At 49.8% G+C, this 135848-nt stretch overlaps 1 protein-coding gene across 3 annotated transcripts; it reads left to right on the plus strand.

Annotated features, from left to right (window-relative positions):
* The first annotated feature begins 617 nt into the window (after positions 1-617).
* GNAO1 (G protein subunit alpha o1) lies at positions 618-117505 on the plus strand. 3 transcript variants are annotated; one of them, XM_048958557.1, is made up of 8 exons: positions 618-996; positions 1072-1114; positions 43662-43803; positions 78960-79120; positions 100754-100882; positions 101324-101453; positions 106731-106884; positions 116523-117505. In XM_048958557.1, exons 1-8 carry the CDS (start codon positions 879-881, stop codon positions 116708-116710), a joined length of 1065 nt encoding a protein of 354 aa, XP_048814514.1. In that variant the 5' UTR covers positions 618-878; the 3' UTR covers positions 116711-117505. The 3 variants fall into 3 exon arrangements, with proteins under 3 accessions (XP_048814514.1, XP_048814512.1, XP_048814513.1); XM_048958555.1 differs by lacking the exon at positions 106731-106884 and adding an exon at positions 114597-114750; XM_048958556.1 differs by lacking the exon at positions 116523-117505 and adding an exon at positions 109742-114590.
* The last annotated feature ends 18343 nt before the right edge of the window (positions 117506-135848 follow it).

Raw genomic sequence — 135848 nt, forward strand, 5'->3', positions numbered from 1 at the left:
CCCTGTCGCCGTTACCTGGGAGCAGAGGCTGACATCCCCTCCCACAGCCTCCTGTCAGGGCTGCAGAGCTCTGCCCTGAGCTCCTCTTCTCCACGCTGACCCACCCCATTCACTCCCACAGCGCTGTGCTCAGACCCCTCACAGCTCCGCTCCCTTCCCTGGACACACTCCATGTGTTTCTCGCACTGATGGACCCAGAGCTCAGCACAGCACAGAGGCGTGCCCCCAGCAGCGCCCTACAGCGGGCCGAGCCGCTCCCGCTCCCGCCGGCTGCGGTGCCGCTGACACAAGCCGGGATGCCGGCGGTGCCGCCGCCGAGGGATCCCGTCACGCCGGAGAGCGGCGGTGCCGCGCCGTGCGGCGCCGAGGCGGGGCGGTGGGAGCATGCGCGGGGCGCGCGCGTCACGGCAGCGGGCGAGGCCGGCGGAGCGCGGATCGCGGCTCCCTTCCCCGGCACAGCCACCGCCGCCGCCGCCGCGCCTCCAGCCGAGCGCCCGCCGCAGCCCCACGCCCGCTAAGCGCGCAGCCCGGAGCGGCGCGGACCCACCCCCGCCTCCGGCCTTCCTCCTCCCCCTGCCGCTCCTCCTCCTCCTCCTCCTTCTGCTCCGCCCCGCCCCGCCCGCGGCCGCCCGCGCTGCCCGCAGCCCGTGGATGCGCTGAGCGCTCGGGCACGGAGCCGCCGGCCCCGCCGCTGCGGAGCCCGCAGGCCTTTGTTAATCCCCGCGGCTCTCGGCGTTGCGCTGCCTCCTGCTCCCTGCGCCCGGGCGGCGGCGGCGGCGGCGGCGGGGGCTGCGCTTTTTTTTTTTTTTTTTTTTTATCCCCTCCCTTTTTTTTTTTTTTTTTTTCCTTTTTGAAATTAAATTAAATCCCTTTTCGCCATGGGATGTACCCTGAGCGCCGAGGAGCGGGCCGCCCTGGAGCGCAGCAAGGCCATCGAGAAGAACCTGAAGGAGGACGGCATCAGCGCGGCCAAAGACGTGAAGCTGCTCCTGCTCGGTGAGCCCCGCTCCGCTCCGCGCCCCGCTCCGCTCCGCGCCCCGCGCTCACCGCTTCTCTCTCTCTGTCCCGCAGGGGCCGGCGAGTCGGGGAAGAGCACCATCGTGAAGCAGATGAAGTGAGTGCCGCGGGGCGGCGCGGAGGGCCGCGGGCGCCATGTTGTACCCGAGGGCAGCGCCGGGCGGGAGGCGGCGGCCGCTGCTGTTCGGGGCCCCGTGGTGCTGAACGCCGGGCTGAGGGCGGCGGGGGGGCGGCCGCGGCTGGGACCGGCGCTCGGGAGGAGGAGGAGGGGGGGAAAAAAGCACGAAATCCCCCCGTAATGCGGATTTAAAGAGAGGAACGCTGCCGCCCAAAGCCCCTTTTACCCGAGATTTGAGCCTTTTAATTAATGAGAGGCGAACTTGGCTGCCGGTCGCCAATTACATTGAAAACGGGTTATTAAAAAGGGAAAAGAAAAACACGCGACCCGACGCGCTGAAAAAATCAGCCCTGTTCTCACGCAGCATCTCCCTGACAGATGTGCCAGGCCCCAGTGGGAATGGGCCGGTATGGTTGCCCCACACCGTACCCCCGGCACACGGTGATCTGAGCACGTGGCCAGGCAGTGCTTCCAAGGGGAGAACTAGCGGGGCTGAAGGAGAGCTTAATGAGGGGTTGGAGAGCCTGCAGAGGTTTGGGAGAGCCAACAGAGATGTGGGAGAGCCTGTAGAGATGTGGAAGAGCCAACAGAGGTGTGGGAGGGCCTTTAGAGACCTGGGAGAGCATGCAGAGATGTGGGAGAGTCAATGGTGGTGTGGGAGAGACAACAGAAATATGGAAGAGCCACTGGCGATGTGGGAGAACCTATAGAGATGTAGGAGAGCATGTAGAGGTGTGGGAGAGCGTACAGAGGTGTGGGAGAGCCAACGGAGGTGTGGGGAGCTAAATGTGGGCATGGGGATCCAACAGAGGCATTGGGATCCAACAGAGGTGTGGGAGAGCCAGCAGAGGCACACAGAGCTAATGGAGGCGCGGGGAAGCCAGTGAAGGTGCAGGGAACCAACGGTGGTGTGGAGGTGCAGAACTACTCCATTCCCTTTTCTTCCTATTAATTAAAGTCCATCCAGCCCCAGCCTCCCACTGGAATGAGCAGGCGCCATAGCTGTGCATTGGGCTGGGTGTCACGGTGCTAGAGGCACGGAGAGGTTCTTGTTTCCCGATAGCGGAGGAGCCGGTGGCTGGGAGGAGCCCTCGGGCCGCGGGGTGCGGGCGGTGCAGGCGGTGCGGGCGGTGCGGGCGGTGTGCCCGCTGCCATCCGCAGTCCCTCCGCGTTGTCCCGCGGGCGCGGCGCGGTGCGGCTTTCAGGCGGTTCGCGTGGTGGACAGCGCCCAGCGGGGACTCGAACCGCCGCTGGCGCTGCGCTCGGCTCCTCCCTCGGCGCTCGGCTGCCTTCGGAGAGCGCTCGGAGGCGGTCGGGGGGGAGCCGAACAGGCTCGGAAACAGCCGAAGGGGCTCGGGCTCCGCTAGCCAACCCGCGGGCGTGGGCTCGCCGCGGGCCCGCAGCCCGGCTCGGTGCCGTGAGCGTACGGGGATAGCCGGTCCTGCGGGGGTTTCCAGAGGACCGAACCACCGTCCCCGCCCAAGGCAACGCTCTTCCCACAGAGCTGCAGGGCTGTGGCAGCGAGCAGCCTCGCCCTCAGCGCCGTTCCATCTGCCTCTCCCACTGCTATCGGTGTGCAAAGGCATCGAGCCCCCCGTGAAAGGGCATTTGGGGCCGGCTTCGGGGATTTGAGGCTGGATTTGGGGCTAGGAGGACGGGTTTGGTTTGTATGTGAAAGGTGGATCTTGAGAGGAGCTACTGCAGATGAACAGCAATAAATTATTTAATCTCTAGGAATCGCTTCTGCGGAAGCGTGCTGGAATGGCGGGCGACGGTTTAGTGGAAAGAGAGGCTGTGGCTGCCACAGTAACAGCGGCAGCTGTTGAGAAGGGGCAGCTGTGGCCTTACACAACCGTGCACGGGGCTCCCGTGCTGCAGGGAGCAGAGTTCTTGCTGTTTAAACCAAACCGGTTCCAGATCACAGCCGGCTCGCTAGGCTACGTTAGTAGAGTGAGGGCTGAGAAATAGCCTGTTGTGCATCTGTCCTTTCAAGGAAGCTGCCCCAGCGTGATGCACGGCAGCTTGCAGCCCTGTGCCTGAAGATGCAGAGCTGGCTGCCGCGGTGGCAGCTCTGGGCGTGCAGCGGGGCCGCGTGAGGCTGGGCTGGGTGGGGACGCGGCGTTGCTGGGAGCAGCCGGAGGGAGCCGGCGCTGCAGGGCGCCACGGGGAAACGAACGCTTCTGAAAATTAATTTAAATATAATGCAGGCATTAGCATTTCACCTGGTCAAGCTCCATTACGCGGGCTTGCTGAGAACCTAATGAATTCTTAATAAAGATTAAATTGCGCGTTCATTAGATTTTGATGAAAGAGACCGCTGTTTTATTTTTTTAATGCTGTGTTATTGGTGCGCCTCTAGATAATAAATCTCAGCCCCGTGAATGGCTACGGCAGTTTCACACTCAGCTGTCGCCTCGTGAAGGAGCACAGGAATGTGCAGGCAGATGAGAAAATGCTAAGACAAAGGAACGGAGAGCAGGCGTTGCTCAGAGAGCTGACGAGAGGTTACGTGCTGCCCGGTTAGTCCTTGAGGTAGTGGGTAGTGGGGAAGAACTAGCAGGTAGAACGGCAGCGCTTGGTGAGCTTAGCGAGGACGGGGCTTGGGGCTGATCAGTGCTTGGAAGCACCTTTTGGCAGGTGGCGGGGAGTGAAGAAAGGAGGTGCAGGTGGGCGCAGCCAGGTAGGGCTGCAGACCAGCCTGCATTGGCAGTGACAACATGGGCACTGTGGCGCTTCCCTCAGCACAGGGTGATGGCTCCCACAGCCCCTGTGCCTTGGCTGTGCTCATCCTGGCTGGTGGCGTCTGCTTGGGATTCTTTCGCATCCTCGTCCATGTGTCAAAAGCAAGAGGAGGGCTGTGTGTCTTGGGGAGCACCCTGAGAGGTGCACGTGTGCCACGCAAGCCAGTGTGCTCAGAATCAGACAGTGACCAGGCTGTTTTCTGCACCTTGAAAAATAGCTTTTACCAGGCAAATCTGGAGCTCCTTTGAAAACGCCAGTCAGAGGGTGAGGGTGATTCAAGAGAAATTTGTCTCTCCCCCCACCTGGTCTCTGCGAGCTCACTTTGATGTAGGACTGCAATGAATGTCAACATTTTTTAAGATCTTATATCTTGAAGTAAACATTGAGGGCAGGCAGAATTTGATTTCCTTTTCTGGATTATCTGGATGGTAGCTTTGAGGAAAGACTTGTTATTGGTGTGTGGGACTTTGTAGGGAATTACAACTCTGGTGAATGTGCTTGTTCATCAAGCAGCCCCAGCCTAGGACAACACCAATATCTCAGCCTGTTACTATTCAGCAGAATAGTCAGATGCATGCAGTGTTCCAGTGGTGAGCAAGGAGGAACTATTCCCTGAACACTGGGGAATTCAGCATTTAAATGTTAATGCACAGCGCCTGAATTAGCTGGCATGGCTTCAGAACCAAGGTCCGGCCACTTACTCAGCAGCTGCCTTTCTGGATGGTGAGCCATTCCTTCTTCCCAAACAAGAGGTTAGTGATGGCTGCAGCATTCAGGAGGACACAGGGCTTCACCTGCCTACAGCAAAAATCATGGGTTTTTGGGACATATGTATTTTTTTGGCTCTTGCTTCCAGCCCCCTATATCCTCCCAGACAGTCTCATCTCATTTCCTCAGCAGTGCTGGCAGTGCCCCACTGATGGGCATCTTTGCAGTTCCATCTCTTTTTACATTTAAGTTGCACCAAAGATGGGAGTGTGTAATAAAGGGAAAAATCAGGCGAGAGTACAACATTTCTCTTGATGTACCATCTTCTTCCCAACAGCCATCAGTCCCAATAGCCTGCTGATATATTGTTTTGACCTTTATCAAAGAGCCCCTCGAAACAGCTCCAGGCTCTACATGCTCTCCATGTAACTGAATTACTGATAATCTAATGAACTTCTTCCGAGTGAGAAACAGTCCCCACCCACTGGTTTACAGCCCGTCTCAGCAATTTGATGGTAAATGCCATCAAAACCCAGCGATGTGTTGTGAACACCCACTCGGGGCCTTGCTCTTTGCTGTGTGTCTGCGGCTCAGCCCTCAGCAATTTTGTGCTTTCAGCCCCTTCCCAGATGCTTTTTTGCATCCCTGGGTGCTGTGGGTGCCGCTTCCCATGCCCTGCAATGGCACAGCACCCTCTGAACTAAATAAGGGCTGGGGCAGAGGAAAGTGAGGCTATCTGTTTTGGCTTGTAGTTGCAAAAGATGAATTGTATTTTCGGCACTTTTTTCCCTTCCCTTTGGATTATGGTGCTTATAAAAGAAAACGCTAGCAATCATAGTTCATCTCCTTGTACTTCTTGTTATTAGGCTGAGAAATTTTAGAGAAAAGCAGTAACTATATTAGCAGGCAAGACAGAATACATTTTAGGTTTGGGTTTTTTCTTTTTCCTTGACAGTTCTTAATTTGTTTCTTGTATAAGAAACTCATAACAGTAAAAATATCTTTCAGTGACAACAGTGAACTGCATAGCTTCTCCTCTTTCAACCTACTTTCAAAACCTGAAAAGAAATTTGCCTGTCATATTCTGACATGACACATCTAGTCCTGTTGGAAATGTTTTAGCAAGCTAACGAGATGAAAGCAGTTCTTTTAATGAACTCTGAAGAAAGAGACAAATCTGCACAAATGTAACTGGGGATGTCTTCTTTTATGTTTGGCTTGGCTAACCCAGAAGTTGTAAGAAACGTTAGGTTGTGTCGTGACAATTGGAAAATGGTGGTGGTTCTTCTCAGCCTGTTCTCTTCCATCTGTCTGGCATCATAGAGTCATAGAACCATAGAATGGCCTGGGTTGAAAAGGACCACAGTGATCATCTGGTTTCAACCCCCTGCTCTGTGCAGGGTCACCAACCAGCAGCCCAGGCTGCCCAGAGCCACATCCAGCCTGGCCTCGAATGCCTGTAGGGATGGGGCATCCACAGCCTCCTTGGGTCACATCTAACATGGGTTCTCTAGTGTGATTTCCTGGGGAACATCACCAAAATGGGGGAGGAGAGGAGCGGAAAAGAAAAAAATTAATGAAGGTAGAGGTGCTTTGTTGGCTATTCTACTTGACTTGGTCAAGAGAAAGGGGAAAATGAAGAAAAGATTCACGCTGGTCAAGGCAGCAAGAGCAGGTTGTGGTCAGTTGGAGAGTAAGAGCCAGGCGGTGAATAAATTCCTATGGAATCATCAGGAGTTGCCCATGCAAGAGCTATTTTTCTTCAGTCCTGTTGCAGAATCACATCCTACCCCTGTGAGTGTTAAGCTCCCCCAGTTTTGCCTGGGTTTGTAAGACAAAAAGTCCTCACTGACTGCTGAAGCTGGTGGATCTGCCACCCGAAAGCCTGGTGCAGGAGCAGGGATCGGAGGATTGGAGGTTTGCTGTACAGCCTAAAATTGCTTCTGTGAGACCTGGACTCACATAGTGACTGAGTGAATTCTGTTCCGGGGATTCTTTGCATTTGTCTTTGCTCTGGTTTTGAAACTTCCAGCTCTTCTGGCTTCAGAGACAAGTTAAAAAAAATAATTGTCCTTAGTTTAGCCTATGGATTCCAGGTTGGGAGTACAGTAAAAAACAGTCCGAAAGAAGACAAGGAAACAAAAAACATCTCAGCTGCTGAGTTGTTTTTGCAGCCTCATTCCTTTTCCTTTTAATTTTTTTTTTTTTTATTTCATATTATTATTATTATTGTTATGCATTAGCAAGACTAAAACCAGTGATCTCAGTTAGTTTAAGTCAGCTTGAATGGCCTTGCCCCTGAATTCTCTCTTTGACCTCAGTAGGCTTTGGACCACATTCTTCCTAAACCGATGTCTGTCCAATGTACAACTGTCAGGAGATCTGTTGAATTTCAAGTGTTTGCATGGCATTTGGTGGGATTGTAGACATGGCTTCATCTGCAGAAATAAAAACTGGGAACAAAAAGGTCTGGAAATTACATTTTAAAAAATATTGGCACCTTAAAACCTGCGGTCATTTTTCTCAGCCGATAAATTGTTTGGTTTCATCTGTGGTGAGAAGTACAAATGATATTTTGCCATGGTTTTCCTAATGCTAAAGAAACGTTCTACCACATACATAAAAATCACCGTCAGCTGTTAATTGAATCAGTCTCGTTTTATTTTCGAGGCCATTCATGCAAATGACAGACGCAGGGAGGCCGGAGGATTATAGTCTGATTATGGGATGCTGTTAGCACTCTGCCTAAAATCAGAAAATGCAAAAGGCTGAAAAATGCTTCTGGATAACACAAAGCAAAGAGGGAGAAAAAGCCCTTTAATCCAAAACTCAGTCGTTTTCTGTTCATAGTGATGATGTTATAAAACTTTTGATGGGGACATTTCTTAGCTTACCAACAGAAATGCTTATCTCCTGCAGCTTTCAAGTTAATTGAGAAAGAACTGAGGAGCGCAGGGAATTGTGTAGTAAGCTGACATCCCATCTGTTTGCAGATTGCTAATCAATAGCAGTTTTGACATTGAAAGAGAAGAGCTGTAAGTGCTTTGTTTTTCTTTATTCCCGGGCATGTCCTGCTCTGCTTGGTCACCAAAAATTGCATCAGTGCATCACAGAATCATTAAGGTTGGAAAAAGACCTCTAAGATCATCTAGTCCACCTACCACCCATATCGCCCACTGCACGTCCTTCAGTGCCACATCCACCCTTTTCTTGAACGCCTCCAGGGATGCTGCCTCACCACCTGCCTGGACAGCTGTGCCAGTGGCCTGCTGTTCCTTCTGAGGAGAGATTCTTCCCACCCAACCTAAGAGAGCAGAGCTTTCATCGACATTAATAAGCTTAAAGATCCGAAGAAAAGCAGGTAGAGAAAGAAAAAAACACGGTAACAGAAGGTCCTGCCCAAACCTAGGAATTTCGGTGGCTCTCCAAAGCCTCCTTTGGTGCAGAAATCCGTTTTGGTGGTCGTTGCAGGAGCTGCTTTTGGAAAAGGTTTGGGCGGCAGCCATCCCACAACTGCCTGGTGTACACTTGGAGGATTTCTGCACTACCTGTGAATTGTTACTGAAAGAGAATGGGGGGTATTATGGAAAATATCACTGCAATGATAAAAACGTGCCGAGTTTGGTGATTTGTCCTCTCCATGCAAGAGGTGACTGGAGGTAGGAGCTCCGCTTTTGCAGCTCATGTCTGCAGCACACAGGAAGGGCTGCATGCACAAAATGGCTGTTGGGTGTGATGATCCAGATGGCAAATAAGAGGTTTTGCTGCTGGACTCCTGTTGTGGGCGAGAGCATAGAATCGTAGGATTGCTTAGGTTGGAGGGGACTCAAAGATCGTCCCTTTCCAACCCCCTGCTGTGGGCTGGTGACCAGCCATTGGATCAGGCTGGATCAGGACACAGGAGATGCGTTGTTGCCCACTGTGCAGGGGCTCCTTTCCAATGTCAGGTGAGAGGTCCTGTCTCATTGCTGACAAATTCCAAAATAGCAGCCGGAGCTCATGCACCACCAAAGGCACTGCAGAGCCTTCATCCTCACCCTCTGTCAGCACATCTCTGGGATGGAAGGAAATCACTGTGATGAACATATGCCTCGCATCGTCATTGTCACCCATCACCCTTGGTAATTAATTGCTTACCCAAATTGGACAAACTTTTCCACGTGAATGAGGAGATATTTACGTAATAAAGCAGAAAGCTCCTAGTGGCATGATTTGTTTTCCTCAATTTAGCTGTAGGATACATTTTTATTTTTCTGATTTCCAGCTCAACAAAATCTCCAAGTGCTGTATCCCCTTCTTGCCTTCAAGGTGGGTCCTGCCTCAGCTTACATGGGAAACCCAGCTACTTTGTGCATGTCTGAGGGGTTCAAACAGAGCAGTGGGTGTTTGGGATATTAGGAACAATTTATTCTCCCCAAGAGCAGTGATGCAGTGGCACAGCTGCCCTGGGAAGTGGGGAGTCACCGTCCCTGGAGGTGTCCCAGAGCCATGGGGATGTGGCACTGAGGGATGTGGGCAGTGGGCACGGTGGGGGTGGGCTGGGTTGGACTTGGGGATGTGAGAGCTCTTCTTCAACACTGGTGGTTCTGTGATTCTACAAAGTGCAAGCCTGAGAGTCAGCAATGCCTTCTGGTGGCATTGGCATCATGTTGGCAAGGAGGCAGGGACCCCCAGGGCTGCAGCACACGTGTGCTTGGCAGGAGTTCTCTGTGTCTGTGGGGCCTCGTCTTGCTGTGATGGGAGTGGGGCAGGAGGGGTTAAAGCTGGTGCTGATGCCAGGGGATCAGGAGGGAAGAAATACAGGGAGTGAGGCCATACATGGGAAAGAATTAGTGGTAATTTTCATGCAGTTCAGTAAATAATTCAGAATCTAAAGTTAACTTATCTACTTTCTTGTTTATCTGCGTTTTCTGTTTTCAGATCGTTTCAAGAAATGTTTGTTTCTCAATCATTCTTGCGTAAACAACAAATTGTAATGTCTTTTCTACATGACAGGGCATGAAAATTGATTATTACACTGGTACTTTTAGTTCTGATTGGAGAGATCAGATTGTTCTGTTTTTTCCCATCTGTGGTCAAACCCGCAGATATTCAGGATCAGCTTTACATTCAGTTTCTGTAAGTGCTCCTGCGTAAGGCTTTGAAATGGGTTTTTGGAGTTGAAATGTAAAATATAGGAAACCTTATGGACTGCCCATAACAGCGATACCAACCCAGGCAACCCAGCATGCTGAAATTCCCAACAATATAAATGCGCTGAAGCCACTGCTCACTGCTGCTGGCAGCGGGGCCACAGGACTTGCAGTGCTGCCAAGTGATTGCTGCTGCTAATCTGGAAATAGTTAGATGTAGCTCATGTTTCATTCACGCTCAGGTCCCAAACCTCAGGACAATTGAGTTTTCCCATAGTGTGTGCATCAACATCAATGGGCGGGAGCAGATCTGGGTTATTGCTTGCAGACAGATGTGTGTGCACCCAGGTTGGTTGAAGACAAAGCTCAGGCTTATCTCTGCTGGGCTGACCAGTTTTAGTGCCCTCCTGTGTATGAGATCTCTGTCCGCATCTTCATTCCTACACCTCTTGGAAAACACAGGGCAAGAAGAAACGACTCCTTTTGTTACGGCCTTTTTCATGCATCTTTTGTTTCCATTTTGACTCAAGTTCTCTCGGGTACCAGCTTTCAAATTTATTTCTGTTGCAGTTGTTTGCAGTGTTATTCGTATCAAGAGAAGTCATACTGTCTGGTTTTAGGAGGTTCTCATAACTCAGCAGGACTTGTGCCTGGGCAGCCTGTTCAAGCTGAGGCAATAGCTCTGCTCTGGGCAGCGACCTTTTGCCTAAGTTTAACAAGAAAACCCCCATTAATCTCTTATTCAAGATTCCCAACTTCTGCTTAACTAAAGGACTGTGTCTGTTTGGAAACCAGCTGAGGCTCAGTCATAAGCAGTGCTACCACAGATTGTCTTGAGGATACACATCGGGATAGGCTCAGCTGGGTGGGAGGAATTGGTTGCTAGTTTCAATTTGCACCGCATCAGCTTGTTTTCTTGCTCCTAGTTGATGCTTTCTTGGATTCTGAAACCCCAAGCAGGGGTTTGATTAACATCTCTTTTTGCTAGTGACATAGGTTTAAGTCATTTCTGCCTGTCCCTGCTTGTTCTGAACCCAGGGGCCATTTCTGTGGTACCGTGGTGCAGCAAATCAAGCTCCTGCACGGTGTGGGTTAACACAGCATTAACCCAGGAGGCGGCAGCAGGGCTTGTCCATCACGAGCTCCCAGTAAGGCACAGCACGCTGCACACTGAGCTGTGAGATCACACTGGAAGATTCAGTCACCCTTGGCTGCTTCTCTGCGTGGGGCTTAATTTTTTGAAGGTAAATCAGTCACTTTCAAAGACTTTGAGAAGTCATTTCGAGAAGTCCTTCTTTATTCTTAACCATTCAAATGACATTTTTTTTTTTTTTTTTTTTTTCCAAACCAGCCCTATGTTCTCCTGTTAGTTCCTGTAAACACAATGCAAATCTTCCACTGGCTCAAAATTTCTGTGGGTTTTTTAAACAAACTTCCTGTGACCCTCTGTGCAGCAAAAAGCAAAGTGCTTTTGCAGTCTGTCGCTGTGTCAGCTCGGTTGGACCACATCTTATGCTTGTGGAGGTCAAATCCATTTTATCTGGTTATGCTTTTTCAATCACATTTACATTTTTAATGCAGTGCTCAGGTTTGCTTCACACTAGAATGAACTCTGTGGTTTCATAACAAGCCTTAGCTGTCCTGGGCTTTGGAGACTTCTCTCTTTTATTTCCCCTCAGCCTTAGACAGAGTCTTTGTAATTTATAAGGTAAGTTTCCTCCACTGGATAGCCAGAATGCTGCGGAATCCTGTTATGCAAGTGGCCAGTAATATTTTCAAGTTTCGTTTTACCTGGAGCAGATTTTAAAGCCTCCTGGTGCTTTGCAGGGACTCACCAGCTTGCAGCTTCAGCAAGATGCCTTTTGTGCTCTCCCCCTAAATAAACCAGGCTGGAAAGTCCTTTTTGTGAAAGGTCTTTGTCACGTTTGTAGCATCACAAGAGCTTCAGAAGGAGTCTGCCACGTGGCTGCAAGGTCAGCTTTCAGTGTAAGTCCTGCATTTTCTCTTTTCCTTAGAAGAGGCTTTCACACACTCCTCTTTTTCCCAAGAAGATGCTGAGTGCTAAGTAATTTAACAAATAGCAAAACCCACACCAGACAGTTTGGTGTCTTCTGAAGCCCCAGCCGCCTTTGAGTGTGAATGAGCCACCTCTTCACTGCCTTTTACCCCAGTGACCTCCAGGCTCCAGCTAAATTCTTTCACTCTTTCCCTGGGAAAATAGAAAGTTTGTTGACCTGTACCATCACTTGTAACTGAGCAGGAGAGAAGTGACCAGCTGGCACTGCCAGTGGCAGCAAGAATGTAGTGCCGACAGCAGAAAGCATAGCAGAGGCAAAAAGAGGCAGAGCCTGAAAGCAGGAGTCAAGTGAGGAATCACGACCAAGCTCAGGCTCTGGATAACAAAATGAGGTTGTTTCCTAAGCAGTCAACCAGAAGAGTGACAGCATCTTGGTACAGCAGTGCACAGACTGGACACCGATACCTCCGTGTGAACCTTGCTCAGAGCAAGTGCCAAGAATAAGTGGATCAGAGCTGTCAGAGCTGGTAAGAAGGGCAGAGGGTGGCAGGAGAAATGATGACCCCCCATTCACGGTGTTAAGTGTGCCTGGTAGGATTTGATAGAATGAGAATGCCAACAAGATAGATCCTAGAAAGCCCCCTTTTCATGGGAAGTCTTGGAATCTAATTTCCTAAATGAAAGGATACCAAACTCTGCAAGCTAAAAGACAGAATGTTCCCGTATGTCTTTCCTTTCCTAAAGTGCATCCTTCCATAAGCAGCACAAAAGCGCAAAGTAAAGGGATAGGAGCTGCCTCAATTCAGATTCAGTTACAAGCAAGCCTCCTCTAACCTCTGATTTATTGTCTCCTAGAAGATCTCCTACATATAAATTGTAGAGGTCTGAATTGCAGTGAAGAGGCCCTGGGCCATTTGCACAAAGCTGATGCAGTAAATACCCAACAGCAGAGTATAGAAAAATGAATGCGAATGAACACAGAAACAAAATCAGATCTTACATCTGGTAGCAAAATCACGGTTAATTTTTAGTAGCTGACATGCTGTACTCTTTCACTTAGTCGCAAAACACACCCTTGATGTCAGGTTATGTCAGATTGACAGAGCATCACTGTCAAAGAGAGCGTCAAACTTTCAGAAGTGGATCGAGTGCCGTGTAGAGGAGCAAGGAAGGTGAATATTCAAATGAGAATGTTTGTTTCTCCTGAATGCTTTTTGGATAAAGAGCCAGGTCCAAGAAACGATTGATGGAAGCTGACCTTGATGTGGACAAAATGGTCAACAGCTTCAGAATAATGAATTACAAGCAGAAATTGTGCAGTCAGTGATGGAGTAGATCAACAAAAGGTCATTTTGTCCAGCTCTGTCCTAATGCAGGACTCTTCTTGCTCACGTATTTCTCAGTGCTTCACGTGATGTACTTGTAAATAGACCAGACACCATGATTTCCACACTGTTACATCTGTCTCAACTGCAGCGTTTAGCATAGAATAGATTTCATATTGAATATCCTTATCTTGAATTTTTACTCTGAAATTTCCTTTTGCTTCTTATAATCATTTCCCAGCACAGAAGAGTTTGTAACAACATCAGCTGCTGGAGCAGGAATACAAACTGGCGAATCTCGGAGCTGATCTGTATCTTTTCAAGCTTTTTTGACCAAAGTTTGGAACAGGAGTTAGTGGTGCTTTCCTTTTCCCATCCTGAAGATTTCCACTGAAAAAGAGGCTGTCCTCAACCAGAAGCATTGCGGTGGTGGAAAATGAGTCATAAGTACACATCATGTGATGTTTTCCCATGCAACAGAAATCCCAGCAGAGGCCTGCCTTCCAACCTGAGCCCCGTAGAAGCTGTGTGAGTCCATAGTACAAAAATTAACTTCACCCCAGAGCTACTTCTTCCAGCTGAGCATCTCTGAGAATGGGCAAGCACCAGCAGAAGGAGGAAGGCTGTCTTCGTACCTGGCTCCAAGTGATTATTTTTAAACAGCACTTGTACCATTCATGCTATTTCAGAGCTCTGGCTGGCCAGGCTGGCTCAGCAAAAAAGGCTGCAAAGCCCCATGCAGCTCTGTGTCCTCTACTGACAACTGTGTAGCTCTGTGATCCCCTGAATCTTGCTGCAGGTTTCAGAGAGAGCAGTGCAGTTGTTCTGAAAAGCAGGCTTCAAGCTTCACAGAACAAGCAGTGGTGTTATTTGGCCTCTTGGTGGTTTTCTAAAAGTAGAAGATGCCCAAGAACTCTCAGTATCTGCAGCTGGTGCTTGCCAGAAACGCTTGCTTGATCTTTATGGATGAGTGGAGAGCAGGGGAGAGGAGGGGGAAGGCCTCAGAGGGGAAACAGCTGAGGAGATACAAATGAAAATTCAATTAAACAGAAGACATGCAAGATTCAAAGCAGCACTGACGCTCTGCTCAGGGCTGCTGATGAGCCTTGATTTCAACACGAAATGTAACAAATGAAGAAGGCATCAGCGAAGAAAATAAATGACCACCCTGGAAGGAGCTAAATTACATGACCAGGAAGATAAAAGCATTCAAATAAGACACTTCTTTTTATGATATGCCTGGGGCTTGTAAGAAATGCAACCAGAATGTTAGATCTTGTGTTTGTAACCGTTCCAAAACTTGTCTGGTGTGAGAGAATTTCTTTCCTAAAGGTCTGAGTTTGCCAACTGGAAGACTTGAAATGGATGATTAATATGATCCCCTACTGCTTTCCACCCTGCGTAGCCATCAAAATGATGTTCAGTGGGTATACTAAAATCAGAATGGTGGCATTTTGCACTTGTTTTACCTTCTGCCTTCTGTAACACTAGTGTGGGTTGTAGAAAATGGTCCATCTTGGTTGTTCTGGCTGCTGCTGCTTTCGTGTTTTGTGGGAGAGGTGAGCAAATGCTGGGTATCGCTGGGGAAGCTGCGGTCGCTCAGAAGTTGAGTGGTTTTCTCTGTTAAGATAAGCTGTTATTCCTCTAGAAAATGGTTGTCATCAGTTTATTGCAGCTTTATTTTGCTCTTTGCCAGCTGTGAGAGGAGCTTGTTCAGCACAGCTGGTCATTCCAATAGCTTGATTTGTCCTGTAAGTATTTTGCTTCTTTTGGGATGTCACTACAATCACCTTGAAAAGCCTGTTAATAGTAATTGAAAGCAATTTCAAGCTTGCATGGAGCATCGGGGATTGAGTTGCGTTTTATTTCTGTAAAACAGAAATCAAAGTGAGCTCCTACAGATGCTAGGAAGCTAAACAACAACTAGGGTTACCGTGCTTTGGGAAACTTGTGGTGGTAGAGGAAACTCCAAGTGTGTCTTGACCCAAAGCCCCTTAAGATGATATGGATCTTCCCAGTGACTTCAGTGACCTTTGTGATCAGGTTCTGAATGCAAAGTACAACCAGCAGTGGCAGAAAGAGATTAGGCACTGAGTACTCAAGGACTTTGCATTTCCAGGGGGGTACCTGAGTCACCAGCCCGTGTGTGGGGGATGGGGTTGAACCTTCTGCAGAAAGCGGTGGGGAACTGAAGTGACGGGTGCTGCTGGGTTGGACCATCCAGTGCTGAGACTCAGTGATCTTTGAGACCGTTTGCAAATGGAAGCCAGTTTTCTTGGAAGGGAGAAGCTCTCTGATGCCATTTATTCAGTTCCTAGTTGTTAGTTATTTTAGCTGATACCATCTATATGCTAAGTCAGTCACGATGAATGGCATTTAAAGCATCCCGACCTAAGTCATTACATTATCACATTCGGGCCAGGCTTTAAGTAAAAGAGATTTGGCTTGTTCTTTTACTTGGCCTTTTCCCAAATGTTCTGCCATTATAATGGAGGATTATCTGCGCTGGAGGTTTTCTTCATTTCCATTAGCAGACAAAATCTCCCTCGGCACAGGGCAGCCCTGCGATGCAGGAGGAGCTTGTCCATGTGCTCGCTTTGTCATCTGGCAGAGCAGAGCCTGACACCCCCTGACACTGCAGGGCTGCCCAGGGGCTGCTGCCGTCTCAGTGTGTGGAACATTGTTTTCTGAAAGGGAGGAGAATCGGCCCTTTATTGACCAGGAGTCACTGGGCAGCGTGGTCACTGAGCTGGTGCTTGTTGATAGAGCTGGCTTTTCATTGAGGGCCTTTGTGGGCTTATCTGTTCCTTCGGTCTGCGTCTTTTGGAGGGGCTGAGGTGGGGCCCTATCCTTCCCAACCCCTCTGCCTTTTCTGGCAGAAGCACAGGGATGGAAACAGAGGGGCTCTTCATTTTCAGGCCTAGGGATCTCCGTGAGACCCCCTCACTGGGATGTATCGCATACTACTAGAGACGTACTCTTAGTTCGTGGGTCTTCTGCAGTTGGTTTGCAGACCACAAGCAGTCCCTGCTGCTCTGGTGGGCAGTGCAGCCTGGTTGTGGGGTTGCATTGCCCTGCACAAACAGGGCTGCTGTTTGAGATCACAGCTTGGTGATCTCTTCCCCAGCTCATCTTGCTGTGAGGCTCCATGCAGTGCCAAGATCAGCTCTCAGGACCAAGCGTGCTTTGCAGGCCACATTTCAGAGTGAGGTTTAATGTGCACTGTTTATGTCTGAGACTAAATTCAGGTTGCTGTCTTCTTTGTGTGGGTGCTCAGAGGGCCAGGTGGTTCAGGTCTTTGGGTGCTCCCAGTTCCTCAGCTAAGGAGTTCTGTAAATACATTTTTTGCATAAAAGGGAGAAGACTTAGACATGCAAATTGCTTTCACTTATCTTACTTATCCCAGAAAAATGTCAGCAGAAAAGCAGAAGAGGCAGAGTATTATGTCACATGGCCACAAGGAATGGTAGTAAAATGCTGGTTGCTGGCTAGGATGAAGTGTGACTTCAGACCCCAGATGAGAGTACATGATCTGTAGATTTGTGTCAAGATAACTGATTTTAGGAGGGAGTTTTTCACTTAGGAGGAAGTTTTTCACCCAGAGGGTGGTGAGGCACTGGAACAGGTTGCCCAAGGAGGCTGTGGATGCCCCATCCCTGCAGGCATTCAAGGCCAGGCTGGATGTGGCTCTGGGCAGCCTGGGCTGCTGGTTGGCAACCTGCACACAGCAGGGGGTTGGAACTGGATGAGCACTGTGCTCCTTTTCAACCCAGGCCATTCCATGATTCTGTGATTCTTTGATTCGATGCATGAAGTCCCTAGGAGCCTATTAGATAAATAAGCCATTCTACAGATGCCTAAACCAATTTCATTTGGCATTAAACTTTCTCTCTCCAGTTGGTTTCTTCAATTTTTTAAGCTAATCTGTCTGGAGGTACTGCACAACATCACAGGATCATTAAGACTGGAAAAGACCACTAAGATCATCTTGTCTACCCATCAGCCCATCAGCCCATCATGCCACAGGGAGACAGAGCTCTTATCACAGCTGGGGAAGGCTAACAAGCCATTTTTCGTGTCTGCTTAGAAAAAATGAAAGCATCTGGGCTGGTGCATGCATGGAGGAGCAGGAGAGAAATCCTGTCTCAAGGCAGCAGTGTGATGGTGCATGGTGGTTCCTGCAGGGTCTGCAATGATGGAGCTGTGCTGCACAGAGCTGCTCCAGCTGCAGCAAAGCCAGGCTGGGCACCTCATCAGGTTCTTTAGGTATCAAGGAAGATTTGACCTGAAGATGCCATTGGATTACTTGCTGGCTTGCTCTGATCAAATTTGCTTTGATGCCATAAGAGTGAATGTGATGCATATGAAACTCGGGGCCGTGAGCCAGTGTAAAGGGATAAGGTAATGAACTTTGGTGGAGCCTTTTACTATCTCTGTATTAGAGCAGTTATTGGAAGGCACTAATCCCTCTCTGCTGATTATTGACTTTTAAATGAATCCTCATACACCCTCCAACAGCAGAACTTGTGGGTTTTCAAGGCTCAGTAGAACCAAGACTTTGCCATTTATTTCACTGTTACTATTATTTTTGTATTTCAAAGCAGAGTTTTCTACTACGAGTTCCCCACTGTTTGATCACAAAAGCGAGCCAAGGAAATTGTTATTTTTCATTCTGAGCCTTTTGTGCTTTTTATTTTTGTAATCCACGTGAGACGACTTTGCTGGTCATTAGCCGACTTGGGGAAGCGAGCTTTCTTTGTTGGGCGATAGCAGGGAAACATCAAATGTCTGGTTCCATGGGAGCAACTTGCTCTTGAAATAAAGCAAGCGTTGATAAGTTGCAACCCTTAGCTATGTTTGTCCTAGTAAATAAACATCACCAGGATGCGAGCACAAACACACGTTGTTTTGCCCCGTTTAGCTATTCTGAGATTGTGTCAGGCCGACAAAATTTCCTCTGCATTGCATCTCCTCATTCTATCACTTGCTTGTGTTGCAGATGATGTGTGTTTCCGCACACCTAGCCAGGGGTGGATGTTGCAGCCATTGATCAGCGTGGCAAATAGCCCTGGAAAAGCATCCCATTACAACAAAGAGATGTGTGCTTTTGATGGGTTTCTATCAGCGAACAATTTGCCTCTGTGGTGCCTTGGAAGGGGAAATTTGCTTAGAGGTGGCTGTGGTTTGCCAGCACAGGGCACGCAGGGCACATCGCACCCTCAGCACCAGCACTGCGTCCAGCTTAGGGACGGCCATTGATATGTGCTGGCATGAGCAGGCCAGAAGAAAGACCCCAAAGATCTGTTTTTGAGAGGAAGATTCGGTTTTCCAAGATATCCATAAAAAAACCTCATTAACCATTTAGCAATGGGCTGCTTAGCTCAAAAGGCAAATTCCCCAGTTGAGCCTCACAAAATCAGGCCTGTGCTTTCTCCCTCACAGACAACAGGAGCCAAAATAAAACAAACCAGAAGCAGGAGACCCAGCCGAAAAGGATGGGGACATTTGTTCCACTTGGAGCAGGGGCACACCGCTAATTTGGGCAACGTGGCAAGATCAGATGGTAGCATTAGATTATGGAAGTTCGTGGTGATGGAGGGAGGCTGTCCTCCACAGAGAACTGTCCTGTGGAAATTAGGAAGGGAGCAGGACAGCTCTATTACTGTGATTAACTCGGGGTTTTGCTGGAACACACACAAGCTGTAAGTCAATCAAGATCCTACTGTGCCAGGAGCTGTACGTCCAGCACGGGAAGGCGGTCCGCGCTGCACAGAAGCGTGTGTTCTGGCTGATGCTCCCATCTCTTTCCAAACTGCCAGATTAACAAAATCATGCCTTCAGCAGCAGAAACAGTGAGTTCCAGCTACAGGTACTTTGCTTCACGGATCAACTCTGGTGTAGCTCCTCTGGCATGTGGGAAGACGGCAAGGATCATAGAATCATAGAATCATGGAATCGTTTGACATGGAAGGGACCTTTAAAGGTCATCTAGTCCAACTCGCCTGCAGTCAACAGGGGCAGATAAAAAGGTCTCCCTTCTCCCCTCCCTTATGGTTCCATGACAGCTGCAGGAGTGCAGTGCCTTCAAGGCTTCAATTGTCCAAGAAACTGAAATATTTCTGAAGGAGGGCGGGCAGCATTGCGCTTATTGTCTGGGCTTATTGATCAGGTTCAATAGCTAGATTAACACTGAGGAGCAGACACTTGTAACTGCCATCTGTAGCAGATGTAGATGTAGAGCTGGAGAGGTTAGAACACGAGCTGCAGACCCAGCTTTTGGTGCTCCCCCCTCCATTGTCACTGAAAAACAGCAACAAAGAGATCAGATCCCTGATGCACACACCTTCTGGCAGAGATCAGCTCAGTACAGCATCTTACTAGAGCTCCAGCATATAATTCTCCAATTTAGGCCAAATTCAGAAGTGACTCTGAAGATGGTTAAGATGCATATCAGAAGGAAATTGGTCAGAAAATGGATGTCGGTGGGCGTGAATAACACGGCACAGCATAACATGCAACACTTCTGTGCTCAGTGGGAGAGTGAAATTGGTTTAAGTGAGAAAAACTCACACGGATTTGGGGTGGGGGCGGATGCAGAAGCACAACTCTGAAAATGGCCTCTTTCTCAGAGGAAAAGGGAAAACCAGGAGGAGAGGTTCCTGGGAACACAGCCCTGGTTGTGAGATGTGCCCCGGGGCTGTCGCAGACCCATGAGTAGTCCAGGCTGGATGGGATCCTGAGCAGCCCAACCTGATGGGTGGCAACCTGCCCAGGGCAGGGAATTAGATGATGGTCTTTGAGGTCCCTTCCAGCCCAATTCTGTGAGTCCATGGTTTCATGAGCTCATGATTCCTTCTGCTCGTTCTCCTCAAACCCCCATCACACTGCTGTGTGCCCTGGGATTAGTTTGGAGCTCCTCTTGTTACACCCAACAGCAGCGCTGACCCTCAGCCCCTAGCCCGCCCTGTGGCCACGCTGCAGTTTCCTGACAGAGGAAACTGTGTGTAATGCCTTGTGGTAAGGAAACACAACTGCTGTAGTAACAAAAGAACGTGGAGCTTAGCTTTTGCGTGGATGTCTTATTAGGTCAGAGTCAGCTGAGACACACTTTGATTTGTATTCCTGGTGGCTGGGCACAGGCGCTAATTGGCCCAAGAAGCAAGGGATCTTTGTTGCTTTTGTAGTTTAATGAGGAAAAATATTGTGTAATGTGATGATTATTTTCTAATAAAAAAAACCACAGAGAAACAGAGTGTGAACGAAAACCTGTGATTGAATAAAGACTGGATTTTTAATTAATATTTCCTTCTGTTACTCACTTGCTCTGGTCTCTAGCTAATTATTAACCCTAAATATGACCCTAATGTTATATAAATATTGTTTAACTTAATGTTCATAGAATTGTTTTAGTTGGAAGAGACCCTTGCAGGCCAACCTGCAGTGAACAGGGACACCTCCATCTCCTTCAGATGCTCTATGTCCATAAGCTCCATTTTGTTTATAACTGCCTTTATGTTTCCCTTAATATGCTGAGCTTTTTGCCCTAGCTTTATTTTTACTGACATTTATGGTCATGTTTAACCAACATGAAAGACTAAACTGAGAGATTCATATTTGCAGGATTGGGGACTTTTATGCATACTTCCACTGCATACCGCTGTGGAGCTGTGGTTGGCTTGAGAACCCCTTAGCTGATTAGTGCTGGATGTTAAGTAACAAAAAAAACCCAAACCCTAGTCTCTCTTTGAGGCATAATCTAAGCATATATTATTTGAAATGAAGAAGAAGCAGTGTTGCTGATCTTTAAAACAGACATGAGGTGTTAGACATTCCAGATTGACAGCCAAAATTTAGTTAGTGAATGTAACTGGACCTTTAGTGTGGTAAATAGTCGTGTATATTAATCAGTTTGAGCCTGGATTATTTAAAAAAATAAGTAGTGATAGGATTCTGTGGGTCTACTCTCCTGATTTTGGTACCTGCTGTGCTCAGAAGGCACTGCAGGGTGCCTGCTCTTCTTGCAGGGCTCTCCTTGTCTCCTGGGCTTGCCTTAAAGCCTCTGCTGTCACAGGACTTTGTGAATTCCAGGGCTTGGGGGAAAAAAAATCTCATCCTCTGTAGCAGCACAGAAGTTGAAGGTAGATCCATAAACCATAAAAATCCAAACATAATTTGAAAGAAGCATGTGTTCATTATACTTTTAAAAAAGAGACTAAAAATGCAGTTCTTATATGCTTCAAGGCAGCAATTTCATACCTGTCAGACTCTTGAACACATGAAAATCCTCAACACATCTAATCGGCAGTATTCTTCTTTTTCCCATCTTTTATACATCGCCGTTGATCGCGCTGCATGGTCGTTATGTGCCTTATCCCTCCCTGGAAGCCTTTGCCCTGAACTGGCACAGATCCTGGGGAAAAGGGCTCTGCTCGGTAATCCTGCTCAAGGCCCTTTGCTGTGTTGATTTGCAGGTTGCAAAATTTTAAGTTTTGGCCGTAAAATCAGCAGACCAGAGCTGCATCCCCCCACTGGAACAGAGCCATTGCATAAGCACGCACCAGTTGTGGACAGGCATCTTTTGAGGTTGCTCTTTCAGAGGATGATTTCTGCCCTGTAGCCTTTAAATGGCTAAAAAGGGAGTAGTGCCTGCCAAAAAAATTGATTTAAGAAATGGGGTGGGGTGGGGAAGGAGAAGAAGCACCATCCCCTTTGCTGGCATTTTGTATGGAGCTGCCTTCGAAGAGACAAAGGCGGGGACGGGGATGTTGCACTCGCAGAGTGGGCAGTCTGACGCCCCGCGTTCTTAGCAACAACATGGTATTTACCCTATAACATGGCAGAAGTGTTAATTATCCAGATCCAGTAATAGAAATAGCTATTTACTGAGGCTTGCTGCTTTCCCCAAAGAACAGGGGCTGGATTCCCAGTGGAACCATTCATCGGCGGTTGGACAATGAGGCTCTGCTGTGGGGCTTTCAGAGCAGCAACAAAGATTTCTTCAGCTCTGTGCCACCGGAGCTGACTCCCGCTATGGTACAGATTTGACAAAGGGAAAAGGAAACAGAGTCAATTGCTAACACACATTTCTCTTTCTGTAGCATATTTCTTCCTCTGTACTTCTCACAGCACTACAAAAGAGGCAAGTGGCGTTGCCTGCATTTAACAGAGGGGGAAGCTGAGGTGTGGGAAGGGAAAGCGATGTGTGCAGACTTTGATGGCTGCTGACAGCCAGAACAAGGAACAGGAGCGCTGCCCAAGACATAATTCCTTGGAAAACTCATGCATTCTCCTGGCCATAGAGAGAGCCAGTGAGAGTATATTTCCATACATTTGAATTGCGGGTTATAGCAGAGGGGGAAATACAGAGGGTCATGCAGAATTGTACGCCCCTATTTTTATACCCTCTCAGCCTCTACTTTCTTCCTCCTCTGCTATATCGGGCACTTTGGGGATAGGCTGCACACATGCTAATACAGTGTACTTTGGGCTTCATGCATATTCATGCAAACCAGGCTGCAGTTTCACTTCACGTAGGCTTTTCTCCGAGCAATTTTTGCTGTTGTTGTTGTTGTGAAACATTTTAATTAATCAGACATTTTAATTATCTGTAACCCTGCTGAAAACGCCAGCACAACGGCACAGATAGAGGAGACAGTTGCTCAGGTCAGAGCGGCTCACTACGAGAGCAAGCAGTGTGGCTGCAGGCATGGGGAAAATACGGAGTTCTGAGTGGCATCTTGGTGTTGTGAGGAAGGATAGTGGCCTTTTTAGGCTAAATGTTAGGAAGAAAATGTACTCAGAGGGCCGTGAGCCCCTGGCACAGCTGCCCATAGGAGATGTGGGTGCCCCATCCCTGGAGGTGCTCAGGGCCAGGCTGGATGGGGCCCTGGGCAGCCTGAGCTCTGAGCTGATGGAGGCACCCAGCCTACAGCAGGGGGCTGGAACTGGGTGGCTGTAAGGTCCCTTCCAACCCAACTGTTCTGTGATTGAGTGATTTATCAGGTCAGGAAGCCTACTTTGAGGCACAGGTGGTGACACTGGGTTGGCATGCTGTTAACTGGGAAGCTGTGTCATAGAAGTATTAAAATTATCTTTCCTAACTCTTCCTGCCTCAAACAATCCGCTTTACCAAATGACTTTAAATGCTCTGTGTTTTTATGAAGCTGATCCTCAGGTCATTTCCAGATTGATTTCACTTGCAGTCAATGAACGAGCAGGGCTGGCTGTTCGCCTTTGGCTGGGCCACTTGGTGGGGACACGTTGTGCATTGCAGCAGGTGATGGCTCAGACCCCTCTCTTCTCAGCATGTCTAGAAATGAACAGCCTGCTTCTCATCTGACCACAGTGCACAGGAGGCTGGTGCTCCTCTGGCTGGGAAGTGATGGAGGTTCACCTGTGTGGTGGCAGAGGGCCAGGGGCAGCTCTCAGCACACAAAACGAACGTTGTGAGTCTGAAATTCCTTTTCTGCTCTTCAGAAGGTTTATATGCTTCGGTGCATAGGATGGACAACTGCAGCACAATGTGAATAATAGATTCTGGGAATCGGTGAAAACCATTTATTTAAACATCCAAATATCTGGAGTCTTGTTGTTGGTATATTTCCCCATGCTCCCTGCAGTGAAAGGTTTTGGGAAGGTTTGCGCCTTGCAGATCTGCTGTCTTGTGGCTGGTGTGAGCTGAAGGTCCACGAATGGAGCAAATGGGATTTCAGCCCAAGGAGTTTGCAGTTGTACCCCTTCTCTTTCTGGAGAGACCACTTGGATGGGTTTGATGAGCTGGATTGACTATTCATCATAAAGACTCCTTTTGACAAAGCCATGAGAGCTTTCAGAGCCTTTCCTCACAAAACAACTTAACTCCCCTCTTTTCTTCCAAGAACTAATGCAGAGAGCAGAGTTGGGGGTTCTACTTGCACCACCCCCCGCTGCCTTTTGGCGTTTCCGTGTCCCGCAGATTATCTGTGCAGGGAAGGTCTCTGTGTGTGCTTGGGCTGAGCTCTGGATGCTGGCTGCCTTCTCCAGGCTGTGCAATGTGGATTTTGAGGCTTAGTAGGCAGCAGGTGTGAGATTTCAGCCCAGGGGACCGGTGGGAGGAGAGGAGCAGTTCTGTCTGAGGGCTCACTCTGCAATGACTGCTGCTTCCCTCTGTGCTCTGTGCTGGCTCCTGGGGGCACAGCGCACCGAGGCAGCTGAATCAGGGAGTTCTCAGGTCAGCTTCAATGGGAACAGAACCATTTCCATGCACTGAGACTTTCTTCTTGCTCCTATCAGTGTAAATGCATGGAGCACCACCAAGCTCAGCAGTGTTTCTTTGGAGGGTGAAGCCAGCGTAGCCACACGCTGCAGCCTGGAGCTAGAGGTTTATGCAGTTTGATGAGCTCCTTGCAAGGATCTCTGTAAGTGACTCAGCCCTCAATCTGTTTAGACCAACTTCATGGACTGGAGTAGAAATTTATCCTGCGTAACTCTTCATCCCCCAGGTTATGCCTGGAAAGCAACGCTGTCTGTGCACGGTTTATTGTCACAAGTGATACTTTAACAGCAAAACCTCCTCAACACCGCTCAGTTAAGCATTTCATCACTGAAGGCAAGGCTGCTCTCTGCAGGGTTTTCCTGCATGGCCGTGTTAGTGCCCTGCTGTTGCAGATCACGTTTTCCACAAGGCACCCTTAACCGAGCTGCTCCCCAGCACAGGACAGGACAGGAGCTCTTCAACAGCAAAATGCTTTGCGTGGTTAGGGAGCACCAGGGTGAAATGTAGAGAGTGCCTGGAAGAAGAGTTGAGCATTAGAAGCTTAGTCCTAAAGAGCTGAGGGAGGGGACGGGAGGCAAGATGCTCTTGTACAGAATCTGTTACAGGCTGCAGAGAAGGGAGACAGAAAGCAGTTTGGAATGGTGCAACCCGCAGAGGTTCTGTGCTGGCATGGGGAGATAGGGAGGATAAGCAGGAAATGCATTTCCCTATGGCCACAACTGGGGGTGCAGGCTGGGTTCAAGAGACTGCAGGGGCTGCTGCTGGAGGAGTGCACCCAGCCCTGTGTTCCTTAGGCACAGAGCCCTTTTTTCTAAAGCTCTGCATGCAGAGTCACTTCAAGGACAGTTTCCCTCTTTCCCCAGCTCACATCACTGTGGGCCTTTGCATTTGAGGTGTGACAAATATGAGCTGGTCCCTGGAAGCCCCAAGTCACAGACGTGATGGTGGTAACTGCCTCCCAGGCATCCAGGCAGCCCTGTGCTGGCTGTGACACTGAGCGGTGACAGCTGCTGTCCTGCACATCCATGCTGCTCACACTCTGCTCCTGCACTGAATGGGAAAGCGGATCTTTGTCTTTTCCTACGCTGAGTTCTCTTTCTCTTTTTCCATACGATCTCCACTCATCGTCTCCACTTAGATCATTTTCTCAGCCTGTTTTCTGTAAACAGCTGTTTTTTTTTTTCCTATTCTAGGCTATTTTGTTCATCTAAAACCTATCTTCCGTTGTTCCAGGCACTTGGGATATTTAGTATTTTTTCTCATTAGCAGCCTTTTTCCCTGCTCTCCCCCTCCCTGTCTCCCTTAGCTCAGGTTCTGCCCCCATTTGCAGCCCTTGTAGCTCCTCGTCCTCCTGCAGCCTGCCTTCACCCTGCCTGCCTTCCAAAAGTCGACAAGAGTGTTTTGGTTGATGACTGACTGACAGACAAACACCAGTCTCAAATGCCCTGAACACCATGTTACTAATAGCTTTATTCTTGTCCGCACTGTGAGCAAAATATCCCTTGAAAGGGATAGGCCATATTTTTAGCCAACCTTAAACTCAGCTTCTAAAAAAGTGTTGTGCTCATCTGTCTCGTTCCCTGGATTCACTTTCCCAAAACAGCTTTTTAGGGGAGTGCTTTTAACTTTGAACTGGTAGGAATGCACAGTAACAGTCCTGGATGTGAGTTTCCTTCCGACACCTGGCAGTGCTGCATGGGGTGGCAGAAGGGGCTCACCTGCAGCTTTGCAACATGTCTGTTCCCATGACTTGCACCAAAGGAACCAATTGAGGTGAAATTTGGACCCAACCTAAAATAATGACTTGGTGCAAAGCGCCGGGATTTCATTGGCAGTCACAGGCAGCACCAACCTCCTGTCTTGATTATTTCGATATATCTTGAAGGAGATAAAATTTAGAACAGCTTAGGGAAGATAAATAAGGATGTTTCAGCTCCATGGTCGGGTGTGCATGACCTTGCCTTCCTCCTCTCCTATTGGTCTTACGACAAGCCAGATTAAGGGGTGATCTCTTCCAAACAGTCTTCAGTTTGTTAAGCTTGTAAAGAACAGCAAGGGAGGAAACCACTGCAGGATGGATAAAGCTTAGAAACCTGGGCTGGGTTTTCCCTCTGATGTGCCTGCGAGGAACACATGGCTGTTAATGGGGCCAATTCAGTGCACAGTGCTCCTCTCCCGCTTCTCTCTGCAGTCTCTCTGCCAGTCCAGCCACTCTCATCCATCCCCTGCCACCCACCAAGGCCACCGCAGCCCCCAGACCCAGCCTGGGCTCCTGGGCACCCTGTGCTACCTGCCTGGGGGCAGCCAGGCTCCAGACAAGCCGATGGCATTTCACTCTGCCTTCTTACAGCACTTGGTGTCAACGCATCCTCTGCCTGAGCAGCGCAGGATGGCAGGCAGTGTGTTCAGCATGGGGCTGCGCTCGCTGCTCTTTAAGGCTGGAAAGAAGCCAGCATCATCAAGGGTGAGGGGCTGATGCGCTGCTGGCTTGGTTGGGATTTTTTTTGCGGGCTTCCTCACTGGCAGCACAAACTAAAAAGACTTTTGCAGTGGCAGCATTAGAGGCTGCTGCGTTTGAAGTGCTCTCATTCATTTGTAAGGGATGAGTTGTTTATGGCAAGGCAGCGCTGAAGCAATTATTACCATGCAAATGGAGATGTACACCTTGTCTTTTATTGATTACTGCTGAAGCTCAGCACAGAGGGAAAACAGCACAGCCATTAGCTTAGAAAACAAAGGCATTACAGAAGTGAACGTTGCTGTACCTTAGCTTAGTAATGAGGGATGCCATCAACAATTTGCAAGTAAAATTACGAACAACGCCATGTAAGACTCAGCACAGTGAGCATGCGGTGGGATCTCAACACCCCACGTTCTTTTCAGTGGTTTTCAGTCTGAGATGTTTTCTCTGGTCATGGCCCCTGTGCTAAAAATACTGGGGAGGAGCCGCAGGGGCTGAGAAATACAGCATCCAAAGAGCTCTACTGAGATAGCCAAGAAAAAAGCAATGAGGTAAAGTTCAAAAACAAATATAAAGGTGCTGCATCTGAGGAGGAAAAGTTGGATTGTCCCAGAGCTGCAATTGTCCCATGTGGGCGTTAGCATGTTAAGCCTGGTTGTTATTTAGGCAGATACACTCCGTACCACCAGGTATCCTGCAGAAACAGATGCAGCACTTTGGAGCCCTGAATCCTGACCTGAATGAACATAGCAAAGTTCTTCGCGCTCAGGGCGGTGAGGCACAGGCTGCACACAGAGCTGGTGCTGCCCCATCCCTGCAGACAGCCAAGGTCAGGGAACGGGGCTGTGAGCGCTGATGGAGCTGTGGATGTCCCTGCTCAGTGCAGGGCTGGGAACAGACGGCTTTTAGGGTCCCCTCCAACCCAAACCATTCTGTGAAATGTAGGCCACAGGAGCTGTAGCATCACCTCACTGTGAAATACCTTTCATTCACTGTTTTGCACATGTGAAACAGAGCAGACATCCTTCCCACATACAATCTGCTTTGGGGCACTCATCCATTGTGGAGAGGGTGGCAAACTGCATCTATTGGTTGCACAAACTGCTGGGGTAGGGTTTCGTCTCCAAACCGAGGCATCTTTTCTGCTACAGCAGCTTTTTTCTGTTCCTTTGGCAGTTCCAGCTGGGTATGAAAAATCCAGACACCCAGCTGCAGACTTTAAGACATTGTTTTAGGACAAGACCTGTCATGAGGAATGAGGCATTTGATGGCAACTCGCTTGTGCCGTGGCTGTCACATGTGCACAGGAGAGGCTATGTTTGCCTTTGTGCACGCTGTCCTTTCTGTATCTGGAAACAGCAAGAGCCAGTGCAGTGCTTTCCTTTGGCCATGCAGCACTCAGTGCACCAATAATAGCACAGACACACACGCAGAGTTTAGAGGACAGGACTGCATTCTTCACAAGGGACGAGGGCCCAGTACACCGGGGCTGTAATAAACAGAAGAGTGATGGTTCTCAGCAACGCCATACAGCGTTCAGTTCACTTGTGGTTTAAGTTCTGGCATTTTCCTGCCTCACAGGACACCTATCACTAAGTGTTTGCAGCACTTGTGGGAGGACAGGACACATTGCCCAGGCCAATTAAAAGAAAGCAAGCTAGGAGCATGGTTGGGCTAATGTCTGTGCTAACACATGACTGACATCCATGCTGCGTGCCAAATTCTCTGCTCAAGGGCTGTCAGCTTTAGCAAACGCACAGAGCCAGCCGAGACTTTTGCAGGTGAGTTAGCACGAGTCCTCTGAAACCACACAGTGGAAGTTCACCCAACTGGAGAACTTTGCCACGGTGTTTCTTCAGTGGATTTTCACTCACTGCAGTTCTTTCTTCCATTTTTCTTTCTTCTCTGACCACTCTCTGGTTTCCATCCCCATTTATATTCATTCCATGTCTGTTCTCTCCCCCTGTTGTTTTTCCCAAGTGTTTTCTAAGCCCGCTGCAAATCCAACAGCACTCAAGTTCTCATTGAACTCCTGAACCCACCCTGTTCGAGTGGGTGCTAAATCAGGCAGGACAAGCCAAGGCAACTCTAATGCAGATGACAGCAATTGCGCTTCTGGAAAATAATGGACAGGCATTCTGCATGTAGACAATGCTGCTGGAAGGGAGGGAGAAAGCTCCCACTCTGCGACCGGCCCGCGGAGCACCAGTGTTCAAGTAGGACATTTTAATAACATCCTTCATGGACGAATGTTTTGCTTGGAACCCTTATTTCCTCCCTCCACTCAGACAATTGTCAGCGGAGGGACTCGCAGGGAACAGAATGGAATTAAATCTATTTAGAAAATTAGAACATTCTGCGTTTCTTTCTTTCTGCGCTGGATTCATTACTGGCGGGGCTATAATCTGTGTGCTTTTTTGCCTGAAGCACACTCCCACTCTCACCTCTTAACAGCAGTGCTGCCATTCGCACAGATAAACAGGGCCTCCCTGTATGGGCCGTAGCTCCCAGCCGAAGGCAGGCTGGGGGCAGGGGAAACAAACACACGCATCCCAGGGCCTAAGGCAGCTCGTGGGGTGCTCAGGCACTGGGTGCAGCGTGGGCACCACGATGTAAGGAGGGCTTGAAGCTGTTAGAGAGCATCCAAAGAAGGGCTGTGAGGTGGGGAAGGCTCTGGAGGGCAGAGTCATGGAATACCCCAACAGGATCATGGAGTACCCCAATAGGATCTTGATACCCCAATAGGATCATAGAATACCCCCGACTCTGATTATTATATGATTCTGCAATGTAATTTGTGTAGTCACAGAATCATCACAGAATCCTAGAATAGCCTGGGTTGCAAAGGAGCACAGTGCTCAGCCAGTTCCAACCCCCTGCTATGTGCAGGTCACCAACCAGCAGCCCAGGCTGCCCAGAGCCACATCCAGCCTGGCCTTGAATGCCTGTAGGGATGGGGCATCCACAGCCTCCTTGGGCAACCTGTTCCAGTGCCTCACCACCCTCTGGAGGAAAAACTTCCTCCTAATATCCAACCTAAACCTCCCCTGTCTCACTTTAAAACCATTCCCCCTTGCCCTATCACTAATCCTGAGGTAATCCCAGAATTTCACTTATTTATGTTCTAGTTACCAGGCTGTGCCACCATTGCTCCTTCTGGACCCACACTGGTTCGTTCCCTTCAAACATTTAGGCTTGTTTTGGCTCAGACACATTTGCTTTCTATGCCCTGTGATGTTTACCTCAGCAGGTTTGCAGGGGCTCATGAAGCAGTGAATTCCTGTATGAACAAGATGGAAGGATTCAGACTGCCCAAGACAGCAGGCAAAAGGAACAGGCTAGTAAGGTATAACAAGGAATAAGCCATGAAGACACTGATGTTCACACTGCAAGAGTAAGATAGTGAGCAAAATAGTAAAAGGGGCAATTGAAAGAAAAATTAGCCAGAAATACATATATATATATATATATATGTCATATGAAACTGTGGGTGAGAGTACAGGAGGGATCTAGGTTGCACGATTGGGCTTTGAACAAAAAGAGGGGAAATGTAGGTTAGAGATTAGGAAGAAATTCTTTGCTGGGAGAGCAGTAAGGCCCTGGCACTGCTGCCCAGAGAAGTTCTGGGTGCCCCATCCCTGGAGGTGCCCAGGACCAGCCTGGATGGGATCCTCATCCCTGATCTGGTGGTTGGCAACCAGCCCATGGCAGGGGTTGGAACTGGATGGTCTTGAAAGTCCCTTCCAGCCTGAGCACTTCTGTCATTCTACGAAGTGATGTTTCTGTGGCGGAAGGCTCTCTGAGATGGGCTGAGCAGGCAGCTCAGGAGCCCTGCCTGGATGCACTGGAGTGATAAATCTTTCCATCCCAACTCTTCTAACAACTGTTTCTGTTTACTTCTCCCACTCAGTTCTTGCATGCTTCTGCTTCTGCAGCCGGGACCAAAGCTTTCAGTGATAATAGGCTCACTATTGCTTTGAATTCAGAGGTCTTTTATCAGCGCACTGTTCCTGTAATTTACTGGGGTTTAGAGTGGTAATGAGGATTTGGGTATGTAAAGAAACCCTAAAGTACACATGGAAATCAACATGAGGGAGTGCAACTCTGAGCCTTGGGCATTAGTGACTGTGAATGGGTGAGCCAGTGCTTAGCACAGGAAATCAAAACAGGGGAGACAAAAGCTGCACGTAATCTTCCTGGACTGGCAAATGGTATTTATCTTATTTGTTTGGATGACTGGAGATCACAGAGCTTTTTGTTGCTCTGCATCTGTGCTGCAGCGGATCCTCAGCTGTGCACTGCGTGCTGAGGAAGCGGTCCTCACCTGGCTGCTGTGGGACGGGCAGCAGCATGGGAAGTCGAGGAATTATGGCTGAAGCCCATTGCTCCATCACAGAAACTACAGAATGAAACGTCTCCTTACCGCCTGGCTGTGTTAAAAGAACCGCGCATAAAAGCCGAGGGAGGCGGGAGGAGTTCTTTTAGATTTATGTTCTTTTTGGGTAAAAAATGCAAAGTGCTTCCTTGCCAGGGATAGTTCCTAGCAACTAACATCAGCTGCGGTCACGAAGAGCCCTACCAGTGAATATGTGCCTGCTTAGTGTACACAGTAGCATAACTGCACGATTGAGTAGCAGTGTGTTGATTTGCTCCCCGGTTTCATAGCGGTGCAAATTGGTCAGAGCATTTTTGGCGCTCACGTCTATAATTTCAGAAGCCTCATTTTACAGAGGGAAAAAAAAAAAAAAAGCATCGGGCCTATTATTTCTGCTGACAATGCTGGTACTAAAAATAACGGCTTGAATGTCGTTAAGGAAGCTGTGTTTGAGTTTGTCGATAGATAAATTTTGACTGGACAGCAGGAAATATTTCATGATGAATTATGTTACCCTGGGTTAGTGCTCCTGGAGGTGAAAGCCTCACAGCCTGGGAGCTTTGGAGCAAAGGACTTGAGAATAGAGAGAACAATCTTGCACGATGCCCTGATATTGTGAGTGCTTTGGGAGCCCTGAGAGGTGTCTCTGAAGGACAGCCCCAGGAATCTCACTGCCATCAGCCGAATAAAGCCATCACCACCTCCAGGTCTGGAGCTGGGCTGCTCCGTGGTGGCATCACACAAGCTGCCCACAAGCAGCGCTGCTGGCTGCCCTGCAGCTGTGGGGGGCACATGGGATGGCACCTCCGCACTGAGATCCCACAGGACTCTGGCTGAGGGTGTGGGGCTGAGACCCCCATGGTTCACATCTCACACCTTCAAGAACTCCCTCAGGCTGAGGTCTGGTCCCGTGAGATGTCTCTGGAGTGGTTTCAGCACGTGTCACCTTGCCTTAGTCCCCAGGAGGCCAGGCCAGCAGGCAATGAGAGCAGCTGCACCTGAGCCACACCTGGTCCTTGCAGAACATCTCACTTCATCCATCTCCTTCCCATTCCCTTCTCCTTTCTCAGTGTCTTGGTTAGGCGTTAACTGGAAACAGAGCCTTGGGGTACAGGTAATTTCCAGCCCTCCAACTCGTTCTTAGAGCAGAGGGGGCTGTGGCAGCTCCAGGTTCCAGCTGGGATTCAGCCCTCCTGGCCCTGCCTGCATCCTGCGAGGGCGGCTGGGCAGCATTTTAGTCTGAGTTATTCCATTTAACTTTATCGATTGATTGGCTAATGAGCCACTTGTTTGCCTTAGGTTACTCAGCACTACTGCCTCTGCTTATAGATCAGGTCTTTTTTATCACACATTTCCCCGTATCCCGTAAGTTATAAATCTATTATACAGATATTAGCAATTTACAGTCATCACTGTTCAGAGAGGAGACACCGACGGTGCTATTAAATGCTGAATCAGAGCTGCTTTATCGAAGCTTTCAAAGTCTAGATAATCTTTACATTTGTTTTCTTTCCTCCCCTGCCATTCCCCAGGCAGTCACCTCTCCAGACCCCTCGGCCACACAGCCTCCAGGCTGCACCCATTCCTGGAGGAACAGCTGAGGGATGGAGCAGAACCTTTGGGATGCAGGCAGACGTAGCTCAATCACAGCTCATGTTGAGCCACGAGCCGAAAAGAAGCTGTAATTGTGCTTCCCTGATTGATGGCAGTGCAGTGGGGGCTCTGCAGCACGCCTGGGCACAAGGCAGTGAGCGGGGGCCTCTTTGCTCTCCCTGCAGACTCGCTTCCCCAGGCGGGACGGGCAGTGAATGAAGGGCTCATCCCCATCCAAATCCAATGACTCATCACAGGCACTGTGGCCAGTCCCTCGCGCTGGCTGCCAACCAAGGAGATGGGGAAGGTTTGCGCTGCTTGAAACCTCAAATGCTTGGAGGGCTCCAAGCTTTCCTAGATGCTTTCTGGAAAAATAAAAGCTTACCCCATCGAAAAGTTGCATCATCCAGATGCCAGCAGAGCACCAACTATGTGGGTGGGAAGAGAGAGTCAGAGCAGCGTAAGCTAATTAAACACCAGCCTCTGTGAATCCAATCAAAGCTCTCCAGAAGGCAGGAATATTTTACACCAGAAATGTGCTTAAACTCTGACTATCAGATGTGGAGTGAATTTATTACAAGGCAGATCTACCAGATCTAGCTGAATGCTTTATAATGTGGTTCAGACAATCGCTTTGAATCGTGATGCATCTTGTTCTCAGCTACTCTCAGGGAAGACTTAGAGGCATTTATAAACGAGTTCAATACGGAATTTCTCAATTGAAGATAAGAACATGGTAGATGACAAGGACTGATGAAAGTAGTAGGAAGAACATGCTCATTTTTGTGATGTTTGTCACTGTGGTCACCTCCCAACAAAATGGGAAAACACATTTACATATCAATTTAAATGCAGAGCTGCCCTATGCTATAGCTGTGTCCATCTAGAGAGCTGGAGGCGGCTTGCTGAACCACAGCCGGAATGGACACCTGGTGACAGCTGCCTGTGCTGTGGTGTTTGCTGCTTCTGCCTGGCTCTGGCAGCCACCAAGCAGTGAAAGAGGCTGGAGGAAGAGGTGCCAAGCGGGCTCTCTGATGGCTGTCTGGAGGGGCTCGCTTCCCAGCAGTCCTGGGGTTATTTCTTGGTAGTGCAGAGCTCCTGGGACCGCCATTAACAGAGCACCAGGCTGGCAGGGAGAGCTTAAGTGCCCTGATGCTTAAGCTCTGCATCAGGCTTTCAGAGGCAGCAATGTCTGGCCCTAGGGTACCCCAGACACTCAGTTACTGATCTCTCTCCTTCACTGGCAGGAGCTGCCCTGTCATGAGCCAGCATGGAGCTTGAGGAACACATGGTCAGGAGACAGGTCAGGGGAGCTGCCCTGCTGCATGCTGGTAACCAGTCCTTGGTCACCTGGAGTGCTGAGAGCCCAGCGCTGGGTTCCAGGATGTGCCATGAGGCACCAAGGATGCCCAAGGTCTTCCAATGCTTTTCCAAACCATAGCTCATTGAAATAGCCTCAAAGCGCTGGGGAAACACTGGGAAAAATTGCTCCTCTTGCTTTTCAGGGCAGGGCGGCTGGGAGACATGCAGCAGAGGCAGAGCCTTCCGTTGCCTGGGACAAGTCTCTCTCTGTGTGCTTGTCCAGATCTTGCCACCTCTGGTGTTTCCTAAGCATTAGCTGCATGTGAGAAGTCCTAAAAGGTTATCATTATTTACCTGAATGCTTGTGACAGGTGTCAGGGAGAAGTTGTGCATTTGTCTTCCCTTTGGATAACCTGTTCTCTGAGTACAAGCATAGAAAGTTATAATTTCAATACATCCAAATGCGTGTAATTAATCACAAGTGCAACATACCTCCTTCCTGCTGTGAAACCTCATTAGCAGTGTGGGTGGAATCCTAAAGTGCCGTATGTGCCTAATTCAGCTCAAAGCCTTCAGCTGGGGCAGTCTCAGCACACAGGGTGGCTGTGAGCAGTGTGGTGCAGGGGCTCAGAGCAGGGGCGTGAGGCTGACTGGGACCCTCTGTGTCTGCTGCTCCATCCGAGCTGTGCTTCAGATGTAAGCAGAGATTTCCAAGAAGCTCCACTAAGTACAGGCAGCAGAAGCTGTGCACCCTCATTGCAAGAACGACCACAATTACGCAGATGAGATGCGGCTTTGTGCTGCCTGCAGCAGCAGCGGCGACAGAGGCCAAATCGCTGTTTCTTGCCCAGGACTTTTGTCACTTCTAGAGCACAGCTCTCCATTCTCGTTGCAACATTTTCCAGTAGGATCCATTACAGCGTTCAGGGACTTTTTGCCATCAATCAGCTGCTCTCCCTCAGACTGCGATGTGTGAGGTGCAGTGCTTGTGTGCATCCTCAAATGGAAAAGCAGCGCGGTGCAGAGCCAGGAACGGCACGGCTGGAAGATCTCTGAGCTGAGACTAATGAGGGGTAAGGGCAGCCTGGCAGCACGCTGGGGGGCAGGCATTTGGAGATGGAGCCCCTGGGCAGTATTCAGCGAGGATGAACAGGGGGTAAGGCACAGCAGAATCACTTTTATCAGTATCAATTCCTTCTCTGCTCAGAGTTAAAACACCAGAAGCAGTGCATCTGCTAGCAGAGCTGATCAAACCCATCAGCTATTGCTTCAAAAAAAGACGGTTGCTGCAAGATTTGATATCCCAAAAAGGCAAAGCTGCTTTAAAGCATATTTTTATGTTAGCTTAGTGTTTTCGTGGCAGCACATGACTCCTGCTGAGTGCCTGAGCAGCTACTACACACACTGGATACTCAGCTCTGCAGAGCTCAGCCCTGCACACGGAGGCTTGGAATCCCAAGGGATTTTGGGGGGCTTTGGAAAGCTGTGTGTGCTGCGTGAGGGAACTTTGTGCATCCCACCAAAGCTTTATTTTTGCTGTGGGATTTGGTGGCGTCACTTAATTGAGGCTGAAATACATAAGCAGATAAAGAGGCAGAGGACATCCCCTGTTTCCTCTATTGTCCACAGAATGTTTGGTTATGGAACCCAAAATCTGAGGTTTTGAGAGGCAAAGTCACCTTCCAGCTATCAAAACACTTCAGGTGAGGCAGATGAGAAAGCAGAAATATTATGTAGGTTTGGGCAGTAAAACTGACATTGAACCCATTTGCCTCGTTTTTCAGGCTCTGATGATAGTTAATGACAGCTTACAGAAGTTGTAAGTGATCTAAAAAAGCCATAAAAAGCTGCTTTGTGTCCTTGCTCAGGGGATGAATTTAACAAAACCATTACGGGGCTTTAAAACAGTGTTTTGACTTTCTAGAACCAGCTGTGGGATGATCCAGCTGCGGTCGGAGCCCTCTTGCATCTAAGAGAACATTTAAGAGGATTAATCCCAATAATTTTAATTCAACAAAATGACCTTATGTAACATTACTGAGGAATTAATGAGAATTCTCGCATGTGGGTCATCACCAGCCCAGTGGATTTTTTTCCTGGAGGATCTCATTGCTCCCAGGCAGCGCGGACCAAGTAGACTGACAGCACAGGCCATTACATGGGATCAGAAAGCGAGGCACTCGGAGCTGGGACCCCTTTTCTTCTGCTGCATTATTATTTGGGAACGCACAGAGGAGAGGAGCGCAGCTGTCAGCCTCCTCTGGTGCTATTTGAAACCCCTTTGCCCCGAGGCTTTTTGCACAGAAAAATGCAATCTCATCTAATGCAGGCGCTGCTGCAGGAGTAGGTGCCGTCCAGCTGCCTCTCCTTAATCGAAAGAAATCCTGGTCTGATGGTTTTTGACTGAGTTTCTTCGCTGTTCTCACTGAGCGGAGCGGGATGCGTATTAAAGCTAATTAGGTGCACGTAGGGTAGTCAGTATTTGATCTTAATATTAAAGGCCCCAGGAGAGGGCAGGTTATCAAAGTTACACAATTCCAAATTGCAGTAGAAGCAAGCTGTGTCAGTGCCCTGGTGTTACATAAAGCCCCAGCCTGCCCCGCTCTGGTGCTGTGAGTGATGGGGTGGCTGGGGGCAGCCAGCCTGCAGCCCTCCTTGCTGCTTCTCCTTCCTCTTTGGGCAAAGTTCAGGTTTATTTTGTTTTATTGCTTTTGGGAGCATAAGGCAACTGATTTCAGGCAGAAAGGAGGATCTTGTGTTTGTTCTGTATTAGCAAGCATGATGGACTTATTCTCTGGGTGTGCTCTAGGGCCTTTATGTCCTTCTTGCAGTGAGGGGCCCAGCGCCGAGCACAGCACTTAAGGGAGTTAGGCATAGCGTGGGGTATACTTGTTCTCCAGGGAATGCCACCGTGGGCTTATTTTTCTGACTGTGTTTTGTTAGGTGAGAATGCTCCTACCTGGTGCCAGCTGCTCTGCTCTGTCTTCTGCTGAAATAGCTGCAGTGGCGTCTTTCATTTATCAACAGCCGTTCATTACTTTCAGGATGTATTGGTGTCTTTACACTCTTGAACTTATTCTATATGCTCACACTGGAAAGCAGAGTACAGGAAATAGAAGTACAACAAATCTCGCAGGTCAAGCAAGGGAAGGGGTGTTGGGACATCCCAAAGCACAGTGCAAGGAACAGCTCACCCCAATAGACACAGGGCAGGGAACTGAGAACGCAGCCCAGGAAATCATCTTTTGTCTCAACAGCATGCAGCTCAAGTTTGCATCACCCCTTGAGTCTGCCCAGAGCCAAAATGAAGCATTAAGAAAAGAATAACAGTAAAACTAAGAGCTGATTCAGACAAGCCACAGGACTGTAGGGACACAGCACGACGTTGGCAGTTTTCTTTGGTGTGTATCTTTCTGGTTCTTATCTGATTTAAAAAGGAAATGAAGAGTGTTCTGTATATGCTTTATACACACATTGGGTACAGAGGTTTGGGGCAGATGCCATATCAGGTCCCTGCATGCCCAGAACACAGTTGTTAGCTCGTGTCTGTTCACCATAGGCAGAGCTACAACAGGAGCGACGTTCATTCTGAGCAGCCATGTGGGAGTTCCAAGTAACGTCACTTGTGGCTTTTTGGCCAGCAGCAGAGGTACGGAAGCACATGCCTGACCTTAATCAGACCTTGTGAAGGCATCAGTTCCTTACATGCATCCTTATCAGACACATATTTTGCCTTAGGAGAGCAAGAAGGCTTCTGTCCTGGTTCATGCAATTTTCGCAGTTCTTCTGAACAGGGATAAGCAAAACGTATCCAGGGCTGCAGTCTGGCAGCACGTCTCAGTCTCCTGATGGATTTGCTTATTTTTTAACATGAACCAGCTGGTTAGTTGCAATAACATCTTTGCATGCAAGAAATACCTCAGTGATAAGTATTTAGTTTTGCGTGACCATAAGGTATTTCCTCCAGAAAGGAGATCATCCCCAGCTGGGATTTTATCAGAGCTCCATCCATGTTTCTTGGATGGGCATTAAGAATCCAGGTTGAAAAAGTTAAGCTTTCTCAAATGAGCACTGCTTGGCCCCAGGGTGGCCCCGACGAAGGAGTTTGTTTTACTTTTCAAAAGCAGGCATGGAGGCAAACAGGCATCTTGACCTCCATCTCAGAGCTCTTGCAGGATTGGGACGCACAGGGTGTCATTCCACTGCTGGGGTGGAAGAGGTGTGTTGTGAGAGATCTGTACCCTGCCATGGGTGTCTGCGCTGTGCTGCTGCAGCCTTTCACACACAAGGTCACGGGCATCTGCATTCATTTAGTTTAACATAATCCAGGAGTTTTTAATCGCATTTCAGGCTATTAAATGAGTGAGAACAAAATCACTGGAATTTAGCTTCATAACTCTCCTGTAAACAAACTTTTTTAACCTCATGTTAAGATAAAAATCAATTTAAGAAATAGCTGATTATGTCCAGCAGAAAAATTTCCATCAGAATTTGATCAACCCTTTCCCTTCCCTGTATATTAAAGTAAGATGTTTCCATTCTTATTTTTCCCCATTTGCAAACAAGGCTTGCAGTTTGCTTCTTTTTTCCTTTCGTTCAACCTCTGCCCACCCTCACCAGAACCTGATATGAAACACAAAGGCAGGGCGCTGCCAGCTGAAGCCCTGCAGCCTCCTTACAGCTACCTGCAGCCTTGCAGGTGAAGCTCATTGCCGTCCGAAAGCTGTGCAGTGACCTTTAACTGCCTTAATTTGTTCAGATGAAGATGAAGAGCAAGAACTGAATTGCTAGGAACTGGACCGTTCATTTGCAAGGTGTTTGCTCACCGTAGACTTCTACTGTAATAATCTCCTGGCGATTTCTTGCCCAGTTTTATTCAAGTAAATCACTGTCATTTTAGGGATGTGCCCTGATATGGGGAAACTTCATTCAGCTGGGAACATCCTGCTGATGGAAAGTAAATCGTCATAGGCAGAACAGAAACAGTATGGGATTTATTTTCTCTGCTAGGTCACTGGAAGGCTCCACGTATGTCTTTTGCAGTGATGCAGGCAGTTTGAAGCCACACAAGCAGGAAGTCAGCAGGAAGCATTTCAGCAGTTTTTGCTTGAGGTTTTGGAGCAGTTACAAAGTCCAGGAGATGCGGCAGGGCTGTGACAGCAGGAACAGCCTGCACACAAACCAGCTTTCAGGAGCTCCATGCTCCATACCTGGTACATATCCACTTCTCCTTGAGAGCCCTTGGAGGACAGGTACTGTGAGACGGGAAAAAGGTGTAGATGTGGTGTCTGTCTTCCTTAAATATAGAGGAAGAAAAGAGGAGTAAAAGAGGTTAAAGTTTGGTCAACTTCTAGAAGCTTCCAAGGGAATCGAACTGCAATCAGTTTGTAAGCACCTAGGAAATAAAAGGGCAGATGATTGACATCCTGCATGGATTATTCAAAAATGAGGCACATTAAACTGATCTCATTTCCTATTTTGGTAGGGAGTGGGACAGGAATAGTTCATAGAATCATGGAATTATAGAACATAGAATGAAAAGGGTTGCAAAGGAGCACAGTGCTCAGCCAGCTCCAACCCCCTGCTGTGTGCAGGTCACCAACCAGCAGCCCAGGCTGCCCAGAGCCACATCCAGCCTGGCCTTGAATGCCTGCAGGGATGGGGCATCCACAGCCTCCTTGGGCAACCTGTGCCAGTGCCTCACCACCCTCTGGGGGAAAAACTTCCTACTAACATCCAACCTAAACCTCCCCTGTCTCACTTTAAAACCCTTCTCCCTCACCCTGTCACTACCCACCCTCACACACAGCCGTTCCCCCTCCTGTTTATAGGCTCCCTTCAAGGATTGGAAGGCCACAATGAGGTCTCCCTGCAGCCTTGTCTTCTTAAAGCCAAGCAAGCCCAGTTCCCTCAGCCTTTCTTCGTAGGAAAGGTGCTCCAGATGGACAAATATTCCCCCAGGACTGACCTGGGTGAACTGAATTCTGGCTTGGATCATTCCTCAGCTCGAGATGCAGCTCTGCTGTGCTGGAGGGACTGTGTGCTCCATCCAGAGCTGTCCTTTCCCAGCTGCTGGGTTGCCACATGTCAGCAGAGACATGCAGCAAAGTGATCTAGGGCTTTGCTTCTTTAATACGTCCATTTTTTGGTGAGAGGCTGAAGGCGCGTGAGTGCTTTGTTGAATGGAAGCCAAGGCGATTCTCTATGCAAGATGCAACCCCTGTTTCCAAGTATTTCATTTATTTTGCAATTAAGCAATAATCACTGAGGCACTAGGCGCTTCTTCAGGATTAATGACTTGCCGTGGGGTGGCAGAAGATCTGCTCTGCAGTGGAGCCCATCTCCCCAGCAAATACCTGTCTGTTAATGGCATCCTAAAATGAGTATGACAATATAATGTGCAAACATATGGACTTTATGTCAGTGGCTGATGGATAGGAAGTAGGCATTGATAGGTACATTAGACAGGTTGATTCAGTTGTCTCGCACCATTCCGTTCAGCGCATGCTGTTTCATTAATCACTTGGTGAATGAAATGGCTTTTTAATTGCTTAGAATCGCTTTCAAAAATTACATCATTGTCTCCCCCCCACAGCAACCCCCGGGATCCTCTTAAATCCTTTTCCTTCCTCTGCCCTGGGAAGAACAGGCTCTCATGTGGCAGAAAGGAGCCTCCCTACAGCAGCTTCCTTTGTATTTCAGACACAGAAAAATATACTAGCCATTTAGAAAACAGAGAATTCACATTTTTAGCACTGAAAATCCTCAGTTCCTGCTAATTTGCAAGTTGCTTAAGGACTGGCCCACCCTGCCTGAACCTTTAACAACTTGACAGTCATAATGCCCTGCTCTTTTCTGTTAGTTCCTTTGCATTTTTAGTAGTCACAGTATCCAGAACCCATTGTTGCTTGCATGCTGAAGCACACAAGCTGGATTCATAGAATTATAGAATCATAGAACCATAAAATGGCCTGGGTTGAAAAGGACCACAATGATAATCTGATCCCAACCCCCTGCTGTGTGCAGGTCACCAACCAGCAGCCCAGGCTGCCCAGAGCCACATCCAGCCTGGCCTCGAATGCCTGCAGAGATGGGGCATCCACAGCCTCCTTGGGCAGCCTGTTCCAGTGTGGATTAAGCCTCTCCCTAACAGTGTACCTCCCCAGGGTGGTCCCATAGGCAGTAAGGCACAGTTCTGCAGAAAGGTAAATCCCAAGCAGTTGAGCGGCAGCGAGAACGTTCCCACAGAACCATTGGAAAAGCCTCCAGAGGAGCCCAGCGATCGACTCACCGAGGCAAGCAAGAAGAAAAACATTTGCTAAGAGCATATAGGACAATAAACCAGTTCACAGTGTCCTAGTAGTCTTTGGAACAGCACTAGTCAGTGGGGATTCGCTCGCTCCAATCTTAGGTAATGTGCTCACTGCATGATTGATTAATCCGTAGGTACTTCCTACGGCAGAACTTCAATACTGGCATCAGCTGTGCTGCTTTTAGTCGTCGTGGCTGCCTTCCCAGAGAAATTTCACAGAGGAACAATCGAGTTTTTTTCCTCCGTGTTCTTTTATGCCCCGTTTCAAAGCAATGCTTTTATGCCCGCGCTTTGAACGCGTTGCCCCGTCAGCAGGATGTTCACTGAGGGATACCAGAGCCGCTCTGCACCGCTTGGTTCTGCCTCCTGAGAGCAGGGAGCCCTGTGATGTGGCAGGGAATTGGGAAACATGGAGCACTTAGAAACACAGGGTGTTTAGATGTGGAAGCGTTGGGCAGCAACTTCACGGCACGAGGCCTTCTCTGAGTTGCCCAGAGCCAACATTCCGCCCTCCGTACCCCAGAATCCCACCCCAAAACTGCCAAACACAAGGAGTGAATTATCTCTGGTGGTGCTTTTTCTGAATACCCACAGGGTCCCTCCTATGCAGAGCTCACAGAGGAGCAGGGGCTCTACTAAACTCCGTTGGGGCTGGTGCAGACCCTGTGCTTTGTGCCAGTCATAACTCTTCAGGCTTGACTGCAACTTTTGGCAAAGCAGACATTCCCAGAAGCTATTAGAGAGCGTCCAAGGAGGGCTGTGAGATGGGGAAAGGTCTGGAGAGCATGGAGAGCGAGGAGCACCAAGGGCCCTCAGTCTGTTAGGCTCACTGCCATGGTGGGAAAGCAGGGGGTTGGTCACTGGTGTTAGAAAGCCTTTCGGTGAGGTTCACATCATGGCAAGTAGCTGTCGTTGTGCTTGTATCAGCCTTGTTCTTCATGTAGTCATCTGTTAATAACACGAGGCTGGCATCCAGCTCTGCTCTTCATGCCATCCCAGCACTGTATCTATTGCACTCTTGCATATGATCCTTGCTTGCTCTTCTTCTCCCTGGGGGAGATGCCAGCTCTGGTCGGTTTGTGTATGTGATCTAGAAAAAAAAAGAAAGAAGAGTCGCATTATAGACAGGATGCTGGGTTCTATTAGTGAACGTATCCGTTACTGAAGGACTGTACGTTGTCCAGTGAGATCTGCAGATGAGAAAGGAAGAACTTCATTTTGGCTAAGCAGATCATCCTCTCTGCTAATATCTAAGAGACAGGATCATAACTTATGTCTTCACTGGGAAGAATTGCTGTCAAGCACAATTAGCTCTGTGAACTCGAGCCATTCTCTGGGCACGCCCTGGCTTAGTCCTTGAGTTTTAGAGATGAGGCACCAGTCTTCCACTCTGCCCATGGCAATGTCATGCTACAAAACACAGGGATGTGTTTCCTGTGTCCAGCAGGCCAGCTGTGTGTCTACAGATAGGACCCAGCCTATAATGGCACACGTCTCATAATCTCATTTCCTATTCATGCTTGCCTGAACCCAGGCAGCTGCTTAGCGCATTTTGCACAGGGGAAGTGATTCTGGCAGCAGGTCCAGCCAGGTTGCAAGGACTCAGCCCATCAGCTGGTTCTGACAGCACTGACAGACTGACGGAGCATCCAACGCGCGGAGCTGCAGGACGTGGGCTTCACTCCTGCAGTGGTTCCTGAGGGATATATAACGTGCCTCCAGGCTGCAGAGCTCCCAGCACTGCCTGGGAAGGCATGAAGGCCTGGGAAGATGTCAGGTGCTACATTTATCCATGGCTGTGGCATGGATAGATGCACAGAGGGGGATTTTGACCCACTCCTTTTGGAAGGCACCCAGGAGTTGCTATGAAAAGGACTAGACAAAAAATAGTTTTCTATCTTTTTTTTTTTTTTTTTTTCTCAGTAGTTAAGACCTGATCTGTTGGTCGTTGTAAGCAGGGAATATACTTCCATAGGCTTTGTCAGAAAAGATAAGGTAGGACCCGGAAGCCTCCATGTGCAAGCAGGAGGTGAGGTACAGCACTCACGGTACTGCTGGGTGCAGGGACAGCCTGCACCAGCCCTACATGAGACCTTGACAGAGAGCAGAAGGGATGTTAATTGCAGGCACTGGGCTCAGATGCATTAGTGGTAAGCAGCCAGAAGAGTTTGAAAAGAAATGATGACTAAATTAAGTGAATCAAGCTGCCAGATGTGCTCTTCAGACGAGCGCAGTTCTGTTTTCAGTGTCTCCCCCACTGAATGACATTCTCAATAGGTTTTTGTCCTCTCTACTTTCTCTTCAGGATCATCCATGAGGATGGCTTCTCTGGAGAAGACGTGAAGCAGTACAAGCCAGTGGTCTACAGCAACACTATACAGTCTCTGGCAGCTATTGTACGTGCCATGGATACCTTGGGCATTGAATACGGTGACAAGGAACGAAGGGTGAGTTAAAATCTCCACTTCTTGGTACAAAGAGCTGAGAACTGGGACACTCCTCAGCACAAACAAAACATGTCTGCACAATCTGAATGTCTTCGGGGGGAAAAGAAGTGAGGGGAAATGTTTACATTATTGTTACATGCCCCTTGCATGGAGGTTTTTAAGAAATAGGTGCATAGGTGCAATTACACGTGTCGTAACAGCTAAGGTAGGAAGTGTCACAACAAGCTGGCACCGGCCAGGCCACGTGAAAAATAATTCTGTTCATCTAAGGACAGTGAAGTGAGAGGTACTGATAGATCTGAGGAAAGAGAGAGAAGATGTGTCCTGTCTGCTGTCTGTGCACGGGTGCGTGTGGGAATGTCTCAGGGAGAAGTCCTGCTGCTCTTCAAATCCCTTCCACCAGCTGCTAATATAGGAAGGCTTTTAGAATGAACTGCACTTAGCAGGGACTTGACTGACTTTTACTCACATCTCTGCCATTCAAGCGTGCCCAAACAGCAATCTTGCATGCAAACAGGACGATCTGTTACTTCACTGAGGCTTTTACAGGCAGGATCTTAGGTAGCAGTGTTCATATAAGTCCATCAGAATAACAGTTTGATGTCTGGCAGCCTTGTGAGGCCACGCACCTAAGCAAGCCAGACCTTTCCCCGTTGCTCCTCTGTTTTAACTAGCTCCCTATTTTTAAACAGTCTCCTTTACCAGCTGCCTGTGCTATCCTTTGCCTTTCCTTCCTGCATTTCTAGATCAAAGCAAACTCACAAGGCACTAGAGAAGTCTAGATCAGTCTTTTTGCAGAAAGCAACGCTACTTGCTTTCACTGGAAATGTAACCATTTCAGTTTCAAGACCTGTTAAGGGCAAAGTCCTGTATGCCACTGAGTTTATCGTGGCTATTTTTAGGAAGCTATCAAATGACAGATGTATTACATACCTCAAACTCCTTATCTAAGAGTTGATAATAAAAGCATTTGCTGGAAGGGATGCCAAAATCCTGCTGTGGTGCTGCTGTATAAAGAGGTGCCTTATGTCTCCCAGTCGCAAAGGGGTGTTTTGATTTCTTTGCACTGAGGGATCTTTCCCACAGGAACCCTAAATCCTGGAGGCTCCTTCATCCCAAATGCAGCAATGATACAATAATGGAGTTCTTGTGCGCTTGCCGAGAACTAATGCTGACGGCTTTCAAACTGACTACATTAATCTGTTGATTACTCAGTGACTCAGCTCTCAGCAAGGCAACGTATCTTGCCTCAGTAAAAACCTATGTCCAGGAAAACAGAAACAAATCATTCCCCATGTCTGATAAACAGTCTGTGGCAGACAGCTTTAAATTGTAAATTCTCTATTCCCTGTTTAATGCCTGAAATCCTAATTCTAGAGGGGGTGAATTCAGCACTGCTCGAGTGCCAGGCTTGCAAAACAGGGGGCATAGATGGGGAGAGCTGTTATCAGAATGCCAGAATGAGGGGAAGGGCACTGGGCTGCATGGAATGTCACGTCCATTCATGTTCCTATGGAAAAGATTTGCAGTATCTTCTCCTTTTGTAGACATAATACAAAGGAGAGCAGAGAAGCCAAGCCTGCCTGCCATGGTCTTCCACTTGCTCCTTTCTTTTAGTCAACCTCCATAGAAAGTTGCTGGTATTAGCAGCAAATACTATTTATTTTAATCTCATGGCTTCTGCTACCCCACTTTTGTTATTAATACACAGCTGCTGTAGAGGCCATTAAACAGGCGATTTGTTGAGCATTATGCTGCACAGTTCATCCCTTTTCAAGCAAAGCTTTTCTATTTTAAAAGTCATTCCGCAGCCAAGGGTTTCCGATGCAAATCTTTTTGTGAGGGATTTTCCCTACTCATCACTTAAGCCTCCAGGAAAAGAGACCTGGCCAAGGGGAGCAGGGGCTGGAGCTGCTCCCAGGTGACTCGGAGCAAGGCAGCAGAGGACATGGGGCCGGGGACTGTCTGGCTCCTACAAAGCCCCTCAGACTTCAGGGGAGATGCATCTCCCCCTTATTCCCTCACAGTGTTACCCAGACCATGCTCAGATCCAGGTGAAAAACAGCCTCACTCTCCCCTCTGTAATAGATGTGAATTGGATGTTCTGTGCTTTTGCTATTGAGGAAAAGTGACCAAGCCCTCTCTTACACATCTCCTTGTTCTGCTGCCCTTAATTATCCCTCTGGTATTTAGTCTAGAGGGAGTGCAAGGCTGGGGGAAAATCTGGGCTAAACCTCCTTGCTTCAGTCAGCCACACAGTGACCAAAATAGGAAGCAGGAGCTGAAAAGACAAAACTAACCACAAAAAAGTCTCGCTGACCCACTCTGCTGATAAGGGCCTGCCTGCAGGTTGGGTACAGAGCTGTGCAGGATCTCACTGTTAGGCTGGTCCTTGCTCGCAAGAAGATGTTCTCTTTCAGGTGACTTTTGAGGCTCCCCTCCTCTTCCCTCCCTCACCAGAAGGACTGAGGATGCTGCGCAGCCGCTGCTGCCTCCCCATAGGAATGAAGCAGTGTGTGGGAGAGACCCTCTCTCATAAGACCTGCTCCTCTTTCAGCCTTTCTCTCCTTGTCAGATGCAAAGACCAGCCGGTCTCTCCCATTAAGAGCAGAGCCAGCTTTCTTGCCCCTCCCTGAGGCGCACTGCGGTTACCATCATTCACATTTTTGGGCAGAGAAGACGCACAAAGGCAGGACATTTCTCAAGAGGTGGGAAAAGCCAAGCAAAAAGGAAATCCCGTGCTATTTCCACAGCCTGCCCTGTTGCCGGGGAGATGTTGGCTTGCTCAGAAAGGCGTGCTGTTGCCTGGAGTGGCCCATGTGCTGCTGGAAAGTAAGGGTGGGGGGAAAGAGAGGGCACGGAGAACTCAGGGAGCCTCACACGAGTTCTGCTGGAGGCTCTGTTTCCTGAAAGCTGCCTCTTCCGTGTCCCATGAACATATTTTCCTCCTTTGTCATCTTGCAGTCCCTCTAGTCCCTGAAAGCACAAGATCTTGCCTTGGTCAGTGATCCCAGTAAAATAACAGCAGAGAAAGACGATCTTTGCACAGCAAGAGCAATGGCCCCAGAAGCAGGGGCTGTTTTCCCATAGTCATACTACTAATATAGGTAGCATTTAGACCGGAGACAAAATAACCTTCTATCAAGGCTATCATGGGTTGCTCCTGCAGACAGAATTTGGCTTGGAAGAGCCTTCCATTTAAAAAAGGCTATAGAGCTGGAGCTGCTAAGCCTTCATGCAGAGTTTACTCAGAATAAGTTTGTAGGTCTGTACTCCTTTCCAACCTGGGTAATTACAGCAGAAAACTGGCAATTCGTTTAAGGTTAAAATGTGATCTGGGAGCTGGCACCGCCTGCATTTTGACTATTTATAGGGCAGCAGTAGTAGCTGTAACTGATAGTCAGGATCCCGGTCTGCTACGGACATGTAATGGTGCTGGAAAGCAGGAGGAGGTCCTGGGTTTGTGAAGGAGGGGGCTGATGCCCACTCAGTAGAAAGAGAAGAGATGGGGACTCAGATAGAAACAGCCTAGAAAGTGGAACAACAGTGCAGTGAGTGACTGATTGCACCAAATCCTCCATCCCCAGAGGTGGATCCAACCTGCCTTTCTTCCAGCAGAACCCTATCAAGCACCATGTGAGCTCTAAGATCCAGAGCTTCCTTCCCCCTTTACTTCCCCAGGGTGGCCTAGCGAATGCGTTTTTGGTTGAAATTCCTGTATAAAAGCCCTTTTGCAATAGAGCTGAAAGGAGGCAGGGGAGGGTGGGTGCTGAGCTGGGGCCGTGCCACCTTGCCAAGCACTCTATGCTGATGTTTCACACGCTGGTTCTGCTTTGGGATGAGAGCTGTTGTGTTGGCATTGCACTGTGTTCACCCTCACTCAGAAGTGAGCATTGAGCTGCTTTTTGGAGTCTCTGTGGAGCTGTGGGCTGGTGGTAGTGAGCGGCAGCAGCAGGGGGTGAAGGATGGTCAGCCCCTCTGCCAAGCACTGAGCACTCAGAAAGCAGAGCCTAAATAACACATTTCTTGAGGAAAAAAAAGAAGTATTTGGATACCCTTCAGCACCCAAAGTGAGCCAGATGAGGAGGGCTGGTGCAATCACACCTCAAAATGCCATTCGCATCTGCCTTGTTGGTGAATGCTTGGCACCAGTCAGGCACAGAACATTGCTGACACTTCTCCCAGTTCTGAGATCAGCCTTACAGCCCACACAATGACACCAGTGACCAGAGTAGATGCCATTAATTAACATCAGTCTTTTTTAATTTTAATTTTCTTTTGAAGAAAAAGAGGGTAAGTAATGTCTCAAGGTAATGATGATAGGAAGACCACAGTCATTTAGCCCCAGCATCAAGATTTATATTGAATCTAATCACATCTTTCACCACCTAGGGAGGGTTTTTAAGAGGACGGTGCCTGAGTCATCCCAGAGAGACACAGGGAAATACTGGAGGGACAAAGCAGTGGGCACAGATGTCAGGAAAAGGATCTCTGATCAGATCAGGTTCAGATATAGAATGCTGTTCCACTCCTGTCTGTGCATTCAGGGGCTGGGGGACCTCTCCTGCAGGGCCATCCAGCCCCAGAGGAGTTAAAATGTGGGCAGTGAAAATAGTGAGGGAAAAGTGGGGAGTGAAAATAGGAAATACCCAAATAGGTTTGTAAGTTATGGGTATTGCCACCAGGATACACTCAGATACTCTGGGCTCCTTGTTTGATGTTCGTCTGGTGGCCAGCACTATCTTCAGGTGCTCACTCGTCTTCAGAGCTGGTTTTTTTTTTTTTTTGGTCTTTCTGCTTTCAGTTGCTATTTTAGGCTTGGTTTCAGGGTGACAAAGAACACCAGCCATCCAATGGATATGGTAGAACAAGAGGTAATGGCCTCAAGTTGCACCAGGGGAGATTCAGGTGGGATATTAGGAAATATTTCTTCTCCAGATGAGTGAGGCAGTGGCACAGCTGCCCAGGGAGGTGGGGGATTCACCATCCCTGGAGGTGTTCAAGAGCTGTGGAGAAGTGGCACTGAGGGATGTGGTGGGGTGGGTTGGGATTGGGTTAGGTGATCGTAGAGGCATTTTCCAGCCTTAACAATTCTGTGTTTCTATCATCCCCACATCTCCAGCGCTGTGCAACATCCTTACCCACTGTGAAAATGTAGAACCTGTGCTGCAGGGAGGTTTGTCTGTCCTGTTCCTGGCTTGCAGGCTCTTTCTTTTCACCAAGAGGTCTCTGCATTTGATTCTGCTTTTTGGATGATGCAGGGAGTATTTTTAGTTTGAAAAGGAGGAAAAAAAAAGCAACACGCCACCTCTTCCTTTGGAAGGAGGGCTGCTGTTGTGCAATTTGTTGTTCAAACGCAGCTGCAGCTAGTGCTGCCAATGGGACTGTGACAGGGAAGCACGAGGGTGCGAGAGGCCATGGGCTGTGACACCAGTGCTGCGTTAATGACAGCGCGGTGCTGCTTCTGTGCCACATGGTGCTGCTGGAAGGCGACTTCTGCGAGACCTCCTGCAGAGGCCCTGGTGGGACAGCACAAAACTGATCATTGAGAGAGCTCTGTCACAGGAGCACAGCAGGAGCAGAGCTCCAGGGGGTGAGCATGGCCCCGCTGCCTGCCCAGGGGCTCCATGGGCTGAGGTTAAACACACAGTGCAGCAGAAGCTCTGAAGATGCTTGCTTGTTCCCAGCTCTGCAGCTGGCAAGGCACTGAACTGCTCCCAGAAAGTCCCCCCTCCCAACCTTTGGGCTGAATTCAGCTGCATGTGGTGCGGGTGCCCTGCGCAGGTACGTCTGCAAGTCATTTCTCCCAGCAGGGCTGCAGATAGCGACAAACGACTCAGCACATTTCCAATATATGTCAGTTATTATGTGGATTTATTTCCATCTCTTTGGGGAAGCATTGGAAAGCGCTGCTGAGTCACACTGCTTACTCACCGCTTTTAGAGTACCATTTGAAATATTTGTTTTCCGAATGCCTTCCATGATGTTCCTATTATTTGAATGTCTCCAGATGTAAAACGAAAACATTTATACAGGGCATCCCTGGCCTTTAACAGATCTCTGGTGTGTAACTAGGGGAAAAGCATCAAACAAATGTCTTGGGAAAGGATCGCTCCTTTGGCTCTGCCATTGGGTGTTTACTCAGCATTGCAGCAAGGGACAGTGTGGGTTCTGCTCTGGAGCAGCCTGCGGCTTCCCAGCAGCACAGGGTTGGGAGGAAGGGAGAGAGGAGAGCCTGCAGCAGGACTGGGGCAGCACTGGTGCCTCCTGCGGTCCTCCTGGGCACCATGCCCATCTGTCCCCTTCTGAGCTCCTGCTGAGCTCCCAGAGTCACAATATGAGCCTGAGGAGTTAATGACCTGCACACGGGTTGTGTTGGGCTGTTAATCAGTGTTGTGTGCATGGGAAACAGCTGAGGACTCCCTGCCCCTTTGTGCCACGGTCCCCATCCCACCCCAGCCCCACCACCAGGGGTGATGCTGGCACTATGTCCAGGGAAGATCATGCCTGCCAGCTTTGGCAGGTTTCCTCCTTCCTGCTGCACTGGACATTCCTCATGGTGGTAGGAATCTCTGTTCCATAGAACCATCGAATCATAAAGGTTGGAAAAGAACTCTAAGGCCCCCAAATCTGACCCCAGCCCACCCCCTCCATGCCCACTGACTGCATCCATCAGTGCCACATCCCCACAGTCCTGGAACACCCCTAGGGATGGGGACTCCCCCACCTCCCTGGTCAGCTGTGCCACTGCCTCACTGCTCTTTTGGAGAAGAATTTTTCCCGTTATCCAACCTGAGCCTCCCCTGGTGCAACTTGACCATTACCTCTCACCCTGTCTCTGTTACCTGCGGGCTGAGGCTGACCCTCATCTCTCTACAACTTCCCTTCTGGGAGCTGTAGAGAGTGGAAAGGTCTCCTCTGAACCTTCTTTCCTCCATCCCTGTTGGGTTAGGCTGCCCCAGCACAGCCCAGCCTTGTGGTCATCCAAGCCTCACAGCCAGAGACAGCAATGGGAAGCAGGGAGCATCTTCTGAGTCCAGGAGAATGCTCCACTTGCCAGTTTTATTGAGTTTTTATTTGAAGTAATGAGAGCTTTTAGAGCCGGTAGACAATATTCCAGGCACCAATGGAACATACTTCTTAGCAGGAAAAGATCCCTGTAGTCCAGCAAGTTTGATATCATCCTGTGAAGTTATGAATTGTTCTCTTCCAAGAGAGAACCAGGTTTCATCTCCATTCCTCCCTTCTTCCTTTCATCACATCTGTGTACTTTTTTTCTCTTAGGCAGCGCAGGTTTTGGCAACGCAACCTGCCTGGAGGCGCAGCCTGACATTTCTGTGGATGCCAGAAACAGGGGAATTTTAGGCTAGGTTTTCCTCTCTGAATTTCAGTTTCAGTAATCACTATTCATACAGCAAATTCTCCATTGGCACTGCTGGATTAACATGTTCTGTGCTCTGGTCTCATCTTCAGCATATAGTTGAATAGCAGCTACAGTGTTCCTTTTCTGGTGGCTGCTGCCCTTGCTTGAATCCCTTAGATTTTAGAGATGACCCCCCCAGGACACACAGGTTTATCAGCAAGTCCCAGCTCTGCATCACTGCCTTCTTGGTTTTTTTGGGTGGCTTCCTTGCTGGCTCCTACCAGTGAGCACCTTTAACAGTGAACTGCCAGTCTGCTGCTCAAGGGTGCTGCAGTGACACAACTGCAGGCTGCTTCATTCCATGTGCTCCAGAGGCAGAAGCTGTACGCAGACTCAAAAGACCACATTCACCATGACAATGGGTCGCAAGCCAAGTGCAGGCTGGTCTTGTGATGAGTGAATGGGCAGAAATCCTCATTTCCTCTGCTGCCACTCTGAGAACAAAACCTTGGGGAAGGATGCAGGATGGCGAAGGCTGCAGGATGGCTCATGGCAGCATGCTGGGTTCTTCAAAGCTCTGTGGCTCAGTTCTTTGGGTCACTGTGGGCCAAGAGAGGAGGATCTTGTATTCCTTGCTGGCTATCGAGGCAGAAAGCGTGCTCACATGACACCCCCAGCCTGCAGCCCTGAGCTGTGCTGCTCACAGCCTGTCTCACAGCCCGAGCACTTCAGCATTCAGGCCAAAAGCTGAGATGGGCTCTGGGCCACGAGGTTTCAGAAACCAAGAGGAGCCAGGCCCAGACTACACCTCCGCTTGTTTTGCAGCTGTGGGCTGCTGAAGGCACAGGCATTTTGCCACACTGAGTCACCCCTCCCTTGGACAGACCCCTTTTCCTCGCTCCCCTCTTCTCATCAGCAGAGCTGTATGGTGCATTGGCCCTGGTACATGAGCACCCTGGCCAGCAGCAGTCCATGCAGGCACAGCTCCCTGCTCAAGGTGCTCAGCTGCAGTGCCCCAAGTTCTGGGCAGATGAGCCCCCGGCCCTGGGGCCATGCTGCTGTCAGCACGCATTGCAGCTGCCTTTATCCCAGCCCGTCCAAGGGCACAAAGGTCTGAAGCGGTGGACAGGCTGTGGCACCATGCCCCTTTTCTCCTTCGCCATCAACTTTGTATTGGACAAGCAGGCAGCAAATAAACAGGGCTGGTGGGGAGGGGCAGCCTGTCACTGTGCACAGTCATTGCCTTGAAATCCTCCAAGATACCCTCAGGGATTTGTTCCAGCACCAGTGAGCCTTCAGTGACCCTTAAGGAAGAGAAGTGAGCCCAGGGCGGAGCTCAGCTCAGAGTGCTTGCTTTGCTTAAATTCCAGCTGTAGGCAGATGTGCTCCCCAACAGCCCTTGCAAATCCACTGTACAACCAGGCACACCGCCATCAGCCCCTTTTCTGTAAGAAACTGTGGTGTGTCTGGGGTTGGGAAGTGAGCCCACAGCCCTGCTGTGGATATGTCTCAGCAGAGCTGGGTTTGAACCAGGAAAAAAAGGGACAGCAACTTTTGGCCGAATGCTAAATGAAATATCAAGTAATAGCATGATAAAAGTAGCATCTCCGCAACTGCAAAAGGTTGTTCTAAAGGTTAGGTCTGCCTGTACCCTTCTAGCTCTGGGAATAGCTGTTGCTTTCATCTGCAAGTTCATAGGCTGAAATAAACAGGGCTAAAGCTGTCCGGCCCAAAAGGGACTTACTGCTGATGGTGGCTTGTGTCCAGGAGCAGGCTCTGCCTCCACGGATGGCTCACAGGGACATCCTCGCCACTGAGCTGCAGTGCTGCTGCACAGAGCCCATAGGGGCAGCACACCTGAGCTCACCACCCATTCCCAGCGCTTCCTCTGAAACACGAGCAGAAGTCGAAGTTCCTCATTCGGCATGTGCTGCTCAAGGGCGTTTACCTGCAGAAATGCTTCCTTTCCCTGCCCTAAAGCGAGCTGCCAGGAAGGAAACCCCAACAACTCCGCTTGCCTCACACCTGGTGAATACAGAAGGCACGGACAGACAGATGGACAGAAGGGGCAGATGGACCCTGAATTTCTGTTGATCTATCTCTTTTGCATCATTGAATTTCAAGAGGAATCCTTCCGTTCGTCTATCCAGCTGTCCTATTTATAACCAAAAGAAGTGTATAATTCACAGTGCTTTCTAATTAGATGGTGTAACTACAGTCCTATTTCTCTCCACTCTAATTTGCTCCATTGGAGGATCTTAACGTTTTGCATTACCTCTATCACGCAGGGAGAGCTCTTTGAGGGTTTGAAGCCAGCAATTACGTGCAGCTTTCACTTGTCCTTGAAGCTGATGTAGTTTCATGTGGAAGCATCCCAACATGGCATTTGGAAACCTAGCATTAAAAGACACCATCAGAGCTCTGTCCAAAGCCAAGGGTCACTTAGCCCAAAGCGTGGCAACTTGGAACGTGATTGCCAGGCTAGGAGGGGCTTTGCAATCCCGGTCACTTCAGGCCTATCCAAAAAGCCTGAATTTTCAAGAGCCCATATTTGGTAGATCTCCACAGCAATCTGCATCCAAGTTTGTGGCTGACATTCAGCTCTCTAAAAATGGAAATAGGTCATCACCACTTGAAATTGGAGAGTTCTTTGTAGAGGGAATGATCCTGGGAGCAAATGCCCACCAGGTGAGCAGAGGCAGGACTGAGCATCACCCAGTGCATGTATGTGCAATGTCAGAGGAGGTGTGGGCTGACGCAGCTGTGTTGCAATGGAGTTTGTGCGTACAGCTGCTCACCTTGTTTGTGCAGCTCACATATGTCCAGTTTGACTCATTAAAAGCCTAATACATGCAAACACTACCAAGTTGCTAAAATGCCCCGGCAAAATTAGCTGTAGAAAGTTTCGTCATGTTTTAAGCCTGGCGCTGTTAGGTGTTTTGAACACTGTTTATTAAAAACAAAACTGCATTTCCTTGGCATTTGTCTAGGGAAAGACAACGCAGTGGGACTGCAGAGCCCCCTGGTTCTTGCAGGGAGCTGCTCCCAGCCCGCTGTCTGGATTCAGAGGTTCAACGTGGGTGAAAAAGGCTTTGGGGCAGTGCTGTGTGCCCACCTTGCATGCTGCCCGCTCGCACGTCCCATGCTGGCTGGAGGCAGCCCCAAGGCTTGTTTTACTGCTTTACAACAGAGCAAATAGAGCAACGTTTCATAACATCCTAATGAGGAACACTGAAGAATGCCCAGGAGACATAGACAATATCAGTGTTCCTTGGCACAGAGGGAAAATCAAAGGCGTTTGTTTGTTATCTGAAATGCCGATCTCTGCTCCTTTCGGAGGTGGGCAGGCATTTTTATGGTGCGTGTTCCTGGAAATGCTCAGATGTCACTGGTGGTGCCATCCAAGAACACTGTTTATTTTCAGATACAACTATAAAAACGGAGCAAGGAAATACTCAGAGCTATAATGGATTATTAAGTTCTAAGTGGTACTTTGCACTCTGAATGGCCCCAGAGGCCTATAGACCCATTCTCCTTTCTGCTGAATGGGAAGCGTACCTTTGGCTTGAGAAAGCCCAGAGATAGAGGAATCTTTGCCCGCTGGATTGCAAATCACCTGGGCTGGTGTTTAGTGATGCTTTTTCAGAATGTCACAGCTAAAATACCAGCAGATGAAATAGCTCCCTGCCTCTCATCCCCCACACCCGAAGCCCAAACTGTTTTGACCAGGTCAGGTGTGTTCATTGTCCTCTCTCTGGTTAAAAATCTGTCATTTGCCAGGACTGCAATCATCCATCCATCCGGACTGTGTCATCCTTCTAGCTGGTAAAAACCAACGCTGTTCTGTTGTTTGTGAGGACACACAGATCCACAAGATCAGCTCGTGCTCACGATTTCAGAATGCTTCTGTAAGGGATTGGAAGAAAAATGAAAAAAGGAAAAGAGTGGTTAAAAAAAGCAATTCAGACATTAACAGTGTCATGGCAACAGCAAATTAGTGCCTCAAAAGCAGAGCTCAGATCACTAAAGGTTTTGGGAGTCACTGCACCGCAGGACTGAATGAAATATTCAGCACATAAAAGAAGTCCCCAAATGTTTCTTTATTTGTGATAAGGACGCCAAGCAAACAGCTATTTGCATTCATTTTTGCCTAACCACATTGTTGTTTTTTTTCCTCTGCAATACTTGTCAGGTGAACGTGGCTCCGTTGTGATTCTTGGAGAACTTTGACATTTGCAAGCGTAATCATAAGCATCAGTTTTAGCTCATGGGGGAAGCAACCACTGTAGCAAAAAAATGAGAGGAAAAATAAGTGTGGTGTGAAAGGGTACCACGAGAGGTTCTGTGCGCTCAGAAAGGTGACCTAACGTGAGCTGACAGCCTGTGCCATAACCACACAGAGGGGGACGGTCTCTCACCTAACGGCGTGCGTGTGCATAAGCAGGCAGCGAATTTCATTTGCTTGCCTTTCCCCAACCCACCCTATAGTTCTCTTCCAGGTTTCTCAGCCTTTTCCTTCACAATGAAGTCAGCCATGTCACGCTGCCCAGCATTCAGTGGCCATTCCCATCCACCATAATCTTTGCTTGTCTAGTGTTTGCTTCAAGTTTCATTCTAGTGCTTAATCTCTTGATTATATTAGGTATCCATGGCTGATACCTGTAATACCCTATGGGATGGGTTTGGCAGAAAGAGCTGCATTGCAAAAAACGTCCTCTAGTTTTAATTTGGTTTTGTGCCAAGCTGGCAGGGAGAAAAAAGCTCCAGCAGAATATGGAGAAGATTCAAAAGTGAGACCGTGCTCAGCTGTGGTTTGCTGTGTTCTTGGATACATCCCTCTGTCTTTTGTCCTCCATGGATCTTAATGTTTTCCCTTCCATTTTTGCCTCAGCTATCTAATAGCTTAGGAACTATTAGAAGCATTAGACGTGGAGGTTGGTTGTGAGGTCGGTATTAGATGTGGAGATGTGGCAGGGGCTTGGAGCTTGATGATCCCTGAGGTCTCTTCCAAGCCAAGACATTCTATGATTCTGTGATTCCCAGATTGTGATTTGAAGAACAAAACCACGGGGTTTTCTATCTGTGGGAGTGGTCAACATGGAGCACTCCACACTTGTGGTCCACAGGGTCACTGCTATCATTTTCATGCTCATCTGCCTGACGTTGGATGCTGAAGTCTCTGAGCATCCGGACAAAGAACTGGCAGGTCCAGCTCTCAGCATCAGGTCCTCCGAAGAATTTGCAACATTTGCACATTTCATTGCTAAAGCATAGAATCATAGAATGGCCTGGGCTGAAAAGGAGCTCAAAGACCATCTAGTTTCAAGTCCCCTGCTACGAGCAGGGTGGGTTTCTCCCCCCGTAAAGATGCTGCGTGTGTTTTAGTCAAGACTCTACTTCTGCGTGCTCCTCTTCCAAGTCATTCCTCACGATGTTGGATTCTTCTGTTTCTGAAGCTGGTCTCAACGTGGAATTTTATATAGTGCTTACACACACCGAATTGCAGAGTTCAGGTTAGCTTGGGGCTATGAACTTTCCCGGTGTTGAAAATAAGTCCCACCTTCCAGTGGCTCAGTCCCAAGCCTTCAAGCCTCCCCTTGCTGAAAGACAGGCTTTAGAGGGATAGCAGCATATCATAACTATCTCAACAATCTTTTGTAGTTCAGCAAATCCTGATATGGGGACTTCAAAACCACCACATGCAGCCTGGCCTTGAATGCCTGCAGGGATGGGGCATCCACAGCCTCCTTGCACAACCTGTTCCAGTGCCTCACCACCCTCTGGGTGAAAAACTTCCTCCTCATATCCAACCTAAACCTCCCCTGTCTCAGTTTAAAACCATTCCCCTTGTCCTATCACTGTCCACCCTCACACACAGCCGTTCCCCCTCCTGTTTATAGGCTCCCTTCAAGCACTGGAAGGCCACCATGAGGTCTCCCCGCAGCCTTCTCTTCTCCAAGCCAAACAAGCCCAGTTCCCTCAACCTTTCCTCTCAGCAGAGCTGCTCCAGCCCTCTGCTCATCTCAGTGCCTCCTCTGGACCCGCTCCAAGCGCTCCATGTCCTTCCTGTGCTGGACACAGCGCTGCAGATGGGGCCTCATGAGAGCCGAGCAGAGGGGGAGGATCACCTCCCTCTCCTGCTGGCTGCCCTTTTCTTAATGTGGCCCAGAAGAGAGAGAAAAAAACAAACAAAAAAAAGTTAAAACACGCTGCAAAGAGAAATAAAAGGTGTTCAAAGTCAAATTTGAAGGTGTTGAATGATTGGACCAGATGATCTTTGAGGTCTTTTCCAGCCTCAGTGATTCTATGATATGAATTCCCAAAGGCCCAGCTTCCAGAATAGTTTGCCATCTTTCTCCCCTTTAAGAACCCGAACAAATAAATAAATAAATAACTACTAGGGCTTAGATTTCACACTTTCCTGGGTTTCCCTCTTCTGCCTGCCTGAGCTGATGACTGCTCTCCGTTACAGGAGCCCTTACATCAGAAGTACCTCCTACGTTGCTGCAGCTCCCAGGCAGTGGAGCCAGCAAAAGCCTTTTTTGTGAAGGTGGTACAAATTGTTTCTTTCTCAAGAAGTGTCTAAGACTTAAAATTAGTTTAGTAGTCTCAGAGCTGTCACCTTCTCCTCCTCTGCTTTGAGAAAGGGCACGAAGCGCAGCACAGCTGATGGCTGCAATGCTGGTTTTTGCTGACGCTGATGGTGTCATTTTTGGGTGGTGCTGTGTGGAGCCAGGAGTTGGACTCGTTGATCCTCATGGGTCCCTTCCAATTTGGAATATGCTATGATTCTGTGATGCTGTAGGGTGAGGCCCCAGCCCATGATTTCTGCTGGGTGCTATTCCTGTGGCCATCAACAAGTAGAAAATATTAGCAGCCACTCACATGTATAAACCATCTTCTGCTTCCCAGAAAACAAATACAGGTTTTCCCCTGAGGGGAGGTCTGTCTGCTGTTCAGTTCCCCATCACTGATGTGTGAGGGGAGCAGTTGGAGCTGGCTTTGAGGCAAGCAGGTGTTGACTGCCTCCAGGCAAACATCTGGCTGGAGGAGAGCAGTCCTCATGGAACGGGCATTTTTCCTCTCCAGATCTAAACAGATGAATATTTTGAGTATGTGTGTTGCATGCAGATAGAGTCCCAGGAGGGTTAAAAGAGAAAGATGGTATTGAAGGTAAAGAGAGAAGATTGTCCAATCCCTCCAACTTTTAGCTTGGTTGCATATCAGCAGCTCCATCTTAAAGAAAATAGCTGCTATCAGGAGCTTCAGAGCCTTGCTGCATTCTGCTCATCTGCTTGTCAGAAGCCTCATAAAGCGGAGTATGGATTTTCTAACAGAAGCCCTAACTGCAGCATTTTATCAGGGCTTGTTCTCTTGAGCACACAAACTGTGTGAGCTAACAGAGAGAGGGGTGTAACCTGAGTTCCCCCACATCTGCTCAGCTCTGCAGCATCCGGCACCCCCAGGTCCTCAGAGCAAAAGCTCCTGTGGTGCAGCAGCATCTCTAACATCAGTGCAGGAGGTGATGAGCAGATGAGCAGTGCTGGCTGTGCAATTGCTTGAAGAACTCCCTGGTAAGGCTGGGCCTGGATATTTCACAGCATCTTTCAGCAGGGATCAGCTGCAGCTGTTCTGTGAGCCCAGGGCTGCTTCCCAGCCTGTATGATGCTCACAGACCACATTCCCAAATCCCACCCTCTCTGGCTGTCTTGCTTCTGCTGCCTGGTCAGAGCTGGTACAGGAGACAGATGTCTGTTCTGCTAACCATTGGTCATCTGTTTTTCCACTGCAAAAGTGTTCTATTCCTTCTCACAAGCTGAAAGGGTGCTGGAAAGCAAGTTGGGGTTGGTGCATGTATTTTCTCTGGAACAAGAGAGGCTGTGGATGCCCCATCCCTGGAGGCCAGGCTGGATGGGCAGCCTGGTGTGGTGGTTGGCGACCCTACACATAGCAGGGGTTTGGAACTAGATGAACACTGCGGTCCTTTTCAACCCAGGCCATTCTAGGATTCTATGATTCTCAAGCAGCTTTTGCTCCTTGGGGCAGCTGTGCCCCGTGGCGATGCACACCATGGTATTCCCCAGGATTTTGCTGCCCAGTAATTTAGGAGAGGTCATCGTTATCAGGCTCTGCGGGGATGTATGAAGAAAGGCTGTCACAGCGGTGTGTTCCCCTGACATTTACTTGGTGAAGCATCAGTGCTGTGTGAGCTGCATGGGGGAAGAAGCGGCTCTGAGCACAGCTCTGTGCCTGGTGCAGCCCGGGTGCGATGTTATGCACATTGTTAGGAGCACCTCTTCCCTCCACTGATCCTCCAGCATCTCCTCCAAGCCACCCACCTGCCAACAGCTTTCACAGCCCTGTTGGAGCTTCCTCCTGGGCTGCATTTCCATCAGCATTTTTCACTCAAAGGAGCTGCTAAGCTTGCTGTGCCCCCACGGACTGCTCAGACCCACACAACCCCCCCTTTGCTCCCCACAAGCCCAGTGTCAACAGGGAGTGGGGCACCTGAGCGTTCCTAGAGCCCTCCTGACCCTGCACCTCAGCCCTTTGGGGAAACGGGGCTGCTAAACCATAGAGAGCCCTGTCCCATGTTTGAAATGCTGTAGATGGGAAAGTGTTGTGGTGAGTCCTTTTCTCTTGCTACGCAAACACATGCCGTCGAGCTAAAGCTGCCTCGTGGATCAATTAACACATAATTTCTGCTTGTCTTAGCAGAAGGAGCTATTAATAAACAGTAAGCTATGGGAAACAAGGGCATTTACGGATCTGAAGATGAACACGTATCAGTATAACTAACCTTCAACCTAATTGAGCAGTCGTGCTGAGGGCAGCACGAAGCCCAGCCATAGCAAGGGGCGCTGCAGCTGCAGGAGCTGCTTTGTGTTCTTTTGTCACTGTTCAGTGATGAACTTTCCCTCTTGTTACAGTCTGACATCAACTTGCTTTGAATGATGGGCAGGAAAGTAATGTTTTTGAAAGTTTTAATCATTAAGAAAAATCAGAGCCATTTTTTTTTCACACTCAAATGAACGAATTTAAAAGCAACTCCCCTTCCCCTGAGTGGATGGAGCTCAGCTCATGCCAGCACGTGCATTGTATCCAATTTTACTTATTTCCCTGGAAGTAATTTCCTTTCTAAAAATGCAGCTTTCTCAAAATCCACAATTTACAGAGAATTGAATCTGCTGGAATTCTTGACAGTGAAAAGCTGAGCAGAACACTTTGAGTGCCTTCATTTTTGCTGCACGGCAAGTAGCAATGCTAGCTGATGAGTGGATGTGAGAGGAGAATTAAAATGAAAGGGAGAAATTAAAGGAGAATATTTTGTCATTACCTTAATGAAAACATTTGATACCACTTAAGTGACAGAGTTTGATACTGTCTAAATGAGACGTGGAGAAAACCACCTGCCAAAATCTGTTGACACATCTGTTTTGCAAAAACTGCTGCGACTTCTGCTTGTCAAGCCATAGAGGAGGAACACAAGCATCTGGATGGACACAGGGCTGGCAAAGCTGAGTGCTGTCAATAGAAAAAAAAAAAAAAGAAAAAGAAGCCTGAATTAACATCATCTCTGCCTCTGCACCTGAATGCATGGGAGGGCTGAGCTCTCACCTCTGCAAGTGCTGGCTGCATCCTTGGAAGGGCTGGGCAGCAGCAGCAGGGTGGAAGCAGCCCCTGCCCCTTGCCTCTGCATGTGATGCAGTCTCACTGCATCTCACTCCTCTGAGAGAGGAAACAGGACCCTCTCTATCTCAATACTCTCTAGGGTTGGAGATGCTCAGCTTGGACTGGAGAGGCAAGGAAGGAAGGTAGAGAGACAAGAAACACACTTGAGAGAAAAGAGAAAAATTGAGCAAAGACCAAAACCAGGCATTTATTGTGCATGTGGAAAGGTTTGTGAGCTTAAAGTCATCTGAAGTAGAGGAGAAACTGAGTGTTGCTGCCATAACCCCAGGAGAGAGGGGCAGAGTTCTCAAAGGATGTGAACTGTGGAGAGAAACAGACGCATCACAGCTGTGAGGCCTCTGTTATATTTTTAATTAAAAGAGTGTTTTGAATTTTTCCCACTCACTGGCAGTCAGCTTCTGAGGATGACAAGATCTGGAGAAGAGCTCAGTGGGAAAACACTGAGGAATCTGTGAAATGAAGCCCTCTGTCAGAGACGTGGGACCAGCGATGCACAGTGGGACCTCAGCATGGTGGAGATGAATCTGCTGGAGCCTGAACCATCTCTGCAGCCCCAGCTCACCCCTCCTGTCCACCTGGGGGCTGGGAGATGCCCTGAGCGTGTCTTCCATCAGGGAGAAGCCCGATGTGTGTCTGCATGGGATGCAGCCTGATCTGCTGGGACCGCAGCGCCGGCGCTGGGATGTCAGTAGCTTTCCACTTCAGTTCCACGAACACAGTGTCTGCACACAACTGTCTGAGCATCTTTACTCTCTGAAGATCTCTGTGTTTTCAGCCGCTTCCTTTGACGATACAAACAATGCATTCTATTCTTAGCCCTACAGCGGTATATACTCAAATCTTTATCTAAATTCTGCAGAATTTTCCATTTCAGATGTTTGGGCGTCCAGGAGCAGACTGCTGCTCATCCCGTGCACGACATTATTCCTTTGATACACGATCTGAAAATTCAATTACCAGACCAATTACTGATTTTTCTGAAATTTACAAGGAAAACATTAAAGTTTGATTAAGTCAGAATTCCCACTGGGCTGATCAGCAATGAGACCAAAATTAAATTGGGTTTTTAAGAGCTTTACCACATTGCAACGTGTGAGAAATATCTGAATTGGAAAGCCTGTTGCCAGCAGTCAAAACTCTGCAGGCTGAGCAGTGGAAGATGTATTTTATTTCTCACAAGAGTGAGTACATGCTGCTTTGCAAAGGCCAAGAGGGGTCAAAGGTGCCTCTCTGAGAGCGGCAGCTTGCACTGGGAGCAAGCATTCACATTAATTATACATGAAGCTGAACTTAAGTGGAAACAAGACAGGACCTGACCCTTGGGTGTAAAAAGGGGCTGAGCAGCATCACAAGAGCAGAGCAGCAAGAAAAGCACTGCTTCTCTGGAGCTTGACCAAAAGCGAAGTGATGTGGCATTGCCGTTCCTCAGGAACACGAGAGCTGTGCAGGCAAAGCACCCAGTGTTTCTTGCATCAGATGTGGCCGTGTATAAAACTGCATAGGGCTGTCCTCTGTGGTCAGCACAGGATGGCTGCAGAACAGACGGCTTTTCACCACTATGCATTTCTCGAGTAGTGTTCCCCAGGAATCAGGGTTGGGAACAGTCCAGCTTAATTTCTTTACTGATCATCTGGACGAGAGGCTTGAGTGTACCATTGATAAGTTTGCAGATAAAGCCAAGCTGGGAGGAAGTGTTGTTCTGCCTGAGGGTAGGAAGGCCCTGCAGAGGGATCTGGACAGGCTGAATCTGAGGCCAAAGGGATGAAGTCCAACAAGACCAAGCGCTACACTGTGGTCACAACAACCCCGTGCATTGGTTCTGTGTCAGGGCACAGTGGAAAGCTTTGTGGAGGAAAACGATCTGGGGACGCTGACAGCAAGCTGAACACGAGCCAGCAGTGTGCCCAGTGTCCAGGAAGGCCAACAGCATCCTGGCTTGTGTCAGCAATAGTGCAGCCAACAGGAGCAGGAGGGGATTGTCCCCCTGTACTCAGCTCTGGTGAAGCTGCACCTCAGTGCTGTGCTCATCGTTGGGTCCCTCATTAAAAGAAAGACATGGAGGCAGTGAAAGAGTGGTGAAGCATTGGAATGGGCTGCCCAGGAAGGTGGAGGAGTCACTGACCCTGGAGGTGTTCAAGAGGGACGTGGTTAGAGGGCACGGTGGGGATGGGTTGGGATTGGACTTGGGGATCTTAGGGGTCTTTTCCAACCTTAATAATTTCGTGATCCACATAGATATGTACCCATATATGATATGTACCCATGTGCTTGGACCTACACAGCTTTGCTTCCCAGGCTGAGGCCCTGCTGATTTCCTCTAACCCGGATGAGGGTAGGATTGAGACTCAAATGCACCTGTCCATCATGCTGACAGTCTCAGATGCATTGCTCCAAAACTGAGACAGCAGTGTCCATTGTCAGGAGGCTCCAAAATGCAAACAAGGTTCCTGCTGAGAGGTACGTGCATCCCGTGGATTCCTTTACAGAGTGCACTGGTTCACTGCAGTGTGAATCCAGCTCATCAGGGGCAGATAAGCATCTGCCTAATTATGCCCTCTGAAAGATTGGGCTGACATCTAAAAACACAGCACTTGCGTATGCAGTGCATTTGCCTCTGCAATTTGCAGGTGTAAAAAAAGCAAATTCATTTTCACCATTTGCTTGGAGAACAGATGATTCAGTAAAGGACAGACATGCAGATATACTCAGTTGCATCATGAATTACATGACTGAAAACAGCTTAGAAACACGGAGCTCTGTGAGCTGCTGTTTTACAAGCTTAGCAAGGAGTTGAAGTTCCTGTTCAAGTCTCTTCGCACCCTGTGCCTTCTCTGAAATCCTTACAGTTCCTAGAATTACATTACTTAACATTGAGATGGGGATTCGAGTACTTTCATGTTCTGATGACACATAACTGCTCAGAGACAGCAGAGAATTTGCAAAATAGGGGTTGAAATGCTTGAATTTGCTGAGGATGTTTGCATGTGATGCTTGAGCCGCTGTCGGGGGAGCACACATCCGTCAGGAAACATGGCTCTACTCATCTGCACTGTGGCAGATGGTGTCTGGGAGCAGGAGCTCTCATTCCCCAGTTTCCTCCACCTCCACAGAGTCTCTCCATCCTCCAGTGCGACACAGAGGAGTACAGTAATGCACAGAAATGTCTCCTAACCTCCAACCCCCATCAGATCAGAATTTCCTGACGTGCTGATGCATAATGCATGAGTACTCAGCGTGCTGTGCCGCCTGGCTCGGCTTCCATTCAGGGGTTAACAAGGGAAACGAATGGGATCGTGGTGGGGCCAAGTTCTTTGCGAGGCTCTGCTCCCCTTCCAGAGCCTCTGGATTCATTTTTCTTAAATAAACACACTTCAGAAATCTTTCAGAGTGTAAATAAGTCAGGGCAGCAGCAAGAAAGCAATTGCCAGTGAATAATTTGTGGAGCTGCTTGCAGCTGCCGTGTCCTCCCGGGAGCAGACCTGCCGGCTGGCACTGCCCTGCTTGCACCTTGTTGATCTCAGTGCATCAGCTCCTTCATTTAGAGAGGTTTCCATCATCCCCGCTCATTTTTTCCTCCACCTCCTTCCACTTTCCTGAGCTGCAATAGCTGAGGCGCTGCTGCCTGTGAGTTCTTGAAGCAACAATCTTCTGAATGATTTAGCAGCACCGCTCCTTCACAAACAGATTCCTCTCGGATGAAATACATTCACATTTATGTAGGACAGAGGTTTTGGAATGCTATTAAATTTACATGGTGAGCTGGCAGAGCAGCCATCTTCATCCACTACGCAGAAAGGGAAGAACAGTCTGCACGCACAAGTGGGGAAATATTTACAGACAATCCTGGCAGTGCTCACTGCCCCGCTTGGGGGACGAGGACAGCTAACACGAAAATGGGAGAGTTTATTAAATCGTGACTCTGCCAGCGGTCGGGCAGTTTGCTGGGAGGCAGTTTGTTGGGTTTGGTTGCTCGAGGGTTTTTTGCAGCTGGTTGTTTGATAAGGCTCTGCTGTCTGAGGGGCTTTGTCAGCTTCTTGCAGAAGTAAAGAGGGAAGAAGGGGAAGAAGGAAGGCAAGACCGGATCTGGACAATGCACTGAAGTAGGGATGACACAGAATGTCCTCCTGCAGGCCATGGCAGAACAGGAGCTGCAGGAGAAGGAGACAAACTCATCTCTGGGGCTTCAGCATAGCGTTAGTTACAGATGCAGCTAGTTGGTGGCTGCTCCAGAGGGGGAAGGGAAGGGAAGGGAAGGGAAGGGAAGGGAAGGGAAGGGAAGGGAAGGGAAGGGAAGGGAAGGGAAGGGAAGGGAAGGGAAGGGAAGGGAAGGGAAGGGAAGGGAAGGGAAGGGAAGGGAAGGGAAGGGAAGGGAAGGGAAGGGAAGGGAAGGGAAGGGAAGGGAAGGGAAGGGAAGGGAAGGGAAGGGAAGGGAAGGGAAGGGAAGGGAAGGGAAGGGAAGGGAAGGGAAGGGAAGGGAAGGGAAGAGCTGTGGTGTAGAGTTAGGGAACAGGTCAGCATGGGGCGGCACGACAGCCCAGGGCCTCAGCAGTGTGGGGAGCTGGGGGTCAGAGCTGTTCTTTTGGTATGAGAGATGCAGAACCAAGCAGCTGAGTGCCCACAACCTCAGAAATGCCCACAGCGCTTCCTTGCAAGAGCAGAGAAACACTTACAGCAGAGCCCTGGCCCAAGTCCAAAGCGTGCAAATTACTTTTTTTGCCTCTTTAAATACTCTTTGCGGTGTCTGTGAGCTCTGGAAATGCCAAAAGCATTGGAGCAAGTCCAGCTGAAAGAGATAACTTGGTGCTGTTCATTTGGCAGCATGGCCTTCTCACTTCTGGCCCTGACTGTGTGATGTGGCATCCAGACTGCTCAGCCCTGCCATGCTCCAGCCATTTCAGCGATGGCTCCATGGCAAACAAGAGCCTTGCACGAAGTTATTTGGGCTACAGAGCACTGTGGAAACATGAAGATCCCTTTAATAAACTCACTGGGCTGTAGGTGGCAACTTCAGCAATTCCCAAATGACCTCAAAACATAGGGGCTGCAGAAAGGCAAATTAGTCATTTTATGCTCTAAATACTTAATGCCAGCGCTAAAAATGAAGAGGAGGAAGAATGTTCAGGACAAGCAGACTGGGATGCAGCTGAAAACAAACCTCATCCTCATAGGGTATAAATCAGTGTCAGGCAGCAGCAGAATAAATGCAGTGATGCTGCCTTATGCCAGCTGGGTGCCAGGTAGGGCAGTGCCTCCAACCCGACAGCAGTGCTATGGAATGTGACCCATACGGTATCTGAAATACTCATATGGACAACCAGCAGTGAGCCTCCCTCCTTTCTGACCAAGCAGAGTGCAAAACGGAGGCGAAATAGGCTTCACAAGTGCTGCCCAAGGGATGTGAAAGGCACAGCGTGAGGCTTTTCTATCCATTGTGGGAAATGATGGCGGGGAGGATTGCGCTGGGAAAGATAGGAAGCTGGCATCACAGAAAGGGATTTTTTAAAAGCACCGACGGATGCAGGCTGTGGTGTGGATGAGCATGCAGGGTGCCCGCTGCATGCCAGCCCAGGCAGCAGGGGGAGGATGAGCCCACACATCTCTGCAGCACAGCCCTGGTGCCTGGGTGGGAAGGGGCGAAGCTGGAGCCAGCCAGGATTGTGCCTGGTGGGCAGCAGGCTGGGGCTGGAGCCTGGCACCAAGCAAACGCCTTCCTTGTTCGATTAGTGCTTCTCCTTTGGCAGCTGAAAGGGTCTTGGCAGCGCCAGGCTTTTTGCATCTTGTTGGGCTGAATAGGAGGAGCAGGGGTTTGGCAGGGACAAAAGAACATGCCACTGCTCCATCAGAGGCCTCATTACTAAGCATCGTGGCTCACCAGAAGTGATGGGGAGCTGTGGAGATCTTTATTCTGATAGGCAAACAGCGGCTGGAAATGCATTTCCAGCTTGACCTGAAGATATCAGCTAAAAGAGAACTTGACAACTTGCATCTGTAGAGATCTGAGCATGCATTGTGCAGGGCTGAAGCCCAGCTGTGTGTGCACACAGGGAGCAAGGGAGCTCAGGCAGCCAGAGCACAGGGCGGCACGGAGAGTTGGGGATCAGGTAGGGGTCAATGTGCTCCAGGCTGTGCAACAGGTGCTCAGCACATTGTGTTAAGTCCAGGGAACAGCTGTCTTGTCACCTGTTTGAAGAAATTAAACAAGGGGAGAAATCAGCCAGCAAACACTGAGCGGGAAGCTGGTCACCTGGAGGGCTGCATTTTAGCTCTGACCACCCCTCACTCACTCAGACTTGATGGCAAACCTGTGTGTGCAAATACCACGAGAGATCCAAGCTGATCCGTTTTGAGTCCAGATCAGAATTTTTAACAAACCAGTCAAAATTCATCCTGAAAAGTCTATTTTCTCTGTTACACCCAAGCAATGGGATTTTCAGGAGCTTTCATTGTTCCCTGTTGATAGCAATCTACAGTTGAGCTCAGTGTGAATCGAGTTAGGTCAATACTGAGTGCTTTGGAAAATCCCAACCCTTGTATTAATATTATGAACTATTTTGAGAGCTGGTGCAAGTATGCAATATATGGCATTTGTCAGTGGGCTGTGAGCTTTAAGAATGATCCTGGTGTATTTGCAGGTAAAAATTAGACCTGATCTATAACAATCATTCTATACAGGAACGAAGTTCAGGCACATAGTGATGAAAGTTGAGGTGGGCCAGGCATGCTGCAGAGGAGTTCAAGGCAGAAGATTACTAAGTGTATGATACACTCAACTGGTGTTTATAAGAAGAAGGAACAGTGGGAAGGGGTAAAATTGCTGTGCTGATGTTGATGCAAATGGTGTCAACCACAGATCTGATATCAAAGATGACCACCAGGCTGTGACATCCTTAGCTCTGCGCCTCCTGAATCATAACAGGCCTCTATAGCAAGAAGCCATCGTAGCCCTGGCCGTATTATGTTGCTATTTAACACATCTTTTCTAGGCTATTTGTTGGGATGACTTCTTGATTCTCGAACATCAAGTCTTGTCCCTGCCAGTCCAGCCCCAAGAGCTCTCGTTTATTTGCCCAGGCTTGCTCTCCATGGGGGCAATTCCAGAGGAGTTCCTTAAAAACATTCCAGGGAGAGAGATTGAGAAGCAAACCTCCTCAGTCTCAAAACTTGCTCAGATAGAGCTCTGCATAGCATGTCACAATGAATAGCAGTCATCCATCCGCTCATGCTCTGCCCACAGCAGAGGGTGCAAAAAAAGTGCAAAAGGAGCATTTCCCACGTGGGGCTGAGCCTGCAGCTCTTCCTTCCCAAACCTTTGGCTCACGTGGGAGCTTTGCTCCCTCCTCCTGCTCCCTTTCCCGCAGCAGGAACCCTGGAAGCTCCTTGCCAGGTTGCACGGCTCACTCTGAGTCGCTCCCCGTGCGCTATGGGGCCTCGACGCTGCCTCCCAGGATGCAGAGGGAAAGATTTGACGGCTCAGTCCTAAGCTTTTAGGCATTGCCATGAGACTGGAGAGAAAGGAAAAGCAAGAGCAGGGCATCTGCAGGCAGACTGCTCGCGCTGGTGAGCCTCTCTTCCCAGTCTGACATAAATCCCATAAACGGTCCCGGGGGCATTTTGCTGCTGCAGCCACTTACGTAAGGGCGATGTGCACACGAAACAGCACCGCAGCAGAGCCGCAGGCATGCCGGCATCCCCTTGTGCAGGAAGGTGCTGTGGGACACCAGTGTTGTTGCTGGGCTCCCCGGGCCCGAAGCCCCCCGTGCTCTGTGCTGGCTGCTGGCTCCGAAGTCCCTGCAGAAGCTCGACCCCGTTAGGCGCAGCCTTAGCACAGCCACCGCACCACTCGGATTCGCACGGCTGTTCACACAGCTCTGGAAGCCTTAAAAAGAGGTGAAAGCAGGTTCCTCTTTGGATGGGAAGGTCCGAGGGCTGCCCTGCGGGGCGGGGGCAGGAGGCAGCGGGGACCCGGTTAACATCAATAGCCGCAAAGCCCCCGGGACCGGGCAAGCTCAGCCGCGGACAATGGATTATTTTTAACTAGCTCCAATCTTCAAGCACCGCAGCTTAAAAAAGAGGGAAAAGAAAAGAATAGCCGATTTGTGCAAGGTCCCCTGCTCCCATTAAGGCGGTGGAAGCGGTGCTATGCATTTCAATGGGGGCAGGACCGTGCTCCTGGGAGATAAATCGCACCCCGTCCCCTCGTGGCGTGATCCTTCCTGGCCCCCTTCAGCACACCCCTCTCCCCCCCTCTCTGATGCGCTCCCCAGCAGATTTTTTTTGTTGTTGTCATTGAGCTATTCATTTTCCATAGGCTGCCTTCATTCCCGTGGCCTTTTGCAGCTAGGAGACAAGATGTTGCCTTGGAAACAAAGCCCCTTCGATGCTCGGAGTCTCTGGGATTGCTCTGTCTGCTCCCGAGTGCTTCTGGTTATTTTTACGAACAGCACAAAGCTGCAGCAGGCTCGTAGCCAGCGCGCAGAGTGGCCGGGGAGGAGAAGGGAGAAGGGCAGGCGAGCGCCTCGCCGGCACCGCTCGCTCCGCTGGGTCTGTCGGTGCGGTGCAGCACGCCTGCGAGGGGAGCCGCGGCTCCAGGGAGCGCTCCTGGGGCTGGGAACGGTGGCAGAGCCAAACCCGGACTCGTAGGCAACTCTAAAGGTCTCTGCTCCGAGGTTTTCCTGCCGATTCTCCTCTGTGCCGCAGGGTGAGGGCAAAGAGACTCCCCCGTCCCTAATCCCCTTCTGGTGCTTGAAGTATTTCCACAAACATTGTGGAAAAATAGGAGTTTACTTTTGAGAAATCCGTAGGGAATCAAGCTCGCTCCTCCTATCTGCAATGGTGAGAGGGCTCCCAGCTGCTGCAGCTGCGTGCTGGCGCAGTCAGAGATGGCATGTAGCAGAGAAGGAGGAACCGCCTAACCACACGGCAGCAGGATGCTGTGAGCTGGGCACCATCAGGTCACAGCCGCTGGGGTTTAATTGTGGGGTTGAGAAGCTGCAGGTGTTACCCTTCTTGACTACTGTCACCATGTTCCTGTGCAGCTTAAGCTCTGCAAGAGCAGAAAATGCTTTAGGGATCCACCCGGTGTTCCCCACATGGATCATGGCTATGCACGAGGGAGGGCTTTTGCTGTTTCTCACCTTTCTCCATCACTGCTGAGACTCCCAGGTGCCCAGGCTGGTGGGATGCTCACGCATTTTCTTACCCCTTTTGGTAAGCAAAAAATCTGTCTCATCCGCCCAGGGTTAGAGATCTGAGGCTCCCCTTCCCATTCTCCCAGAGTTTCTTGTCAATACTGCCTGGTGTTGTACTTAGAGATGTAGGACCAATCCAGCTACAACAGGTGATGGGCCTGTTGTTTTTGACATTTTTTGATGCTATATTTCTGCCAGCAGAATAAATAATAAATAACCACAACAGCATCAAAGATCTCTTCCAGGCCCCCAGCCTATTTCTGCCTCTTCTTGTTAAGCCATTATAAAGATATTTCTCTGCTAACGTGTCATTTTACAGACTAACCTGCCATCTCATGCTGTATCTGGAGTCCCATTTATCCGCCCTCTCTGAAAATACAAGGAAGTTCTTGTCAGTAGCCTGGAGTACAGACCCCCTGCAATGGAAATGCTCACACCTGGGATCCTAGAGCTGCTCTGTTTTGCCCTCATCCTGGCAGACAAGAGAGCCAAGCCTGGCATACAGTGATATGGCAGGAACAAGCAGGACATGACCACAGATCGCCCAAGATTCTTCCAGCCTTCTCCTCCTCCTCCTCCTGTCTGTGCCCTGCCAACGAGCACTTCCACCAGGATTTCAGGCCAAAAAAAAGCAAAAAACAAAAAAAATGGAATGGTGTAGTCAAAGGCAGTGACGCACTGGGGATTGATAGGGAAAGCTGTGTAAAGCGCTGCCATTTTCCTGGGGTCCTCCTCCCAAAGTATTATTTTAAACAAATGAGGGAAGCCACGCTCGCAGCAGTGACTCAGTCCCCAAAGTGCCCTCCCTGCCATTTGTGCTGCACGCTTAGTTAATATTTAGCCCATTGCCAGGACAGCAAAGTGCCATCCTGTCCTCTTGCCCTGCGTACGTGCATCCCAACCAGAAATCCTCCTCAGACTGTTTTGCTTCTTCTGGAAGAGAAGCGCCCATCTCTCCAGCATTATTCCCACCGCTCTGTTTGCATCCGTCTCATGTCTGCATGCTCTTTGCTCTTCTCTGGAGTCTGAGGAGGAAGGGGCTGCTTTGCTGTGATTTGCTCTGTGGCCCTGCAGGCATCCAAAGATCTTCAAGCTTGAAGCAAACACCCTCGGGTGTTTGCAGCCTTGCAGGATTTCGGAAGCCATATTTGGCACAATTTCGTGGGGTACGTAGATGTCAGACGTCACAAACCTCGTTTGGCTCATGTAAAGCTCAAGTGAAATGTGGGTAACCCCTCACCTGCATTCAGCAGTGATCACCTTGTAGGGAGGAGATGAAGGAGTAACAGATTGAAAAGTGGAGAGTTGTGGCGAGAATCCAAATTAAAACTGTAAATAAGCATTGACTGCTCATAAGCAGGGTCCTGTTGTGCTTATTGCTAGAGCTGGACAGCATTATTTGATGAATGGTGAATGTCCTAAAAAAGCAGCCTCAAAGAAAACAAAAACATCTGTTAAATCTGTTTAAAACATGCAGGTAGTCATGGCCAAGGTGAAGTTCTTTGAAAATTCAGAAGATATTTCAAAAGGATTTTTTGTTCCTGAAAGGCCAGAGTGATCTGTTCTGATGAATTTGTCCATTTGGAATCAGATTTGGGTTTTGTTTGCAGATTAACATTTAAAATAATAATATGCTATGCCTTGAATAACTCAAATAAAGCAGAGTGTTTTGGTAGGGCTGAAGGAAGGTGTTTCGGCTGGGTCCCAAATTAAATTTTTGCAGATTTTTGGGTCTATGGTGGAATGCAAAGGAAAATGTTTGATCCAAGCTGATTTTTCACATCATCTCATTTTAAAGTTCTGCTGCCAAGTGGAAAATCTACTGTTATTTGGCATCGGTGATCCCTGGTCTCCCACCACCAATGCAAGAAATAATTTCAATACCCCCCCCTGTGGGCACCACACCGACCCTGGTGTGGCTGTTTCAGGACAGAACAGATGGAAATCCAGAGCCAGATAATGCAAGAGCCAGTATGGGTTACAGGGAAGAAAATAGGTAACGAAGATGCCACAGGGAGCTGAAATCTAGCAGGATTATTTTATCCTGCCCACCTTGTCCTCTTTAACACAAATCATGAGGTAAAACAGGGCTGTAAAGTGAAACAAGGCTCTTTCTGATTGGAACGCTGGTGCTTCCTTCGGGGACATAACTGCAACCCACAGACTCAGTCCTTCATCGTGTGATGCACTGGTAAATCTGCTGGATTAATTGTGGAGTGGATATTAGCACCCACCATTCAGCATCAAGCTCTGAACGTTAAACTAATTACTGGGTTCCAGCACCGTACGGCTTCCCAGCAGGGAGGCACTGCCCTGTAAATCATCATACACGAGTGGCATTCAGCCAGCGGTGTTAAAGAAATCCTGCTTGGTCTGAGAATACTCTCACTGTCAGGGCTGTTTAACCCTTCTGCTAAAAAGACAGTGCCCATTCTCTGTTTGTGGTTGGAAGGCTCTCAGGACAAAATCTTTGCACCGCCACCCTTAAGTAGGAGGGATGCTGGTGTGGAAAATCTTAAAGACATTCAAAGAGTGGAAAACATGCAGGCTAAAGCCATGGTTCATTCCTGAACCCAGCACTCCGTGGGACCCTAGTGTTCCCAGTCCCTGTCACTCCCATCCAACTCACCTTCGGCCATTCCCTTTGCAATGACTGCAGGGCGATCATTTATTTTCCAAATCGTGGGAGCCAATGCATTTCCCCACCGGCACTCCCACTGTGGGATATCAGACATTTCCCTGCCTTTTGGTGCAGAATGAGCACTCCACTGCTTCCAAGTTCTATGGCCTTTCCCCCAGCAGAGATGATTTTAAAAGAGAGGAGAAGAACGGAGCCGAAAGAGTGGCACGCTGCAAGGATTTTGTTCTTCATCCTTTCCAATCCCCTCCTCACCGCCGCACTGGAGCACTTCCCTGCAGTGCATGAAGCCATGCGACTAATGTCCCCATCTGTGGCTCTCCGTCTCTTCCTCTCCCTGGTGGGCAGTGCTCTGTGCCTGAATGTCTTGGAAGCCATTTCTGTAAGCAGAGGATAACGTTCAGGCTGGCAGGTCCCTTCCCCAGGCCTTTTGCTCTGTGTCTGTAGGTCAGAGGACCCATCAAAGATAGCATCCTGTCCCCAGAGGGGCACTGGCAGATCTCGCAGTGGCTCTCGGTTTCTCAGTGACGAAAGCCTTATCAGCTGTGTTTTGTTTGTGCCAGGATGGCATCACTTTTTCCTCACCTTTCACTGTAGCTTGTGATTCAGGACTTATTCTGAGGACTCGTACAATGGAGGCAGCCAACTGGCAGCCCAGTTCCCTCATCCAGTCCACGCAAGGCTTTAGTTTGGTCCCTGGATTGCCTGACAGTGAGCAGGTCCAAGCAAACGGTGTGGGAAAAGAGGTTTGTACCCACACAGGAGCTAGCCAGTTTTCTTGGATCAGCTGTGGAACCACATAGAGTGGCTAGGAATGAAGGCAGTACCGAAGACAGAGCAAATGTCCTGCTTCAGAGCCGCAATAAGGTCTGATATCAGACCTGCTCAGTGTCTCTCCGAACAGGAAGAAGCAAACAGAAATCACAGCAGCAAGGAGGTTTCAGGAACATGATCCTAGACTGAGCATCAGACACACAGAAGCTGTTTGGCCCAGGCAACTGGAGGTGACGATGGCACCATCTTGGCTCCAGAAGGCCACGAAACCCAGGGCTTCACTAACTGCTATGTAGACAGTGCAGCCTCAGGAGGAGAGCTCTGCACATCACCGTGGCTGTCAGGTTAGGTTTGCCGTGCAAACCAATCTGCCACGAGCCAGAAGCTCCTTGGCACCATATTGTCACCCAGCCCTTCTGTGGGCTCCAGTTCCCAAGCACAGCTGAAGATGGCTGGCGCGGCGCTGTGGCCCGCTCCAAACAGGTTTGAAGGCAGTGGATGGGCCCCAGCCGCTTTTGGAGCTCAGTGCCTTGCAGGGTTTCTCACCTTGGTGTGCCCAAGCAAGGTGCCAGGCAGAGGTGGGGTGAGACGTGAAGGTGGGTGGAAGGCAGAGGGAGAAGTGGGATGGTTGTCAGTACTGTGATGCACAGCGTATTTCCAGGGATTCAGAGGTCAGCACTGAAACAGATGTGTGAGAAGGAGAGGCTGAGTGAGGGGGAGAGCCATACGTGTGACTGTTTATTCCATGTCTGCAAAAACTTCTATGGACTTGGAGCTGGGCCCTGAATGTCTTTGGAAGAGGCGTAGTCACCAGCTCTGCTTTGTTTCCAGCATTCATTCAGGCTGTGAATGCTGTGAAAATAATTGGCTTCTGCTGTGATGCAGCCACACTTCAGCTGTGAAACACGGTCCGTGTTTTTGAGCTGCTCTCGGAGGAGGAGGGTTTTGGTTTATGAGCCACATTCTGCCCCGGAGTGACAGGACTGCTTTTCTCTCCCCCTGCAGCACTGTGCCCAAGGGGCTGGGACCCCAGGAAGGTCCCATCCAGGAGCACCCTTTGCAGTTATCAGCCTTGCTGATAACTAGCACCATGTCTCTGCTTTTTCTTGCACTACTCCCAGCAGAATGTTATTTTGCTCTTCTTCCCACACCGCACGGATTTTATGAAACATTATGAGATGCAGCTCTGAGTACAGCCAGCCACCAGAGGAAATTGCCCCCGTGGTAACCTTTGAGACAGACCGAGTGACAAATATGATTAATCAGAGTAAATAACAGCAAAGAATAATATTTACTGGGATTTGGTTTGCCAAAAGGAAAGCGCTGTGCAATGTGTCGCAGTGGGTCAGCTCTCCTGTGGGTGGAAGTCAGTGCAGCTGCATAGAGTTTAGCAGATTTGTACCACATAGCTTCGCATAGGTCTGTGCCTTTTCCCGAAAGTCTCCTCGTCCCAAAAATGATTGCTTAGTGGGAAAAAAAATCCCCTATTTAATGTACAGACAGCTTCAAAGTGTCATCGCTGAGATTTACCCTGGGATGGTCAGAGGGATGGGGCAGCAAGGCCGAAAGCAGCTCCACTGGTGGTCTGTGCAGGCACAAATCATAGCTGGTGAGGAGCAGCAAATAATTAGGACTGGTCTACGTGTGCATGATGAAAAATACTAGTTTTCCCAGACAGATATGACTGTTTGTAATGTCTGAGTGCTGCGGGGAGCCCCTCTTCCTCCCAGCAAGGTGATGAATCAGTTGGGATATGTGGTTGTTGCAAGTGAAGTCATAAGTTTGCTTGCTGAACATACCTTGTGTGCTTGGTGGTAATGGCATATGGGAGGCAAATAAATAACTGTGGTTACACCCAGGTTTGTGAGAAAGCAGCTCCTCTTCGGAGCTGAGTCCATACCATGTGTCCAGTGCAAAGATAGATGCGTAGCACAGGGTGAAAAAGTGTCACATCCACTTCTGTGTGGCTCTACTTGCCACACTGCAGGTAGACACAATGGGAAGCAATGCAGAGCTGAACAAATCCTGCTCTGGGTAATGAATAACTTGAAGACAACAGCTCGGGGTCAGGGTTTGATCTGCTAAGAGGAGCACCAGGCCTTTGGATGTAACTGTGTGATGTATTGGGAAGCACAAGGGACACGTACACTTCTACCAGACAAGAACCAGCCCAAGGGAGCTCTGCACAGAGCCAGGAATGCAGCAGCTCTGGGTGAAATCATCCCAGGCATTCCCATGGCACCCAGCTACAGAGCTGTCCCAGCCACCCAGGAAACAACTCAATGGCCGAGACCTCTTAGAGGCATGTCATCGAGAATCATTAAGGCTGCAAAAGACCACTGAGATCATTGAGTCTGCTTGGAGATTATGGCACCCTTCACAGCCTTGCCCTGACGGCATGATGGTGAATGCTACTTGCATGCTGTGTTGCTGCATTGCTCCTGCATCAGCCCTGAACCTCGGGCAGGGAAGTGCAGGGGCAGCGATGGAGGAGGAAGCACTGCACCATTTTGTGGCTCCTTCCAGCGGTCCCAGGGGCAGGCTGCTGCTTATTTTTAGCTCCTGAGGTAGCTGAAATACCACCGTGATATTCATTAGCCAAATCCCCGTCAGATGGGAGCTGCGAGGTGGGCGTGGGGGGACTCTTGGTCTGGTTTGTTGTGCTTGATTTAATTGCTCGCTTCAGTACAGACGCAGCGCGTGGCAGGAGGCGCAGTGCCTCTCACCTCAGGAAAAGGGGGAGCGCCAGGCCCGGGGGAGGCAGCGAGGGAAAAGTCAATCAGGCAGTATTTAAAAACCTACCTGCTGGGCCCAGGGGGGGCTGGAGGTTTTAATGTCATTCCCAGTGTGAGATGCAGCCTGGAGAGCGAGAAGAGAAGGGGGCATCTTCTCTACTTGGATCCTTAATTGCTCGTTAAGTAACCTAACAAATGCCTAAACCTATGGGCAGCCCATGCTCCTTGGCAGAGGGGCTTTATCCTTGGGAGAAGAGAGGGGTATTTTTAAAAACACTCATTTCTCTGCTTTTTCTGGGTGCACAAAAGTGAGAGTCGGATCATTGGCTTGGCAAAACAAAACCCAGTGCTGTATACAGTGCGGTGTATACAGTGCTAGCAGGGGCACTGTGCTTTCCATGCCCTGCACTCAGCTCTTGAACTGTAGAAAGGAGGCTTTCTGTCCCAAAATGAGACTCCTGGTGACTGCAGAGCTACTGCAGCCGTTCTCCATTTGCATCTCTCAGAACAACCCTTGCACAGCGAGCTTAGCCCCACTGCTGGCCCGCACAGACCTGGTGACCGTGGCCTCAATGCCTGTCCCTGCCAGCTCCCATTCTGTCACTGCCGTCCATCAACATCCTCTGCTCAGAGCCACTGAGTATTACGCCGCAGGGGACGGCCGCACATCCCCATAGAGCAAAAAGGGAGGCAGCCCTTTCCCAGCACACTGTGATGGCTGTGACATTCCCTCTGATCCCGGCGCAAAGCAATCCCCAGTTAAGTCCACGAAGGGCAGAAGCAGCCCAGGCCCTGCCCTTTACAGCTGGAGAGCTTCAGATCTGCTTTGCCATCTCAGACCGATGAGCCAATCTGTGACTTACACCTGTAAATCCCCCTGCTACATTCGAGGTAACACAGGAGAGAACTGCTCCCTCCCTGAGTGAAAGCAGCTTGCTGCAGCATGGTTTGGATAGCTTGTGAAGCACGCAGTCCATCTGAAGGCAGAGGGGTGCTGTGAACCAGCCTGCAGCGCTGAGCTGACCGGCCTTCATCAGGCTATGTGTTGTTCAGAACCTCTGCAAGGAGAGGAATTGCAGCTGCAGCAGGGCAGAAAAGCCCTGCTGATGGTTTATGAATATTCACTGGGCTCACGAAGCACTCCGGGGCAGAAAACAAGCTTTGAAATTAACTGAACCCTTCAAGGTTCTTTGCTTGCCTTGGCTTTGAGGTGTGAGTCACCAAGACGGCTTCTCTAAAACGAGCAGAGTCTGTATGGAGGGCTAGGAGGATTTCTGGGCAGGAAAATACTAAGTTAAGTGTTCTGTGAAAACATCTTCATGTTCATAAAGACTTCAAAGCACAGACTCCACCCCATTAAGTTTTATGGGATGATGGCACTGTACAGTACTGAGACTTCTGCAGCCTATGAGGACTTGATGTTCTGTGGACTTGAAGCTCTTCCTCTGAGTATTGAACTCTTCTGTCTGCAGTGCTAGCAGCTCGGTGCCCTGCGATTTTTGAGCAGTTTCGATGAATAGAAGCTGCAGAAGAAGAGCTTTGGCCCTGGCCATGTAGCTTGTGTCATACCCGTTGCCTTCCCCATCTGTACATCTCAGTGCTCCCAGCTGCTGGGAGAGATGCTGGTCCCTTGGGAGCCCTACAGCTGACCAGAGAGCTGGGTCAAGTGGGACACAGGGCTGGGGATGTATGGGAACAGAAATAGAGAGCTACCAATGGGACATAAGGAAAGGTAATGAGACAAGGAGGCTGTCTTCACTAGTTTGCTGTAAGCAAAGAATAAATGCTCCTCTTTGCCAATTAATTATAATGATAATAATTAGTTTTGTTTCAGGTGGCAGAAAGATGAGACTTTTCCAATTCTTTATTTTTTTCATTTAACAAAGCAATGAAAAAAAAAACTCTGCAGGTTAGCCAGCATCCCATCCCTGGGATTTTGGGAGTCGGGGGGGTGGGAGGGCTACTCACTGCAAAGCAAACCTGTGGGTCAGGAGTTGAAACGAGTGAAGCATCGGCCGCTGTGGGCTTTTACAGCAGGGCTGCACTCAGCTGCTCTGAGGCTGTCTAGACATTCCCATCCTAAATCTGAGACATCTTCCAGACCCGAGTTGTGTCAGAGCAATATCCTCCAGGAAAAGTTGCTGTTCCAGTGAATCAGATTTTTCTCACCAGAAAAGATTGCATCTGAAAGTCACCAGCTGGCCCTGCCCTCCCCACCATACTCCCGAACCACAGGAGATTCCTCTCCATGTGAGTCACAAAGCAGTGCAGACAGCCAAGGTGTTATGTGTTAGCATGAGTTAGCCCTGGAGCAGAGATGGGCACATAGGAAAGAGCAGGAATTCAGGAGAAGCAATAAGGCAGCGTCTGAAAAGAACTGCTTCTGAAGCCTTTCTGCTGTCCTGTGTGGTACAGATGGTCTCTGCTTCAGCAAGGTTACGTGCTCGGTAAAAGGGGATTCAGTACAGCATATGCATTCAGTAACAGTCTAACATATGTACTTGTATATACATGGATTTCCTTCTGTCTGCTAAATAGAAATTGGTGTTGACGTGAGGTGGGCTGTACAAGCACCTGTTCCCTTATGGAGTGAGGTTTCCTTGCTCCATCCTCCTTCTGCCCTTTCTGCAGGAGGGTGGATCCTCAGCCCCATCCCGCTGTGTGCAGCCTCCTGCTGCTGAATGCTGGACAAACTCTTTCTGAAATGGCTGGCTCCTGATCCTGCCTCCAGCATCTGTGTGACCGCTTGTTACTCTCCTTTGCAGGCCGATGCCAAGATGGTCTGCGATGTTGTAAGTCGGATGGAGGACACAGAGCCCTTCTCTCCAGAGCTGCTGTCAGCTATGATGAGACTCTGGGCAGACTCTGGGATCCAGGAATGCTTCAACCGGTCCCGGGAATATCAACTCAATGACTCGGCCCAATAGTGAGTATCCCTTTTGATGGCCTGCAGTGTAACGAAGCTGCATTTGTTGAAGTTTTAACCAAAGTAGCCCCAAAGCGTCAGTTTCCTTACAGCAGTAGATCTGATTGTGGCTACGCTTACAAACTAACTAGAATGCATGCTGTATCATGGACTGCTGCAAGGTAAAAAGGATCAAGCAGGATGGTCATATTCCCCTCTGGCCATTCTGGAGTCCAGGACCCTAAGGCCAGGTTTCCAAACTGCTTTCAAGCTGTTCAAGGTAGGTTCCTGCAAACCAATTCATTGATTTCAGCCAACGCACAGAGGTGGCTGATGGTTTCTTCCTGTCTGGTAGATAACAGAAGAGTGCAGACACCTGCTTTGTATGGCATTACAACTCTTGGTTTTGCCTTTCTGATAATCATGCACTGTACTGATAGGCAGCTGGATTACAACCAAGGACAGGGAAATTATCTGCATTTATGGTAGCGTTGCATTGTTCTCACAATACAGTCAATGGCATCCGTACCATTAGGGACCACATCCAGATCTTTTTTTCATGGTGATTCAGTCTATGGCTTTGGTTCATCCCATTGCAAAAACAGGACATTTACCCATAAACTGCTGCTCTGGCTCTGAGGAAACATTGAGCGTTTCCCCAGTTTCATTTTGGGCCCATTTCTAATGATGATTCCTCCAATCTGTTCGTCCCTACCTAGGCAAGGAGGATAAAACATTTCGTGCCACAATTTCAATCACAGCTGTTGCAGCCAGGCAAAATGTCCCCCTGGCCCTGTGCCGCATCTTATACAATAGTCACTAAAATATGGTGTAGCATAGGGAACAAGCAAGCAGGGTAATTCTTTTCACTGTTCTACCCTGGGAGTCTATTTTGATAGTCAGAGAAAGAGAGGCTCCCCAGTGGTGAAAGGGGACTGCTGTGTCCATGCTTTTGGCTTCATGGTATCCCATGCCATCAGGTCCACCAGCTGACTCATGCCCTTTGGGACTGCCTGCCTGTTTGCATTGCCTGGCACCTCTGCTTAGAGTGCCATCAAAACACAGACCCAAACACGGGGGTAGCTGATGGCTGTGCTCTGTGCGGTGGCACTGACCAACAGCAGCCTGCTCCATCTCCTCCCCTCCCAGCTGGCAGGGCAATTTGGGAACACAGAATTACTTTGCTGTTGCGGCGCTGCAGCAGAGCATGAGCGATGACACATCTCTTGGCATTGACCAAAAAGCAAACGGGAACTCTGCAGATGTGTGATTGGTGTCACAGCATCCTACCCAACAATTTCACACCGCAAACAACCACATCTAAGTGATGATTCCAAAATATGCTGACTTTTAATCACTGCTAGGAGGACATCCATGTATAATCAATATTCCTTTGCCTGTAACAGCAAGATCTGCCTTTTCTTGCCACTTTTTTTTTCCCCACAAAACAAGCGTGTGATGGCAAAAACGCATCATTAGAGATATAAATTATATAAAATGCCAGTCCTAATTGCGTTACAACCTTGTGGAAAATTCTTCAATTGTTTTAGAGCCAATTACCTTGAGGAAAGTATTTTGATTCTCCTTCCATGCAATATAGCAGTTGAAAACAATCAGCTTCGCCCTCCCAGTGTGACCAGATGCTGGGTAATTCATCAGCGGGAGCTCTGAAATCACAAACGGTTTCCAGACATGAACTCAAGAGGCTCAGTGCTGTGGCATTCACTGTGATGGCTACACGCATTTGCAGCCCAACAAAATTGTTTCTGGCGTTGTTAACAAAGTCTCCTGTGCTGCGCTGAAACTCTCAAGCTGGTCAGCACAAAAAGAGAAGTGATGGTAGAAGAAAGAATGGAAGGAGAGGAGAAGTTAAAGCCTGTTGGCTTTTGCATTGCTCCTTTTACAATCACTGGAATCACCCAGACTGGAAGAGGCCTTCAGGTCACAAAGTGACCTGAACAAAGTGACATGGACATGACCTGCTGCGTTCCGTCATTAAACTGTGTCTCCTACCTGGCAAAACACTGCCTGCATCTTTTGATGGGGTTAAATGGTGGATTTGTCTGTCCCTGGGTGAGCATACAGACACACACACCCAGGGAGCTGGTGCTGGGGTGCTTTACTGCTCACCTGCTTGCCTTGAAGATGCACCCAACAAGAAAGACGTCTTCTGCATAAAGCATGGAGAAAAAATAACTTAGGGCGCATTTTCCACCTCCCAGAATTGGGGACCCTCAAAAAATCACCCTTCAAAGCTGTGACAGTGACACAAATCATCGGGAAGAAGAGGATACAGGCCTTTCCCTCAGGGAAAGCTCCCTTTCCCTAGCCATGGTTGCACACGCAGCCGGAGGAGGGCTGTGCCTCCTCTGCTGCCCTGGGCTGTGCCTTTTCTTGTGGCAGGACTCTCGTTTCTGCGCTAGGGCAGCTGGTGAAGCTGACGATAACAAAGTCCTTTGCACGCCCAGATCCGGAGCCCCTGGTGTTTCCGTCATCAGGAGCAGAGATGCTGTCACAGGACTGGGACTCCAGCGCATCCCGCCATAGCTCTGGGCCCTGGTGCATCGCACCAGATGGTGATGCAAGTGAGAGCTCAGTTGGCACTTATTCACGCCCAGTGGACACCCAGTGAAAAGAGGCATATTTTTCATTTAATCTTTCGGTGCTCCGAGGTTGTTTTCTTCTGCATGAGCGAAAAATTTGAGACAGTTTTCTATTTTTTTCTCTCTCCTGGGAAAGGACTTGTCTTTATTGACACTGATATTGGCTTTAACGCACTCGTAACTACAAAATGGGTTTTCATTAGGGTTAAGAAAAACAAATTCTGGACAAAAGCTGAATCTGAAATTCTCAGAGGTGAAAAACAGAGATGATGATAGCAAGTTGGGCTGCCTGCATACGGGCATCTGCCTTATTTTGCGTTTCTCTTGGTGCCAAGCATAGGAGCTGATGCTCGCTGGCAGGAGGGAAGATCACTACTGGGATCACAAAGCTCAAGGCACTTGGAGACCTGCAGGGCAGCACAGGTGGGACTGTCAGGGCAGCTGGGGCAGCGCCCTTCATCCCCACCGTGTCACATGCATCCCGAATTCACCAAAATCTGTGCCGAATCCCCTCTCTGCTCCCCAGGAACCACTGCCTGGGCTTCTCCACATCACTAAATGCAAGGTCAGCCATCAGCATCTGCTTTATTTAATGGATAAAGGCATCGTGGCTGTCCCCTGTGCCCTGCAGATTCCAACAAGGCGGAGCTGCCAGACCAAAGCAGCCCTGTGCTGTCACTAGGGCTCACTCCTGGCCACTGCCCTGCTTGTCCTGAGCTGCACTCCCAGTGCTTTACCTTGATTTTTGAAATGGGAACTAAGGCCTTCTACTGCGTGCTCTGGGAGAGCAAACCTCAGGCTAATCAACAGCCTGTGAGAGCTAGCAGCAGGGCTCTTATTAGTCTATCATTAATTTGTCTGAAAATAGATTTAATATTTCTTATTAGCCTAAACATGAACTCAGTAATAGCTCCCTGTCAAAGATGAGCAGGAGCATGTTGTTACCTGCTCTGCCTAACAGTCTGGACGTTACTGCAAAGCTTTGTTTCTTTTAGGCTCTAAATTCAGCCTCTTTTTAGCAGGGTTTTTGTATCTACTGCAAAGGAAAAATGGAAAATAGCACTCTTGCAGAGAAAAAATGTGACAGAGGAAGAGGGGAAATTCTGCAAGGATCCTCATGTGTCTTGTGCAGCACTAAGTAAAACAACAAGGACAGCAAGAGAGGGAAAGAGAGTAAGAGGTAGCCATGGGTTTCATCATTGGTCATTACTGCATTTTTTCATCATTCCCTCAGGCAAATTTATGGGTGGGTTGAGTTCCACATTCCTAATCTCCTGATTATGTTTTCATTCCTACTTCGTCTACTCTTCCTTTCTTGTCCGCGTGCCTAGGAGCTAAATCTACCTCTGATCATCAAAAAGCCTGGGCACTGCTGATGCCTTTTCTTGTCCAGCCAATTTCTGTCTGTGGAAGCACATCTGTGACCCACATTTTGCTTTCAAAATCAGCAAAATAGAGGTTTCCAGCTGGTTTCCTTAATCTCCTGCTTTTGTTCAGAATTAAAAACTGTCTTGTTTCCTGTCCTCAAGCTCCTAGTTAGCCTGGTCAGGGGATGCAGTGCGGAGGGCAGGTCTGATGGTGAGCACCCAGGTTTGGGGACCTGCTTTGAGCAGCCTCAGATGTGAGGAGCAGAATGGAGCAGACGGAGCATCCACACGAGCACCACTCCTCCATGCACATATCCATACAGGCAAGATGTGTAGGCAGAGGCAGTTTGCAAGTACACATATACACGAAGAAAAAAGAATCCATCTCAAGTTATTCTCTGGCTTCCAACTACACTGAAAGATCACTTGATAATGCCAGGGCTGTGAAACTACCGTGAAACTGCAAAGTATTTTAGGCCTATGTTCAACCCATCCATCTTCACACATCTGAGGTGTCAGGGCTTAGGAAATTCGCTGCCTTTGGCTCTCTGTAGGGAGTGAAGGGAGGGAGAGCTGCTTCCAAAGGGGAGCACAGACCTCAGTGCAGCGTAAAGAAGTGCAGAAGTTGCAGTTGTGTCTGCTGCCCCAGTGTAGCTAACAACTTTGATATCTCAAGCCAACTGGACACTGCTTCAATCAGCCCATTTTCAGGAGCTCCTTGGGCAGTGCCCTAAGGAAGTGTCGTGCTGAGCACAGGTTAAAACAGTGATGCTTTCCTTCTCACACCTGCTCATGTGGGATTGCTTTCTGATCTCTTTTCCTTGCAAATAAATTGTCATTGCACGGTAGTATCATCTTCCTTGCCAGTGCTCATTGCACCCCACATGGCAACACGCATTAGTCGGAGCCAGACATTGTCATGATGTAGGGATCTGCTTCTGGAGTGAGCCCCAGCGGAGCACCGCCAGAACAGGTTGCTGTAAAATCTCCAGCCTTGGGAATACTTGCAGCTGAGCCACCTGAGTTACAAACTGAGTTTAACTTTGAAGGAGGCCCTGCCTCCCTTCCCACCTTGAGACTGAATCCTGCAGCAAATTGGGCTCCTGCAGTTCCCCTGTTCATGGACCTTCGCACGACTTTCCCAAAATCATTTCCATTCCCACTTCCCTGATGGTTGCAGTCTCCTGCTTGCAGCCAGCTCACCAGCATGGAGGTTGAGGGGGAAAGAAGTAAATCCTGCTGCAGTCAGCAATGCTGCTTTACTGGGTGCTCTGGAGAAGGCTACATGTGGCCAGGCATTACTATTTGATCCTATTTAGCCCAAAAGACGTAACTTGGTACCTGTGCAAGCGATACATCCAGGCTTCATTACATCATGCAAGTGCTCTGTGCTTCAGAACTGTGCAGCTCTGCAAAACGAATGTTGGCAGCAAGCTAAACATTCAGATCATGGCGCTTCAGGACGTGGGCTTTACGCACAACCATCAGGACACGGTCTGTTTTAATAAGCTGCCATTGTCGCTGGCTCTCTCAGGCTGAGGAAAGAGGAATTATAGGTCAAGGTTTTGCATTAATATTCTCATCAGGTGCCTGGATTTCATTTTCTTATCACAGCTTTTGCATTAGGATATGGTTTTCTGTCTGCCCTTCTTATTCATGCCTGTCACTTGAGCTCATTTGTGTTTAATTGGAGGGAGTAGCAGCGTAAATGGAACAGTCCAATTAATTGGTATGACTGTGCTGCACTGTTTATTGAACAATCCACCTTTGTGTCTTGGAGTCCAGGGAAAATACATCAGAGGCAGAGATGTAGATACATTTGTCTGAATGTATGGTTTAATTTACCCCTGTAAGTAAATATGATGACCAACTTTGAATAATTAAGTTCCCCCTGTGATAAGCAAAACAAAACAGCTCATAATGGCTAGAGCTGGTTGACTGGAATCTTCAGCACTGCTGGATCCCCACCAACGAGATGCAAATGGCTTTCTGTGGTGTCTGGTCGTGCCAGGTCTGTAGGGGGGCCTTTTCTGGGAAGTGAGGTCTCTGCTCCCCAGTTGGGTTACCCACCAATGTGGGCCCAGACGAATGGCAGCCTCCGAGAATCCAGCAAGGCGAGGTCCTCGTAGAGGTCCCAGGCTTTAATGTGCCATTGTCACAAATGAAGAAATTGCTATCGTTACATGACCACATCTAGGGCTGATTGTGAGGGAAAAATGTTATCTTTGAAATCAGCTTGATGTTTTCCAGCATCCCAACCTCAGTCTTCATTCATCTGGAGAACCAATTTCTCCCAGATTAGTTGCATTCTCTCCAGAGACTGCCGCTATTGGCCCTAAGCAGAGTACAGGCCATGTCACAGCATATCAAAGGTGGGTGCTAAGCAACGCTCCCCCCCCATCCCACCAGACTGTGCCAGGAGATCGATTGCAAGGACTGAGTTTGTTGGTGAGGTGTGGCACTGAGGGGTGAGGCATGGAGAGTGGGTTGGGGCTGGATTTAATGATTTTAGAGGACCTTTCCAACCTTACTGATTCTGCAATTACTCATCAGCAGGACTGGGCAGTTGGTGCTCTCCTTTCCAAAGGGCCGGTTAGTAGCAGAGCCTGGAAAGCAGTGAGAGAAGGGGAGCATTGCACCAGTGCCTTTATCAGAGGGGGAAATGGTTTGTTGCTAACAGAAAATGTGCTGGCATGATCTCTTTTCTCCTTTTTCTCTTCTTCCCAAATCTGGGAAAATAATATCATAAAGCTGCTTGGGGTGCCATGGCTTGGCTGACTAACATTGGTAGCCCAAGCTCATTTGTGCAGAAGTAAACCTGGAAAGCAGAAAACCTAAAAATCACATGAGGCTGAGGTGCTATCAGCCTGGACAGGCACATGGGCTGCAAGCAGTGGTTGTCCACAGTGAGAGCCTGCAGAAAACACCGAGCTGCTCTGCAGTTACTTTGTCTGAAGGAGGGGACACTGCCAGAATTTGAGAACAGTCTCTTGTCTTCTCAGGTTTTGTTTAGAGCACAGGAACTGCCAGCACCACCAATAAACACACTCCGATTTACCCCCAGAGGAAACCTGTTGAACCATAGTCCTGAACCCTGGTGGGCTGCTGCTCATGGCTGACTGGCAGATCCTCCCCTTTCAGGGGCTCTGGGTGACAGATTCTGTGCAGGGAGATAGGACTTGTTTTTTGGCTGAGTATTTGTGTATTTTTAGTCTGCAGTGTCCTTATGAAACCAGCTGGAACTGGCAGGCTGCCACCACGGCTTGGGGTGATTTTGTTGTTGTTTTATTCCGTTTGCTTTTTTGCTGGTACCCAGCCCCCGTTTCCCACTGACTCTGCCTTTTGGCATCACTCACGTGGGGCATCCTCCCTTGAGGATGCTCTCAGGGCATCCCAACCTCCGTCCTCAGGGCCGGGCTGGGATCTGGCTGCCCCCAGTCCTCAACCCTGTGCTGCATCAGTCCGGCACGCCGGATCTCTTCTTCACATCCCCAGTGTCAGGTCTGGCACCGTCCGTGGGAAGGGCCGAGCCAGGAGGCGGCCACACATGCTTTCCGATGGATGTGCTGCTTGTTTGAAATCCTTAAATGGCAAAGAATGGCAGGAACGTGGGGGTTTCTTTGCAGCCAGGCTCTGGGACGGAGCAAAAACGTCTCCCACATGGCTCAGCAGACACCGGAGGCGACAGAGTGATGGGGCGGCAGAGCAGGGCCGGGCAGATAGCTCCCTGTGCACAGGGTGGATTTATGTCCCTGTTTCCCTCCTTGCAGCTCTCTTGCACAAGTGCTGCCAGAAACCGGAGCTGGCACACACTCACACAGTGCATTGGACCAAGGGAAGGAGCACGGCATCACTGTGCTCAGGTGTCCGAGGTTATGAGTAAAATCCCAAACCAGTCATGAGCTTAGCTTAGAAAGCCCACATTTTTCAATATGTATTAAGACAATCATTGGAAAATTGCTTTTATCTGCTGTTTCCTAAGCCGGGTTTATGCTTTAAGGCCTTTTGTCTTTGAACAGAAGGGCTGGAAATTTCTTTTTTTGTTTTCTTAAGCGAATTGTCCATCCAATATGCAGCCTTGAGGGGACAGGGCTTTAGAAGAGAACAAAACGAAAGGGAAAAAAAACCGAAAACACTGCAAGACTTCCAGTGAAACCACAGGAACAGGTTGAGATGGGGATGCAGCAGCCAGGGTGGCGAGGGATGCCAGGAATAGGTGAAAGCCCCTCGGCTCTGTTCCCCACCTGCCATGAGCACCAGCACATGGCAGCAGGAAATGCTGGCTATGAGACATGGAAGCCCACGGTGCTGAGAGTGGCAAAAGCTGAATCAAAGCAAAACATGGGCAGGGATGGGGGGGAGGGAGGGGGCGTGGGGAGGTTTTGGTGCCCACCTTCACAGCAGGAGGCTCCCAGCACTTGCTCACAGCAATACTGCTGGAATGGAGATGTACCTCGCGGAGCCCCCGGGCAGTGATTGTTTCACAGACTAATTGATCTAATAGCTCTAATCAGCCCTGTAGCAAACACTGCTTTGTGTCTTGCTTACCCACCGCAAGCACCGAGCCAATATTCAACCCTCACTGATTGACTTCCAGCTGAATTTAGGTTCTGTTTTTCCAGGGTCTGCCATGCCAATGGCCGTGGCTGGGACCAGGGCTAGGTGACACATGCACTCGGTGCAAGGCAAACTGTCCGATGCAGGCTTGGCACGGAGATGCTCAACCATGGATAGGCAGAAAGGCCTCTACATTTCCCCAACCCACAAGTCAGCAGGAGCACAGTGATGGACGCTGCCTGGACACAGCCCAGACCTGTTGCCAGCTATGGACTTCCTGCCTCCTTTGTCTCTTGGAGGGGTCAAAAGGGCTTCCTAGCTTTTTTTTCCCCCAAAAGCCCAGGGATGCACACACCGATGGGACAATCTCTGACTTGGGCAAGGCAGTCAAACATGATGTTGCTGTGTTACTAGCTTGCCTGCCACACAGCCATGCACAAATCCTGCCAGGCTGGATTGGTCTATTAGTGGGCCTGGTAGGCTGCAAGCCTCAGATAATGCAGATGTGTGACCTTTTTGTGTCACCACAGACACCCAAACCCACACCTCCCATTCTCCCACATCTCTGCCCCCCATCTCCATGCAAGGCTGATCAGTTCAGTCATGACAACGTGGTTCAGTGCAGATGGAGGCTGGAGCTCGAGCAGATCAAGCACCAGTCCTTGCGCCAAAATCCCCCAGCTGCATCTTCCCCACCTCCAGCACTCTTCATGTGCTTCAATACACAGAGAAGGCACTTCTGCAGAGGTCTGTGGGGGTCTCTTCTGGGGCTGAATTCATTGGGAAAGAAGGGCGGAAGTGCTTCTGAGCCCAGATTTCAGGCAGAACCTTCTCTGTGCTGTTGGAAAGGGAGAGAAGAGATACAGGAGAAAAGAAACTAGGCACAAACCGCACTGTGGAGCCCTGCCAGGGAAGTGTCAGCTCTGATTTTGGCATGGAGTCCAAGCCTCCCTCTTGCTGCGATTTGTGATGCGCTCTGCCTTGCTGTAACCCTTTTCCTGCTGGGTTACACTGTCACCCAGGGCAGAGCAGCAGATTTGCTGGGAGCACCAGGCTTGAGAAGCAAGTCAGTGCTCCAAAATCATAAGTCCAGATCACAAAATACCCCGTGAGACATCAGTGTGGCTCTGAAAGTCTGGCAGCACTTCTAAAGGCATAAATCAGCATTTCCTGCTCCATCCCAGTATGGCTGTGGGCACCCGAGGTTTTTAAATATTTCTTAGCTATCTGTACGTCTTCATTCAGAAAACACGAGGCATTGCCCCCTACTGACCAGAGTTAAAGTCAGTTTAAACGTTTCCATTGAAGCTTGTCTTCTGTTTTACAATGCACAAGCACGAGAAACAGAGAACTGGGGGTGCACTGAGCAGTGAGTACAAATCTGAAGTGTCCAGGAACAGGAGGAAGTCTGCAGAAATGTGATACTGACACCAGCTAGCATTTCCTGAGAGCTGGGAATTGATAATGGAGTCCAGGTGAAAATCTTCACTCCAGCTAATGGAAACATCAACTTTGAGTTGAGAAATCCCCTCATCCCTCAAAGATTATCTCATTGAACAAAAAGGCATTAACGAAGAAATGACACACACATAGAAGCTACAGATAAGCTTGGGAAAAGAAAAAAAAATAAAAGATTAGCACACTTCTGTGCCCATCCTGAAGGTGATGGGGAGACTGAACACCCCAAGCATACTCTGAGCAGCCTCTCCCCACCTGGGGTTGTCTTCTGGGCAGGGCTAGATGGATTTTCCATTTGCCTGTGCTCCCCAGAGTTGGTAGAGCTGGTTGTTGCCTTTGCACAGGCAATGAAATGAGGCTTAGCTCTACTATGTTTATTCAGACATCTGTGATCACTACAGGAGGCTTAAGAGCATATGCTTAAAATAGTTGGTAGTAAACAGAAAGTGTGCTGAATGCACAGAGGTCACCCTCACGACCTGTTTATCTTACCAAGGGCTTCTCTAACTTTGGTGCCTGTTGATCTGCACACACCTGGCCGCTCTCTGCCCTCTTTCCTGACTCTCCATCCCCAAGCAAAGTAGTGGTATGAGCACCCCAGCCATGGTGCTCAGCTGGATGTGGGCTGGGAGTATCTCAGGCTGCTGCTGCTGAACTTTGGGCTGCAGGCACCACTGGAGCATCTCAGAGAACACGCAGAGCTCTGCTCCACCCACCTTGCTCCGTTCATCCTGCTCCATGTATTCCTTGCCCCTAAAACAGAGGTGTAATGGGAAGCCGTAGGTTTTGCTTTGATCCTGCTGCCTCTGCTTGGTGTTTCACCATTTTCCATCAGCTTGAGAGGAGATCTGGCTGCAGAGCGAGCACCTGTCCAAGCAAAGTGCATTGCAGTGTGGGACTGCCTGGTACACTTGGGAACAAGCACTTTTGCTCTGCAGGAGGGAGAGCTCCTTTAAGGACATGTAGCCCACGTCGAGAAGAAAAACACGAAGAAAAATTGGACAGACTCCACGATCTGCCTTTAAGCATGCTACCTCGCATCCTCTGCCTCGTGTCCCCATGACAACAGCCGCGTTACGCACCTCTGTGCTTAGGCTGCAGTCCCCCAGCTGCTCTGCTCACACCGCAGTGTGGCACGCAGGCTCACAGCACAGGCACACCAGAGACAGTCCCGGGGAGCTGTCTGTCCCCCTCCTTCCTGCACACTGCTCATCTCCCTGCTTCTGCCTTAACTCTCATCAGTGCAATCCTCAGCCCCAAGGTCATGCAGTGCGTGAAGACCCAACATGAACGATGTGTCAGGGTGCAAAAGCAAGGCTTGGCGGGAGCAGCGTCACACAGATGTGGGTAGGAGATGGCCCAGACCCATCCCGCAGCACTCCCTGTGTGGACACCAGGGGCCTCTGGTGGGCCTTCAGGAGTTATTTTTATTTTCACTTTGCAGTTGAAGCCAAAAGGCTCTTTATTTTGAGAAGCCTCAAACATTGATTGCATACAACCGATCCTGCCATCAGCTGGTGCAGTGCCACCAGATAAATAAATCTTGCATGCGTCTGTAATTACTGCTTAGCTTGTGTTTAAATGCAACATCATTGATCTGCAGAACTCATCAAAACCCACAGAGGAATGCATGAAATTATATTGATTAGAGCAGCAAAGCACATGACTGCATCCATTTTCAGCCTTCTTCATTCACCAAAAAAAAAAACAACCACCAAAAAACCACACGCATTTATGTTACCTCTTTTCAAATTCTTGATTTAACTTGAAATTTAATAGCCAATTTTAACATCAATCTGATGGTCTGCTATGATGGGGTGACAGCACTGGTGGATAAAGGGAAGGCTACTGATGTCATCTGCCTGGACTTCTGTAAGACCTTTTACATAGTTCCCTACCACATCCCTATCTCTAAATTGTGGCAAAGCAGATTTGAAGGGTGGACTATTTGATGGATAAGGAATTGGTTGGAAGGTCACATCCAGAGGGTTGTGGTCAATGGCTCTGTGTCCAGGTGGAGGCCGGTAATGAGCAGTGTCCCCCAGGAGTCTGTCTTGGGTCCTGTACTATTTAGCATCTTTATGTTAGCTTTTCAATGACATAGGTGATGGATTTGAGGGCACACTCAGCAACTTTGCTGATGACACTGAGCTGAGCAGTGTGGTTGATGTGACATAAGGAAGGGATGCCATCCAGAGGGACCTTGATCAAATCCAAAAGTGTGTGAACCTAATGAGGTTGAACAAAGCAAAGGGCAAGAGTTTACGTTTGGGTCAGGGTGATCTCAGTTATGTATACAGACTGAGAGAAGAGCTCCTCGAGAATAGCCCTGCTGAGAAGGACTTAGCAGTCCTGGTAGATTAAAAACAAAACATGAGCCAGCAGTGTGTGCTTACAGCCTGGAAGGCCAATGGTATCTCAGCTTCCATTAGAAGAGGACTGGCCAACAGGGTGAGGGAGGTAGTTGTCCCCATCTAGCTTTGTGAAGCCCCAGCTGTAGTACTACGACCAGGTCCGGGGCCCCCAACACAGGAAAAGTCTAGAGTTTTTGGATAGGGTACAGAGGAGGCCATGAAGATGATCCAAGGGCTGGGACACTTCTCCTATGAAGACAGGCTGAAGGAGCTGGGCCTGTTCAGCCTGGAAAAGAGAAGGCTGTGGGGAGACCTCATTGCAGCCTTCCAATATTTAAAGGGTGATCCATCCTTATCCATCAAATAGTCTGCCCTTCAAATCCATCTCTCTCCAGTTTAGAGATAAGGATGCAGTGGGGGACCATATCAAAGGTCTTACAGAAAAGAAGAAGGGAAATTGACTTTTTAGATGGATAGACAGTGACAGAACAAGGAGGAATGATTTTAAACTAAAGTAGGGAAGATTTAGATTAGGTGTCAAGGAGAAGTTTTTCACTGACAGGGTGGTGAGGTGCTGGAACAGCTGCCCAGAGAGGCTGTGGATGCCCCGTCCATCCCTGGAGGTGTTCAAGGCCAGGTTGGATGGGGCTCTGGGCAGCCTGGGCTGGCACTACAGCTAGCAGCTGGCAGCCCTGCCTGCTGCAGTAGGGTTGGAACCTGATGACCTGATGACCATAGAGGTCCCTTCCAGCACGAGCCATGCTACAATTCTATGATTCTATGGTTCTATGATTCTATGATTCTTTCCTATAATAGGCCAACAAATTTCTACTGGCTCTGTAGCATGTGCCCCTACATGGGCAACATCCCAGTTAAAAGCATGGAAGGTCATCACTCAGCTGTTACAAAACTCAGTGCAGTAAGGTCTTGTGATTAAAGCTTCTGTCTGTGATTTAGAAAACCCAAACCAACTTCCAGATGCTGCCACGAACTTCCTGTTGTGTCGTCAGTCAAGTCATACATCCTCTTAATACTTGTACTCCTCATAAACCAAGTGTGATGAATAATATCTCCCTGCTCGGGCGGGAAGCTGGGGATGCATCGATCATGCTTAGCAGGAATGGAGATGCAGTGAGTGTGGAATGCGGGCTGGGCTGGGGCGATGCTCGTGCTGACGGGCCATCTGCTCCCGATGCTCTCCTCCTGCTCTGCAGCCAAGAGGAAGCTCAACACCAGATTTTTATTGGCAGCGGTGTCCGCATTGTCTGGAAGGATTCCTGATGTTTTCCAGCCCTCCCGCTGCTCGGAGCTGGCTCTCTGCTCCTAGGGGAAGCAAAGCTCTCCTGGGTCAACTCACAAGTCTTGCAGCAGGCTGCACCATGCCCTCTGCCCACGTCCCTCAGTGCCACATCTCCATGATGCTGAGGCGCCTCCAGGGACGGCAACTCTCCTCCCTCCCTGGGCAGCCGTGTCAGTGCCCCACTGCTCTTCCAGAGAAAAATTTGTTACACCCAACCTGTAGCTCCCATCATTAAGGCCATTACCTCTCTTCGTTACAAGGCGTGCTGTAGGCAGGGAGCACACAGGAAGGCCTCCGCACAGCCCCCACAGCACCCCACCAGCTTGGCTGGGCTGTCCCGTATGGAGTGTCCCAGGCTGATGTTGTCACATCTACGTCCCTGGCACATCTTAATGTGAAGATGGGGTCAGCCTGCTCCTATGGAGGTCTGGGGGTGGCATGGAACGCTGGCTGGGGTCAGGGTGGCTGTGTGGTGGCAGGGGGCTGCGATGATGGGTTGAACTGAGGCTGCTTGCCACTAGGAGAGGAAAGGAAAGGTGTGCAGTCAGCAGGTGACAGCGTAGGGGGAGCCAGCAAGCTGTTGTGAGACACACAAACACAGGTTTTCTCCTCACAGCTGCGTGTCTGAACGCTGTCTACAGGATGGGAAACTCCACAGCTTTTCCTGACATGCCTCTGCTTCTAGATCCGGCCTGGAGGGAAACAAAAATGCAGCAATCCCACAAGCAGAGCTGTTCTCAGGGGAGCCGCAATCTGACATCTTGCTGAGAAGCACTAGAAGGTCCCTGTGCAAAGCAGGGGTCTCACATGCCCAGGAGAACCCCTCTGTTTGGGGTAACAGAACATCCTCAGTGCACAGCCGAGGGCAGACCCTGAGTTTTCCCTGTCCGCAGCACAGCACTGACTGATTTCGGTACCTGCAGTTCCTGGCAGGGAGGCTTCTTTGGGGCTTGAAAGGAGAAGTCCTATAGCCTGCTACAGCGTGAGGAAAAAGAGAGGTGAGAGGGTCTTCCAGCATGATTCCACTCCGTTGCCAACTCCCACCTTCCCCTGGACCACCGCGGACATTTAAAGGAGAGCCCCGACTGAAGGCAGCTTCAGACAGAGGAGCCCACCCCACTCTGCATAATTACAGTCACCGTGCTAGAGACATCCTCTGTCTGCTTGATACAGGAGCTCAGATCTCATTAACTAATGCTTCCCTTTGGGTCTGATCTAAATCCCTCACCAGGGCCACCCCCACCGCAGGCAGACACCTCGCACCGCAAGGATGCTACAGCTCTATTTTTTTCTTCCTGCTTAGAAATGAAGATGTTAATGTTGCTTTCCCTACTGCCACAGGTGTTCTTGGGCCTTCCTTCACATCGTGACGGATCTCTCTGGCCAGTGGCTGAACAAAAAGGGAATGTCTGGTTTCATCTGTGCTCACAGCTCTTTGCTTTCCAGTGTTGGAGCTTGTGAGGTTGCCAGGCGCTGGGGTAGTGAGGGCAGTGGTGAGCAAACTATTGTGGCTGTGTCCATTTTCTCATTCTAGAGATTTGGACTTGTCCACGGGGCTGCATCATATTAAGGGACTGTAAAGCAGATGCTTACATGTAGATCATACAGTTGTATTTTCGTCCTTTTCCCATCTCAGACGGAGTGTAGGAGGCCAGGAACCCTCCTCATGGTATGATGAGGTCTAGAAGAGATTCCCTGCCTCTGGACAAGGGGCCTTTCCCAGCCAAGCAGGGGTACTCAGCAGGGGATGCATCTACAGAAACAAGAGGAGAGGAGACAGACGGCAGCTGTTCCCGTACAGTCGGTGTTAAACTCTGACACAGCAATTTAATAAAGCAGAAGGAGGCAATTTTGTACATGCAGAGTAGCTGAGCTGTGAAATTCCTTGTTGCAGATGTGGCTGCTAGAAATTTATGTGGCTTTAAAAAGTGCTTAGAGAAATCTCTGGCCAGCAGGGCGAGGGAGAGGATTGTCCCTCTGTACTCTGCCCTCCTGAGGTCCCGTCTGGAGTATTCTGTCCAGGTCTGGGGCCCCAGTACAGGAAAGATTTTGAGCCATTCTCTTTAAAATTCCATTATCCATAAAGCGTTGGAAGCTATGAGGAGCCTGGATATGGCACACTTGCCCTGTCTGCATGTTCTTCTCTCTGCTTCTGCTCTTGGACACAATTTAAGCTAGGTGGAACTATGATCTGGTCTGGAACACAGATGCTTTTTTGAAAAGGCTCCAGTATGTTTAAAAATATATATATCATTATCATTTCTGCTTACATACCTTCCAATTTTTAAATGCCATGGCAGAAAGATGAGCCAACATCTGCTTTTCCAGGGCTGCTCCAAAAATATTTCCTATACAACGTTAGGTTGTTCAAGTTGGCTTTTCCTCCAAAGCCCTCCTCTCCCCAGCCAGCACTCTCCGAGCATGAACTCAAACTGTATCAGCGGCCTCCATTCCAGCAGTAACAAGACCTTGCTGTATTGCTGGCCGTCCAGCCCATGAGCAAAGCCAGCCAGCAGCTCATGACCAGAGCTGCAGCTCCCTTCATGCCTCCAAATGCCTTTATTACACTATATCTATTTAGTGGCACCTCTCATCCACAAACAAGCTAAAAATTATTCTGCGTCCAGTCATACCATGGGAAACTGCAAGTCTAGCTAGGACAACTGATCTCCACCTTTCTTTTCCTCATTCCTCCTGTCTATCATTAGATTAATATCAATTTCCCAAGCTGAGCTTAGTACAAGCTCGATACAGCTGCCTGCACGACTCCTTTCCTCTTTTTGTGGGTGCACCCCTATACCTGCAGCCAGCAAGGTCTGAACAAACACCCTATGATCCAGACAGCAGCAGCTTTCCACTTCAGTGAGAGCTAAAAAAAGGAGTTGCAGCACAGCTTCCCTCCTGTCAAGATTTGGCAACATCCTTTTAACGGGGGGGGGAACATCCTCCTCATTTCCATAGCAGAGCAGTGAGCACCTAGAGCTCATGTAGGAAAATACCCACAGTGTGGTCCTGGTGACCAGCGCTGCTGCTGCCAGCAGTGAACCCAACAGCACAGGTGAGGCCCTGGCACTGCTTCCCAGAGAGCTGTGGGTGCCCCATCCCTGGAGGTGCCCAGGGCCATTGGATGGGACTCTGGCAGCCTGAGCTTATGGGGGCAGCAAGCCTGGAACAGAAGGTTAAAACTGGGTGGGTTTTAAGGTCCTTTCCAGCCCAAACCAAATTGCTTCCCTTCTGCAGCCCCTTACCCTGCCCACCTGGCTCATCTGCCAGCACAGGCAAGCAACGTGCCTTGCCACGTGCTGTTGCTTTCCCCAAGAGGACATCATATCTGCGCACGTGTGAGTGCTGTGCTTCCTTCCCCAACGTGTTATCGATTGCTGAAGGGACACAGTACAACTGCCTGGCTACATTTCAAGCATTTCATAACTGATGGTTATTGAAGACGTATGACATCAGCCTTGTGTGTGCTGCTGGGCTCTGGTTGTGGGCTCTGGGGTTTTCTTCCCCTTGCTCCTCAGCAATACGGGCAGTAGGGCCGGGCATGCTGCCTGCAGGAGGAGCCCTGTGGTGCCTGGCCTGAGCAGCCGTGCTGCCGTATCACACTTTCTGGAAGCAGCACACACACAAGTTTCCTCTCCTGGTGGAAGATGCTGTGAGTTTACTATGCTGACACTCCCCAAGTCTGGTGCTGTTCATCTGGCCCCTTCCTCTGCAGTTACTAAATATTAAATGCTTCAATGCTAAATATACATTTTGCTACTGGTTCATCAGCACAAAAGGAAGAAGTTAGGGTACAATCTAATGCCAGAAGCAGATAACACACATTAGAAATGCTTTTTTCCATCCACGAGTGCAGCACAACCTCTTGGCTGGAACATCTTCTCAAGAGCATCCAGAGAGAGACTGCTCGTGACAGGTTTAATCATTAACCTTGATTGAAGAGCCAGTGTTTGCCAGCAGCTACCAATCCACGTGTCAGAGCTCACCCTTGAGCACTTCTGCACAAGGAGCAGAAAATAACCCGGCAGTGACTCAGCTCTCTGACACGTGGTGCCTTTCTCTCCAGTGCAACCCAAGCCAATGCTACAGTGCTTGGGTATATCCCACCCATGGCCCTTCACTCACAGTCCAGCACCTTGAAGGAAAATCTGATAAGGTACTGCCATTTACAGGCTTGCTCTTCTGCTTTTCCACCCCGGCGTTCCCACGTCCATCCTAAGGAAGCACAACTAAGTGAACACAGAGCTTTAGCTATTTTCTTGCCAGTGACCTCAACCCATGGGAATATACATCTGTGTACGCTGTGCCACCGGCATCCAGCTGGGGACCTCAGCTGCATTTCTCCATTATGGACAGCAGCCAGCAGAGCCTCTGGCACAGGCACCAACCTGGGAGGGTTCCATGGGCAGTGTGCCTGGGGAGGGTCCCTGTCCCCAGGGCAGTGTGTGTGTGCCACCACCACTGTGTTCCCAGAGGGAAAATCCTGCAGCAACCTCTTTGGCACCAGCAGCGCTGCTACGGTGTGCCATTGGAAACTTTATTTACACCCTATTTTCAAGACTACCTTGTGAGGAAAGTCATCTAGTCATCTAGTCCTTGTAGAGCCTTTTGTAGCCTCAGACTCATCCATTCCTCTCCGGCTTTGGGAAATGCTGCTTCTTGTGCATTTTGCTTTTGGCAGCGTAATGTGGTCAGGCTTCACCTCCCCAAGTCTGATAAACCAAGTGACTCAGAAACCTGCAATCTGCTTCAAAACAAAGCATTTAAGTTAAGAGATGTAAGCAGTAATGGAGCTGCTCGGCTTGGGAGCACAAGTGGATTCATGTATACAGGAACCTTCTAACCTTTCAATAGTTTTTTTTTAACCCCTGCAAGCCCTGGGCAACATGGGTGGCAAGTAGGAGCCAATGTGTCATTTCAGATACACTTACTCTCCAGTTTGCAGTACCCTCAGAGCAGACGATGCTCTGATGCCAGCACAGAGCAACAAGGATGATATAGGGTGGGGAGAGCCGAGTGCTCACTCTGCAGCCTCCTAAGTGCTCTTATTTCTGCTAGTTAAACAGATGCTGCCTTCAGAGGGGATTATGTGTCATCAAACCAGTCAGTCGCGACAACTAATTGTCTCCAGCAACAGTTTGCTCTGAGATTGGCAGCTCAAGGGGCATACGGGGGCACTGCCACCCAATGCTGGGTAGCATGGGGACCACAGGGCTGGTGCTAATGGAGCCCAGCACGGTGGTGAAGTCTAGGGTAAAAACGTTCCATAGCCTGGGATGGGAGAGATTCCTGGTGAGAGCAGTCAAAAGAGTAAATAGCTGTGGAATGCAGCTTCGAAAACAACACTGAAAATATTATATAACTTCATATAAACTGATAGCTGAGTCTCATCAAGACGACCAGGAGAGCTGCAGACCCAGGGACCTGAAATAATTTCAGGCACTGAAAAACACATAGGGAATGCTGAATAAGACTATAAATGAGGAAATAGATGGAGAGGAGTTAGTGGAAAAGGCAAGCAGTGAGTTAGGGCCTGTGGCCCAGAGCTGGGTGTGTTTCATGGCAGTGACCCCACGCTGCCAGCCCCAGCGTCCAGCTCACCCACAGCTGGGCAGGATGAGGACTGAGAGGGCTGAGTTCTCTGCCACTGCAGCACCCTTAGCATGGGCAAGCATCACCCTGCAGCCTGCACATCGTACTGCTCATTGGACAGACTCTCCCAGCCCAGTTTCCCATGGAGGTATCCCAATCTGGGATGGGATGGATCCCTCCCAACTCTCCTCCCTCTACTGCAACCTTCCTGCCCCCTCTAGAGGCTGCATCCCATCCCACCAACCCGGTTAGATCCCCAGCACACAGTGGGTGGGTGGAGGCACCTGAGGCTGTGTGGCTGCATGCACAAGGGTGCAAAGGTGGGCAAGGAAAGCCTCAGAGCTGGTTCATTCACAGCATCCCATCCAGAGCTTGGTCAGTGCTGAGGGGCAGGGCTGTCAGGTGCATGTGTGCTGCTTTCTATGGCTGCTGCTGGTGGGGGCAGTGAGAGCCACCTGCAGCCCCAGTATGTGGCCCGAGGCCTGGAGGACACGAGCAAATTGTCACATGTCATTACTGAGTGGAAAGAACCACTCAGCACTGCACTGCTGCAATGCTGAGCCCTTCGGCCAGCACCAGCTCTTCATCCACTGCACTCAGCACAAAAGGAGGGTCTGAAAGGCAGGAATAATTAATAGGAAATGCCTTAAAATGGAGTTGAATCATAGGAAACCACAGAAAATGGAGATGGAGGAAGAGATCAAGGTCTGCAGGGCACCTGCAGCAGGAAACACCATCCCCGCTCTCTTACAGCTCCACTTTCTACCCCTTAGCATTTCAGATCTTGTTCTGGAGGACAGGGGAAGCTTGAGTCTGTGAAAGCAGCGCTGCAGAGCTCCTGGGTCTGTGGGGACGCGTAAAGGAATGCAGCTGTCTCTTAAATAACAGAAGCTGACAACCAGCTGTGAGTAGATGAGTGATCATGGCCTCGGCTGTCACAGCGAAGGAGCTCGTTTCAGCGACGAGCCAATGAAGCCCCATTCATCTATCCGCAGCCCATCACAAGACTATTAAGAGAGCATCTGTCATGAAACCACAGTCTCTTTAAATGCTTGAAAAAAGGCACAGTAAAAATAACTCTCCTTATTTACTTTTCTTCGGGTGACACGATTCCTGTAAATCTTCAGCAAAAATGAGGGACAAAACCTCCACTCCCTCTAAACTTATACTTACTGGTGAAGATGATGTCTTTTCCTGACATATGCACAGCTCCTCTTACTGCTGGGTAACATGCAAGATGTCCAAAAACCAGATCCACAGGGCCATCCTGCTGCTCATGGACAGATTTGCTTTGGCATGGTCACAGTGCATCTCACAGGCATGAGATGGCAGCTCCTGGATCTGGAGGTAGGCAGCTGGGCTCTGTAATGCACACCCTCTAGGAACCATAGAACCATAGAATCATGAGGGTTGGAAAGGACCACTGAGGGCTTTTAGTCCAACCATCAGCCCGTCACCGCCATTGAGTGTCTGTGTTCAGCTCAGCAGTGGTGGGAAAGAGTTCACTGCGTGATGCAGCGAGGTGCTTGTCATTCACACTGACTTGTATTCCAAACCAAATTCCTTGTTTCCTTGTCAACTATGTTTCATTGTCTCGGGTTATTTGGAAAAATCAGCTTGTATGTGGATGAAAAAATGGACTGTGCTCATATGGGCACAGCTGTAGGGCATCATCTGCAGCATTCCACACTAAAAGGTAGGACTTAATACCCAAAGTTCCAGTATGGTGAAGCATTGCCTATGGTCATGGATTTTAAGCAGGTAAATATCCTTAAATGTATCAGAAAATGAGCCCTCCACTCCCCAGAAGACCTCGATGCAAACTTGCAAGTCATCACATCGAGGCTTGTCCCTGGCTTTTGGCCAAGCAATGTATCTCCCACAGTCACTGCTCTGGTGTTTGATTCCACACCAAAGCTACATGGGGCAGATTTGTCTCACCTAACTCAGCATGCATCCTCCAAAGGGGGCTCAGCCCAGCTGATCCTCTCTGCTACAGTCTCTTCTCTAGCAAAGCTGTTGTGCCTCAAGTAAATCCTGGGAGCAAAGTGTGCATGTGGGCAGCACCTAGCACAAGGGGCCGACCGGGACCTTCATCCCTCTGGGAATAAAACCAGCAAGTAATATTAAAACGATGTATTTTCACAGATTGCAATCAAGGCTTACAGTGCACGAACACTTAATTTCCTGCTTTCGGTCTGCTATCAGATTTTATAGTTGGGATTGTGGGTTTGGTTCATGTTTGTGGTTTTTTTTCCCAGAATGGGAGAGTTTTCTTCTTTAACTACAATACGTTCAGCCATGAAAATGAGATTGAAAATGATTAATAGGAAGCCAGAGGATTTATCTGAGATTGGCAAAGATTAATGGGAGCCTCATTCTTATCTGGTTGTTTTCTTTTCTCCCTCTCTTCCCTTTAGCTACCTAGACAGCTTAGATCGAATCGGAGCTGCAGACTACCAGCCCACGGAGCAGGACATCCTTCGAACCAGGGTCAAAACAACTGGCATCGTAGAAACCCACTTCACATTCAAAAACCTCCACTTCAGGTGAGTCTCAAATTGCACACACCAAGGAAGTCGATGACGAGACATTTCTGGGAGACATCAGTACCATAAGTTTGTGAATCTTGTCTCATAATTCCTGTTCGTATATCAAACAGCTCTTTTTAAGACTGGAGCTTGTGCTGCCTTCTTCTAACCCAACCAACACCTCTTTGCTTGGAAAGACAATAGGAGATTGGCCCCAACTCTCATAAATAGACAAATATTGGCCAAATCTTTTTTCCAAAATGAGTTGATCACACACAGTAAGCTCTGTGTATTGGTGAACATGATGACAGCCAGCAGAGAGACCGAGCCAGAGGTTATCAACCTCTTGCTCTGCGTTTGGAGCCTTCCAGGAACAATTTGGCAGGAAAGTGCCCAAACTGCTGAAGGTCCCCTCAGCCCACAGTGAGCCAGCACTGATGGCCCTGTCCTGTGCCGCAGGCTCTTCGATGTTGGAGGGCAGCGGTCGGAACGCAAGAAGTGGATCCACTGCTTTGAGGATGTCACGGCCATCATTTTCTGCGTGGCGCTGAGCGGCTACGACCAGGTGCTCCATGAAGACGAAACCACGGTGAGTGCCAAGTGGGTCCCACGGGGCCCCGTGCTTCTTCACGGGATGCCATGGAGCCGTCCCCGCTGGGAGGTGGCCGTGTGCTGGCCGTGGGACTGCAGCTACGTGCTTCTGTGCGTCGCTGCCCCTTTGACATCCCAAGGAGGCTCGTCCTCCTCCGCACTCCCCAAAAACAAGTCCTGCATCCCAGGTAATGGTTCATGTGCTGGCAAAGTCACTGTTTTACTTCTCTTTTCTGGCTGATCTCTGTGTTTTCAAAGTGTGCTAACGGGACTCTATGTCCGGAAGCAGAGAGGCAGATGGGTGGGCTTTTAAGAGAAATGGAAGGAAGAGGTCCCATAGCGGTGTAGAGGTGTGGGAGCAAGGTGCCCTCCCGAGGCAGGCTCAGGTGAGGAGCAGAACCTATTTCTTCAGGCTACAAAAATTCATTTTCACGAGTAAAAGTGGAACTGCTTGATTCCTTAGGTAATTTGCTTCAGGAGGGCTTTTGTAACTTCCCACTGTGACATTAGGCTCAAAATACCATCTGGAAATAAAGTTAGCAGGGACCTGTGCTCTCTGATATTAGAAAGAGTGCTATTAATACAAATGAGTTAAATACACAGAAAGGATGCAAGAGGACTCATTACTGTATTCTAGCCGTTCATTCAGTGCGATGGAAATGAAAGCTCTGGGGACTAACAAGTGCAGCAAGCACCCGTCTGACAAAAAGGAGCCAAAAGCCATACTTCAACCTGGATAATTATTTCATCTGTGCTCAGTCTCACACCTCCCAGCCCTGCCTGTCTGAGGGTCTTTATTCTCCTGCTTATGAGATGTCAGTCCTGCTAGTGAGAAGGAAATCGAGGAATGTATGCTTAGTTACCACTTGTTTTTTCCCAAAAGACTGGAGGAGCCAACCTTTTCCAAACTGGCTATTTGAGTGCTGGCAAACTGTTGAATGAAATTACTTGAAGTTTGTTTAGGTGGTACTGGGACCAGAATTCAGGGTGGTGTTCACGTCATGACTATGTACCTCCAGGTAGCTAAGCAGACCGATGAAGATTCCCTGTGCCTCCTTGTGACTGCTCATTTATAACCCTCAGTTTTCTCCTCCTTCTGCCCTTGTCCCTGATGAGGGATGCACAGTTCTGTAGGATTCACTGGGGAGGAACCATAATCTCCTGCCAGGATGTAAAAACCCAGGCAATAACTCAGTGCCACGCAGCCCTGCAGCTGGGTGAGGGTGGGGGGACACACTGGAGGTGGGAGCAATACGCAGGGAGAGGGCAGGCGTTCAGGGCAGGGGGCTGAGCTGTAGCCTGAGAGGAGAACAAGGTGTTCTGCCGGTTTGACTTTGGCTGTGACGCCCAAACCATGCTGCTGCTGCTGAAATCGGGATCTGCGCAGCTCCAGGTTTGCTTTTCCATCAGTAAGGGTCCAGCACAGCACCAACATTTGCTCACTGTTCCCTTTCGACAAAGCCTTCCTGGGGATGCTGAGCAACAGGAGAGCAGAGGGAGCTGCTGTTCATGTACACATTCGCTGTAAATGCGGAGAGCATTCTGCTCCTGCACGGTGGGATGCCCTGCCTAACCCAGATCAACACCGGTGTGGCCAATGCAAAGCGGCAGAACGGCAGCATGGCATCTTGCCTGCACCATGGGCAGTGGGAAGCACAGCCCTGCAGGCACCCTCTCAGCAAGGCCCCAGGCACTCACACTGCTCCCTGGTAGTGTGGTGCCTCTCCAAACAGGCGGCAGAATGCAGCACCTCTTCGGCCAGCTGATTTGCTGTGTGCCTGCATCCGTCACATCTGCTGGTTTTAATGGCGTGAATCAGCTTTTATTGCCTCTCACTTAGAAAACACGAAAAAGAGGGCAGCCAAAGGCTGGGTGTCGATCCTCCATCTTCATTTTCTGTAGAAATGTGTGCTGTGGTGCAGGCACTTCCAATTTGGTTAAGCCACTGAAAGTTTGGAGGCTGCACAGGTGTGAAGATGCCTGCAGAGTTTTCAGTGCTGGCAAGGGGAGGAAGGAGCCCTGCTGCAAGCCAGCTGCCCTAAAACAGCCTTGCAGAGCTGGTGCACAGAGGGTTCAGCTTTTTCTGATATCTCATCATCCTCTTGGCAATAAGCACACGGTTTCGTAATGGCTTGCAGTTGTTTCAAACGAGGCTGAGCAAAAAGCCTGGTGAAACGCCCACTGAGCTGCCCCATCCTAAAGCTGGTAGGGAAGGGTCCCTAAGGGCTGTCATGTTTTATGGGACACATTTTCTCCCCAGCCCCCCGCCACAAAGAGCAACCCCATGGATGTCAAGGAAGGCAAGTGCTTCTCTGCATCCAGGTCAGAAAGAAAACTTTCTGCATCTGAGACTTCTTGGCCCTTCTTCCCCTGCAGATCATGCTTTGCAAAGGAAGGTCCAGTCACTCACATTGCTCACATTGCCCCAGTCACCATTGTATGCCACTTGTCCCACAGCATCGTGTCCTGGGACTGGCTGCAGGGCCACATGCATAAGCAGTGAGGAGCAAACCCACAAGGAAATTCAGGCAGTGCTTGGTTTTGCATAACAGTGCTATTTTGTGTCACTTGTGGCTTACTGTTGTGTTGTATGAGAAGAGATTATTGGATGCAAAGCCTCAACACTGTAACTGGAAGGAGAGACGGACAGCAGTTACATCCATCAGTGAATCTGGAGGAGATGGTGAACAAAGGCAGGTTTGCATTGTTTCTCCTCATGTTTTAAGACAGGGATGGTATGGGGCCTGTCGCAGGAACCACTGGTCCTCTGCTTCTTCTGCAAAGCAGCCATCACAAGAGAGGAGGAGGATGCATATTGCTGCTTCTGGAACGACAGTATTTAGGTCATCCATAGTGAGCTAAGACATGAGAGTATTGCCTGCGTCCCCATTGCTGAACGTGTAATGGGTTGGAGGCACCGTGTTGGTGACCCTGGATGTGCATTAGTATTGGCCTGTTGGTTTGTATTTCGTTTCATGACCTGCTTAGCGTGCTCTGTGCTATCATTGGGCAGGGAAAATTGAATTGCAGCACTCAGAAATTTCCTTAGCAAGAGGCAGCAGCCTGGGTATCTTCGGAAATAAACCAGGAGGGGGATATGGGTTTCTGTGCTTAGGATAATGGCCAATATCCTTATAGTTTGCGTGCTAGTTAGCACTTAGTTGCCAAGGAAAATACAAGAGAGGCCAGATCAGGCAGCCCCATGGGGCTTCAGAATTGTCTCTGGAAGTAGAAAGGGTCACAGAATTTTGCCCTAACCGTCATCCCTCCAGGAATACCCTGATTGGTGCTGTGTGTATGTTCTGGCTGAGACTGAGTGCTATGAGTCGCCAGCTCCTTGGGCAGGCACTGTGGTGCCTAGCAGGAGGGGAGCAGGGGGGCTTCTGTGGGGGCCTGGCACAGCCGTGCTGCTGTGGGCCATGCCTGGTGTCAGCATGGCTTTGCTGGGCAGGGCAGTGAGGGTGCACGGTAAGTACGACGATGCCGTGGGACGCATTCCTGTGCTTCTCTCTGCTTTTGTTTTCAATCAGTACAGATGATAAAAATGCTTTCACAAATGTTCTGTGGGGGACCCTGCTGACTGGCAGCCGGGTGTCTTTGCTCCTCGTTCCCCTGACCACCCTCCACTCTCCCCTCTCCTCCCAGTGGGTCCTGGGTGCTGCCCACATCAAATGTCTGTGGGTTTCCACATGGGCACAATTCTGACGCCAGGCATAATGTGGCGAGCGAGCAGGAATACAGCACACAGACCTGGGACGATCCCAACGTGCAGATTGCAGCCAGCACCGCTGACTACGTGCATTTCTGCGTTTGCACATTTGCACATGGTTACAACCTCCTGCCATGCCGTGGTGGAGGAGGGGGGTCACGTCCCACCAGGCTGCGTCCGTCGGCAGCTAAAGTGCAGCAATGCAAAAGGGAGCGTTAATCAGCACCGCTCTGGGCTCAATAACATGTGTGTGGATCAGAGTGGGATGGGGCAGGCGGAGCGCCGGGCTGCGTCCTGCCCTGCAGGATTGCCAAATATTGGGGGGCTGCGCCGCTCTGCGCCAAAAACCATCGGCACTGCGACCGTGCGGCCGCGACGTCTGCGAGTCCTGCGTGTGCCTCGGCAGCCCCACGCTGCGCCATAACCGCGTCCTCAGCGCGCCCAGCGGACGCGGGCACCGACGGCCAAGCAGCACCAAGCCTCAGCACCTCCGCGACCCTGCCTAGCCAAACAAGGGCCCAAAAATGAGCATTTGAGACACCAACCAAATTCGGCAGGTATGGAGCTTCTCTTGAACCAAGAAAAAACAACATAAAAAACCATTGAGTTGGGAGTTGGAAGCAGCGGGGAAGATGGTGCTGGGGTGACTTTGCCGTGAGCTCCTCCCGCTGTGCGGTGGGCCGTGCAGCTCCCTCACCCGTCTTTTTTCACTCCTTTCCTCTCTTTCCTTTCCTGTGTGTTTTTTGCATGACTTTAACTGACACTGACTTCTTGACCTCATGGTGAGCAGCTAACATTCTTCCCCGAGGTGTGGGCTAACAGCACTGGTAGCTGCCTGACCCGTAGCTGGCTGTTCTTAGATGCCCTTCTCTGTGCTTTTCTTAATACCTCTTTTTCTTCTCTCTGCCAAACACTTTTTGTTCAAAGAGAACTAAAAGCAGATTTCCGAAATTCCTAGACAAGCCCAACGACAGACGACAGCACTAAACAAAATAACTGAGCAGGCAAAGCTCACGGCAAGGTCATTCCCCAGCTTATGTCACCTGCAGGTCTGCTTCCAACTCGAGATTAATTCAAGGATCTACCAGTCCTTGGTTAATGTAAAGAACCGATTGTGTGCCGCGCACGCTCAAGAAAGTTAAAAAAGAAAAAAAAAATTTGGAAAATCTGCATGAGCTGCACCGACACATGAATCTGATCAAAGGGCAAACGTGACTCCTGGTCCGTGCATGGTGCATGATGATTTCTGTGAGCTGGGATCCTCTGAATTGTTTGCTATGCGAAATCAGAACAGCTCTATATGGCTGAATGCCCTGCAGTTACTAATTGTACATCAGACATTATAGGGACTGCATCTGTGTATGTATATGTGCATTGTTACAGGGATGGCGTATGTGTATGTTCAGCTGTATGTATATATACATTTATGATGTATATTGTAGTTGTTGTGGGGTTTTTTTTGTTTGTTTGTTTGTTTTCCTCCTTAATTTAGTTGTTTTAGATTTCCTTACATGTTGAGCAGCCCCGAGTCAGTGCCTTTGGCCTGATGTGTTCTTTCCATTGCAGAACCGCATGCACGAATCACTGAAACTGTTTGACAGCATCTGCAACAACAAGTGGTTCACAGATACGTCCATCATCCTCTTTCTAAACAAGAAGGACATATTTGAGGAGAAAATCAAGAAATCTCCACTGACGATCTGCTTTCCTGAGTACACAGGTAATGAGAAAGCTCATGCGTGGGGCTGCAGGACAAAGGCATGGGAGGGCTGCACGCGGCGCTCCCCACCCAGGCAGGCAGAGAGCTGAAAGAGTTCTGAATGCACAGCTGTGCTCCCATCAATTTCTCTGCAAAAGGTTATTTTTTTTCCTTCACTATATTCCCAACCATCTCCAGTGGGTCACAAAAAGCACAGGAGTGACTTAGAAGTTCTTTGGCACTGAAGAGCCACCACTGCTCATCAGGGCGTTTGCACGGTCAGGATATTGGCACAGTGATGGCGTTTGCAGGGAATTGCACAGCCCTGCTTCCTGCTGCCTGCCTGGTGCTTGACCTGCTCATGATGGGAACACATCTCCCATGCAGCTGCACCCTGCTGCTTCCCGCTGCAGATCCCACAAACCCTCATTACCATTCCAAGAGGGCATCATAAAAATAAGCTTTTATCATCATGAATTATTTAAGTTCACCAGAGACATCCAGATGAATCAAGCTGACAGACAGAGAAGCGGATTTCTTTGTCAGGAAACATAGCTGTGAACCGGGAGCACCAGGAGCGTCACACTTATGGGCAGGCCAACAAATTATTAACCAGAGCCATCTACCTCTGAGCACTTCGTTTTTGCTGTGAATAGGGAAGAGCAATCCACTCCTGCTCCTCTGGGCTGCATGGTGGATCATCAACTCTGCCTGAGTCCTGAGGAGCACCTGCAGGTTTCCTCAGCAGGAAAGGTCTGGGTGTTTGTCACCACCACCACAACTCAGCCATCTACTTGTCCCCCTGCTCCAGGCAGAAACACAGTACTCCTGTACAACCACAATGTTCCTGGCACATTAGTCTAAGAGATCTATACTGGAATCTCTACTAAAAGATCTAATTCTTGAAGGGAGAATATAAACAAGAGGGAGAGCGACTCTTTACAAATCATAGGTTAAGGAGAAACGGTTTTAAACTGAGACAGGGGAGGTTTAGGTTGGATATTAGGAGGAAGTTTTTCTCCCAGAGGGTGGTGAGGCACTGGCACAGGTTGCCCAAGGAGGCTGTGGATGCCCCATCCCTGCGGGCATTCAAGGCCAGGCTGGATGTGGCTCTGGGCAGCCTGGGCTGCTGGTTGGTGACCTGCACATAGCAGGGGGTTGGAACTGGATGAGCACTGTGCTCCTTTGCAACCCAGGCCTTTCTATGATATGACTCTATGATCTAACAATGGAAATGGCACAGTCTTTGTGGCTGAAGGCTCACAGTAATGCCAACCTCATGTTTTTCATGGTTGCAGAATAGGATGTTGCTTGCTCTCTTTTTGGATCACTGTATTCTTTATCCTGGAAGATTTTTATCTTCCCCTCTTCCTGTGTGCAGCAAACCTGCTCCTTTCACACTTTCCTCATCAAGTTTTGTGCACTTAATTTAGTTAACCTTCCCTGAAGTCTCCCAGTAACCCTGTTCTGAAATAATACCCTTCCATACTTCTGATGGCAGAGGCTGGAGCAGCCAGGAAGTGTTAGATGCCACTTGTCCTCCCCAAGGTGAGTTCTGTACTGGGGGCAGCCCTCAGCTCCCCTCCAAGTGCCGGGAGGAAAACAAATATGGTTTGCTCATAGAACACTCCATCCCAGGCTGAGCCAATGCAGCCCTCTCCAGCTCCTCCAGCTCTCAGCGTACTCCAGATTCCCTCGAGGTGCCATTCTGGATGCCCAGCCCATAGCAAATGCCTCGTAGCATTGGGAAAAGCAACGGGAAGTGGAAAGTTGCCCTGGAGTTAAAAAAAAATTTGATGAAAGCCTGTGAAACAGACAAGCGGGATTCTGACATCAAAAGTCGGTTACACAAAATGCTTTTAATGAAATGAAGTTTCTGATGTCCATTAGTTCTGCTGGCAGAGAATTATTAGAGAACTGCATTCACAAATGTGCTAGCTGCATGCTAGAGCACTGCCTATTTCCATCCCCTTAATTCACCCGCGCTTTCAGCTAATCCACAGTGCTCAGCAGCACAGCAACACGATCCGGGCTGCGCTCTGAGCCATGCTGGTGTTTGTGATCCCGGCCATCCAGGATCTAAATTCTAAATCCTTGAGCAACCAACATCGCTGCATCTCCCAGTGTCCTGCTTTGTGCTCTGGCCCAAACTTTGCACAGCTCCTCGGGCAGCATCCTGCTCCCAGCACACATCCTTGTCATACTTCAAGCGCATCTCAAGTCTTGTGGCCTCCATGTTTTCAGACAGCAGTGGAGGTACAGATGACAGCCACCACTTGTTGCCTTCAACCACAGCAAATCACAGCCCCAGGCAGAGCTTCACTGTCCCATCACAGTGTCTCCCCAGGAGTTGGACCTTGTGGGTCCCTTCCAACTCCGGATATTTGGTGATTCTATGAAAACAACAATTGAGGGAGAAGGATCCAAGCGTGGATCCATGCAGGGGCCAGGGGGAGCTGAGCCTCCCAGGTCTGTGCCAGGTGGAGCTGTGTGTGTCAGCCAGTGCCTGTCATCCAGGATGACGTTTTTTGATGCTGAGCCACCCCTGAGCTTCTTAGAACTCTGCTCCATGTGTAAGGGCTGAGGTTTGGCACAGAGACTCGTAACGAGGAGCTCCTCCTGACATGATTTTGGCCGTGCAATCCTAAGTCATCTGAAAGGCCCAGCGAGGTGGTGGATGTCTCATCCCTGGAGACATACAAGGTCAGGCTGGACAGGGCCCTTCTTTGATTCTGAGCGAGCACTTTTGTCTTTCAAAAGAAAGAAACAGAACCACCGGCACTTCTTTGTAGCGCGGTGCCCTGGGACGCGGGGCTGCGGGTACAGGTCCATGGTACACCCTAACCAGCTCTTCCCCTCTGGGCTCATCTCTCTGCAGGCCCCAGCTCCTTCACCGAGGCAGTGGCGTACATCCAGGCGCAATACGAGAGCAAGAACAAGTCTCCCAACAAGGAGATCTACACGCACATCACCTGCGCCACCGACACCAACAACATCCAGTTCGTCTTCGACGCTGTCACGGACGTCATCATCGCCAACAACCTGCGGGGCTGCGGACTCTACTGAGGCCTCAGCAGACAGGTCCCCCTTCTGCTTCCCCTCCTTGGAGGGTGATGAGGAAGGAACACGTGAACCCTTCCCTCTGCCCAGAACTGCAGCGTCCCACCTTCCCCGGCCCCCTCCCTGGCTTATTTGGGTTTATTTTTGGTGAATTCCCCTTGCTGCCTCTTTCTGCTCCTCCGTTCCCATTCGCAGTGCTGTAGAAGGAGCTGATGCATTTCCCACAAAGTGCATTTCAACTGCCAAAAAACAGTAATACCCCATTTAAAAAAAATAATAATAATCAAAGCCTTAAAGTATTTGTCAGCAACAGCGTAGTTTGGATCCAAACCCGTTTTTTTTTCTCCTTGAAATTAAGGGATATTTGTAACGCTTGCTATTTATCTCTTCCAAAATTGCCATTTCCTGGGCAGCAGCAAATCGTTTTGATCCCATTGCTCCAGCTCCTGCCCCTGGAGCCCCAGGAAGAGCCCCAGCAGCCCCGCTCTGTGCTCTGCTCTCTATCAGTGACACAGCCACCAGGGCCTGAGGGAGACCCACACAGTTACAGCACCTCCGAAGCGATGCCTAAAATTGCTGCAGATAACAGTTTTACATCAATATTTTCAGAATTAATGTTAAGATCTGCCTGGTGTAAAGTAAAGAGTAAAGAGTAGAGTAAAGTGGCTCCTGTCCCCAGCCCTGTTGTGCTTTGCTGGGTCCCATGTGGAATGGCTGTAGGGAAGTGCCCATGGTGGGGATTTCTCTGTGTACCAAGGGAGGAAGTGTCCCAGCCAGGGCTCTGTGCATGTCATGGTGGCCCTGGGGATGCTGCTGGCAACCCACAGCCCTCTGCCCCACGTTGTACCAATGGGGACTGCAGGGAGATGTCCCGGAGCCCTTCCAGACTGACTGCAGTGCTGATGTTCCTAACTTCAGCTCTGGAACACCAGAAATATTCACACCGGTTTCCTGCAGCCAGGCTGTACCTATAAGGCAGGGATGTGCTTTTGGAAGCCTCATTGGAAACCAGCAGCAGCTGGTGGATTTGTCACCCATGCCCCTGCATCCTGGAGGTGTGGCTCCAGAGTTAGTCACAGAGTTGGTCACCTGCCAACCAGCAGATGGGGAAGGTTGACCTGTCTGCTTCGTGGGGAGGGAGCTGAGCTGAGCTGAGCCGAGTGATGGAGCAGGAAAAGGGCAAGGAGAGGGGATTGGGGGAGAGCAGGGGACAAGTGAGTGGGGAGGGGCTGGGGAGCTCAGGGGTCAGAGACAGAAGTTGCAAAAGGACTGTAAGGGAGATGAAAGCAGCAGGAGGGAGGAGAGGCTAAAGAGCTGAATGTTAGTTCCAAGTGATACCTTAAGTGTACATAACTGTCAGCTCCAGCACGGAGCACATCATGTGCAGAGTGCCCCAGTGCCTACACCAGCAGCAAGGCCTTACTGAGCTCCATCAGCAGAATCAACTCAGCAGCATGCGGGGTTTGGAGGTGCGCTGTTTCCACCCCTTACTGTGCCTGACATTTTCTCCAATTCACCAAGTCACAGAGGCTGTCTGCAGTGAAGGCAGCACCAAACCAAAGCCTCAGGAGTGTCTAGAATGGAGCACACAGGGCTCTTTCGGGGAAGAAAGTGTGAATTAACCCCAGATGTGGCTGTGTCACCACTCCCCGTGACTGGCAGTCCAGGCAGTGCCAGACTGGGGCAGCCCAAGTGCCAGCCCAGTGTCTGCAAGATGGGGAGCGGGGGCAGGAGGCGGTGCTGCAATGGAGTCTTTCCTTTCCTTTGGCATTTTGTACATCTAAAGCTCCATTCCAGCTGCTGCTGTTGGTGTTCCATTCCCTCCTTCCCAACAGATGTGCCTTCTGGAGGCGATGCTCCTTCGTGGGGTACCACGTGCAGGGCACGCTGAGGGGTCCCAGCAGAAAGGGAGAACCTGGTGCTGCTCTGTATGCAGCGAGAGGGCCAGGTTCAGGGAGATGGCCAAACTCCATCAGCTCACTTCGCTGAAGGGCAATTCCAAAGACGCAGAACCCCGCAGGAGGAAAACCTTTCCAGGGCCTGATAGCAATAAGCACACACCCACAAGCACACCTGAACGCACAGCCGCGTGCTCCAAAGGCCACATCTCCTGGGCCCTTAGGGACCCCCTCAGAGTGTGCAGCACAGCCGTGCAAACGACCCGGCAGAGACAGGAGCTCTGGCAGCACCCAGTGCCCCGCAGTGCCTTCACCGTGAGCAGCCTCAGCCCTCCGCCTCGCACACAGAGTTGAAAGAGGAACCCCCTCCCTACTAAAACCCCGCTCCCAATGCAGCACCCTCTCCCCACTCCTCCTTTCCCCCTGCAGCTCGACACAGGAGCAGCGACCGTCACCGTGGCTCTGGCGCCGTCCCCTCCTCCCACCGGACCGCCGAGCCGCTCCTCCCGCATGTCTGATGGCCCCAACCGCATTAACTGTAATTTTGTACGAAGAGTGACTGTCCATTGGTTTAATAGAACGTTAGCTATTGTAATAATTTATTGGCTGTCAGTAATGTATTTATTAGTTACAAAATGTTAATAAAGTGCCAGCTCTTTTCTAGTGTGAGAGGGCTTTATTTGGTCTCCCTTGGCATGTTCTGCTTCTTGGCCCCAGCATCGGCCGTTCTTCTGCTCCGTGCACGTAGAGCAGCCATCCGTGTGCTGGGTTTCCTGCTCTTGCCTTGCACCTGGAAGAGCACTGGCAAAGGATGAAGCCAGAAGGTGAGAGATCTTCACCCCAACGTGGCCGTATCCGCGCTGCTCATTGCCAACGCAAGCAGCCAACTGCAACACTGCGGGGTAAAGAGCAGCCATGTGCACCGCGCTCTTTCAAAGACCTGGCCTTCTGCTGCGAGGCTCTGCTGTTGCAAGCATCTGCACGAAAGGCATTCAGACAAACCATGGCGATCTGGCACCATGCATTGCAGACGGCGTCCTCGGCTTGTTGCCGGCGTTGCCCCAAGCCTTCCTCCAGCGTCGTGGCTGCACACCCAGTACCAGCAGCGAGCGCTGCGATGTTCTGCCTCCATCAGTCAGCACCGGCACAGCGACAAAGGCGCTATTTCTGGTTCAATTTCAGCAAATCGTGCTTCTCCCCCACCACGGTGACACAATACTTGGAGCACCTTTCGGTCCCCTCAAAATAACACTCGTGTCACTTTGTTCTTTTGTGTTTGATCCAAAGGGCTTCCATTACTGGAGGCAAGAAATAGAAAGCATGAATACCAGTTTGAAGAAAGCAAGGGAAAATTTTCCATCAGCCTCAGCGTAGGAAAATCAGCTGTCATTGCTGCTGCCTTCACTGCGTTCAGCGCTGCGGCTTCGGCAGGACCTGGCCTCACAGCCCCATCCTGCAGAGCTAAGGACCAGCTCCAGGGAGCACTGGAGGCTCAGGAAGAGGGATTTTCCTTTGTGTATTTGTCCTAGGGTTTCCCAACATCTCCTCCAGGATGGTGTCCTGCATGGGCGCCCGGAAGTCATCAGGGCTGTTCTCGCTGCATTTGGGGCTTCCATCCCCCAGGCGCAGCCTTTGTTTCCTCTGCTCCTGCACCACTCCTCTATAGTGTTCACACAGAACAAAGCGGGGTGAACAAGGAAACGAAACCTGCCCTGCTGCCTGCAGGAAAACCTCCAGCCCTTTTGCAAAGGCCGCTTGGCCAAGGCGAGAAGAGCTGCGTCCACTTGTGATGGTTTGTTTTCAGTCAATCAATAGGAGTTTTTAAAATACATGTATAAGGATCAAATGAGGTCCAGAAGCTCTGGAAAGCAGCTGTTTGGCATTCACAGCTCTGCTTCGCCAAGGAAACGACAGCGTAATCTCAAAGCCTTTCGAGATGAAATCAGACATCTGCTAAATTTTGCATGCAAAAGCTGCAGCCGAAGTGTAGCTAAGAAAATGACTCACTAATAAAACATTCATGGAAAACTCCAAAATGTGTAATTGGGTCATCATTTCATTAGGGAGCACCTGCACGCTCCCGGATGGCGAAGGAGCTCTGTGCCCCGACTGCCAAGCCCACAGCCCTGCAGCCCCTCGGCATCGCCTCCTCCTGCTCTCCTTTCTCTCTGTCCTGGCTGCTAACAGCTCCCACAGCACGGGGAAGGCCGGGTGTGGTTTGTTCATGCATGAAAGGAGTACTAAACAACACGGCTCTTAGCGGTTTCCTCTGTGTTCCTGCTCAAGCTCTCACATGCTTTAAGCCTCCCCAGAGCAGCCCAGGGGCGGGCTCGGCAGCTCCCTTTGTGCCCTGCATTTCTCAGCCAGGAGCTGTGGTTCCCAAAGGCTGAGGACGTGGCTGACGGCTCCGTGGGGCAGCACCTGCCCCAGCCCCGTGCTGCACCCTGGGCTGTGCCCCACCACGATGGCATCACTTGGCCCACAGATGGGTCACCCCAGAGCCCGCAGCCACTTCCCCAGCCCTCTCTTTGGGCAGATGATGAATCAACAGCTCTTTCTCCACTGTTTCTCGTGACTCCAGCATCAGCATCAGCCCTGCCAGGAGCAGGGGGTGGTGGAGGAGAAGCTGCAGCCCCATGCCCCACCTCACCCCTACCCCTGTCTGACTGTAGGGGTTTTGCTTCCTAACCATTTCAGTGTGGAAAAACCAGTTCTCCTCTCTTCTAACTCTCTCTCTTTGCCTTTCTCTCCTCCTCTCCATGCTCCCTGTTGCAGAACCGCATGCACGAATCTCTCATGCTCTTCGACTCCATCTGTAACAACAAATTCTTCATTGATACCTCCATCATTCTCTTCCTCAACAAGAAAGACCTATTTGCCGAGAAGATCAAGAAGTCCCCCCTGACCATCTGCTTCCCCGAGTACGCAGGTAGGTGTGGGGCTGCAGCTCAGAGCTGGGGAGGGTTGTGGATGCTGAGGCACCTCCAGGGGCGCACCAGCCCTGGGCGTTCCTTGGGCTTTTGTTTATGTTTGGTGAATTCTTGCGGCAAGCAGCGGGGGGTCGGAGCGCCCTCGGCGCATCCAAGTGCAGAAAGCTCCGTGCTCTGAAGTGCTGTGAACGCCTTCACCAGCATCTCTGCTCCTTGTGGTAATGCGCTTCTCCTCCTCCTGCCCACGGGGCTCCTGAGGCGCTCACTGGCCACAGGTCTGCCATCCTCTCACCAGCCCCATGGCGCAGCCGTTGGGTTGTCTGCAGCCACCCAAGGCGATGGGCCACCATTGGCACAAAGAAGACCAGGCCAACGAGGCTGCAGTCAGGGTGCTCCTGCACTCGGCCGTGCTGATGGGGCCTGAAGAGGAGTGGGGCTGCGAGCGCCCCAAGGCCACAGCTCCCACCTCACCCTCTGTGAGATGCAAAGTGCAGTCCTGGGGGGAAGGAGTCTCTACAGTGGAAATCCTTCAAATCACAGGAGATTCGTACTTTTTAAAAAGGGTAAATGAAACCAACATGGCTTGGGAAAAAAAAAAAAAAAAAAAAGAGAATGAAGAAAACGCCATAGAAAGATGTCTGCTCTGAATATTCTAAGGGGAAGAAATTATCTCCCGTGTGGGAAGCTCCAGCACCTCCCATGAGGGCTTGGTGCCCCTGCCCTGGCACACCTCTGTGCCCCCATGGGCACCCCAGGGTGATGCAGATGGGCCCAGCCACAACAGTCCTGGATCCCAGCACAGACACAGCTCTGCTCCCGCTGTCCTTTCTGGCCAATCCCCAAAGCACATCAGCTCACTCTCCATCCCCAAGGCTGGGGCCGGCCCTACGACCACATTCTGTGTCTGGAAGGAGGGGAAGCAGCGTGCTTGAAAAGGAAACTAAATCTGCAGATAACAGCGACTCTCCCAAAGGCGATTTCAGGAGCATAATTCAGGCTTTGTAGCTCCCTGCGAGGAGCCTGGTGCAGCCGCTCTCATCACTGTAAGCAGCTTAATGCCATAATGCACATTTTTCGACCCGAACATCTGGCCCTCCTCCAGCCTGCGAAGCTCCCCAAAGCACCAAGCAAAGGGCATTGGTGTGGCACCGAGGGGCTCCCACACACCGCAGGGTGCCTCTGGCCCACCCCAAGCAAGTCCCTTGTCCCACCCATGGGTGACGGTGGAGGGGGCACCCAGTGGACATCCCAACCCTTTCCACTGATGTTTGGCCCTGGGGCTGCCCAACACTATGGGATGTGTGGTGGGGACTCATCGGTGCTGCTGGGATGGGCATCCCTGAGGGTGAACGGGTATCCCTGGGGATGGATGGGTGTCCTCCATCACAGACTCCATTTGCTGGGGGAAATAGGGGGGTGGGAGGGCACATTTGTGGCACCTGGGAGGGAGGAGTCTGTAGCAGATCCAACTGCTGGCAAAGAGGGAGGAAAGGGGTAAATGTTGAGACAAAAGGGGTCGGGGGGAGGAAGGGAGAAATTGGAGTGGGAAATGGGGTGGAAAAGGGGAGAAGGGACAAAGGGGCCGTTCCTGCAGAGCCATCAGCCCCAGGGTGCCGGGGCACAAGGCTGAGATCCAGGCTCCCATGGAAGAACGCTGAAATGGCTGGGAAAAAAAAGGAAGAAACAATAGTTTGGGGCTGTTCCTTCCCCAGTGAGCATCCACTCAATGGGGTCCAACCTGACGTCCCCATGCCATCCCCTGTGCCTGCAGGTCCCAACACCTACGAGGACGCGGCCGCCTACATCCAAGCACAATTCGAGAGCAAAAACCGCTCACCCAACAAGGAGATTTACTGCCACATGACGTGCGCCACGGACACGAACAACATCCAGGTGGTGTTCGACGCCGTCACCGACATCATCATCGCCAACAACCTGCGGGGCTGCGGCTTGTACTGAGCCCCGCGGCGGCGGCGGCCCCGCACACCACCCACACCGCACCACACACACCGAGCGCGACGGGAGAAACAGCGGGACGGAAACAAAGTCGTAACCATAATCATGCGAGTTGGTAAATACAAAGGCGTAAGGAAATTATATATATACGTATATATATATATAAAAACAAAACAAACGAAACGACGAACCCACCACCACCTTTCAGTTGGTCTCAGAGCCGCGGGCGGGAGGAGGGACCTTCCCACCTGCTCTGTGGTTTGGGTTTTTTTGGTTGTTTTTCTCTTTTTTTTTTTCTATTTAAAATTTCTGTGGGGTGAATGGGTTTATTCCCTACTCAAGGATGGATATTCTTTTATTGTTTTATTTTATTTTATTTTATTTTATTTTATTTTATTTTATTTTATTTTATTTTATCTTTAAAGAGGGAAATGATAGCAATGGCAGAGCTCGCTCCTGACCACACGTCCTGGCCAGCAGGGAGCTGAGCTGCCGCCCTTCTCCCATCCCTCCCCCGGTGGTCGGGCAGGACGCGCAGCGGCACTCAGTGCAGAGACGAGCTGCCATCCGCTCACCTCTTTTAGTTTCGTTCTGTTCCCTTCATTCTTTTTTAACCCCCCCTCATGTAGGTGACCCCCCCTCATTCCCAACCGGCAGCCGGGGTTGCGGGCGGTGCCGTTCTCCATTCCGGGGTTTTTTCCCCCATTTTCCCCCATGCAGAAGCACAGCCCTCTGAGCTCCCACCGCACCGCACCGCGGCCGCCGCCTCTCTTGTCATCCGGGGTTGATCTGGGGGCACCGGGGGGGGGGGGGGGGGGGGGGGGTTATACATATATATACATTTGTTTTTTCTTTCTCTCTCTTTTTTTTGTTTGTTTAGGGTAATTTTTGGTTTTTTTTTTTTCATTTTTAACTCTTTCCAGTGAATGCTTTTCCGTGCTGCTTTTTTCTTCACACCCCCTGCCCCCCACACTCCTCCCTTTTAGTGAATGGTGTTTTTTCTCTCATGTGGGGATGTTTGTGCTGCAAAGAAAAAAGAAGAAAATAAAAAAAGAAAAAAAAAGAAAAAAAATCTCAAAAAAAAAAAACTTAAAAAAAAAAAGGTGAAAAAAAAAAAAAAGCGAGAAGGAAAATAATTTAAAAATTTTAAAAACACACACAAAACCACAAAAGATTTAAAAAAAAAAAGATTAAAAAAAATCGAATGTAGTGTTTACATTAAAGCCACAGTTTTCATGACCAATCCTTCGCCATTTCTACTTTGATTAGTAATGAGATGTCGTCACAGTTTCACTTTTAAGAGTTACCTTTGCTGAAGAAGAGCAGTCACACCTGTTTAAAAGGAAATGAATAAATAAAGAGGAAACTAAAAATATTATATATATATATATATAAAGCGCCAGGTCTTTCTAAGCCTTTCTATTACCAATCAGTAAGGTTTCTGTGATATATTACACACTGCCAATCTCTTTCTCTGACTAATGGAAAATTCATGTGTAGCTCAATAAAGAGAATGTTTGTCTGTACCCTGGGCTCTCCCCTCCGCGTCTCCGGCTGCTTCTTTCTCCACTCCCTCTTCATTTCAACTCCCAAGGGAAGGGGAAATATGACAAAAAAATCGCCTTTTTTTTTTTTTTTTTTTTTTTTTTTTGAGCACACAAAGTTGGCATAAAGTGCAGCCCCACAGCCCCACGCTGGGACCCACCGCTCCGCTGCTGCTCCATCAGGGTGCTGCTCCTTCAGGGTGTTCCCCACTGAGCGGAGCTCAATCTGTGGGAGAAGCGATGGAGTCATACAGTCACAGAATCGCTGAGGTTGGAAAAGCTCTCTCTGATCAAGTCCGACCCCAAACCCCCCCCCCCCCCCCCCACGTCCCTCAGTGCCGCATCCCCACGGCTCTGGGACACCCTCAGGGCTCGGAAATCCTCCCCTCCCTGGGCAGCTGCATCACCGCTCTTCCGAAGAAAAAATTGCCCCTAATTCGCATCCTGAACCTCCTTTGGTGCAACTCCAGGCTGCTCTCTTTTGTCTTCACTGCTCCAGGAGCAGCCCTGGCTCTCCCCCCATTCGTAGACCTGTCGCCAGGTCCCGTTTTTGGGGAGATCCCCCCATCCATGGCACCGAGCTCCTCCCCGGATCCCTGCCACATCTCTCGGCAAGGGATGGAGCAGCAGGATAAGGGCTGATGCCATGATTCCACGTATGGCTTTTATCAGCCTACCGGAGCTTTTGATTTCTTTCTTTTATACGGAAACACAGCGCTGGAAATAGGTGGAGACGGGATGTTTCTGCGGCTCGAGGGCCGGTTTGCCGGCACATGCTGCCATCTGCAGCTCCACCCGGGAGGAGACATTGCTGGGGAATCATACATTAAACAGAGCATCTCGCTCACTAACCAAGCACCCGAACAGCTGGGAACGAGCCCTGCTGATGGCCGTACTTTGTGGCAAAGGGCCAATGCATCCCCAGTGTTGCCCTATGGGGCGCTGCAACTGCTTTTCTTTCTTGGTGGAGAAGTGATGGGATCACCCCGCGCTGTGTGCTCCTCTTCCTCTCTGCACACATTTTGTCACACAGCACCTGGATCCTTGAACACCTGCTGCTCCGCAAGAAATGGCTCCTAACAGCATTGGGACATGGCTGAAAAGTATTAACTACAACCCAGGCAGCACACATCCCATCTCCGTCCCACGTCCATCCCCATCTCTATCCCATCCACACCTCTATCTCATTCCATCCCCATCCCTATCTCCATCCTGTCTTCATCCTTATGCCATCTCCACCCCCACCTCTATTCCGTGCTGATCATTATCCCGTCTCCACCTCTATTCCATTCCCAGCCCATCCCCATCCCTATTCCTTTCCTATCCTTATCTTTGTTCCACTCAAATTCCATCCATATCTCTATCCAATTCCCATCCCATCCTCATTCCCATTCCATTCTACCTCCATCCCCATTCCATCTCATTCTCATCCTCATCCCACCCTCATCCTCATCCCATTCCATCATCCCCAACCCATCCCCACCCTTTGAGCATCGCTGACATGTCCGCCTCCAGCTCCGCTATTTTTGGGGACCATTTCGATTTCCTGTGGCATTACGTCACACCGCACTGGTGACGTCACACTGCTGCAGATTCACCTCTCGGCCGCCAGAGGGCGCCATAGTGCCGAGGAAGGCGCGCGGCGGTCATCTGGGCTCGTTTTTTGTGGTTTTATTGTTTTTAATTCTTACGTTTTTAATATTTCATTTTTAGCCACTCGATTTTTACTTTTTTTCCTTTTACTATTTCAATTTAGTGCTCTATTTTTATTTTCTGCTATCTAGTTCTCAGTATTTTGTTATTACATTGTCAGCGCTTTCATAATTTTATTTTTTACCGTTCTTACTTTATTATTTTATTCTGCAGCGTTTTTATTTTCTAATTTTGTTGTTTTGTAACTTTTTGCATTACGGCCGACCGTGCCATCGCCCCAAATAAAATCCCCCTTAAATGACAGTATTTTGTTTGTTTGCAAAAGCAGCCCGGCCGAAGGAATAACTCACGCTGGCAGGAGAACAAAATCCTCAAGAATTCACCTTCCATTCCGTGCTTACAAACAGTACGGAGCGAAACGAGAACCAGCCCGGCTACGGGGCTCCCCCCCCCCCCCCCGGTGGGGCCGGCTCTGCCCGGGGGTGGCCCGGACCACACAAAGCGCCGCCCCCCGCCTCGGGGCGAGAAAAATGCTCGAAATCCTCAACCGAGGTTCTGCCCGCCGCAAATTGCAGGGAGAGCTCCAAGAAATCCGCTGTCGGGCGGCGGAGGGACAAAACGGGTGGGAGCTGGGGGGGTTCTGGTTTTCCCCTAATGCTGGCCGAGGAGATGCGCTGTGCTGGAGGGGGCAAAGCAGGGCGGGGAGTCTCCTCATTTAACCTGGGCGGAGGTGGTCTCTGAGCCGCATTAGGGAGCCAAAGGGACCGACGGGGCTGGGTCTCATGGAATCACGGGATCACTGAGGTCGGAAAAGGGCCGAGAGCTCCCCAGGTCCAACCCCAGCCCGCCCCCACCGTGCCCACTGCTCACATCTCTCTGCCACAACCCCACGGCTCTGGGACGCCTCCAGGGACAGGGACTCCTCCCCATCCTTTGGCAGCTGTGCCACTGCATCACTGCTCTTGGAGAGCAGAAATTGTTCTTAATATCTGACCCGAACGCTCCCTGGTGCAACTGAAGGCTCTCCCAAATGCTTCCCAGCCCCATTATTCTTCAAGAATAAAGGGAAAAGCCCACCCAGCCTCCTACCGGCTCGTGTGCTGGCAGCTGGGCAGTGCCGCATGGCAGCACACAGAGCCGTGCAGCCTCCACTGCCAGCCCCGCTCCCCTGGCCCCTCATTAAATTCCATTTCAAGATTATTGTGAGATAATTGCGTTACGGAGGACAGCTACAGCCGCACATTAAGGGCCCATCTCTGCCGAGGCAGGAGGTGGAGCTCACTGTAGGCACTGGAGAGTGAGCTCCAGCCCTGCTGATGTCAAGCTCAGGATGGATCCCCCCCTGTCCCGCTCCACAAGGCAGGGCAGCAAATCAGCTGGCTGGGGCAGGGCAGCTGTGGGATTTGCTCTTGCAGCTTTAAGATGCAGCAGCGTGCTTCTGCCTGCACCCCAGGGCTGGTTCCCCATTATTCCTGCCAGACTCACTGCGTGCACATTGCAGCCTGCAGACCAAACCAGAACTCTACATGTGGTGCAGCAAGGGGCACAGCTGCAGCAGTGTGTGCAGACGTATCTGAGGATGTGCAGCATTGGCACGAAATGGAGTTGGGAGTGACACTCCGGAAGCTGCAGCAGGGGCCAGGGAGAGCCCAGGGCATGCGTGGCCCCACCAACAGTAGCATCGTGCTCACACTGATTTGTGTGCAGCAGCAACTCGAGCTTTCCATAGGAACAGTGCACGTACTAGGGATGTAGGGGTCCAGCATCCCCACTTGGAAGTGGGTCTGCAGGAGATCTGGGCTGATGCTGGCCTCGGGGGTGCAGTAGGTGTGGGAGCCACACAGCACAAATCACTGTGAATCCCAGCGGAGGAACCTGATGAAGACCCGGCATCATCGCTGGCTTTGCTGATGAGGAATGGAGGCAGGGACTGAGGCCAACTCATCGCTCCTGCTGCAGCTCATATCTTCAGCTCCACTGGAGCCACCCTGTACTGTCAGGCCCTGCTCCAATCTGCAGTGCCAAGTGACAGTGAACTATCATTATTGCTATTATCATCACCATCACCATCGTCACCCCACTGTTATTTCCAGTGCACAGCCAAGCCTGCCAGAACATCAGCACCCCACGTAGCACGAGGCTCGTTGCTGATGGCAGGGCTCCACTGGTAGGGGATGGCTGTGCTTCCACCTCACGCCCCCCAGTAGCTCCCTGCTCTGCTCAGGGGATGAAGGCAGCCCCCCTACTTTCTCCCTGAAGGGAGGTGGCCATTAGTACTTATTCCTTTAGAGAAGGATGGGGGTGAAAAAACACCACCACAACACGGCTCAGGATAATTGAATGAAAATTTAATGAGTGCTTGCTAGAATGTGTTAGGAGAAATGGCAATCGATAGAAAGCTGATTTCCCGTGTTTGGCACAAACTGAACCCGGTCAAAATGGGATGCGATGGATCTGACGTGGAACAGGACGGACTGGAGGTGGAGTGGGTGGATCTGAGGTGGGACAGGGTGGATATGAGGCTGGTTGGGATGTATTTGAGGTGATCCCCAAAGCGCCCAGCCAGACGCACTCCTGCCCCACCGTTCCTTCTGCCTTGCATACAAAGAGCCCTTTTGTTACACTTCACATCCTGGAAGCACTTAAGCATTTTTATTTTTAATCCATCCCATGTGTTGCGTTTGGACGGATCTGGCGGGGCTGCACTCGCAGCTTAACCTGCTGACAGCACAGGAGAGATGCACTCAGGATGCATTCGGGATGTGTTTGGAATTTGTCTGGGATGCATTCAGGATGTGTTTGGGATGTGCTCAGGATGTGCTTGGGATATGCATGGAGTTTTTCCCTCGTTGATGAGCACTGAGGTGATCCTGCAGCTCCTCATTATCCCCACCCAAGTATTCCCGTGTCAGAACCATCAGCCCCGTAGCCCCCCGGGGACTTGCGTTGGGGCCATCATTGCTGTGCAGAGCAGCAGCGTGCTGCCTGCCTGTCCCAGGAGCCCAGGGTGGTGACACTGCAGTGAAGCAGTGCGGAGGAGCCAGTGAGCACATCTGGAGCCTCTGATAACTCAGGCCCCGGGGAACACGTCGCTGACACCCACACGAAGCCTTTGTGCAAGCGCTCAGAAGTGCCTGGTTCCCAATCTGTGGGTTTCTGCTCTAACAAGCACCAGATTTTGTTTGGAACATCAGACGGGACTTGTTTTGCTGCTGTGCAAAGCAGGAAGCAGGAGCTGGGGCTGCAGTGTGCGTCCCGAGGAGAGCACAGTTCGGGGTGGCTTCCAGTGTGCTTTATAAAATGCATTTCCTTGAGCCTCTCAGTGGCAGAACCCCAACTTTCCTTCCCCTGGGAAGTGACCAAACCCCTAGTTTGTCAGAGAGTTGCCATAAAGCCCCAAAGCAGAGGAAAATTCTGCCCTGGGCAGTTTCCAGCAGTGCGCAGTGTGCAGACGGTGCCCAAGCACTGCATTTGTTTTGTCACTGGGAACAGCATCCCTCAGAGCTGCCTCGGGCAGCTCCAGCCCTGGCCACTCCCTGAGAAAAAACCTCACTGGATAAACTGTGAAGAGCCAGGAGACAAACATCCCATTCACCCGGCTCCTGGAAAACACCCCAGGATCAAAGCCGCTGCCAAACTGCTGCTGCAGTGCGGCCGTCTCACTCCTGTGGTGTCTGGGTGCTAAGGCTGCACCAAGGAGGGCATGGGGATGTGCCATGGGGCCAGGGAAAAATGGACAGGGAGCTGGGAGGGTGAGCCGAGCTATCTTGGTTCAAGCTGATGGTGTGAGGAGAAATGGGAATGAAGAAGTGCTAGTAGGAAACAGAGGGGGAAATGAGGCTGTTTTGGGTCTGGGTGAGTTTCATTGGGGATGTGATGCCGTGCTTTAGAACTGGGATTTGGGGACACGTGTGTGATGTGCAGAGATGAACAATGCTGAGGGACTATGGGAGTGGGCCCTGCTCAGCTCTGCTCCTGCCTGGCACGGAGAGCTGCCCACGTGTGGATGCTGCACAAATGGCACCCCTCTGCTCATGCAGTCTCTTGCACCCATGCACATCCCTGCACATCCCTGCACACATACATGTTTCAGCTCCTACATACACATCTCCACCCATATGTACCCTGAAGCCATGCACAGAACTACAGCCACGCACTCTTCAGCTCTTACCTACAACCCCTGCACCCTCACAGCCCTGCCTCCATATGCATCCCTGCACCCTGCAGCCCCGCACCCAGCCCAGCATGCCTGCACCCTTCCCTTCCCAACATGACAGCCCCACCCCCACCCTTATAGGGCAAGTTTCGGGTCTCTCCGAGGAGCTGCGGAGGGGACGCGTCTTTCCTTGTGTGCTGACCGTCTGGGGGCAGAGCTACAGCAGTGCAGCCTGGGAGAGTGTGAGGGTGCAGGAAGGGGCACGACAATTTTTGCAGGGCAGCGTGCTGGCAGGGATGCAGGTGCTTATCATGTATATAATGCCTATCTTGCTCACAATGCCGTAATGCAAATAATGCCTATAATGCAAATAAAAGCCCGTTGCAGAGCACACCCCTTCTTCCCTCTGCTTGTTTTAAAGCTCTACTATCGATGTGTGCAAGCAGAGCGCTGACGTGCAGGGAATGCCTCCGGGGTGGGCTGGTGGTTGGGTGACAGAGGGGTCCCCACGCACCCACTGATGCCCCTGGGCACTGCTGAGCCCCGGGATGTGTTTGCTCCTGGCGTCCAAAGCCCAGAGCCACCTCCCCCAGCCCGGCTGGGCGCTGGTCTGCCCATAGGGGCACATTCCCACGGGTGGGGAGTGGGAGGTATATCAGAGCAGAGCCACACGAGCATCCCGCGAGCACTCAGACAACGAAAGGGCGAATGCTCGGTTAGAAAAAGGGTTAGGTTGTTTGGCTGCTGGTTCTTTTTGTTGTTGTTGTTTTTTCCTGGGTCTGAAAGACGCGGCTGAGTCATCTCCCACCTTTCTCCAGTGAGACATCTGAAGCGCTTTTCAAAAAAGCCAACGCACGAACAAACCCAACGAGCTCCGAACGCGCCCGGCCGTGCCGTTTCCCAGCGCAGAGCTGCCCGGGCCGCCCTCCCCCCTGCCTCCCTCCCTGTTCCACCCGTCCCCCTCCCCATCCCGGCTCTGCCCCCTCCGGGATCCCGCAGCCGCGCTCCGTAATGAGCCGCACCCGGCGGCGGAGCCGCGGCCCCCGCGCTGACCCCTCGCGGCTGTTTGCAGCACACAGGGCTGCGGAGGCAATTAGCGGTGTTTAAGCGAAGAAATAAAGCAGCAACGCTGTGCAGAGATTCTTCTGAGGGCCGGAGACTCGACAGAAAGATCCATTGCCTCGGCGCTGCTGTCAGAATAAATGACCCTCCCGAGAGAAGTGTTTTTGAGGCTCTTTCTGCCCCGCTGGACATAATTTAAGAAATGCATTACGACCAGAAATCACTAATTTTAGCTAGCAGATAAGTTGAAAAGGGTCATATTTTCCCTCGTATGCTCCAAGACAGAGGATATGCTATTAGAGAGCCGTAATGCAAACAGTAGTTCTGATGAGAGGAGACCGTCAGCAGCCCCAATTAGGCGCAGGCAGCGTGCTCCCCTATGCACAGAGGGGTTGTGAACCTCTGCCGTTGTGCTCGGAGCATCCATCCCCGCTCCCAGCAGCTCGGTCCCCAGGGTGAGGTCCTGCCTAGCTCTGGGGTTGGAGGTCGGGGCTGACAGGGACTGTAGGAGGTCTCCTAACTCACTTTCAGAACTTGAAATGCCATCCTAGCTTCGCGTTCAGATGCCAGTGATGGTTGTTGTGCTCTTGCAAACAGTTCTTCATAATGCAGCGGCACAGTTGCCCAGGGAGGGGGGGGAGTCCCTGTCCCTGGAGGTGTCCCAGAGCCACAGGGATGTGGCACTGAGGGACTGGGCAGTGGACACGGGGGGGGGGGGGGGGGGGGGGGGGGGGGGCTGGGGTTGGACCTGGGGATCTGAGAGATCTTTTCCAGCCTCAATGGTTCTGTGATTCTATTCTATGACTCCACAACCAGTTGGTAGCTGAAATTACGGCTGTATTTATTGAGGATAGTAAATATGCAATCCTGAGGCTGTATTTATTGGGTTGTGTGTGTTGAAAGGTCATTATTCAGATTAGGTTATTTAACCTGGAAGAAGACAGAGCCTTTTTTAATTTATGGAGGGTGAACCTGGCTGAAACCTTTGCTGCCTGCAGTGCCACCCATGATTCACATCCTTACTTAAATCCTGAAGATCCACAGCCCTGCTCCCCATGTAAATCTGTGTCCATGTGCATCTGTTATCTGCTCTCCCAGTGGGCCTGAGAGCCATCCCAAGCTTCCAGAGCTCTGCAACACACAGATGCAAAGGCACGGGCGCTGGATGCTGGCTGGAGCCTGGCCAGAGGTGGGGGATGTAGCGCACAGCTCAGCAGGAAGCCCCCAGCACCCAGCCCCAAAAAGCGCTGCCAAACACCCTCCACTCTGCATGCAGGACCCGTGTGGGGCAGGAGCACGCTGTGCTCGTGCTCTTCCAGCATTACACGCGTGGCTCTGGTGCACCTTCGTGGCAAAGAGCAGTGCAGGCAGAGAGCTGCATGGCCCTCATAGCCAGAGCTGCAGAGCATGACTTGGCCATAAAGCTTCTGCTTTTGCTTCTGTTCTGTTTTAGCCTGAATATGGAGCAATTGTCTTTGCCCTTGGAGCTGGAGAGTTCCATTGTGAGCTGCACTGTGCAAAACCTTCTCAAGAGGGTCAGAATGACCACGGAAATGTGCTCGTGTTCCAGGGGGCACTCGATTTTTGCACAGGGGGGCTGATGTTGGTTTCTAAAACTATTTTCACTAGAAATGCCCATGGAACAGACCAGGGCAGAACAGCACAAACTGTGCTGGGACAGAGGGACATTTGGAAATTGCTGCAGCTTGGAGAATAGCTCATCCATTGGGTTGTGGGGTTTTTTTGTTTTTTTGTTTTTTTAATCCTGAAGTTGATCAGAATTATAGTCTTTGATTAAAACTCTTTGAATGCTCTCTTTACTATACTTTTAAATTCCAAATAAATCAATGACTCCATGGAATTATTGAATTGACACAAATTTGTTCCACCTGAAATGAATAGCAAGCCTGAGAATGCAATAGGAAATTGTTAATCCATCACTGCCTGACTTCCACCGGGGTATATTTCTCCTAACTAAAATGCAACCTGATCCTCCGTTCAAGGAAAACATCTCAGGGTCCACCATATGCCACAAGCTTCCAAAGCACTGCTAAATCTGAGAGCAAGGAAACACCATCCATCCTAGTCACTAATATGTGCTGCAGGAAGATAAAGGGAGGGCTTGGTGCAAGCACAGGCAACGGCTTTCCCTTGGGGTTCCTGAGCTGGTGGGACAGCAGTGGGAGACGATACCGTGTGCTCTGCTACAGTTGTGTTCAGTGTTTGAATGAGCAGAAGAAATGCCCCGGTTCACAGGCTCAAGTTGTGCCAGGGGAGGTTCAGGTTAGATATCGACATCAATTCTTCTCCGAAAGAGCAGTGATGCAGTGGCACAGCTGCCCAGGGAGGGGGGGAGTCACCGTCCCTCGGGGTGTCCAAGAGCTATGGGGATGTGGCACTGAGGGATGTGGGCAGTGGGCACGGTGGGGGTGGGCTGGGGTTGGACTTTGGGATCTGTAAGGTCTTTTCCTACCTTAAAATCTGAGGTTCAGAAAATAACGAGTACTTTGTGGAAGACAAAGTGCTGAATTTCAGCCTCCCTTTAATCTCCCGGAGCAGTCACGTGCTCCCTGAATGTGTTTTCGTACCGAGAAAGGTGTGCTCCACTTTGCATCCTGCATTGCCACGAGCACTTCCTCCTCAGTTCAAAGGCTGTTTGCAGGAACCAAGACCGAGACCCGTCCTCATGTCCATATTCATGCACACCTCTGCTCCGCGCTTTGAACGCAGCCTCTTGTGCTTAATGACTCGGGGTGGGGGATCCTGTTTTCTCACTTTTACGAGCGTTGCTTTCCTTAGAGAAGGGCTCTTGTTTGTCATTAAATACTGCTGTTTGAACAACAGAGCGGAGGAGGCTGCTGCTTTCACCCCATGAGTGGAGGTGCCTACAGCCTGCGTCTGCTCTGGATGGCAGCTGCTCACAGCGCTTGATTGTGCCTACGTAAGCATAAAAAGGTGGATCACAGGTGACTTCAGGGAGAGAACAACGCAGACCTGCCTGCAAAAAAAGCAGTTTGCATGCTTTTTGCATGAAACGGTGCGCGGGCAGGAGAGAAGTGGTGAGCAAAATCACCGCGTGCTACTCCTGGGCTGTTTGCTGTTGCTAACTGTACTGTTAGTGATGAGCGGTGGGAAGCTGCCCCACAGGATGGCAGTGCCAGGACCCCGCGGTGCCCTGTGCCTTGGCATGGATGGCAGTGGCTTCGACGCAGAGCTCTGTCCACTGGAAGAGAAGGCTGCCTCTGCCAGCTCTGCCACCAGGCTCACAAGCAATTGTTTCAGGGGCTGGGATTAATTGAATTTAAAGCGATGAGGGATTTTTGCAGAGGAGTGGAGGCTTTTTCCAGCTTTGTACTTTGGGGATGGAATTTGCTTCTGGGAGACACTTTCAGATATCTACAGCTTCTTTCCTGGGGAAAAAGTCCTCCAACCATGCATAGGGGAACAAACCTGATGAAATTCAGCCTTTAATTGACAAGATGTAGGATGCAGTGGATGATGGCACGCCTTGAAACTAAGAGTTGGGCTGCAGAGCTCTGCTCTGAACTGCTCCATTGGCAGCTCTGACAAAAGTCAGAAGTGCCTGACTCGATCTCTGCTAGGAACAAGTTTGCTGGCCATGACCTCCCACATAGCAGTGCCCAGGCTTTTGGTGCAATGAAACAAGAGCTGAAAAGTAAGAGGTAGGCGAGCTTCTTTGCCCCCTTACGTGGTTCTGCAAACTTTGTTTTGGAGATGACAAAGGACTGCACCATCCCTGTGAGCAGGAGGGGTGATCCCGGAGCATGGCTGTGCATGTTCCTTGGTACAATCCAGGCTGGTTATTGTGGAAGCCACGTGTGGGAATCCCCTGAGTCTGTGCTTGGCTTTTCTTGTAGGCAGAAGGCCAAATCGAGTGTCCGAGTGTAGACTGTTTGACCTTAAAGTGGTAGCACACAAGGCACACCCAGTTTTCATCCTGGGAAATGAGGGTTACTTCAGTTTCTTGCTAGATAAAGACATTAATAAAGGACAAAACTCAGAAATGGCAGCAGAAAGAGGCCATGAAGATGCCACAGTGGAAAATGAGTGTGTTGTCAAAGTGAGTGAGACAAGGAGTGATAGAGGCTGGAACCCAGTATGGTGGAAAATCAGGAAAGTGCAAAGGGAGAAGAGATCCTGAATGAATAGTGGCTGTTTCCCATCTAGAGGCAAAGTAAAAGTGTGATGCTGCTGAGGAGGTTAACCTAAAAAGGAAGGTTAACCTAAAAGACAACGAGGTGGGAGAAACCTGGAAGGTTTATGGAGCTTAGAACTGCTGCTCATAGATTTGTTAGTACATGATGTCATAGAGGAAGCTGTTAATGCAGGTGAATAGTAAAGCAGTTCCCCAGCCCACCAGATGCTCACCGGGCACCCTTGGCTAGGCAGCAGCAGGATGTTCTCTGCTGAATCTTCTGGCACTCTTGGGTGGCTTCTTTTTTTTTTCTTCAAATGAATTATCTTTGAGTTTCTGCAATTAAAGTGTGTCTGAGACAGGAGGAACAGGAAGGGAGAATAAAGAGGAATTCCTGTTTTAGAATGTTAGGCATCCAGTGAGAACCTGACAGATTGGAAGCAGAGGGAAAGAGCTGAAAGGTAGATGTTGAAAATGGGGAGAAAAACCTCTGATCCAGGATTTCTCCTCCATAAGATGCAGAGCAGAATGCTAGATAAAAGGGACATCTGCAAACTTATGTCTGACAACAGAGTGGAAATCCCCTGGCCGGAGAAAAGAAGAAAGAGAGGATGAGGTGGCTGCAAGGAAGGGCACTGGGCTCACATACACTCGAAGGCAGAAGCAGCAGCCAAAAAAAAGGAACTCCATCATCAATCAGTGGCTGCAAAATTGTGTGTGAACTTTTCTGAAATTCCCAGAGAGAAGAACGATTTGGGTTGAGAAGTGATAAGTGCAGAGCTCTAGATGCTGGTGCCATCAGCCTACGTGAACTGGCTTGTTGATGAGCATGGGCAAGTTGCTCAGGCTCCATGTGCCTCTGTTTCATCAAGGCTTTCAGATGGGGTAGAGACATTACCTCAGTTAAATAGAGATATGGGCAATAGATCGCTTCAGCAGTTATAAAGCCCTTCTATGAAGGGAAAGGCATTATTGGTTCTGGCTAGCATGCACGTAGAGAAGCCACAGAGTGTCTGGAGGTGTCACTTGCTCACTTCTCAGCTCTCCTTGCCACAACAGGGATGGTTTTGCTCTATCTTCTCCCAGCAACCTCCTGTGTTGGAAGCTGATGTCTCCCAGGGAATCTCTCCCAGGCCCCAAACATCTTTCGGGTTAGGTGTTCTCTTATCTAATCTTGATCTCATTGCTGTGACGAGTACCTGTTCGTTATGGCTCACCCTTATCTGCTGTGAGCTGTGGGTTTCTGCAGGGACAAGTGGTGTCTGCGTTCCTATGAGTGGGGACGCACTGATCAACAGCGCTGGGTGGTTTTCATTGTACAAAGTAGTCTGACTGCTTAAGACCTTGCCAAATCTATTTAGGCTAAAGCTTTTCCACGCCAGGCACTTCCCTCGAGCTGTTTTCCACCCCCTTCTTTCTTTGCCTTTTTGTTTTAAAATGCAGCCAAAAATCTCAGCTGTTTCTGAGCACGAGGTTAGGGAGCACTGCTGCTGTGTTATGGCTGAGCAGGGGAACCTCAGTGCTGGGGCTATTTTCAGAAGGCTACAGAGATGAGGAAGAGAGAAGTGAGCTGTGGGAGCAGGCTGTGGCTCAGGCATCAGCCCTATGGTGCCAGCCCTACGGTGGCAGCTCCCACTGTGGACACGGGTTGGTGACTATCAGTCTGACACGGAGGTGTTTCCCATGGGAGGTTCCAGGAATCATTCTCTGTGTCCTGAAAGGCCTTTCTGTGCTAAAAGTCTCACCCTGCTGCGGCTCAGTTTGATGCTGGCTTCAGAGCAAAGCAAGGTGTGGGAGATCACTATGTCTGCGTGCTTTTTTTCCCCCCTTTCCATCCACCTACACCACAAATTGCTGAATCTGCAGGTCAAACTCCAGCAAAATTGAGGGTGAGAGGGAAGGAGGGTTTTAGAGAAATTCCTGTGAAAGGTTTAAACTGAGGTGCTGTGGGTGAGAGGGGAAGACGAAGGTGCAAATCCAAAGGAAGCCAGCCCACCTTTGTTTCCGCGCTTCCCAGAGCAGCTTGTCTTTGTGCAGAATAATACTGTCATTTGTTAACGTTCCTGCCACAGGAGCTGACTGTATGTGAGCTGTATTTTTCCTCCTCCTGCTTTCAAGTTTTTTTCTCCCCCACCAGTTCAGGTTGCTCCCGACCCAGGATCTCCAACGAAACCAGATCTGCCTTCGATACACATTAATCATGTCTGGATTACGGGGTTTGAGCAGCCACTGGAATTTCTTTCTAGTGAAGCTGTGGAAGTGACCTTTGCTTCTCCCTGTGCTGTGGGTCAGTCTCGAGCTTCCCTGGACATCTACAAACGCTGCAGCTGCTAAAGGAGACCACAGAGGTGATGGAGAGGTGAAGAACAGCCTCTTGCTGCTCTGTGCCTGTTGTTTTTTTTTCTCTTTTCCTGCTGCTGTAGTGTTGGCTTGTAGACATCTTGCTGCTCTCCTTCCTGGGCAGAGGGAGCAAACAAAAACGCAGCAGAGAAATTAGAGTGCTAAAGATCTGGAGGAGAAAATCCACATCTAATAGAAAAATCCTACAGTGGAGCACGCTGAGGAATCTGTCTTGAGCCATAGAGAAGTCATAGGGGGAGCAGTAAATACCCCCTCCACTCTGTAACGTGCAATCAAGTCTGCATGGGGAAATTCTTGTGCTCACACAGAGCTGAGGGAAGTTCGGGGCTTCGTTCTGGCACATTCGGATCAAGAGGGGGGACTGGGCCCAGCCCCATTCCCAGTCAGTAAAAACAAATAGCTGCAGCAACAGAGAAGAAGCATGAAAACAAAGTTACTATCAACACCCTGCCTCTTTGAAATCCCTTCCAAATTCTCAAAGGATAAGATCAATGGGAACAAAAACAGTAGCAGCACTGTACTAAAAGAAGGTGAAAAGGCAGCTCCCTCGGCAGCACACGCCCCAGGAATGGGCTTTGCTTTGCTTTCCCTGAGCTGGCATGAGGCAGATGGGGTTAGGTAGAGCCCCAGAGCAGAGCCAGGTATTTTATTTTTGTTAGCTTTCTTTGCAGACTCCGTAATGAAAGCAGCGGTCTGCATCCCCCTGCGCCAGCGCGCTCCAAACCTGCCCGCGATGGAATGTGCTGATAAAGAGGAAAATTTCCTTGTGGACTTGGTTGGAGACACAAATTTAAATATTGCTAATTTTCTGTATTAGCCTCAATAAGAGAATCCGTGTCTCTCCAGGATCCATCTGTACGTGGCGGCAGCTCACCCTGCTCTGGGTAGACATCGTGCTGCGTGTGACTTTGCCTCCCCTCTCTGAGCAGTGCTGATTTCTCCAGAAGCACGAGTTAGATATATGGGAGTGCATGTTTTTGTGAAGAGTTCGGTGTGTAACAAGGCAACAGAACTCTGCTCAATTCTGAAATGCAGCTTTCCCCTTGAAAATGAAATGCATTCTTTAAGAGGAAGGTTTCCATAAGATCCTGGCAGTTTGGAGGTTGCCTGTCACGAGGCAAATTTAAAGTTGGGCACATGTCATAAAGGCAGATAAAGTGTGAGTAAGAGGACTGAATGGGGTAGAAAACTTTAACTTCTGCTGCCTTCAGGGTAACTTCTTACAAAGAGAATAGGGGATTTAAACAGTCTTCTCATTAAGACTAAAGTAAAATGTTCCAATAAGTCCTCTGTAGTGGTGTTTGACTACTCTAAACAAACATGGAGTTTGGGAAGGGAAGATTTTCTGAGCAAAAACCTTGTTGTTTCTCACCAACAAAACATTTCCGGCTAAGATACATCCACGACAAACCTCCCCTACCATGAAGTTTATCAGGGTTCATGTTTCAGTAAGGCAAAGTCTTAAATTCGTGGATACTTCTGGAAGTTCATTTCTGCTTTGACTATAGTGAAGGCAAAAAAGAAAATAAATAGATAAAAACGTTTACTGAATGCAATGGCTTCCCTCCACTGGATCCACACGAGGAGACAAGGTTAGCTCAAAGCTTACGGGAATACTCTCGTTTCAGTCTAAAGTGTCACTTGGATGTTATCTGTACCAAACCTGAATCTCCTCCAAGGCTTGCACTGAGTATAAATCATATATGTGAAGCAAGAATGAGGTTTGACTCAACCCGTTTGGCGTTCTCCCCCACTATCGCCACTGCAGCCCACAAATAACTATCCCTGTGAGTGCTTAGTTTCCACGCTTTGAACTAAACGCGCTCCACGCTGCAGGACCAGGTGCTTCTGCTGTCCTGCGTGCAAGCTGCTCATGTGGAAGAAAGCCTCAGCTGTCCTGTGTGCAACTTCACATCCCCTCCGTGCTGCTAGGCTGCTGCAGCTGCGTTGCGCCGGGCCTTGGAACCAAGACTGTCTGCACTGTCCATCCTCATGCTGCTTTCTGAGCCATAGATATTTGCAGGGACTTCAGGAACACTTACAAGGTCACAGAGCTTGTCCGACACTTTTATACCTTGCACTTAGCACTCTCGGAAATGTCTGAAAGGGCCTCTGCTAGAGCATGGCACTCCCAGAGCCAGGCACACGCTTCTGATAGAGTTTCGACTGGATTAAGAAATCCAGTGTAATGAGACACTACTGCTGCGAGCAGCTCAGTAGATAACACACAGGAAAAACTCTGCCTGAACGGCATATGATCAAGTGCTGTAATTATGGCTTGTATGGCCTTAGCAGCATCCTTAGAACTAAATTCACAAAGACAGTTTTTAAACACATCCTTTTATGTACGTGGGCTTGAGTGAGTCACATCTTGTGCTCGGTTAAACTTTCTCCTCATTGCTCAACATCACAGATAATGACAGAGCCTGGCTATTTAAATAGAGATTTTGAGATCTTTGTCTGGGGATGACAAATCGTTTGATAGGTGGTGGAACTGTGAAACAAGAGGCAAAGAGAGATGCCCCAAGTCCATTAACAGACTAAGCTAAGCAGGACGAGGCTCCTGGCTTTGCTCCCTGTTTCACCAGGCCACAGAGACTCTGACTTCACACAGTACTTCTTTTCACTTTGTGCTACAACTGTTGAAGTGGAAAACGGTTTCTAATATGAAAGCTGCATAGTTCCACTGTCAAAACATACACAGATTGCAACAGAGTTCTAGAAAAGTACACCTCCTTCACTCATCACTGCTGTTCCCACCAACTAGTACAAAAGTCAAGCAGCCTTCTGGGATAATCTGTTTTAGTTCTCCAAATAATTGTGCAGTTCAGACCTCATTGCCTCATCGGAGGATTAATTGGTTCTGATGTTCTCAAGTTTCATTTCGTGTTGGTTTCTAGAAAAATGTCTGTATTTCCCTGGTTAATTGAAAGAATTTAAAAAGATTTCCAGTTCATTCTGGCATCGTGTTTTTCTAAGACAGTGCCAAGCTCAATAATCAGAGCCTGCTTTTGCTACATCATACTTGTGTACCGAGTGTTACACTTTACCTCTTCAGTTGCAGATGTCCCCAGTTTTTTTGTGATTTTTTTGTACACAGATTTTACAAGAGTGTATTTGAGTGAATGGCACAGGCCCTTGAAAGTGTCCAGATAGCCAGAGTGGAAAAGATGCTTGCTTTTCTGCCTTCCCATGTAGGCTTGCCTGTGAAGACTCAAGGCTCTTTCTGCCTCTGATCCAGGTTGAAGCAGAAATATGAACACAGCTACTGCTGCGTTGGGGTCATGGTTATGAAGGCACTTCAATGTGAGAAGGTCTCCCACATACTGAGTACTCCAAATGCCTGTGAACAGCAAGGGCAGGCAGGAGTTGTTTTCCCACAAGGGAGAGTCCGTTCAGATGGTTCAAGTAACATCAGCTGGCAGTTTCCTTTAGGACAAGCTTTCCAGGTTTGTTTTCTGGAGTGAACAGATCCATCTGCCTCGTAGACTGGTTCAGAGAAAAGAGAGATCAGGCGCTGTTTCCTTGCTCATACCTGCCATGCTTAGCATTTTTTAACTGGTAGGCAGCTTCCCACTCAGTATGCAAAATTTTGTTTAGCTGTTGCGGTATGGCTCTTATCTCCATGTGCTACGTAAGATCTCTAGGTATTAACTTTGGGCTTAGCCAAGTCCTGAAAAGCTGTATATTGTTGTATTTGGGGTACACATATGCATCTCTGTCTAATGTGCATCCACAGACATGAACTGACTTCAGTGGCTCGTGGCCCTCTGTGCTGCCCATACGCCTCGTTAGGGTTAGTTTAGGAGTCAGGAGATAAGATAGACCCATGTGCTGATTTATGCAGGCAAGGCATGAAAGGCTGCTTCGTGGGCGAATTATAACGTTTTGGGATGGATTCTGCTTGTGACTGTGTGCCCATGAACTGATCAGGTCACTGGTGGGAGGGCTTCAGTGAAAATATTCCAGTTGAGAGCATCAGCTGTATTTGTAAGGAAATAAAAATCAGTCTGGGACCAATATCAGTTCGTCAGCTCTATTTCTCCCTCTCTCTATGAATTTTGTATAACTCATTAGCATAGACCTTGCGTAAGGGGATTGCATTTCACACTTAATGTGCATAATTATATCTTGCAAACAGTTTATTAATGGATATATAATCATAGAGTAGCTTGTATATACATAACAGTGGTGTTTGATTATGCTGCA

The sequence above is a fragment of the Lagopus muta genome, chromosome 12, assembly GCF_023343835.1.
Source record: "Lagopus muta isolate bLagMut1 chromosome 12, bLagMut1 primary, whole genome shotgun sequence".
Taxonomy (NCBI): domain Eukaryota; kingdom Metazoa; phylum Chordata; class Aves; order Galliformes; family Phasianidae; genus Lagopus; species Lagopus muta.

Coding starts and splice junctions, on each gene's coding strand:
- GNAO1 (XM_048958557.1), top strand. CDS start 879: ATGGGATGTACCCTGAGCGCCGAGGAGCGGGCCGCCCTGGAGCGCAGC. Junction 43,804..78,959: donor ACGGTGACAAGGAACGAAGG/GTGAGTTAAAAT, acceptor TCTCCTTTGCAG/GCCGATGCCAAGATGGTCTG. Junction 106,885..116,522: donor CTGCTTTCCTGAGTACACAG/GTAATGAGAAAG, acceptor CTGTGCCTGCAG/GTCCCAACACCTACGAGGAC.